The sequence below is a fragment of the Lepisma saccharinum genome, chromosome 4 (genome assembly GCF_977018435.1).
Source record: "Lepisma saccharinum chromosome 4, izLepSacc3.1, whole genome shotgun sequence".
NCBI lineage: Eukaryota > Metazoa > Arthropoda > Insecta > Zygentoma > Lepismatidae > Lepisma > Lepisma saccharinum.
Window position 1 is genome coordinate 77,030,175 of NC_139232.1, and position 144,081 is coordinate 77,174,255.

A 144,081-nucleotide genomic window follows, 5' to 3' on the forward strand; every position below is an offset into this window, starting at 1 on the left:
CTCACAGGGCGGCCGGGACGTTTATCATCTTCAACGTCTTCCCTCCATTCTGAAAATCGTTTGTGCCATTCGAACACTCGCGCACGTGACATAGCATTATCACCATACACCTCTTTTAACATTGCACAACATTCCGTCGGTGTTTTTTTAAATTTCATCAGAAATTTGATGTTAATGCGCTGCTCAACTTTATTGTCCACCATGATTCCGGCACTACTACAGAACACTGTCCTCTTCAAGCAAGCCTGCAAAGAAAAGAAAAGCTTTCAGAATCATGAAACAAGCAGTGGGTGCGCATGAAGGTTCAATATCAACAACACATCAATAGCTACCTCCCCCCACTATCCTACGCGACAGGAGGTGCACAGTCTCGTTATTTAATTGCCGCACCTCGTATATACTCCCTCTGTCCTATAATTATAGTCCGGTATGCCAAAATGATAACTTTTTATTTATGTTCTTTTGGATACTTGATCGGCCAATTTGTACTGATCCTTGAGTAATAACGTTGACTCATTCCCGTGTTTCATTTTCTTCTGTATACACAAATGTCACAGTTTGAATATCGGACCAGTACTTTGGGATAACAAACAAAAGTGTACCGGACAATAATTATGGGACAGAGGGATTATAGAGGGGGGCCAAAGGAATTTTTTTTTTGTTTCGGCTAAAAAACTATTTTAGGGGCAACAGGCCCCCCCCCAAATGTCAAGATAAAGACAAATTGACGCAGGGATCTGACCCCTGTGTCCCACTCTGATTTCCATGAAACTTGGCAGGTGTATAGAGGGGCCCAAAGGAAGAAATAAGTGTTCTTGTGTTTCAGCTAAAAAAAACTATTTTTGGAAAAAAGAAAAAAAATGGTGTTAGTTCAGAGATTTGCTACTAGATGGCACCACTTGTCAGTTTACTAAAAATTACATTTCTGAAAACGTTCTCACCAAGGGTAGGATTCCATCCTTCAACCATTTGGTTGTGGAGCAGCTGCCTTAACCACGAGACCAAACTGCCACATGCTTTGGGAAAGACCTTTTCTGCTATATTAGCTTCAGTGCAATCTGTAAATTGAAATGATACAACTTTGGGATGAACAGGTTTCTCTGAAAAAGTTCGCACCAATGGCAGAGATTCAATTGTTGGCCTTGTATGTGTTGTAGTTCCACATAGGCGGGTCAAAACTTCCACTACCTTTTCTTGCTAATTCAACATGCTAAATTACTAAATAAAGTGTAATTCAACTGATATGAAACCTGTGAAAAGGTGTCTTTACCATGATTCGATCATTTACATTCCGCATTGTTATACAGACCTCTTAATGCATTAAGAAAGCTAGAACAAGTTTACAAAATAATGTGAACATATATTCATGGTGAAAAGAATCAAAAGCATGTTTGAAATCCAAAGCTAAAATAGCACTATTTAGACCGACTACTAGACCAAACTCCCCCTTGCTTCCACCTTATGTTGTATTAGCTTCAGCAGAATATTTAAAAACTGAAAAAACAAAACAAATAATGAATACATGTCTCCGAAAGGTCTAGCCAAGGGGAAGATTTGATCCTTTGACTTTATGATTGAGCAGCAGCTGCATTAACCAATAATTCAGCTCCCTCTTGGGGAAACTCTTGGTAAGTACGTGGCAGAATATACTTTAGGACAACTGCTCTTTTTCCCTAAGTTACTGTATGTGGAAGAAAACTGATCCCTAAAGATGAAAGAAAGTGGGTTACAAGTTTGACTCGTAATCATTGAATCTCTGAATGCACAGCTTGTATGTGCACATTTGCTTCCTTTGCAATCTCAACTGGTCAGTCTTGTTCAATGACATTTGAGCATCTTTGGGAAAATTTATCAACCCAACTGTGTACCACTTTGAATGTCAAGTAGTGTGCTTCAAAAGATACATACAGAGTTCCCACACACCTGGAAAACTCAGGGAATTTGAAAAAAATACAAATCTCGGGGAAAATCTTGTAATTGATTGATGGTTCCCAATGAAGCAAAACTGAGGGATTATAATATGCTCCTGTCTGTGGATACTCCAGGCTGTTGTAGCATTTCTCTTTCGGCAAGGAACTCATATCTTATTGTTTGTTTGTCTGTCTGTCTGTTTGTTTCTTATTTTTAAATGTGATTCCAGGGCTGGTGACCAAGTGTATACCCTCATAAATTTTGCACTTTTTAAAATTTAATTAGCTGATTTCGATATTTTACATGACGTAAAATATATTTTAAGAAGTGGAAAACGCATAATAAAGATAACCTGATGTCCAAAGTTAACCAGTGTTCATCTGATTTCCCTTATTAGGGAGTATTTATAAGTTTTTTCTTCCTTCTTTTTTACAAAATAGTAAAAACTGGAGTGTCCTGTTTAGGTAAATATTTATTTTCTGCCATCTTTTGTATACAATATTGTTGATTGTGTAATTACTGCATTTAGAACAGAATTTTAAATACTTACTAGTGCCATATATGAATTATGTACTGTTCATAAATACTTGTTCATATTTTAAGTTTTTGATCATGTTCAACTATTGTTATAGTCATGACAGGACGTGAACTTTTACGTGCCTCAAGAGCTCACACATGTGTAAAATGGAATTACTTGCAGGACCAGCAGATCTACATAATATCATGTAGTCAAATAGTTTTCTCAACAGATATGCCAGAAACTTAATATCATGAAGTGAAGGGCAGTCGAATGGTGTATACTTATCCCCACATCACACTTGCACTTGCAACAGTCACTAACTTACCATTACGTACTAGCATTCCTCATCTTAGATTAGGCTTGTTTTGTTCCTGTCATTATCACTGTCACTCATAATATTACCAATTTTAAAGCATGTTTCTCTTGCAGGATATTTGTAGAGTTGGTATTTAAAGGCTCAGGCAAAGTATGTCTACTTTTGACACTAGTTATAATCCCCGGTGGATTGATCCAGGTGTCAACCCAGAGTGGTCTAAGTGGCTAGAGGACGTAAAGGACAGTCGGACACAAGCAAAGTGTAAAACTTGTAAAAAAGTGTTTGAACTTAGAAAAATGGGACGTGAAGCTATAGTAAGTCATTCAAAAAGTGCTGCACACAGAATAAATATTGAAGCTCAGTTGCATCAATCTGTGAAAAATTATTTCCTACCAAGCACAAAGTTTGATGGCCAAAATAAACCTTCTAGTGCTTCAGTAAAAAGTGAGTTAGAAGAGTCAACACTTTCAGTCCCTTCACCAAGTGAACCAAAATCTACTTTGGAAAATTTTGTTGTGAATGAAGATGTAAGAGCAGCAGAAATTATGTGGACTCTAAAAATGATCATGGGCCATTGTTCCTTTAATTTTCAGGCAGGCTTAGGAGACATTTTCAAGATAATGTTTAAAGATAGCAAGATTGCTCAGCAGTTTACACTTGGTCCTACGAAAGTGTCATATTTAATTTTGTATGGATTAGCACCATATTTTACAAATTCTCTTAAAGACTATATTTTGTTGAGTTCCTCCTTTGTTGTGTGCTTTGATGAATCTTTGAATAAGATTGTTCAGCGTGAACAGATGGACATTGTTTTGAGGTACTGGAATATAGTTGATGATCAAGTGTCCGATACCTCACCTCAGTATTTTTGGATCATGCAACAGCCAAAGATCTTCTCGGGAAGTTTCTAGAAGCTTTGTCATCTCTGCCTGTTCAAAAAATGGTTCAAGTGTCAATGGATGGACCAAATGTAAATTGGGCTTTTCTCCATGAATTGTCTAAACATCTGGTTTCAGATGAAGAAGATCCAGAGCTACTATCAGTTGGTAGCTTTGGTCTTCATGTAATACATACATGGTGCCTTTCAGCATGGTCACAAGAAATCTGGGTGGAGTGTCCATGAATTTCTTAGATGCGTCTATTATTTCTTTAAAGATTCTCCAGCTCGGCGTGCAGATTACACAAAAATTACTGGCAAAACTGTTCTACCTCGAAAATTCTGTGCTTCTCGGTGGGTTGAAAATGTAGCTGTTGCTGAAAGAGCTATAGCCATTTTCTCTGACTTGAAAAAGTATTTTCACTAGAGTAAATGTTTCAAGGGATTATACTGTTTGTCAAGAATTATGGCAGGGCTTAATGATCATTTTATGCTTGCAAGGCTCAACTTCTTCACGACTAGCTAGCTCATTTGAGCCTTTTTTGACAATGTTCCAAACCCCCAAACCTATGTTCCCATTTCTTCATGACTCCCTAGAAAGTGTTGTTAGAGATGTAATGGGGAGATTCATAAAAAGTGACATCTTTAACAATGCAAAATTAGTTTTAAATTAATGCAAATTGATGTCAGGAATTCTGACAACTTGATTCCTTTGATAAAGATTGATATTGGAATTGGTGCCAAAGCTGCTTTGGAAGCTAAAGAGGTGAATAGAAGCTTATGTTTTTTACTAGCTGCAGATTTTTTTTGCAGTCAACAACAGAGAAGAATGTGGAGCATAGTCCCCTTAAGTTCAGGTTGGTGAGAGCCGCTAGTTGTTTAGTTCCGAAGCAAATGACTCAGTTTCCAAAGCGATGTGCTCAGCGCATGGAAGACCTGATACAGGAACTTCTCAGGAGAAAGAAAAGGCTGTAACTGGTGATAAAGTAATTTGCCAGTTTAAGACATTGTTGCTGTCAGTAGTGAAAAGGAATTGAAAGAGAAGTTTTGTAACTTTTCAATCAAAACTGATGCACTATATTTTTTTAGAGGTGTTATGAAGGGTAAGGATGACTTGTCCGAGTTATGGAGCACTGTTAAGTTGGTTTTGATTTTATCACATGGCAATGCATATGTGGAAAGTTGGTTTTCTGTAAATAAGCAGGTTTTAATAGAAAACTTGAAAGAAGAGTCTGTTGTGGCTATTCGGCAAGTTTATGATGCAGTGAAAGTGGTAGGAGGAGTGTCAAATGTAGAAGTAAGCAAATATATGATCCAGAGTGTTAAAGGTGCACGTATTAGATACGAAGAAGCATTGCAGAAGATGAGAAAGAAATGTGATCACTAGGAAGACAAAAGGAAAGAAATGAAACGTAAAGCATGTGAGATCCATGCTATACAACCCAAACAACAAAAGATACAAGAAGAAGCAAAGGCTATTGCAGAACAATTAAAAAAATTGAAGCTTCTGAGAAGTAAAGTTTCTTAATTTGCTGTATCAAACATTAAGTACATTTCTTGTTTTATATTTCAGTCTCAGTAACTTATTATTCCTTTTGAAATCTGTACTAATAATTGTCACTTCATTTTTATGTTTTAAAAATTCCAATAATTTGTTTGTCTTAACTATTATTGTATGCATTAAAGATTAATTGATATTATATCCATTTATAAACATCTATGAAAAGTGTGAAAATATTTCAGTGTTCTATATCGGATATGTTAGAAATTGTTTCAGATTTGTTTAAAGTTCTAGAAAACTGGTCATCTTTGTTCTTAATTACATGCAAAGAAGTGTAATTTTATTTTATTATTGAACTAGTTTTGTTATTTGCATCAGAAAACAACAGTAATAAAGAAGGTGGGGATCGTATGGCTATGAGGAGAAATGGAAGAGGCCATTATAAAATTATAGTAGTCATTTACTGTGCATTCAATACTCTGGAAAAAATATGAGAATTCTGGAAAACCCAGGGAAATCTCAGGGAAAATGGATTTGGAGTGTGCGTGGGAACCCTGTACACTAACTTTTGATTACATACAGGGTTTTCTATATTCTTCTATGGAGTTATTTTTAAATACTTTTGATTGACAATTAACTCCAGAATGAATTTTTTTCCAGAATGCTAATTTTAGGGAATGAATCCCTTTGGATTCAAAATAAATGCAGCAAGGTTCAGATGGGCAGCACATACGATTCGCATAGTAACCTCACTAAGAGAGTTGTATAGCCCAGGTGGTAAGAGGGAGCAAGGAAGACCTAAATTAAAGTGAGTGGATGAGGATGTCCGGAAGTCCCAGTGTAAAACTTGGAAAATGGTAGCACAGAGTAGAGATCAATGGAGACAAATCTCAGAGGAGGCTAAGGTTCATCAGTGGACTGTAGCGTCAAAAGAAGAAGATCTAATGTATCACATATGCTATAAACAAATTCTTTCAGTTATTTTTATACAGCGGACAATTTCCAAAATAAATCGACCTATAAAACAAAGTCATGCAATGAAAACAAATAGATACGAACATTTGACATTTCAAAGAAACCAATTATATTAAAAAGCTTAAATATCTTCATTGCAATATTCATGGTGATTATTATTTTTAAAAATTCCAAAATACATATATATTGTAAATTTTATTTTTCACATTTTTTAGTTTACCATACACAAATTTAAGGAATAAAATATATTAAAACACTTGAAAGTACAACTTAACAATGGTTACAACATGAGTGATTCTTGCAACAATATTTGGCTTTCTGCAGAGCATATATGAAAACAACCTACATAACTTTATGTAATATAGCAAGAAATATTGGCTTTAGTGACCAAAAAAAAAGTTATTAAAACTAGTGATAGTAAAAAGTATGAATTTAGTGGCATCAAATAACAAATATTTATAACCAAACTGATACAAAAATGGCAAATGAAAACAATGATATATTTATCTCCTTTTCCAGATTGCTTTAACCCATTAGCAATTCACTTAAGTAAGTTTAACATGACATACAAAATAACAAAGATTACTCAAATAAATTTTGTTTCATTTTTGTTCCCCTTTAGTAATTAACATTAAAAAACTCTTGAGGATGGGTTCACATGAAGATCAATAATTACAAAAAACGCTCTCGCAAAAGGAACTAGTGATGACTAGAATGTACGGGAGCAAACAATTTCTTACATTGTTGTCCTTTCTCAGAGCATGACAAGTACCTGCTTACCATAATTGGACGGTGGGCTCTCTTTAAAGGAATCCTACCTTTTTGTTCTAAAATCTTATTCAGTCTTCAATCAATTTCCATGTATAAGCCATCAATACCTTTCAGTTCCAAATACAAACTTTACAGCAGAAAATGTGCATACAATCAGAATAAACATTGTAGTGAAAGCAACCAGTGTTATGTAACTGGATAGAGAAAGAAATACCAAATAACTGCTACTCATACCTTAACGTATTTCTTTTTTTAAAAAAAGCATACCGCAAGGGTGGTATCCCATGGGGTTTGAATAATTGGTAAGATTACCTTGATTTTGCAGACAGTGTCTTGTAATGGAGATTGTGATATGCAAACAAAATTGGAAAATCTGATAACTGAGTTTTTATAAGTCCACTTTTGTGCACAGATAGGCTAATTGGGACTGGTTATGCAGTTTAAAGTAGGATCTGAACCAGGTATCGAACCCGGGACCCCTTGATTGCAAGGTGACGACTTTATCACTATGTCATCAGGGAGAGACAGAAAATCTGCAAAGAAATCCAAGGCGTTAAGTATCAACACCACAAAAACAGGCCCAATTACTATTGATGCGTAACTGGGTAGTGAGGTTGTTAAAGATGACAGTGGTACGTAAAATGTTTCACAGTGCATTCTGAAAGCAAATGGTGCCTTCGTGAGGAATTATTCAGTACAAAAAAGCAGTAAAATATCTATGAAGACCAAGCACTGCATTTTTCAAAGCAATGTTGTGTCTGGTTTTATATGGGTCTATGGAAAGATCACCTCTACTACAGACCTTCATTAATTGCTGTTCGGCAATAACTTTGAGCCTGTATAATCCTGAAGTCATTTGAAAACCAAAAACTTTGGAGGAGGACAGGAGACACTGAGGGGTCCATACTGATAAAATTTTAGGAAAGAAAATTATGCTATTGAAAGTGAGGAGGATAGGCATTAGATTGGAACCTGCAAGAGAGAATGGACATTGGAGCATTGGAAGAAGATAAGAGTTGGAAGAACCATCGGCAGGACAAGATTGTGGTCTCTTGTTGATGCCCAATGTTCCACAAGAGAAACCAGGAATTAAATCAAGTATGTTAACAACAGGTGCTGATTACTGTTATGTGATTCTGCTTAGTAGTATGAAATGCATTGCTGTATATAAAATATACTGTCAAACTACAACTTAAAATATACTGTCAAACTACAACTTAAAATATACTGTCAAACTACAACTTAATGTAAATTTTGTGACAGACATTCACCAGCATCTATTACGAATCTTTATTACCCTGTTCCAGATTCGTGCACAAGTGTGTAATTTTTGTTTTTGATGCAGATTCCTTTTTAGTCACAATGTTGGTGATTTGACAAAAATCTGATTCATTCTTTTATTTTGCCTGTGTTCTACTTAAATGTATTATGTATGTATGTATTATGAAAATATACTGCTGGACAATGAAAACCGGACACTTTAATATTTGACATCTGAATTGCAATAACAGCTCGCAGGTATATTACAGAATGTTCAGCAGATCATGTAGTACCATATGCACCATTCATAGGCTCGAACTTTGTTTATGCATTCGTACTTAATTCAGTTTCTGCAACATTTAGTTAGCCCTTGTACCAGAGCTTTTATCGACCCATTGCGTTATCACAAAAAATGCAAGTGTCCGGTTTTTTTTTGTCCAGCAGTATATATTTTACACATTTTATAAGAAAGCAACGCTCTAAATGAAATTTATAAATGAGGAAAATTATTTTTTTGAAGTTGCTGGACCATTGCTGGATAAGCGGAATAAGTAGTGTCAATGCATAATGCATAATTTGCCAACAGGTAAATGTGTTGATATCAACCACATATTTTGACCAGTTATGGAAGATATCAGCAGTGCAACTTCCAGACTTCAACAGGCTAGTATAGAATAAACAAAACACAGGAAGCATCAACAGTTCATCATGAAATGCCTTGCATGCACTTCTGATTAACTATTCAAAGACATACTGCAATTGTTTACCAAGTTTAATTTTTCATTGCAACAATCTGAATGAGTCCACACATGTTACATTTTTTATTATAACCATCTGAGCTTTCTATTCCTTGTTTAACTGCCTGACCAGCAAATCATCCGTCAAATATTATTTTTCTCATCTATGTGCTCTAAACAAAAAGAAATGGTGAAAAATTAACTTCCATTGCCTATATTATATCAGGAATGAAACTACAAAATCCTTCAAACACCAAATGTATCAATGTTTTATGGAACAACAAATTCTACTTCTGTTTTATACTTCCCTTGAGTGTTCCCATTTGTTTTTTAACTTTGTTCCTACATTGTAAACAAGAGTTTCAAACAATCTGAAATAGTCTTGAGGATAGGTAAGACCTCGTTAAAGTAGTCGATGATAACCGAGTCACCAGTTTACCTATCCTTATGACTTAGAGCAATTGCAGTGTTATTGTGAAAATGTCTTGTCAAGGACATGGGAACATTAGAACAGAAGTTAAAAGTATGTTTGATCTGAATAATAACATGATTAACTTCGTTGTATATGTTTAAAAAAAAAAAAAAAAAAAAAAGTTATTCATTACAGCACTGAAAGAATGCACAATACATTTTGAAACAACGGTGTAAAATAAATTTACAGTTAAAGTAAATCCTCAAGTACACAAAATAATAATAAGCATTACATAATTCATTTATAATATCTTGCTTATATGCACTGGATAAATTTTCAAGTATGATTCATACTCATGATCTAGCTCATTCTTGATTAGCGGTTCATTTATTACACTTCATAATTAAACATTAATTTTGGGTCCAATTGAGAAAGAAAAATAATTCACCATTTTTGATATGATTTATCTTATCTTAAGATGGACTGATATGAAACTTTCCAGCTACGAATAACCAAAACTCATAACTCAGCTTGTGATAACTGATTTGAATAAACTTCAAAATCAAAATAAGAACAGAATATTAAAAGTAACCTTTACATATGTTATTTATAAAAGTTTCCCTAATACAAACAAAATTCTAATGATCACCATATACTACACTGTAATTTTGCCTGTCATATTAAATGTTGTCCACAGAGTATTCTGTATTACAGTCAATAAGGATAGCTTACTCAAACAAAGCTAGCTGCAGCACTGATCAAGCACCATGTACAGTAGCTGACAAGATCTTGCATTGTTCTTAAACAAGTTCTTGGTACATAATTGTTTAACTGAATACATGGATGTTCTTTGACATACAAATTGCATTTTTCATACCACAAGACTTTCCACCAAATGAAAAGATCGTGAACTTACATTATTAAATATTGCATCTGGAAAATAATATTCATTTTTTTCAAATAAAGAAATAAATACTCCTAGTGAATGAATGAGTTTGATCTCTAACATATGACACATATACATTTGTAGTGAAAACAAATACTTTATTTCTTTCAACGTGACAGTTTGAAGAACCTTTTCCAAATTAAATTTATCCCAATACAAATGTATCTTAATAAAGATGCCTTAACTCACTCATGTTACATATGAGTGCACGACTTTCCTATGTACAATTATATTTATCCCGACATAAATGCATCTTAAAAAATACAGATGCCTAAAGTAATTCATAAACATATTCATCTATGTAATTTTACATTCGTTGAATACAACTAAAACTTCTGGATTTTTATATGAATATATATCCAAAGAAAAAATATTCTCATACAAAATAATGTATAGATTAAAGCAATAGAAACTGAAAATTCAAATATGTAATGGCCTTAAAATATACCCATGTCATTTTAAAAATAATGAAAGACTGGTTTTGATGAGCAACGTAAATGATCTATAGCTGCCTAATGACTTTCAGAGTTTCTAAAAAAGAGTTACAAAACCATATGAAAAGTAGTTTCAAAATTCTTGTACTTTGCTCTAGTCTCCATGTGGTACAAGCACTAGTCATATCTTAAAGCTTCCGTTTACCTATTACAAAACATAACATGTCTACAAATAGTATTAATTCGAGTATTTTATAGCAACTTATTGCTAGAAGGCACATTTTAAATATTACTATGAATACAAAGTGCATTAACACTTCAATTACACACGCACGCACACATATGTAAAAGCATCACTAAACTAGTTACACCAATGACTCCTTATCACTGTGGCGCTTCCGAACGCCCTTCCCATTATCTCCCGGCCCCATTTCAGAATCTGAGGCATAGATCTGGTAAGCATCTTCCATGTCCGTCACTCCTCTCGCCCTCAGCATTTCCTGCCTGATTATTATCTCGTTTGTCAAATACGCTTCTCGTCGAATCTGGTCACGAAGTTTTCGAGGCATATCAGGTATGCACCAGCGCACCAGGATCATTACAAATGCCACCACATTCTGCAAAGAGCAAGAAAGATGTCTGATGCTGTGAAAGTCAGGGATCATAAAAAAATGTAAGTTTGTATTTCACATTCGGAAAAGGTATAAACGTGCTTTCAAAATGAAAATGTTTAATTTGTGCAATACCTGTACATTTTATATCGAATGTCAGATGTCATTTTATGTGCTATTTCTTTATTCAAAATGATTGATTGATTGATTTAGTTTATTTTACTTCGCGTTTTGTGCCTCTTGGCTAATTTGCGAAGATGGGGATGAGTGATGAAATTGATGAATGGACATTCACAAACAACCAAGCCCGACCGGGATTCGAACCCGGGACCCTTGGCATCGCAGCACGATGTGCTAACCACTCGGCCACATGGTCGGGCTTTATTCAAAATGGACTGATACTTTGATATTTTATTCTCCACAAATATATGCCTCTACTAATGGTGATAACTGACAAAATATTGTGTAAGGAATATGAAGGATACATTTATCTTATCTGCGATATGCATTCTGACGGTTCTCCCCCGTTGTCACTGTCAAAAAGACTTCAAAAATGAAATTAAATTTTCGACTGATGGAAAGAAATGGATATAGATGAAATAATTGCAAGTGTAATCAAAGACCAATTTTATAAATATTTTCCCAGTGGCTAAGTTACAATTTTTTTCACACACAGCAGATCTACTATGGTAAGCAGGTCTACATGGTAAGCCAAAGACCCGGGTTCAAGTCCTGGTCGAGCCTGCATTTTTTTGTATAATCATTGTTGGTTTCTACAAATGAGCATGATTTGACAACCAGGTACATCACAATGTCAAAATAGGTGAACTGAAACAGAATTAAAAAAAAAATTCTGCATTTAACATATAGGGCATCCACTTGCAACTGAGGGACTAATTAAACCAGTTTATGACACACTGAATTATATTTTAGCAATATTTTGGTAAATTCAGATAGAAAACATTCTTCCGCTATACCAAATTGAAAATTGACACATTTAACTATTTCAAGCAGCTAATGCTATAAAGATGGTCATGAATTAGAAAAAATTATCTAACCAAGATGAGGGTGATGTAAGTTTGAACGACTGAAGCCCACTTAATATCCAGAGTCTAACCAGGATTAAATCTGGACATTTACTTAGAATCACAATAATTGTACAAAACCTTCACCATAAGAAAATGAACAATAATTTACCAGAAAGAAACAGGCAAGTGGAAGCTAACACCAATATTATATGGAAACGTTCCATGTTCCAGAGTTGCTCTTCTTGTTCTCGTGACCAACTAACTTCAAAGGTCCACTGCTTTCATTAACATAGGTCATGGCATGTGATAGAGAGGGTGGTATCACTGGCTTCACTGCACTGTCTACACTTGGCTACCACACTACACCAAGAAGAAAAGTAGAAGATACAGATGAGCACTTCACATCACCAGTGCCATCAAATGGTGGAAATCACAACTCCCACCAACCAAGTGTAAAGAATGCAGTGTCTTAGATGCTACAACCTAAATTAATGTAGGCAGTGTGACGTAAATCGGTCACAAGAACAAGAGGAGCAAAATGTAAAAAACAGATTTATTTTCCATACAATATTTTCACCAGGTTTACAGTACCGCACCATGAACACAAATATTTTCTGTAACTTTCTAGACCACCACCAGAAGAATTAAAACATTTGCCTAGTATTTTAGGACCCTTCAAAGAAGAAAATTACATGGTGAATATATATATGATTTATACCTGCATCTATCAGAAATAATTTTATTTCAACCTATTTGTGACCCATCTCAACAGGAGTTTAACAGTGATCTTGCTTTCTCAGTGCAGATGTTTAGAATATTTTCATTAGCAGACATCAATATAAATGCCTACTTTACTGTTATATTCAAATTGATTCTGAAAAATAAATAACAAATATCTTATTTGCACTTAAAAATGAGAAAACACTATACTTCCAATTTTTTTTTTTTTTTTTAGTATATTTGTGGATCATGTTGCAAGAAATCATGGATAAAAACTCTGCTTTCAATGCAAAAATCATTGAATCTCAGCCAGAAACTGCCACCTAGTGAAACACATATTGCATAAGAGAAGAAACAAAACTTGTGCACTTAGAATTTGAAGGGGAAAATGAGTGTAAGTTGAATATACAGGGTGGTGCAAAATTCCGTTTACAACGCTTGGGAGGTGAATCGCCAAGTAAAAACAAGGAAAAAATGCCATGTGAAAAAATGTCGAAATCGGCACCGTTTGCGAGTGACAGGAGTGCGAAAATTGCCTCACACCATGTGTAAAGTACAATAACTCAAGAAGGAAGAAAGATGGTAATGTCGGATTAAAATAATACAAAGAAAGTCGTGCCTGACGAATACAATGGTGCAGCAATTGAGGCCCAGTGTAAATTGCGCGAGGGGACTCTCAAAGAAAGTGGGGAATCCCCTGATGGAAAATATAGAAAATTTACTACTATTTTCTACATAACGTTAATGTTGAGATCGGAATGTAGGCAGTAAAAATGACGACGTATGTTCACATGTTCCACTACTGCTGGGACACCGTCCCACACTCGGGAAATAGGAAATTGACCCGATAATGACGCTATGCCGTCAGATTACGCTGAGATTGATTTCAGCTAATTGATACAGAAAGCCCCACTAGAGACGCTGGAACTGTAGGTCACCTGTTACGTATTAGCGTTGGTGGATACTACGTACAGAGTGTAGTCGACCGTTGTTCTTCATGTCTGTTCTGCGTGTCGCAGCGTGGAGTTTAGTCTGGTTGAATTGCGCCAAGGAATATTGTACGTACGTAGAGTACGTATTCCAGTGTTCTTTCTCGGTTTGCAACAACTGCGTGGACCTGTGTGACATTACGTGGGTGCTAATAACGGTAGTTGTGATCCGTCACTCGGAGGGAAAGTGCCCCTGTTGCTGGGCAGTTCTCGAACAGGACAATGGCGGAGTACTCTACCCACAAGCTTGCTGATATGCATCTCGTTTGTGGAGAGGCAAACCGAAACAGCCGTGAAGCACGGCGTTCGTATCACGAACGTTTTCCCAATAGCCAGTTACCAGCACATGCACTCTTTCAAAGACTTGATGCTCGACTGCGTGAAACTGGATCTCTACTACCCCGTAGGTGGGATTGTGGAAGACCCCGCACTGTGCGCACTGTGCAATTTGAAGAGGACGTGTTGCGGGCACGATACGAGACCGTCCTGGCACCAGCACACGTGTCATTGATCGTACGCCACAAACTCACCATAGCAATGTGTTCCGCGTTCTTCAGGAGGAGGGATTGCACACATACAAATTGCATAAGGTGCACCACATACTGCCCACGGACTTTCCCCTACGCATGGATTTCTGCCAATGGTACGTGCAAGAAACTCTTGCCATTCCAGATTTCCCAACAATAGTTTTGTGGACCGATGAGGCAATGTTCACCAGGGACGGCATGTTCAATAGCCACAACAGCCACGTCTGGGATATGAACAATCCGCATGCAATCATTGTGCGCCATCATCAACATAGGTTCGCAGTGAATGTGTGGCATGCCGTAGTAGGTGACCACTTGATAGGCCCGTACATTTTGCACTCTACTTTGTGTGGTGGGAATTATCGGGTATTTCTACATGACGTATTACCCGAACTTTTGGAAAACGTGCCACTGGCAGGTAGACAACGTATCTGGTTTCAACATGACGGCGCCCCCGCACATTTCGACCAGGGAGCCAGGGCATTACTCGGCGATCGTTGACTTGGCAGGGGTGGACCTTTACCGTGGCCACCTCGTTCCTCCGACCTCACACCACTGGATTTCTTTGTATGGGGAGAAATGAAAAGGCTCGTGTATGAAACCCCTGTGGAAAGTGCTCAGGACCTCGTTGCTCGTGTTAGTGCCGCTGCTGGGACAATTGGTGACATGCCAGAGGTATTTGACCGTACCAGACAATCAGTGCTTCGCCGATGCCATCTTTGTCTTGAAGTCAATAGCGGACATTTTCAACAACGTCTCTGAGTATACCGGTGATTGTGAGTCCCTATCAGCACCTCATAGTGCTGGAGATCGCTGTACTTCATACCATCGATCTGCATGTGCGGAGGTTGTTCGCTTCTCAATGGAATCCCTTCAAGATGAGCTGTGCCTGGAAATGTTACATGCCATTGTGTGCATTTTCTCGCCATTCTCCGTCTTCATTCCTTCGAGAATTACCCACTTTCTTTGGGGAGCTCTCTTGTAGTATGTACAGCCTGACGTCATGTTGCCATTGTTTAACTTTTGTTTTTCGTACTGCAAAGTAGTGTGTCAACATTAAGGGATTGAAAACATTTTTTTTATGATTTTCCGGTATTTTTTTCCATTTGCGACGGTGTCCCAGCAGTAGTGGGACATGTGGACATACGTCGTCATTTTTTACTGCCTACATTCCGATCTCAACATTATGTTGAAAATAGTAGTAAATTTCCTATATTTTCCATCAGGGGATTCCCCACTTTCTTTGAGAATCCCCTTGCGCAATTTACACTGGGCCTCAATTGCTGCACCATTGTATTCGTCAGACACGACTTTCTTTGTATTATTTTAATCCGACATTGATACCTTTCTTCCTTCTTGAGTTATTTGTACTTTACACATGGTGTGAGGCGATTTTCGCACGCCTGTCACTCGCAAACGGTGCCGATTTCGACATTTTTCCACATGGCATTTTTTCCTTGTTTCTACTTGGCGATTCACCTCCCAAGCGTTGTAAACGGAATTTTGCACCACCCTGTATAGTGGAACGCTGATGCTATGTTCCCAGATTTTCCATTTTTCCATTATACATGCAATCCTGTTGGTCCCAACATAGCAAAATATTACAAAATTTTCCTCGATTGTACTTTTTCTCACATTTTAAGTCCACCTTGGTCCCCTGAAAAAAAGGTAAATTCGGGTTTTGACTGTATTACCTAAGGTATAAACATATAAGGAAATATACTATGTAGAATCTATGTGAAAAATCTGTGGCAAAACCTAAGGTAATATTCAGCTCCATGCCATGAGGTACTTGCCACAATCAATATTATCAGTGTTTCAAAGATTACAGGCCGTGCACACTGACCGAGACAATATCTACACAGTTAAAACCAGCACCCCCCCCCCCCCAAATCAATGAAACCAGGGCTCATTCAGCTGCACAGTTAGGAGAGCAATGGGAAGATGTGCTAGAGCCCCGAGTGCAAGTTCTGGTTAAATGTCTACATGCGTACAGAAAAATGGACAGAAATTGTTCCATACCATCAATATGTACATACATACATGTTATGGTATATATTGAATGTTTGTGTGTGTGTTTGTTGGAAACAGATATCAACAGGTGTTAGACAAAAAGATGCTTTATGTCTGTGTTTGACCATTAGCTGATTGGTGGGGGTTAAAAAATGTCAATATGTGGCTGGATCACAGTGGTGAGCTATAAGTAGGGACAGTTACTGAGCAGCTAGGTTGAGCCTGGGAGCTATGGTAATGTGAAACTGATATGTATGCTCTGTCCCAGCAGTTCTGAAGAAACAAATGTTGGTTGATGGGGTTAGTTGGTGGATAATGGACAAACAGCCAAGTCACCTTCCTGGATGTAGCTGTGTACATTGCAAGAGGTCAATGGGCATCTTCCATTCACATAAAACCTACCAACCACCTCCAATATACTAGCGCAAAGATTTCTCAGACCTCAGGAGATATGTGAACTACAGACTTCCCTGTGAAATCTAGCACCAGTACTTGCATATCAGGGTTTCAAATACAGTGCTGGATATATACCATACTTAGCACACCAAAAAAAGTCATCTCATTTGCTCTGGCTCTCAGAGAACAACGCCGACACCAACCTTTACTCAAGCAAAGCTACACCTCCACTCTTCAAAAGAAACAAATAATCAAAGCTGCTGCTCATTCATCCCACACCTCTAACAAAAAAAAACTGGCACCAACCCTCCTGTGTTAGTAACACAATATCACCCAGAACTAACCAAAATCACACCCATTCCCTCCTCCTTATCGTCCACAGATTCTTGCACCAAGAATGTCTTCCCAGATAGATGTAGTGTGTGTGTGGGAATACTTTCTAGAGGGACAGTTACATAGTGGTTCAGATCCAACTTTAGACTGTAGGTCTAGTCCCAATTAGCCTGTGCATAAATTGAACTTAGAAAAAACTTGAAAACTAACAATTTCACATATGCACACATAAGCAAACATGCACCTACCTCAAACACAACCACAAATGCCAAGCGAGCTGCCAGAACATGCCAATACATTGCTGTTTCTTTATATTTGTTAGCTGACCAAGGAGGCTCACGATAATCTGGATACCTAGAATGATACAACAATAGTATGATGGAGATTTGTTACAATGCTCCCAACTGTACGATTCTAACCTACTCAGATTGCACCACTCACTGAACTTGTTTAGAAAATTGTACAATCAGAGGTGCATCAATAACACTTTGGAAACATACCAATACAAAATGAAAATAAATGTCTGATGAAAGGAGCGTGTGAAACGTCACAAAGAAAAACTGTTTTCTTATGCTTGTAATAACCGTAAACTACAGGAAAATAATTCTACAATGCAAGCAATGCGTACATACAAGAAAAACTACTAAATTACTGATTCCCACAAATACTGATTCCAATTCTTGAACACAACACTGTAATAATTTACAGTACTTCAGACTATTTACAAATGTTAAATATATACAGCATGTTTCAAAATGATTTGAACGATTTCAACTCCTTATAATTTTTTTATTAATTGTGCAATTTACTTAACATTTTACACATAAGTACTATAAATGTCCCAGTTTTAGTGGTAAAAATTGTAATACAGTAACTCACAAAAATACTCAATGTGAGCCCCCTTTGTTACCCTGCATACATCAGTTTGGTAGTCAAATTCTTCCCAGACCAGTTTCGGCATGTTTTCATCAACAGTTTGCACTGCAGCAGTAATGCGCTCCTGCCGTTCACAGACATCTTGGGGTAGAGGTGATTTGTACACAATGTCTTTGACATGTCCCCACAGAAAAAAAATCGCAGGGGGTTAAGTCTGGTGATCTTGTGAGCCAACATAAAAACTATTGATCATTGTGAGCAGCTCGTCCAATCCAGTGGTGTGACAGTCTCTCATTAAAGTAATTCCTAACATTGCGATGAAAGTGGCAGTTGATAGATAAAGTTTGCACTGTCGTGTTCAAGTTGAGGTATAAGCCACATAGTAAGCATGTGTAGAAATGTTTCTCCAGTCATAGTTTCTTTGGAAAAGAAGTATGGACCGTACACTTTGGAAGATGAAATGGCGCAAAACACATTTGTTTTTGGAGAATTGCACATAATTTCAATGATTTTATGAGGCTTTTCAGTCCCCCAGATATGAATATTTTGTTTGTTTACTCGTCCCGTAACATGGAACGTAGCCTCATCACTGAAACACACTTTATTCAAAAATCATCATCACTGCACAACTCTTGGAATGACTCACAAAATTCATTGCGGGACTTGTGATCATTAGGTGTTAAATGTTGTAACAACTGCACTTGATAGGGATACATGTGAAAATGCTTACGCACTACGTGCCACACAGTTGTTCGAGAAATTTGAAGTTCTCAATTAGGTCTCACTGTAGACTTTTGAGGGCTTCGTTGAAAACAAGCTCAAACTCTCTCAATATCTGCCTCAGACGTGGGAGGCCTAGCAGACGATTTTCCCTTGCAAATGCATCCTGTTGTCTTGAATTGTTGATACCAATTGCGAATGGAGTTCTTTGATGGTGGTTCTTTACGAAATTTGGTACGAAACTCACGTTGAACTCACAACAGACTGACTAACGTGAAATTGTAGGACGCAAAATGATTTCTCTGATACAGTTTCCAATAGTATCAGCCAATATCAACACATTGGTAACATTATCGGCTCAGCTCTATTAGATATTTCAAGTGCTCTTCGTAATAACCATCACTTACCTGCATATCGTGATATTTTCCATTTCATCACCCTTCTCGATGTGAGGTCTTGCTCGTGCTTCAAAATCTGCTGTACCAAAATATGCCAGGGAGTTGTTCAGGAAACCCTTAAGATTGTGTTGGTCGTTCTCAGCTATCATATATACTAAACGTGGGATGAAGTTGGAGGTGAAAGCAATGATAAAGCCCTGCAATATATATGAAAAATTCAATTAATTAATTAATTAAAAGTGTATTTTAATACACATACTGAATAAAACATATTATTTTTGGTCACAGATCGTGAACCATATACAATAGCATGAATTAGAAACAGGGTTGGCCATTTTGCCTTGGTTTTTCAAAATAAGAATAATTCATATTTTACTACATCAATTTTTATTGAGATAATTTGCATTTATTACTACTATTATTCCTTCTTTTCACTGCTTAGTTTCCAACTTTCATTTAGCTTCTAAAAGAAAACAGGCATCGTCCTGTGAAAAGTATCTTGTGTGCCTTTTACCTATTTTGAGAAAATTGATATCTTTAAATACATCTACAGTTGAACTTCAATTTTAAGTTCTTCAGTGGTAGAAAACCTATAATAGAGGAAACCATAAAATCGAAGAAAACCTTATAACATTTTACTAATTTGAGACCATCGAGATGGAATGCATGATGTGCGAAAATGTAAAATCCTGGAACATAAAATGAGGGTTCTACTGTAATGTAATCATTAATATATTCTTCAACTGGTCTTTTACACTGCTGATCATATTTACATCAGCATAGACAATATAACACCTTTGAAGAACAGTTAGTATTTTTTTCAAATTTGATAGGACAATAGTTACTTTCATTATTGTTATTATTATTAATAATAATATTTTTCTGTGCCGAGCCAAGCAAAAAAATAATAATAATAATAACTGGCAGTTAGTCGCGCATGTATACATGGGCCACAATGACACTGGTAAACACTGCACTTCAACATGTTCTATTCTGTGCAGTTTGCTTCATATGTTTCCAGATATTGTATGACTGACATGAGCATATACCAAACTATTACTGTAAACATGTAAGCACATCTATTATTGTACATAGTAAAAAAAAAAACTATTCCAACCAACCCTCACTACTTCTGCTGAAAAAAAAATGTCAAGTCATAAATTGTGTTAATAACTTATATAATGTATAAAGAGAAAGATTTTAAAAATCATATGTGGTAGAATACACAAATAACCTTAAAAATTAATTTTATTGTATTTAAATACTAAAAGAATTTGGCACTGATACTATGTTAAATCATAGGAGCGCAAACATCCCCCAACTAACAATTTCCACTTCACGAGCTGTTATACTCACAAAGCACTAACACATACTGCAGACAAGAATGATTAAGGCCATGCACACACAGGAGGTAGTAAATTTGCAGACAACAATCTTCCTAATGGAAATAGCTTGGGTCCATGCACACCTCACTTACGACAGGAAGTCAACTGGTGGGCTGTAAATGTCAGTTGTGGAAGGCTACAACTCTGAAGTAATTGTTTTATTATGGGTTAGGGATCTTACCCATATTTCAAATGACACCATGCAAATCTATAAACAGCAGTTGTAAGACTCATATGATTTACCCAATCCATGCTTTCTGACAAAGCCCACTGTTTGTGCTATTTTCTGTGCTGAGGTGCCAAGCATAGAAGAAAACTTGCTCGCTAGTCAATAACGCATGTACACATGGACCATTGTGGTTAGGAATTATACAGCTTTGATCTGAGCATACCATCTGCCAATTTGCTATCTCCTATGTACTCATGGTTTTAGAGTTCATGCAGAAGCTCTCTACTCACATTGGTGATTACCGCAAGCTTCCCGACTGAATCCAAAATCCTGAACCACACCCCAATGTCCTTAACCCTCTGAGTTACTGGACGGCGATAATAGATGAGCAGCTTCTTAGCATCCAGCCTCATCTCCAGGATGTTATTCAGCAGGGCAAAGAAAGGGGCCAGAGGAAACGCAGCCACAAATATAGTTACAAAGCCATACTGAAGGACTGGAAGGAGAACAACAATACTTCTACCCAAAGAAGACCCACAACCAGATATTTAAGTTACCTACATAAAGAACTACAATGTGTTATTTCCATTTTATTATTCTGACTGTCAAACATTCATATTTAGGTCCTTTACAGACACTTGGTTTCTTCCTTCATATTATTACTATTTTCTTTCTCTCCATTTATGAGCATGTATACTTCCATTTGAGTGTAAGAGAAATTAAATAAAAATAATTATGTATATAAATAATAAATGATTACCTACGTTCTCTGCATTGCACGAAACTTCAAGTAGGTAATACTTAAATTGTGTTTACCACATTCATCATGAAATTAAATATTCAGCTAATTAATTGTACCGTAGTATTGTAGTGTGAGATTTATTGGCTTAGAAATCTTCTGTCTATGTGGCAGACATCCAGAATCACAGATTTAAGTAAAGTACAGTGAAGTCCATGGTGGATGCTTAGAATCTGAAGACAGTTTTTGAGACTCTTTGGGACACTTGTTGACAATATGATTAGAATGTCAATTATATTTTTCTGCTTCTGTAGTTGTTTAATCTCACTGGAAAAGTAATTGAATTTATTTATTTTTGTGTTATGTCATTTCTGGTGTTTGTCAATAGGTATTATTATTATCGTTATTATTATCATTATTATTGCAATCATCATTACATGCTAAAAGTTTTAAAGCAACTGAATAATTCAATAAAAACTTTATGAAAATTGTGGCTCAAGCAGGAATTCAATCTGGGACACTATTTTCACTACTGTGTAAATGGGTTACTATAAATCCAAATTTATTTCAATACTTGTACTTAGTTACAGAACATATGTTTGTTCTTGATTTTTTCTTAACCAATAGCAGGACTGTGTGAAATTTTTGTAACCTTCTATTGTGCACACTAATGTATTGATTCATTAATTATTTTTTTTCGTAATAAACCTGGATATAAAGAATCTACATATTTGTTCAGATTGGATTTAGTTTACATTATTGCAAAGATTCTTTAGTGATTAGTTCAGAACTTTGACTTGCATTTATGATAAAATTACATTCACAAAGTTCATGATTTTCATGTAATATATGTTGAGAAAAACTCATTCTTCCTTTATTTCACCAACATGGGTTAGGTGGGAGAACAGCCACAGGATGAACATCACCCTTTAATAAAGACAATTTGAATTTGAACATTCAATATTGTTTTCCACAAATGCATGTAAAATTGTTTGGATAATAATATTTTATAATCAGTGATTGTTTAAATCTTCTAAAAATGGCTGCTTGACACAGAATATGAATTTTATAAAATGTGGCAGAAGTGAAAATAACACTGTAAATGTTTATAAGATTATATAAGTTAGATTCAAACATGTTAATTTACACTGATAATGTAATAACATTGTAAGCCCAACTACATGCATTATTCAGAAATCAACTTCCAATTGCTTGACAAAAATTCAGAAAGAAAATGTTATTGCATTCAAGTTTCCTATATATTGACTTTACTTCTCCATAGATTCACCACCTAAATTCAGATAGCTGTCATAATGTTGAATGAGCTTGTGCAGTCCTTTCTCCTTTGCAGTCCTTTCTCAGTCAGTTGGCAGCAAATAAATCTGTCTATGAAAATTCCATAGAGTAGTCCTTGCAATTTGCAGATATTTGTTAGAAATCTGTGAAATTGAGACATGGCATTTGCATGAACGATTTGGTCAACTTTTTCAATGAGTTCATCAATCACATTTAGGGTTGATGAGATGATATGGCATTCACCTGATATCAATACCAGTGGCAATACTCTCACAGATTCCCACTTTTACTGATGGAAATGAAACAATTTAAAGTAGTTCAAAACAAAATCCACTTTCCTCCACAATGCTGTAGCCGAAATAATGAAAAATACATAATTCCCAGGATAATTACTCTGTTGAAGTGTTAGTAACATTATTGCTGACTGTAAGACATCGATACTCCAGAAAAGTATTGGCCAGTATCAGTGATTAGATTTGAACTAGTACTTTCTGATACCAATACATCAGCGTCTGTATTAGCTCAGCCCTAGTAACATGTGAATTTCTTCATGCACATCTGTCAATCAGCCCTGAATCTTCTCCACACAAATTCTTCCCTGAAAACTCACTCGTAATATTATCTCTGTGCAGTTGACAAAATCCTTTAAATCAGAGCACACGCCTCACGGCAGGTGGGAGCAGTAACGACAGGGTCCATTTTTACGAATTGTTACTTCTGCATTGCTCCTCCATTACTGATGAAAATGGACAGTGGGTAAGAGAGTAGTGCAACTACTGATCACTTGCAGCTGATGTGAATATGCCACGTAAGTACAGGAATGTTATCATTCTTATCAGCAATAGGAAGTTGATTTCTGAATAGGCATCTTATTTTTATGACTATTTCACAAGCTATAAGATAAGAGAGCTATTAAAAAGAAGAAACACAAAAATAATCTAGTTCATGTTACAACCCACTACACCTAATATTCCAGCTCCCCGTAACTAGAATGCTTCCACCTCAAAATTAGCATTGTAATGGAAATAAGAAATTTTATTTCTGTTAATTGACAGTTGAGAAGTTAAAAAATCTAAGCTGGATAGATCTAATATAACTAAAATATGAAGAAAACTGCTACCTCAGTCCAATACATATTTCAAATTCCATCATCAGCTCATTTCATTTTGGTTATCATTTCTGAAAGAGTTTAAATTCACTTCTTATTACTGCTCCAAAGTTTAATTAGCTGTTAGTGGAACTAAAGTCAGATCTTCATTTTGTGAAGTAATCACATTTCTAGCAGTGTTTTAACTTTAGTCAAACTAGTATATTAAAACAAGGTTTATCTTATTGTTTAAAACCAGGTCCTTAACAACAAACACTGGACACAAACAGTTAAAATGGTTAAAAAGACAAGTTTCTGCCAGCTTCCCACAAGTAAGGACATTAATGAAAAATTCCTCCCCGGAGATAATCTTAAAAAAAAAACATACTAAGGAAACAAACTTAATACACACTTGATTCTTGTAAATTTTATCATTGTTTATTGCTCCTAATTTTCTTTCACAGGTTCCAACTTTTCAATTACTTTCTTAGAGGCTAATAAACACCATTCAATGATTACGAGATTAATGTACTTTCACCAAAAGTGATTCTGATATCTACAAAATCCTTATATACATTATTCTCTAAATTATATCTTTAAAGTGATTTAAATCAGATTTGTTTTAAATCATCTGATTTAAATCAATACACCTTAGTGAGGTTCCTACCTTCACACCTCACGTCGCACCTCAATGGTATGTTGCAATGTGCAGAGGAAGGCTTTACCTTTTTATTTAGAATTTAAAATGGGATCTCAACCACTGTGCAACATGCCTTCACCATGACATTGGGGAGACCTAAATGCAAATGAAAGTTGCATGTATTTTAGAGCATTAGAAAATAAGTGGACTGTATGCACTTACCCATTTCCAGGTACTCTGGGAAAAGGCCTCTTGGGCCCCACTCAATCAGCTTATAGTCTCTTGCCCATTGGACTCCAATTTTTATGTCCTTCGACAATTCTCTCCCTGTTTTTACTTTCAAGGTGTTCCACCACTTATTCAGCAAGCTTTGAAAGAACAGCTATCATAAACAATGGCACAGTAAACTGCATCAAAAGTTTCCATAACTTTCTAATTGAATCCCACCCCTCCAAAAAAAAACTTTAGATCAGAATTTGACAATGTAGTGGTACAGCATGTGTGTGCTAACTGAGAAGAATTAACTTAGGGACACATCCCTTTACCCCTTTCATGCATTCTACGAGAAATACCGTGCGTTCATTTCGATCTTCAGCCGAGAGATCGGGAGAAGCGTGGCGGGCGGCGCTGGCGGAGATGCCGACATTTGCAGCCTGTAATGCCCGCTTATGTTTATGGACATATGCAGACATTTATATAAATATTGCAAAATGAGCACTAACCTGTGTTATAAGAGTACGGTTTTAATTTTAGTAGCTTAGTGGCTGTATGTGCTGATGATTTTGACACGCCCATCTCCTGTGAAACACGGCGTAGAGGTTTATTTGGAGAACGTTCTAACGCTGCACCAATTTCATCAAGTTTTGCTTCGGTTAGAATCCGTCGTTTTTGCTTAGGTGTTTTAAAATTTAACGATCCAGTTTCTCGTAATTTAAGAACAAGATGTCTAACCGTATCTCTATGTGTGAGGTGAAACGCCTGGGAATTTCTGTACAAATTGATTACACACGTCTCGACACGAGTCTGTTTTCACATAAGTGTCATATATAAAAATTCTTTGCTCTAACGTGAACCTTGCGGCTGGCATTCCAATCGTCTCTTTGACACAACACACATACACACTGCAATAACACAAACAAGTACCGGCAAGAATAACACTCTTGCGCACAGTACGAAATCAACATGCTCTTTGTTTACATCTGCTCACCACTATATATACAGCTCTGTCTTCATCTAGTCGCGAAGGGACAAAAAACTCGAGCTTGGAGATTTCGGATTTCAAGGAAGCTCACGAACACCATTGACTTTTATCGGTTTCGTCTCCAGTGTAATCTTGATACAGTGTTGCACATTCGAAACCTCCAAACGATCCCCATCGACACAAAACTCTTTCAAGGATATAAACTTAAACAAGACGTTACTGGTCAAAACTATGATTATAATGTTTTATTATATGTGGCTCTTAACATCGTTTCTAAAGCGTATTTATTTGTCTATATAAGGGCAGAACTTGGATGAATTACAGAAGAACTTTTGCGTGTTATAACACAGGTTAGTGCTCGTTTTGCAATATTTATATAAATGTCTGCATATGTCCATAAAAATAAGCAGGCATTACAGGCCGCAAATGTCGGCATCTCCGTCAGCGCTGCGCGCCACGCTTCTCCCGATCTCTCGGCTGAGGATCGAAATGAACGCACGGTACATACCAGCATTTTGATACATAATTAAATGGGATACATATTTGTTCAAATTGAAATAACCTGAATTTCTCTGGGCTTTGTTAAAACTCATTTTAATTAAACTGGTCATTTAAGTAATGTGCCATTTGTAGCCAACACTGATGCTCTTGTCAATACTGACGTTTCAAAATTATAAATATTGAAAGTTGTTCAAAATATTGACTAATATTAGGGTATAAATATGCAACTCCAATTATATGCATCATTATTCAGTATTCAAGAATTACACCAGTATTAAAATACATGCTACATAAAAAATAAAAATTAATTTTTCACACAATACAGATACAAAATAAATTGAAACTTTAAATTCTGCATAATTTCAAGGATAATTTAAAAAAAAATAATAGTCAATTGCAGAACAGGTCATAAAGGCTACCTTGACTGGGTTATGCTACTCATTCATAGCTCCCCATTTTCCTCACGATGGTGGGTGGTCACTGCAAGTCAAAATCTCAAGAGAAAAGTTGTTACACTTCGCTCCAGGAGAGACGAACCTGCACGCATCCCGTAGCCAGAGCCCAAAGCATGACGTCTTGGACTGCATGGCCACGGTGTGAGACTTCCAGGATAATTACACACTATGAAAGCATCAAATGGCATTTTTTTGGGGATCCCGAGAAAAACAAAAATGATGAAAAAGTATCAGCTGGTATTGGCAAATTAATTCCAATGGATACTTTTCAATACCAGTATGTTAGTATCGAATCAGCCCTAATTTTTGCATACATAGTTTTACAAAAGTTACAATATGTATAAGATGGCAAAGTTTGTTCTATGATCAGAGATAAGAGTACTAGGGACCAGCATTAATAGCTATTGGAAAGCCTCTGAAATGTATGAGCCAGATACAGTCTATATTTGCATCCATTTCCTACTAGCTATTACAGTTTCATAAGAGGGAAGGGAACAATCTTTTGAATATCCTATCACCTAAGATGTCTCATTTTTGTCTTTTGTAAATATATATGACATGACAATGACTCAACTATAAAAACATTAACTATGACATTTTGATTTTTACAATTTTTCCTTATTTATCACTCTTTCACTAGTATTAAGTACTCAGCCAGCTGTACTGCGAGCCTAATTCAGAAATAAAACAATTACAAAAAGTACTTACGGACTAAGCATTTCTAAGATTGTATTCATGGCTTGCTTCCCTATCATGATGATAGCCAACTGGATACAAAGTTCTGTGAGGCATCCCCCTGGTCCACACTGAAAATATATGGAAAAATGGTAACTACTATATAATCAATTAAAATATAGTTCCAATAAAGCCATTGCTTTTGCATTTATATTTGTTTAAAAATGAACATCATATGCCTTAACTGCAACCCTATTAATACAATTAATAACTAATGCAAATTCAAAATGTTCTCAATTATGACAAAGAACACTGCAAAATGAAAATTGCAGTCCCAAAATCTTCAGTACAGCTACTCAATTAAAAATAGACAATTCGAGAACAGGTTTTTCCAGTGTCATTTCCCAAATGTTATTGCTAATTTTTTTGTGGATAAAATATTTTCTGTTTGTTATAGTGTAAATTTTAAGCACCATGAATAGCTACTGAAATTAAATTAATTAATTAATAGTTGATAAGGCAGCAAAAATAGAGAAATATGGCACTAACAACAAAACAATATTGATAATAATAATTCAAAATGAACATTTTTACCTCTTCTTGGCGATATCCAAATAGCCTATTATATTTATCAGGACTGCCAATAAATTTTCCCTTAAAAAAGGCAATGTAAAATATAGAGGCATAATAGTTCACAAACTGCAACAAGTATATTTTCAACGTAAGGCTGTCATCAAACTCAGTCTGAGTTCTCAGAAGTTCCAGTTCTGTTAAGTACTCAGCCAGCCCGTTGTAAATCTGAAAGCAGATACAAGAAACAAATATAGGCAAGGGCGTATCGAAGGAAGGAGCTACAGTCCCCTAAATATACGACAAAAAATACAATTTTGGGAGAAAATTGGAAGTAATATGTAATTTATAGTAATACGTATATGCATCATGCAAAGTATGAAAGTATTATTTTTTCAATAACAAACATTTTGTGCTGAATCATTCTATTTACATTATATTTCACAATTTTACACGCTTCCTTCATAACATCTTTCTTTGAAATATAGTTGTATTAATCCATTAAATACCATCATTGGACAAATTTAATTATTGATTACTAAATAGTAAATAAAGTTAATGAGTAGATTTTTTATAAAACTATGGGCACATTAATTGACATGTGCTACTGAACTGTAAAAAAAACTATTCTAATAATTTCATTTTGAAGTTATAATAATTGAAAAATTTATACAATCCTGGTCAAACAGTGTTGAATAATTGTAGATTAATAGAAAAAAGTTATAAAATGCCAGAAATGCTTAAAATTGTGATACTCACATGTGATCACATATATGAATATATATTTTTTGTAGAAACGCATTACTAAAAAATACAAAACAAAACAGAAAAGAGGCACTCACCCAATTAAAAACCATTATACAACAAAGATTAATACTAGCTGCTGTAGAGGTAGTAATGAGGATTGCGTAACTAGTTATAGAATCATCGAACACACTTAACGCAGCTAACAAGGACATCCTGTACAGGACTACACCTAGAACAGCTGCTATGGCCAGAAACACCTAAAAATACAAAGAACGTTTGTAATCGTGTAAATGTATTTTATCAAAGCCTTTTCACAGTATTCTGCCATTCATTCTGTGATAACTATTTTTTTTTTAATTTGGTTATTTTCAAACATTATTTTTCTACTACTTTAGGTTAATTATGATGGTGAGGATGAATGATGAGTAGATGAAAGAACAGTCACAATGAAGAGTTCATATCTTGATTGGGAGTAACTCTCACAACCTTTGAAAGCAAGACTGTGTGTGTGTGTACCAGTCAACAGAGACAATTGTTTACAGTTCTTATTCCACAATTTTATTTCCACATTGGGCATGATAGCATGGCTGAGTGATTAGAATTATAATTAATTGTAAGCAATTACTAGAGGCATGCACATTTCGTTTTTGACGAAAACACGAAATATGAAAGAACATGCTGTAATGTTCATTTTTCATGTTTCTGAAAGGTCTGAGGTGCATTTTTCTACCCTGTTTTGTCACGAAATAATGCGAAATGAACTGCAAAATCCGAAATTGACTCTTAAACACGGAATTTACTGTTTATATACAGACGCGACACTTTCTGAAGTCTGAAGTATCCTGTGAGTTATGCAATTCACGGAAAATGGATTAATTCTGCTGTAAATATTTGAGAAGTAAGAATGGACCCCTTTACACAGAAATAAACTTAATACTCTGGTAACTACATAAATGTGCTATTAGAAGGGATAAGTTTATTTTGTGTAATAAGTGCAGTTTTTAAATCAAATTTAGGATTATATTCACAATTTTAAAACCAAAATGTCATTTTATATAGCACTTTTGATGTTATTATTCACCGCTATAACACCGAAATTTTATTTTATTTACCGCTTTTGAACCCGAAATCGACTCTGTTTTTGTACCAAAATTTTGCTTTTTATTTACCAAAAATATGTGCCTCTAGCAATTACCATTTAATGAAGATGGGAAATATTAATGAGCACTTTTCTATTTTATTCCCACAGTTTTACAAGTACAAAGAAAAACACTTTTTAGTTACATTTCAGGAGATTTAAGGTGCTCTCCTTCAGAGTTTTAGTTCAAAAGCAGGAATATAGAACTGCACTTGCAATAATGTAAAATATAACTCAAATTTTGTGATTGTAAAATAGCAATCCAATCAAAATGTACATAACCTAAAAGAAGAAATGGTTAATTTCAATTCATACCACAAACAAGTTTGAATTCTTGTTTTACACAAATATATAATAATTCTGTGTGCCTCTTGTGAAAAAATTACTTTATTCACCAATTGATTTTGTGACAAATCACAGAAGGCTGTTGATTACAAACTATAAGAACATAATATCAACATATAAGCAAATCAGTTCTCGTGAACCAGAATGAAATCAAGAGAAGACTGGACAAAAATAGCAACTAACAAATTCAGGTTATTGTCAACAACAATTTTTCTACTATATTATCATAGTTCATACAAATTATATTGAATCTTTATTCTTTCATGTTACCCAGACTGTATCAAAGTAATATATTTGCATGTAATACTCACAAATAGTATTTTAAATATGACATTTTCTATAGAGCAACCAGAAATAAAAGAACCTTTGGCCAAAAGCTCTCTCGCAACTTCCCCTCCATCCATTCAGCTCTGCCCACAAGAAAGCCTGCTTCACTGTACCCCTCCCCTACACACGTGAGTACAATGCACAGGACATGTGGTTCTGCACAGTATCTCTTACTTGTGGTCCTACTATATTTTTTATTTGCGGAATAAATTTCAGGCATTCAAAGGTTATTCACAATCAAAAATTCTGAAACTCTTAACAGGTACCATAATTCTTTATATACCACCATAGTTAAATTGTTACAAAAAAAAGTTTTAATCAAAACAAATCTCTATGTTATTGCAATTAATAATAACAAAAAATCTTTCTACTCCAAGTAAAAAATCATCCCTTTTTAAATGAAATGGTGGAGAGTAATCTGATGTCACGGTATGCTAACATCCTACAGAGAGTTGTGTTAAATAAGTTGTTGAACATTCATGTAACTTTAGTAAATATTTTCTACTATTCAATATAATAAAATTTGTTATAAATCTGTGGGGAAAATCTACAAGGACACTTGCATGGCACACTGAATGAAATCATGAGTGTTGAACCACCCCTCCCCCACCTCCTCCAGATCCATCTCTTTATTTGTGTTCTTATAGCAAAGTATTCTGATGAACTTTCAATTATTTTTTATTGAAAATTATGTTTTATTCTTGCAATGAAGCAAATACCTCATACTTACAAGTAAAACTACAACAGAAAAACTAAGGATTGTTGCAGGAAAGCGCATTTTCCAGAAAGGAACATGGGGCTCTTCGGTGTTGGTGATTATATTTACTTCTTTCGTCTTGATATGGGCTAGCCGCACCAAGTACTGTGGCCGTGGATGCTCCTCCTGGATGTCAAACCCTGTAAGATCCCACCGGTGGGTGATTTCTGCTGAGTATCTCTTCCATAGTTCTAGGAACATGGCAGCTGAAAAGATACAAATAATTCAAGCTACTAGTTTTAGGCATCCCTTAGATGAAAATAATGTACTCTCTTACGTCAATAAAACTGATACAGAGTTCCTACTTATTTGGTAAAAACCATATTCATCGACTTTTCCAGGTTTTCAGGTATTTCTAAAAAAAAAAACTCTCCAGACCATTCTATAATAATTTAACACACTAACAAATAAGTGATATGTCTTCAAATTTGCATCTTTAAACAGATCAAGCTTATTCAACATTGTACTTCTTCATTTACTTCTTCACACATGTCAAGATGTGATCACATGATCACCATTGAAGCAGGTGTCCACTGAGGGAGTAGGTTCTCAGTCTTTTTATTCATACCAAATTGAGTGTATTCTAGAAATTGAGAAATATGTAGGTACTCATTTTTATTAATATGACCCAATGACTGCACTGAGGGTCACGGAATTAGATGGCTGACAAGAATTATGATGTTGTCACATTAGCTGATAACTGGATATGTTCTGAAGTTTACTATAGCAATGCATGTTCTGCTTTATGCACATATACACAAACATGGACATCAATACAGTGGAATCTCGATGTTATGTTTTTCAGGGAACAGCTGGAAAAACTTAAAATGCAGAAAAATGTAAAATCGAAGAAAATGTTATAACATTTTGCTATGTTGGGACCATCAAGATGGAATGTATAATGTGGGAAAATGTAAAATCCAGGAACAAAAAATCGTGGTTCCACTGAATTTGTTATCAAGATGAGAGATGATAACACTATTTCCCTTTGTAACGAGAGTTGATGTTTAAACTGGAACACAGCACAGTGAACATAGCCACTTAGGGACCTAACACCAACTATTATTGGGTCTTTGGCCCCTAATTTTGTGGCTGCTAGAGAGTTCCCACTCATTTTGGCAAAAATCAAAGTTCTTGACTTTTCCTGATTTTCCAGGAAGTTTTAAAATAAATTTCAACGCCATTCTGTGGTGCTATAACCAAGTTTCAAGTGTTGTACTGCATTTGCTATATTCAAGAAATTAAAGTTTACAAGGGTAGCCAGCCACTCTAGGACCATGATACAAGGTAACCAAAAAAGTTCTTGCCCTTCTAGAGCAGTGATAATCAAAGAGCAATTCAGTGGACGGTACATACCTTTAGGTTTCGAAGTAATCTCCATCAGCATCCAACACCTTTTGCCAACGTTCCTGCAGCTGCACAAGACCCTGGTGATAGAACTCGGCGGGCTTGGATGCAAAGAAATCCGTGAGTGCGTTCCGCAGGTCTCCCTCATTTGTGAAGGATCTCCCAAGGAGGTGGTTGTCGAGGGAATGAAACAGGTGGTAATCTGTTGGTGCAAGGTCCAGTGAATATGGTGGATGGCACAGTGTCTCCTAGCCAAGTTGCTGAATGGTCTCCCAGGTCCTCTTTGCCACATGTGGCTTGGCATTGTTGTGCAGAAACAGATCACCATTGCGATTCACCAATGCCGGCTCCTTCTGCTGCAATGCACGGTGCACCCTTTGCAACTGCTGAGAGTAGAGGTCAGCAGTGATGGTCTGACCAGGTGGAAGGAGCTTGTAATGCACCACTTGCCGACAATTCCACCATACACAGAGCATAACCTTTTGTGTGTGCAGAGGTGGTCTTGAGGTGTGAGGAACAGGGTCATGTGGCGACAACCAATGTCTGGTACACTTGGAAGTGTCACAGAGGACCCACTTTTCGTCACCAGTGAGCAAGCGATCAAATATGGGTTTGTTCAGGTGTATAGTGAGCAAGGACGAACAGGCTGTCACTCGTTGTTCCTTGTTGGCTGCCGACAATGTGTGGGGTACCCACTTGATTAACTTGTATGACTTCCCTATCCCATGCAGGTGCAGTCTGACTGTTTCAGCGGAAACATGGAACCTTTCTGCAAGTTCATCACACGTTAGACCACTGTCCTCCTCGATGGCTGCTTTCAGGGCCTCGTCATCCAACACATGTGGTCGTCCACTGCGAGGTTCATTTGAAAGGCTCGCATCTCCCGAACGGAATTTCTGGAACCAATGCCTGGATGTGTTCGTTCACGGCATTCTCCCCAAATGACTGGCAAATGCGGCGACTTGATGCGGCAGCTAACAAGCCCACTTTAAAGTCATACAACAAACACACGCGAACAAGCTGCTTCGATACCTCCATTCCTATTCGACACTCGACAAGCTATGACTGCTGTGTGTGCGCAACGTGCCTGTATTACTGACAGTCGATGGTCAGACTAACTCCCGATTGCTTGGCAGGCATGTGTGTCATTTTGTTTCCTCTCTGTGAGTGCATGATTAATGGGACGTCAAAAACGGCAAGAACTTCTTTGGTTACCTACAATTCAAGTATAATTCCCAGTTTTCAGGATGAACTTTCCAAACATTCAAGGGTACAAGCAGATGTTTCTTTCTATTTCACAACCTTATGTATTACTGCCTCTCACCACACACACAAATCTTCTATATACAGGGTGACTGGTAATTAGATGTATTCCCTGAAAGGTGTTAAAGTAGAGACAATTTGCAATAAATTTGACCATATGATACCCTGTCCGAAAATTAGTAGTTTTCGAGATAATCGAATTTCAATTGTTTTTTTTTTTTAAAAATTACAATTTCTACATAAAAAGATGAATGGAGAAAAAACTGCTCATTGTATGGAACTTATTTCAGCATTTTCTGATAGCTAACAAATAAGTGGTTTGTTGAAAAAAAAAAGTCTTTCCCAAATAACAATCACATGTAAGTAACGGGTGGGTCTAAACTTATGCCAACCTGTTCATGGGCAGGCTGGAACAGGAATTCCTCGACTCCCAGCAACTGAAACCACTCCTCTGGCTCAGATTCATAGATTACATTTTTCTCCTCTGGACATATGGCGAACCCTCCCTCACTACATTCCTAAACCAACTGAAGGACTTCACTACCCTCAAATTCACCTGGTTCCACTCCAAAGACCAAGTGACCTTCCTAGATGTTGACATCCACATTGGGGGAGACCACTTGGAAACATGCATACACACCAAACCGACCAACCACCTCCAGTATCTCCACTACTTCAGCTCACACCCCTACCACACCAAAAAAGCCATCCCATTTTCCCTTGCCCTCAGAGGCCAGCGCCTCAACTCATCCCCCTCATCCTGCCAAAACTACAACCTACGCCTGCACCAAGCCCTAACCAACTGTGGCTACCACTCCACCCTCAACAACAAACAAATCACTAGAGCCAACTCCCACAACCACACCAAACAACCCAAAACCAACCCCCAACTCTGATCACCCAATACCACCCCCCATTAGGAAAATCAGACATACCCTCCACTCCATCCTCCCCATCCTGCACAGTGATCCTGATACCAGGGACATATTTCGGGATAAACCTAGGGTCCTCTTCCGTCGCCCCCCCCCCCAACCTCCAAAACATCTTGGTCCGAAACACTCCCACCCCTTCCACACCACTCCCCCCACCTCACAGGTACAACAAACCCAGATGCAAGACCTGCCCCATACTCATCACCTCCCCCACCCTCCTGATACCCACAGCGGCAGGTGAGTTCACCCTTCACCCTAAGGGCACCTGCCACTCATCCAACCTGATTTACACCCTCATCTGCCAAATCTGCAGCAACTTCTACGTAGGCGAAACCTCCACCCCCTTGAATCTAAGCATCAATAATCACCAATCCTCCACCCAAAACTCCGATTTCACAGTTGCCATCCACACCAACAGCCATAACACCATCTTCAATAACTGCTTCCGTGTTGCTATCATCCATCTTTTACCCCCCCCCCCCTGCTCTGACACATTTTTCCGCAGGCGATGGGAAAGTGCCTATATAGCAAGCATGCATGCCACTATACCCCTCGGACTCAACCTAGCCAACCAGTAACCCTTTCCTCTCCTCCCCAAAACTACCCACCCACCTTACAGTAAACACTGGTGAAAGTACTTTTTGTCATCTATCAACTGTTTCTGGCAACACTGATCGTAGAGATGCTACGGTCAGTATTCTGTGCCTCTTCACCTAGAAACGCCGATCTTTTTCCTTAACTTGAAAATGCGACTCAGATCGCGAAATATAGAAATATAGAAATATATATATATATATATATATATATATATATATATATATATAGCGTAACGAACCTTAAAGTTTGTGGGATCTTATGAATACCTAAACTGTTAACCAATTAATCAATGGGTGATGTAGATTACTCATCATTCATCCTCTGATGAGACCACTCGTCATTGGCACGACGAGTTAATGCTTGGCAATGCGAAAGGTACAAAATCACACTAAGGAACTAAACTACAGAAAAGACAATGGTCACTCGTTGGGTTTTGTGAACCGTTGAACCTGAATCATGGCTGGGTGTTAGGATAATTACCTGTCTATCTGAAGTCTTTAGCTGAATAAAATATGCGAAGTCCTCTGTTAGCTTGTCCACTATGCCGACCAAAGTGTTGTTCCACTTATCACCTACTGCCTTCCTGACCACCTCTTCTCTCTCAACTCAATCCCAAAAGTCAGTCCCCCCTCAGCTTGTCTCACCTCTATATTACTAGGCCATCGAGCTCTTCCTCTATGCCGAATCGTGTTTTTAATTGCCACCATACAAATCGCTGACTCTATAACCAGAATTATTACCTGTTTCCTGAATGCTCAGGAGGTTTGCATGGCACAACACAATGCATTGTAAACATGCCTCAAGAGGTTGAGACAACTGAGAAAAACAAGTGAATGACCTGGTCAACGTGAAGCGTTCAGAGAGACTTAAATAAAATAAACATATAATCTTAGGGATTGATACGTTCTGCCGCGAGGGAAAAAATTTTCCATGTTGAAAATTTAAAAGTCAAAGCGCAAAGCTTGACATGACCCAGGTTCGCCAATTCCATGTATTTTCTTAGAAAAACAAACAGACAAAATATAAAAACAACAAAACATAGCCTTCCTTTGATTCCCTAAAAAAAAATTCTATTCCCTAAAACATTACAATTGATAGTAACAAATACGCACGTCGATATAAATTAAAAACAATATTATGTATGATTATATGACTAGTAATGACAAAATTTTATGACATTAAGTGATATTACTCGCGATGTAACGCAATTGTACGTGCGAAAGTTGTTTTTAATGTAGAATTGCTCGTTTTCTACGAGTCATGAGTGGTCGTTAGTCTGTGATCCAATGCCAGGCGAGGCAAATGGCTGGAGCGTCTTCGCAACGTAGTTCATAATGTTTTTGTATATGGGAGCCCTACGTGGACCCTTCAGATAACGAAAAAGGTTTGTAAGTAAATACACAAAACGTACATTGTCCCATATGTGCGTGAAATCATAAATAAGCAGGTAAACACAAGTATTCGATGTATCATTCTCACTCTATACACATCTTATTGTTTTGCATGTAAAAAACCAAGGTACCCCAAGATGTAATATGTTTTGCTAACTGTATAGCCACTTCACTCATAACAACGTGAAAGGAAAATATTGATATGCACTGTTTATAACAAATCTTCCCTTCTTTGTAAGCCAACTAAACTTCTTCAAATATATGAACTTTTCACTGGCTATCTTGCGTATTCCGATGTTTGATTATAAAATATTGGATGCACACAATGAATTACACAGAAAACTGCTGCAGGCAAAAACCTAAAATAACATTTTGGTTTCCTTTCCTATGTTATAATGTACATTATAATGTATATATAGCTTTGTATTAATATAGCCTTGTACATACCGGTGTGTAACTGCACACAAAAAATCTTACAAGTATCCACCAACTGTCTGCTCTGATTGTAAAAATCAGAAAATGTCCATGTTGGTGAAACAAAATTAACTGCTTGGAAAAAAAAAAAAACATTTGCACAAAACATTGGCACTAAAGCATACTTCTTGAAATGTTCGAAAGTAATTATGTTTGTTATTGCTTGCATGTATTGTTTTGTTATTCGTTGCAAAAATTTCTTCTTAAAAAAAATTAACACACTAATTGCTATCGTTGGATAATTTGACACAACTGGCGCTTGTCGTCTCCTTTTAATGTAATGTAAACTATAATGCATGTAAAAACTGGCTAGCATGCATGGTGTGAAACTGAAGATGTGTAGAAGGGCTATGGAAAAGTATTGTTTTCCATAATGCACGATAAATATTCACATGAATACACATGACATAAGCTTGCATGTGTATGTGTGGGAAAACACTGTAGCACAATTTGAACAACAATTCTGTACTTATTGTTGTGACCGAAACTGCTGCTTGTAGAATATATGTTCTCTCTACTTTTCCTCTTCTTTGTATTGCTTTTCGTCTTGACTTAATTTGGGCAATGTAAAGGGTGTGGTAAATTACCCGTAAAACTTGGGAGATGGGGAAAATTGTCCCAACTGGAAACAGTGTGGAGGGAAATTTTATCTGGTTCCCTTACTAGGTGTCGTTGATAGTCTGTAACACTAAACTGGAAAATTCCTATGGAATACAGGCTTTCCGGGAAAAATGTAGTCCTCTTGTAGTAGAAAATGTCTGCATGCTTCCTTGTAGTAGGCTGATGAGTCTTTCTGTGTAGTAATTGACTGCATGCGGACGTCCTTCATAAAAAAAATGCCCATAATTGGTGTAGGCATTGCTTGTCCACGTCGTTCCGTATAGACAGGTTAGGTTAAACAAGGGAAAATTATAAAATGAAAGGAAACTGCGTGAGATAGATATATATAATTCTAGTAAACGCACAAAACCAAACTTATCCATTGCCTTTTCTTAAAATTAAATTAAATTAAATTGCCTCATCAAAATAAAATAAAATTAAAATAAATTGATTAAATAACTGCCATAACTTTTTGAAAATAAATAAGGAAAATTTAAATAAAATATACAACCGTAATTAAAATATTAATGTCCATGATTGATGTGTTGCCTTAAATTATTAATTATTACTGTGCTGCTCTAAAATGAACTTGTCTCGCAAGCTGATGGTGCTTATAAAAATAATACCCTAATACTGATGTTAGTAATAAATTCCAAATAATAAATACTAATATAGACATGGGCAAAGGGTTTAAAACTAATTCCTGAAATGAAATGCCCTTACTAATAGATTGATTAAGTTGCTTTAAGGCAAGTTCAAGCGGAGTCCATTGAGGAATAGTGAAATCCGGTAAATTCTTGGGAATATTAAGTAATAATTCAATTTCCTTCATTTTTACCTGTTCAAAAGCTAAAATTCTTGTATGTAAAATTTGTTGATCCAGAATAATCTGAGAAAAATCCTGATAGTCAACAAATATAGATTGTCCCTCGTTAATCTGAATAGATCTGTGGGTGTTCAAATTATTATTCAAATTCTGAATGACAATGAATTGACCTGAGCCTGATATTAAAATACCACTACGTGTTCTGATAAACTGAAATAATTTATTGTCAGTAATAGACTTCACTTCAAAAGTACAAAATGTAGAATTAATAAACAAAAGTAAGTGTTGCAAGCATGTTCTGAATTCTGTTTAAATTTTTAAAAAATTATTATATTGTGAATCCTTAAAATAAATATATAAAATTTGTGTTGCGCAAAGCAAGCTATTAGTGTCCTAAGAGGTTGCTTTGGCAAGCCTTTAATGGCCTCCTAATAAATGATAGGCCGGTGCAATTTGCCGTGGTTCATTAATATGCAATGTAAAACAAAAGTTCAGTAAATGCCACTTCTGACTTTCGTTAAAACTCCAGGTGGTAACAAATATAGCATCAGGGAATTAAGAGTGAAATTCAAATTTTAAACACAATAAAGATAATAAAAAAAACTGTCTCAATTCCAAATGTCTTTAAACAAAAGAAATTTAACAACTCGGTGCGTCAATCCCTTAGGTTTGTCCAAAAAAAATAGATCAAGGATAGTTATGCGATATATTAAAATATAAATACGAATTACTAATTATTACCTACTGTACTAAAATTAACACTAAGTTAATCAGTAAGAAGTAATGAATTCATTGCTGCATTGTCAAATAAGGTGCAAATTGGGTAAGTGAGCTAAATTTCCTAATAATAAATATTAATAATAATAATAAATTCTCAAATTATAACATTTGTGGTAAACCACACTGTTTAAATTTGGAAAGGCTAACGGTGCCGTGGCGACTTTTGCTGCACATGCCTGTGCCAATCACCGAGGTTTGCCTGGGCATGTTGCTAACAATTTTGATTACTCTATGTGCATAAAGTGCTAAAATTGCCCTTTTGTAAAATTTCCGATTGTATCAAAATTTCGTTTATCTGTATCCTGATTCTAATGAAAAATGCATCAATTTCCCAAAAAATTTACTTACTATAAATATCTCTAAAAAAAAACGGGAAAATTTTGCGAGAAAAACAAAAAAAAATCGTCTTGTTGTTCCTTTGTAAAATTATTGGTCGTGATAGTCTGAAGTACATAAATGCGACGTTTTATGGCAAAATTTATCTATGTAACAAAAAATATCCCTAACATTGTTTACATGAAATTCTGTCGTGAAAATCAATTTCTAATGGCTATATGCATAACTAAAATGGTACCCTGAAAATTTTAATGAGCGAACGCCACTGGTTCGAGAAAATATGTAAAGTCTATGCTAAGACTTTCTGAGCTACGAGCGTGCTCTGGAAGGCGTCCACGCAGAGGAAAGAATTTGCTGACATCAGGTATTCTAAGTAGTGCAAAGTTGCATTTTGTGGTCGCTGTACGTAACTGAAAATTTCTCTACCGCTACAGCAAGGGCTCGTGCAGACTCTTTGCCGTGCTCGGCAACTTCGGGTAAGTTCGGGTTCCGTACGAATACCTCACGAAAGAATCTCAACGGGCAACGATGTTTGGGCGTTAACCGTGCAACGGACGGTGGAGGAAAATAAAGGGCGATGATTCGCTGACGTGCTGAGTGACGCGTGAATGTTTACAAAACTTTAAATTACTACGAACAAGGTTTAGTAAGAGCTGCGAGAATTCGAAATGAAGTCAAGTACTTTTGAAATAACGTCATAGGCGAGATGGAGAGAGAGAAAACTTTGTGGCGCTTGCGGCAGCGTGATTATTAAACTCGACCACTTCCGTGATGATACAATAACAAGGAATAATAAAATTCTAGGCAAAGGTATAGTCGTAAAAAAATATGATCAGTGAAAGATACAACAGGTTCGGAAACCTGAGAATTTGGCTTACTTTCTGCTTTTAAAGAGACATTTGGAACTTTCTCGACTTTTGCTGTTGACTGATTCACAAATAAATCTTTAACTTTTACAACTGGCTGGACACAGGGTGAAATAGTCAATTCACTTTCAATTTTGCGACTGTTTTGAACAAAACTTGGACCCTTGCTTACGGCAAACTCCTCAATTCTATCTTTAACAGATACAATATTCTTCGGCAAATCTAAAATATCGTCTTTGGTGACTAATATATTTCTGGATAAATCTGGAACTTCTTGTTGTACACTAGGTTGAATAATAACAGTTTGGGGCAGTGGAGGCGGGATTGGCGGGTGTATTGTTTTCAATGGTACCACTTCAACCATTGATGCAACATCGTCGTAAATCTGGTCAATGGACGGTAAATCATTAAGTTTGCTTAATGGTAATTCGTTGGTACAATCATGGTCATAAGTAATAGATTTCTTGCGTTGACATTGACAGTAACAAATTATGAAAATTATAAAAATACTAATAATAAATGTTGTTAATAATAAACTTGTAATTATAATATAAGGATAGTCAAAGGACTTGTTCAACAAATAAATAAAATTTGAAGCTTTTACGTATGGAAGAAATCCGTTTAAAATAACTAAAATCGCAATGATTTTCATGTTGCTTAGGCAATCAAAACAAACAGTTCTTCAAAACTAATACGTACTTTAAGCCTGCCTAGTTTAAATTAGTAGATATTTTAACTGGACTTAATTATTTCTGACTCTAGGCTCACTTTATCTGCGTAATTTATTTATTTGATATAATTTATTTATTCTCTAAATTTATTAGCACTGTTTAACTTATCTTATTTTAAATTTTACTGCAAACTTATCTTATTTAATTTCAGGTGTTATCTTTATTTTTAAATACTTAAAATCAATCGAACCATACTGAGGTACAAGGTAATGGAAAAATTGAGACTGATTTACTCCTGACTACCTGAAATAAAATAATAATTATTATTTATGTGATCTTTAAATGCATTAAAATACTAACATCACTAAAACTTGATTGATTGATTGATTGATGTAGTGTTTTAAGTCCACTTTATGCACAGTAAGGCTAATCGGGACTGGACCTACAGTTTAAAGTGGAATCCGAACCACTATGTACCTCCACCGGGTATCGAACCCGGAACCCCTTGATTACAAGGCGACGACGCTACCACTGCGCCATCAGGAGGCCCCACTAAAACTTGAAGAATCTTTAATTCTCTCAACTCATTCTAAAATATGCTTAGCATATTATTGTGGCAAAGTTAGCAACTAAAACCCTTGTGGTTTAATCATTATCATTCTGCGATGGTAGAATGGATTTCCAGGATTTTGGTCTAGATCCAAATCCGAAGGAAAATACTTGTTATTGGGGCGCAATAAAATCTTGACGTCGACGTCTACATATTCATATAATATAAATATTCTCATAACTGGCACTTAAAATAAACTTTGCTAATATAATTATATACCTTCTTCTGAAGAGTAACTATAAAATTCTAGTGATGTACTCGCTGAGCTAGTATTTTTAACTACTGCAAAAAAAACTTTTGTGCCTAAGGCACATTAGTACTCAATAAGTCTGCTTTTAACCTTTAATATTATTAGTGCCATTGTTATTATAAATTATTATTATGTCACGCGAGTGGATTTAAAATATTAGACCTGTTTCACTTTAATAAATGCTGTACCTTGGAGCAAAATTGCAATATTTATATTTTAAAATTTAAAACAAACTACATTTTAAAGTTTTTAACATTCGAAGCTATAACGTGCTAAGGATAAATATTCTACTGTCAAACAAAACAATATTTCGGACAGGAAAAAAAAAATGTATACTAACAAAAAATCTCATTAATATGTGAGAAACGTCCACACCGTGTAATGCTCTCATAATTCTCTTCTAGTTATTCAAAATAAGTTGGCTGTGCCTAACTTTGCTTAAAGCATATAAGTATATGTATATATGTGTACGGACTCATTCTCGTGACTGCTGCTTACCTGTGTACGGACATCTCTCGTCACTGCAGCCTATTCATACATCTATTACTTCTCAACTAGAACTTTTAATTAATCGGGCGGCTTATATCCTAAATCACGGTACGAACATTGTACTGCGTGTCGAGGAATATAATTAGCGTTTCGTCTCTTTAAATATTAACATGGATTAAAATTTTCAGGCACTGTGTTCGTAAGTTAAGGTAACATAAGGCAAGTGACTATCTCGTATAAACTTGACTATTTCCTTAATCTAAGCTCCCTTCATGAGGTGCTAGGAGACTTCAGTCACTAAGAATATAAATGAGTGGTCCTCGGGGCCTTATTCGTTCCCAAAACTATATATATATAAAAATGTAATATCCTCGTTGCAATAGTATTAGCACTTATAGTTCAAGCATTCTAAATCATTTACAAGTTACGGTCAGTTTTAAACCAAATTTAAATCAAACTTTTAAGGAAATTCAATTAATAATAATAACAAAAACAAAATATTGACTCGAACAAGCATACTCTGTGCCATGACTCGTTAAAATGCACCATAGTGCCACTGAGTCAGAGTCAATAAACTCTAATTTATTTTCCTCATTCATGATATAACTTTAAAATCCACTTTGTTAATTAATTAAAATGTTAAGGGTAAAATCGTTTACTGTTTACTGTAGCTTACTGCATCCTCATAACCAACGTTGTGATAATTTTTGTATCCAAGATCATATAAAAAAATATTTTCTACCTCTTATGTTCTAAAATCACTGTCAACGCAAGAAATCCTCAAATCTAAATGTCTTATTCCTCTCTAAAATTCTGGGAATGGTAAAAATTTCCCAGGTGGGAATTCTGTCGTAGCCATGGTGCTACCAAGAGCGGATTGATAGGGAAACATCCACAGACGTCCCTGGCAGACTGCATTTTTGGCAAAATGTGGCTGCCTGAAACCCGACATCGAACCTTCCGCCACGTGGAATGCCGGACGCTCCTGATACCAAAGTGCCAGCCCGATGCGGGTAACCGCGACGGAGCTAGGGCGCAGGTTCCTCTGCATTTTACATTTCGCTGATTACCGACCCAGACTTGAGGTCGATAAATTTCATCGCATTCATCCTCATGTTAAACTAAACATCCATCATGGCATATAAATTCTTCCCCCCTTAATGTTAAAAAAAAAAAAACCTTTAAGCCCTATGTATTTTCAAAATGAAATATGGCAAGGACATACTAAACTAAACAAGTTATCAAAATTTTTGGGGTGGGTTTAAATTTAAAACTGATTGTTGAAACCTCTACTAGATAACATTCTATTTTCTCATCGCATTTCTGAGGAAATGGATGGGAAGCCCAAATCTTCACCACGTAACGAAATTTGGGGTGGGGTTGAATTTTAACTGGTTAACAATTAACTGCAATTCCACTACGTAATGAGCTATTTTCTCATCGCATTTCCAAAAAAATGCATGAGAAGCCCCAGCAAATCCACCACGTAACGAACCTTAAAGTTCGTGGGATCTTATGAATACCTAAACTGTAAACCAATTAATCAATGGGTGATGTAGATTACTCATCATTCATCCTCTGATGAGACCACTCGTCATTGGCATGACGAGTTAACGCTTGGCAATGCGAAAGGTACAAAATCACACTAAGGAACTAAACTACAGAAAAGACAATGGTCACTCGTTGGGTTTTGTGAACCGTTGAACCTGAATCATGGCTGGGTGTTAGGATAATTACCTGTCTATCTGAAGTCTTTAGCTGAATAAAATATGCGAAGTCCTCTGTTAGCTTGTCCACTATGCCGACCAAGGCATTGTTCCACTTCTCACCTACTGCCTTCCTGACCACCTCTTCTCTCTCAACTCAATCCCAAAAGTCAGTCCCCCCTCAGCTTGTCTCACCTCTATATTACTAGGCCATCGAGCTCTTCCTCTATGCCGAATCGTGTTTTTAATTGCCACCATACAAATCGCTGACTCTATAACCAGAATTATTACCTGTTTCCTGAATGCTCAGGAGGTTTGCATGGCACAACACAATGCATTGTAAACATGCCTCAAGAGGTTGAGACAACTGAGAAAAACAAGTGAATGACCTGGTCAACGTGAAGCGTTCAGAGAGACTTAAATAAAATAAACATATAATCTTAGGGATTGATACGTTCTGCCGCGAGGGAAAAAATTTTCCATGTTGAAAATTTAAAAGTCAAAGCGCAAAGCTTGACATGACCCAGGTTCGCCAATTCCATGTATTTTCTTAGAAAAACAAACAGACAAAATATAAAAACAACAAAACATAGCCTTCCTTTGATTCCCTAAAAAAAAATTCTATTCCCTAAAACATTACAATTGATAGTAACAAATACGCACGTCGATATAAATTAAAAACAATATTATGTATGATTATATGACTAGTAATGACAAAATTTTATGACATTAAGTGATATTACTCGCGATGTAACGCAATTGTACGTGCGAAAGTTGTTTTTAATGTAGAATTGCTCGTTTTCTACGAGTCATGAGTGGTCGTTAGTCTGTGATCCAATGCCAGGCGAGGCAAATGGCTGGAGCGTCTTCGCAACGTAGTTCATAATGTTTTTGTATATGGGAGCCCTACGTTGACCCTTCAGATAACGAAAAAGGTTTGTAAGTAAATACACAAAACGTACATTGTCCCATATGTGCGTGAAATCATAAATAAGCAGGTAAACACAAGTATTCGATGTATCATTCTCACTCTATACACATCTTATTGTTTTGCATGTAAAAAACCAAGGTACCCCAAGATGTAATATGTTTTGCTAACTGTATAGCCACTTCACTCATAACAACGTGAAAGGAAAATATTGATATGCACTGTTTATAACAAATCTTCCCTTCTTTGTAAGCCAACTAAACTTCTTCAAATATATGAACTTTTCACTGGCTATCTTGCGTATTCCGATGTTTGATTATAAAATATTGGATGCACACAATGAATTACACAGAAAACTGCTGCAGGCAAAAACCTAAAATAACATTTTGGTTTCCTTTCCTATGTTATAATGTACATTATAATGTATATATAGCTTTGTATTAATATAGCCTTGTACATACCGGTGTGTAACTGCACACAAAAAATCTTACAAGTATCCACCAACTGTCTGCTCTGATTGTAAAAATCAGAAAATGTCCATGTTGGTGAAACAAAATTAACTGCTTGGAAAAAAAAAAAACATTTGCACAAAACATTGGCACTAAAGCATACTTCTTGAAATGTTCGAAAGTAATTATGTTTGTTATTGCTTGCATGTATTGTTTTGTTATTCGTTGCAAAAATTTCTTCTTAAAAAAAATTAACACACTAATTGCTATCGTTGGATAATTTGACACAACTGGCGCTTGTCGTCTCCTTTTAATGTAATGTAAACTATAATGCATGTAAAAACTGGCTAGCATGCATGGTGTGAAACTGAAGATGTGTAGAAGGGCTATGGAAAAGTATTGTTTTCCATAATGCACGATAAATATTCACATGAATACACATGACATAAGCTTGCATGTGTATGTGTGGGAAAACACTGTAGCACAATTTGAACAACAATTCTGTACTTATTGTTGTGACCGAAACTGCTGCTTGTAGAATATATGTTCTCTCTACTTTTCCTCTTCTTTGTATTGCTTTTCGTCTTGACTTAATTTGGGCAATGTAAAGGGTGTGGTAAATTACCCGTAAAACTTGGGAGATGGGGAAAATTGTCCCAACTGGAAACAGTGTGGAGGGAAATTTTATCTGGTTCCCTTACTAGGTGTCGTTGATAGTCTGTAACACTAAACTGGAAAATTCCTATGGAATACAGGCTTTCCGGGAAAAATGTAGTCCTCTTGTAGTAGAAAATGTCTGCATGCTTCCTTGTAGTAGGCTGATGAGTCTTTCTGTGTAGTAATTGACTGCATGCGGACGTCCTTCATAAAAAAAATGCCCATAATTGGTGTAGGCATTGCTTGTCCACGTCGTTCCGTATAGACAGGTTAGGTTAAACAAGGGAAAATTATAAAATGAAAGGAAACTGCGTGAGATAGATATATATAATTCTAGTAAACGCACAAAACCAAACTTATCCATTGCCTTTTCTTAAAATTAAATTAAATTAAATTGCCTCATCAAAATAAAATAAAATTAAAATAAATTGATTAAATAACTGCCATAACTTTTTGAAAATAAATAAGGAAAATTTAAATAAAATATACAACCGTAATTAAAATATTAATGTCCATGATTGATGTGTTGCCTTAAATTATTAATTATTACTGTGCTGCTCTAAAATGAACTTGTCTCGCAAGCTGATGGTGCTTATAAAAATAATACCCTAATACTGATGTTAGTAATAAATTCCAAATAATAAATACTAATATAGACATGGGCAAAGGGTTTAAAACTAATTCCTGAAATGAAATGCCCTTACTAATAGATTGATTAAGTTGCTTTAAGGCAAGTTCAAGCGGAGTCCATTGAGGAATAGTGAAATCCGGTAAATTCTTGGGAATATTAAGTAATAATTCAATTTCCTTCATTTTTACCTGTTCAAAAGCTAAAATTCTTGTATGTAAAATTTGTTGATCCAGAATAATCTGAGAAAAATCCTGATAGTTAACAAATATAGATTGTCCCTCGTTAATCTGAATAGATCTGTGGGTGTTCAAATTATTATTCAAATTCTGAATGACAATGAATTGACCTGAGCCTGATATTAAAATACCACTACGTGTTCTGATAAACTGAAATAATTTATTGTCAGTAATAGACTTCACTTCAAAAGTACAAAATGTAGAATTAATAAACAAAAGTAAGTGTTGCAAGCATGTTCTGAATTCTGTTTAAATTTTTAAAAAATTATTATATTGTGAATCCTTAAAATAAATATATAAAATTTGTGTTGCGCAAAGCAAGCTATTAGTGTCCTAAGAGGTTGCTTTGGCAAGCCTTTAATGGCCTCCTAATAAATGATAGGCCGGTGCAATTTGCCGTGGTTCATTAATATGCAATGTAAAACAAAAGTTCAGTAAATGCCACTTCTGACTTTCGTTAAAACTCCAGGTGGTAACAAATATAGCATCAGGGAATTAAGAGTGAAATTCAAATTTTAAACACAATAAAGATAATAAAAAAAACTGTCTCAATTCCAAATGTCTTTAAACAAAAGAAATTTAACAACTCGGTGCGTCAATCCCTTAGGTTTGTCCAAAAAAAATAGATCAAGGATAGTTATGCAATATATTAAAATATAAATACGAATTACTAATTATTACCTACTGTACTAAAATTAACACTAAGTTAATCAGTAAGAAGTAATGAATTCATTGCTGCATTGTCAAATAAGGTGCAAATTGGGTGAGCTAAATTTCCTAATAATAAATATTAATAATAATAATAAATTCTCAAATTATAACATTTGTGGTAAACCACACTGTTTAAATTTGGAAAGGCTAACGGTGCCGTGGCGACTTTTGCTGCACATGCCTGTGCCAATCACCGAGGTTTGCCTGGGCATGTTGCTAACAATTTTGATTACTCTATGTGCATAAAGTGCTAAAATTGCCCTTTTGTAAAATTTCCGATTGTATCAAAATTTCGTTTATCTGTATCCTGATTCTAATGAAAAATGCATCAATTTCCCAAAAAATTTACTTACTATAAATATCTCTAAAAAAAAACGGGAAAATTTTGCGAGAAAAACAAAAAAAAAATCGTCTTGTTGTTCCTTTGTAAAATTATTGGTCGTGATAGTCTGAAGTACATAAATGCGACGTTTTATGGCAAAATTTATCTATGTAACAAAAAATATCCCTAACATTGTTTACATGAAATTCTGTCGTGAAAATCAATTTCTAATGGCTATATGCATAACTAAAATGGTACCCTGAAAATTTTAATGAGCGAACGCCACTGGTTCGAGAAAATATGTAAAGTCTATGCTAAGACTTTCTGAGCTACGAGCGTGCTCTGGAAGGCGTCCACGCAGAGGAAAGAATTTGCTGACATCAGGTATTCTAAGTAGTGCAAAGTTGCATTTTGTGGTCGCTGTACGTAACTGAAAATTTCTCTACCGCTACAGCAAGGGCTCGTGCAGACTCTTTGCCGTGCTCGGCAACTTCGGGTAAGTTCGGGTTCCGTACGAATACCTCACGAAAGAATCTCAACGGGCAACGATGTTTGGGCGTTAACCGTGCAACGGACGGTGGAGGAAAATAAAGGGCGATGATTCGCTGACGTGCTGAGTGACGCGTGAATGTTTACAAAACTTTAAATTACTACGAACAAGGTTTAGTAAGAGCTGCGAGAATTCGAAATGAAGTCAAGTACTTTTGAAATAACGTCATAGGCGAGATGGAGAGAGAGAAAACTTTGTGGCGCTTGCGGCAGCGTGATTATTAAACTCGACCACTTCCGTGATGATACAATAACAAGGAATAATAAAATTCTAGGCAAAGGTATAGTCGTAAAAAAATATGATCAGTGAAAGATACAACAGGTTCGGAAACCTGAGAATTTGGCTTACTTTCTGCTTTTAAAGAGACATTTGGAACTTTCTCGACTTTTGCTGTTGACTGATTCACAAATAAATCTTTAACTTTTACAACTGGCTGGACACAGGGTGAAATAGTCAATTCACTTTCAATTTTGCGACTGTTTTGAACAAAACTTGGACCCTTGCTTACGGCAAACTCCTCAATTCTATCTTTAACAGATACAATATTCTTCGGCAAATCTAAAATATCATCTTTGGTGACTAATATATTTCTGGATAAATCTGGAACTTCTTGTTGTACACTAGGTTGAATAATAACAGTTTGGGGCAGTGGAGGCGGGATTGGCGGGTGTATTGTTTTCAATGGTACCACTTCAACCATTGATGCAACATCGTCGTAAATCTGGTCAATGGACGGTAAATCATTAAGTTTGCTTAATGGTAATTCGTTGGTACAATCATGGTCATAAGTAATAGATTTCTTGCGTTGACATTGACAGTAACAAATTATGAAAATTATAAAAATACTAATAATAAATGTTGTTAATAATAAACTTGTAATTATAATATAAGGATAGTCAAAGGACTTGTTCAACAAATAAATAAAATTTGAAGCTTTTACGTATGGAAGAAATCCGTTTAAAATAACTAAAATCGCAATGATTTTCATGTTGCTTAGGCAATCAAAACAAACAGTTCTTCAAAACTAATACGTACTTTAAGCCTGCCTAGTTTAAATTAGTAGATATTTTAACTGGACTTAATTATTTCTGACTCTAGGCTCACTTTATCTGCGTAATTTATTTATTTGATATAATTTATTTATTCTCTAAATTTATTAGCACTGTTTAACTTATCTTATTTTAAATTTTACTGCAAACTTATCTTATTTAATTTCAGGTGTTATCTTTATTTTTAAATACTTAAAATCAATCGAACCATACTGAGGTACAAGGTAATGGAAAAATTGAGACTGATTTACTCCTGACTACCTGAAATAAAATAATAATTATTATTTATGTGATCTTTAAATGTATTAAAATACTAACATCACTAAAACTTGATTGATTGATTGATTGATGTAGTGTTTTAAGTCCACTTTATGCACAGTAAGGCTAATCGGGACTGGACCTACAGTTTAAAGTGGAATCCGAACCACTATGTACCTCCACCGGGTATCGAACCCGGAACCCCTTGATTACAAGGCGACGACGCTACCACTGCGCCATCAGGAGGCCCCACTAAAACTTGAAGAATCTTTAATTCTCTCAACTCATTCTAAAATATGCTTAGCATATTATTGTGGCAAAGTTAGCAACTAAAACCCTTGTGGTTTAATCATTATCATTCTGCGATGGTAGAATGGATTTCCAGGATTTTGGTCTAGATCCAAATCCGAAGGAAAATACTTGTTATTGGGGCGCAATAAAATCTTGACGTCGACGTCTACATATTCATATAATATAAATATTCTCATAACTGGCACTTAAAATAAACTTTGCTAATATAATTATATACCTTCTTCTGAAGAGTAACTATAAAATTCTAGTGATGTACTCGCTGAGCTAGTATTTTTAACTACTGCAAAAAAAACTTTTGTGCCTAAGGCACATTAGTACTCAATAAGTCTGCTTTTAACCTTTAATATTATTAGTGCCATTGTTATTATAAATTATTATTATGTCACGCGAGTGGATTTAAAATATTAGACCTGTTTCACTTTAATAAATGCCGTACCTTGGAGCAAAATTGCAATATTTATATTTTAAAATTTAAAACAAACTACATTTTAAAGTTTTTAACATTCGAAGCTATAACGTGCTAAGGATAAATATTCTACTGTCAAACAAAACAATATTTCGGACAGGAAAAAAAAAATGTATACTAACAAAAAATCTCATTAATATGTGAGAAACGTCCACACCGTGTAATGCTCTCATAATTCTCTTCTAGTTATTCAAAATAAGTTGGCTGTGCCTAACTTTGCTTAAAGCATATAAGTATATGTATATATGTGTACGGACTCATTCTCGTGACTGCTGCTTACCTGTGTACGGACATCTCTCGTCACTGCAGCCTATTCATACATCTATTACTTCTCAACTAGAACTTTTAATTAATCGGGCGGCTTATATCCTAAATCACGGTACGAACATTGTACTGCGTGTCGAGGAATATAATTAGCGTTTCGTCTCTTTAAATATTAACATGGATTAAAATTTTCAGGCACTGTGTTCGTAAGTTAAGGTAACATAAGGCAAGTGACTATCTCGTATAAACTTGACTATTTCCTTAATCTAAGCTCCCTTCATGAGGTGCTAGGAGACTTCAGTCACTAAGAATATAAATGAGTGGTCCTCGGGGCCTTATTCGTTCCCAAAACTATATATATATAAAAATGTAATATCCTCGTTGCAATAGTATTAGCACTTATAGTTCAAGCATTCTAAATCATTTACAAGTTACGGTCAGTTTTAAACCAAATTTAAATCAAACTTTTAAGGAAATTCAATTAATAATAATAACAAAAACAAAATATTGACTCGAACAAGCATACTCTGTGCCATGACTCGTTAAAATGCACCATAGTGCCACTGAGTCAGAGTCAATAAACTCTAATTTATTTTCCTCATTCATGATATAACTTTAAAATCCACTTTGTTAATTAATTAAAATGTTAAGGGTAAAATCGTTTACTGTTTACTGTAGCTTACTGCATCCTCATAACCAACGTTGTGATAATTTTTGTATCCAAGATCATATAAAAAAATATTTTCTACCTCTTATGTTCTAAAATCACTGTCAACGCAAGAAATCCTCAAATCTAAATGTCTTATTCCTCTCTAAAATTCTGGGAATGGTAAAAATTTCCCAGGTGGGAATTCTGTCGTAGCCATGGTGCTACCAAGAGCGGATTGATAGGGAAACATCCACAGACGTCCCTGGCAGACTGCATTTTTGGCAAAATGTGGCTGCCTGAAACCCGACATCGAACCTTCCGCCACGTGGAATGCCGGACGCTCCTGATACCAAAGTGCCAGCCCGATGCGGGTAACCGCGACGGAGCTAGGGCGCAGGTTCCTCTGCATTTTACATTTCGCTGATTACCGACCCAGACTTGAGGTCGATAAATTTCATCGCATTCATCCTCATGTTAAACTAAACATCCATCATGGCATATAAATTCTTCCCCCCTTAATGTTAAAAAAAAACAAACCTTTAAGCCCTATGTATTTTCAAAATGAAATATGGCAAGGACATACTAAACTAAACAAGTTATCAAAATTTTTGGGGTGGGTTTAAATTTAAAACTGATTGTTGAAACCTCTACTAGATAACATTCTATTTTCTCATCGCATTTCTGAGGAAATGGATGGGAAGCCCAAATCTTCACCACGTAACGAAATTTGGGGTGGGGTTGAATTTTAACTGGTTAACAATTAACTGCAATTCCACTACGTAATGAGCTATTTTCTCATCGCATTTCCGAAAAAATGCATGAGAAGCCCCAGCAAATCCACCACGTAACGAACCTTAAAGTTCGTGGGATCTTATGAATACCTAAACTGTAAACCAATTAATTAATGGGTGATGTAGATTACTCATCATTCATCCTCTGATGAGACCACTCGTCATTGGCATGACGAGTTAACGCTTGGCAATGCGAAAGGTACAAAATCACACTAAGGAACTAAACTACAGAAAAGACAATGGTCACTCGTTGGGTTTTGTGAACCGTTGAACCTGAATCATGGCTGGGTGTTAGGATAATTACCTGTCTATCTGAAGTCTTTAGCTGAATAAAATATGCGAAGTCCTCTGTTAGCTTGTCCACTATGCCGACCAAGGCATTGTTCCACTTCTCACCTACTGCCTTCCTGACCACCTCTTCTCTCTCAACTCAATCCCAAAAGTCAGTCCCCCCTCAGCTTGTCTCACCTCTATATTACTAGGCCATCGAGCTCTTCCTCTATGCCGAATCGTGTTTTTAATTGCCACCATGCAAACCGCTGGCTCTATAACCAGAATTATTACCTGTTTCCTGAATGCTCAGGAGGTTTGCATGGCACAACACAATGCATTGTAAACATGCCTCAAGAGGTTGAGACAACTGAGAAAAACAAGTGAATGCCCTGGTCAACGTGAAGCGTTCAGAGAGACTTAAATAAAATAAACATATAATCTTAGGGATTGATACGATAGATAGATTAATAAAAGTTTCAATTTTTCACGTCCACGGAGAAAAATCCACACAGAAGTCATATATAATTCCCGAAGCCAATAATTCACGCAGGATTCCCAAAATTCAAGGAATTCCTGGTGAGTAGCCACCTTGTCTACTCAACTTTGTTCAAAATAAATAAACAAAATAAAAATTATAAAAAAAAAACATTGTTATATAGAATATCCACATCAAAAAGTTGGTTCCAGAAAATAACTATCAAATCTGGCAAGTACACTTTACTTTCCCAGAGTTTTTCTGGTTTTTGGATGTATTCTCAAAATTCCCTCACTTTCTGATTCATACATTGATTTCCTTGTCTTTTGCAGATTTCCCAGGTCAGTATGAACCCTGTGCTAGTATAGTTTTGATTACTCAAACAGTTAAAACTTTATGATGCTTAGTACTTACCCCAAAAAGACATAAAAATGGCGAAAATCACTGTTGTAAAATTATCAAAAAGATAAGTGACTCGGGAATGAAGGCAAGTTTCTTGAAGGTTCCAGTAGTTGCAGAAATGATCACACAATGGACACATTACAACATTTACTTTTTCATTGCAAATATCTTCACTGAAAAGGAAAAAAGGAAAGATTGCATTTTAACATGTTATATATAAGGTGATTCAAAATTATTGTTGTGGTTTCCATGGTCTATAATTTTCGAGCTGGAAAGAACAAAATATTCTTTCATATTCTGCAGCCAGTTTTAGCTTCTTGTTTCCAGCTTTAAAATTACATGCCATGGAAACTTCAGCAAGAATTTTGATTCATATGCTTCAACAGAAGCACTTAAAATCTAATGCAACAAAGTTAAGACATACATGCAGGGTATGTAGAGCACTGACAAAAGTATGTACAGGACATAAAGATGAACAACTTTTATTGGTAACATTTTGCTTCTGAAGAACTCATTTCATTGTTACAAGCCCTCAACAAACACTAGTTTCTATCCTGTATGCATGCAACAGTAGATCATAAATTCAGTTACCACTACTAGTTACATATTCTGTAGGGAAATGACAATCTTTTACTACAATACGAGCAAACTGTGTAACCAATCTACACAAAATACATCTGAACAAAACTTACAAATTCCTTCTTTAGTGAAAAAATATGAAACAGGATATAAATCAAATGCACCAACATCCTTCCCTATAATTCTCCAAGAATAAATACCAAAAGATGTTTTAGTTTTTTTGTTTTTTTGCTGCAAAAAAACTCAAAAGTTCAAGTCAAATTTGGATTACATCCATTTTATGTTCAGGAAAATCTGGCCCTGGAAAACATCTTCACACTAGAACATGACTAACACACTCACTTGCACAGAGAATTAATAACTAATAACCAGAGCTAGGAATTTTAGGTGCAAAAATTTGCCAATAAAGGTGCAAAAAAGGTGCCAATTTTTGTACAAAAAAGGTGCTAAAATACATGCTAATTTTCAGATGTAAAATTTATTGTGAGCAGTGCATACATATATTATTCAACTTGTCTGGATAAACACAGAGCATTCTCTGGTTTTAAATCGTTTAATATAACTAAGCAAAGAAAATTCTCTGATACATTAGAAAGCGACATAAAGGAAAACATTCTTCTTCTTACTTGCTTAGAATTAGTCATCTAGAAAAGTGTTAAAATAGATTACATTCAAAATTTCTATGTTTTTCTGAGTGAGACTACACCTGCGGTCACTAAGCAGATACTTGTAAGTTGAAAAAGAACGTTCAACATTAACAGACACAAGTGGTGCGTATTTTGTTTCCAACCGGTAATCCACATCCTTGTTGTTTGCCACTTCTTGAACATCAGGGTTTTTGCCTAAACTTTGTTCTAACTTCTCTTTCCCGACCCCTTGCAGCTCTCGTTGTACATCCATCAAACAGCCCACTGTGCTTCCTTTTCAGGACACTGCTCCTCCAGTTTTGTGATTGCAGTATTAAGGAAAGAGAATCCATGTACAATATAGAGTTCATCTTGCAATTCCTGTTTAAGCGCAAGGTTTTTTTTTTTTTTTGGCTTTTTCTACAGCTGAGGAATCACTAGGCAAAGCATCTAAAAATTTTGAATTGTATGGAAATTATTGCAAATAAACACTGCAGCTTTTAATCATGTACCCCATCTAGTGAGGATGGGAGAGGGTGGTAGTGGAAGTTTCGTAATTTCTACGTACTTCTGTATTCTAGAAGGAGCCTTTTTCAGTATTTTCTTAATGCTAGAAACAAATTCGTTCACATATGTATATTCATCTTTAAGAGCTTCACAAACTCGATGCAAAGCATGAACAATGCAGGTCAGATGTTTTAAGTTAGGATACATATTCTTCACATTAGAAAATGCTGCTAACATGTAAGATGCTTCTTGGTCTGTAAGAATTAGAAAATGCAGCTAACATGTAACTAACCACACTCTATCATATTTTACGCCCTCCGGCCACAATACAAAACATGTATCATTGAACCTTTGCATTACACTTGCATTATCTGTTTTGCCGAGAAAATAAGTTTTTAAAAGCATGGGTTTCACGTGATGTCCATTGAGAGGTGCTACTAAAATGTTCAAAACGTACCTGTTTTGCCTATCTGAGGTTTTATCTAGTATGAAATAGACTGGATGGTCAGCTACTACTTGCCTGATCTGCGAGATTTTAGCTTCATAAAGAGGTTGAAGGTAAGATTTCCTTAAGGTGCTGGCATCTGGAGATATACTTCCCAGTATATTTTTGCAAATATGATTTCATGAAGGGATTGTTAAGTTTCGAAAGAGGTATACCACACTACAAATGTGTCCTTGCTGTCTCACTGAAAAATTCATTTGTATTTCTGGAACTCGAAGATGCAAGCGCCTCACCAATGAATTGCTGTCGCTTCCCACCTTTACCATCTAGTAGTTCCTTATTCCTGACGTGCTTCCCACTTTGTAGATGCTGCACAACCCGAGTGTGTTGTGGTTTGCCATCAACAGCAATAGAAATATCACACACATCACACCTCAGAACAGATCCATCACTCTGAACGCCGTCAACGCTAAACTGTTTAACAATGTCCTGCAGTTTCCCAATATTTACTTTATGTTTTGGCATGGTGAACAAGCAAATCCGATGCATCGATCAGTCGATCATAAACCTTGCTCGCTGAGACGGGAGAAGGAAACTAAAACAAAACAGCTTTCCTACAACAATTCGTAAACAATACAGCATAGGACAAAAGGAGCACAACTTCTAGCAATTGTAACGTGTCATTGTTGGCACTGTTTAAAGTCCGCGCTTACTACATTAACGTCCAAGAACTGAAGAAAGCCGATTCATTGTTGTGCGGTATACAAGAGTCACGTGCCAAGAAGCCGTGCCTCGAATGTGGATGGGGTTAAACAACGCGCGAGTTGTATTTAAAAAAAATGATAAAGATGCAAAAAGGGCGAAAAGGTGCAAAAGGTTCTGAGATTGTGAAAAAGGTGGAAAAGATTCTGAGATTGTGAAAAAGGTGCAAAAAGGTGCAACCGAAACACCATGAGTAGAGTTCAATACCTGCTTATTTTGGGGATGAGTAACTTTTTTACCCATTTTCACACAAAAAAATTAAAGGTGCAGCACCTAAAATTCCTAGTTCTGCTAATAACTTACCTCGGTTCATTGTCGTATAGAGTAATGCATCCATAGATGAAACAAATCACTCCAACGATGGAGGCTGGCACCAGCATATGGGTGTAGAAACCCAACCATGCAAAATAAAGACCTATTTTCACTCCAAAATACTCCTTCACGTAGTCCAGTGGCTGATGCCTGAAGCTCTTGCTGACCGAAGCCCACTCGTGGTACAGGGTGTGCCTCATGCTTCCTGGAGACTTAATGTCACCCTGTAATCAGTTACAATACTCTATCATACCAGCTGTATTGCAACTATGAACATTTAGTATGATTTAATTTAGGGATGGGACAGATTAATTGGTAATCTATTAGTACAGGCCAATATTTCTATAAATAGCCTATAAACAAATGCCTAATTTGGCCACTTTGTTATTGTTTTTATATGAGGAATGGTCTGATACAATTAGAAACAATATAATTATAAAGTACTGATATGAAGTTTACAATACTGATAAATTATATTCTAGTGATCAAATATAAAATGGATTCACTTTACAAAGCCATGATAAATGAATTGTTACTGTTTTAGTGTACATAAAGGTACAAATTGTCACAATCTTGCACTCAATTACAGACTATTTATGTAAATACCAGATCGGTAAAATTATTGACAATTTTTTCAATAAACTGACACATAGATATGATTATATCAAAAACTATTAAAATGCTGCGTAATTAATGTTCGCTGGTATTGTAAATTCCTGAACATGTAGTTTCTTATTCTGATGCAACAACCTTTTCTGGATGCACATGGAATTTGGTTATTTTGCCCAAGTTTTTTCAAAACAATTCAACCTAGGTGTGTTTCCTTCTCAGATAAAATTTGAAATGGCCAAACTTGGGTTTTCCACACTATGCACATGAAAAAAAATCATTCCTTAACTTTCTTTAATTTATCTGTTTACTGAATTTTTGTTATGATTTAGTTAATTTTATTGCAATTTTGTTGCAAGAGCAATATATCAGTAATAACATGTTCCAAACATATATGAGTAAGGAACAACAATGAATTTACTTACATCATGAAGAGGATACGCAGCACTATAAGCTTGTTCCTGAATCAGCCTTTCTATGCCAAAGGCAAAGGCATCGTCTGAATTTTCTAAGAAGTGCTTCCTATCTAATATAAAGTCAACTATTCTAGAACGAATAGCTGGGGTAAAGAAGTCATGAGCTCCAACATCAAACCTGAAAAGAAAGTTGTACGAAACTGATGATAACAAATTGTTGATGGAAACACATCATCATCATTCATCATGTGGTGGCAGTAAATGCATTCTGACACTCTTGCTGTTCTAACCGATTGATTTCAAAAAAACCAACTGCCTTCATTATTGTTGGCATGATCAGACAGAAGAAAAGAAGAGCAGCATGAAAACAAAATGATTTCCACACATTATTATTATTATTGTATCATTATTACTACAATGGCTTTTGTTACAGGAACAATCTGCAAATATTTAGAAATTTTAAACACTTAACAGTAAATACGGTTCTTCCAATTGTTTCTTTTCATTGCAACATTGTGAAAAATAATATAAACACACACATTATTATTATTGTATCATTATTACTACAATGAAAAGAAACAATTGCAAAAACTGTATTATACTGCTAAGTGTTTAAAAATTCCAAATATTTGCAGATTGTAGTCATAGGTGTGTCATCTACAGTGGAAACCCGTTATTATTTTCTCAGTTTTTTTTAATATTTTCCCACATTATACATTCAATCTTCATGGTCCCAACATAGCGAAATGTTACAAAATTTTCCTCGATTTTACATTTTCCCACATTTTAAGTTTTTTTCAGCTTGGAGCCCTGAAAAACGTAAAATAGAGTTTCCACTGTATTTATTGTTTATACTACCTGAAACAGGTAAATCCTATAAACTTGTATAACCCATGAAAGGTATTGAATGCATTTCCAAAATAATACATTTACTCAGCTTAGTTAATGAACTCTAACTCAAATTGAAGAAGTATTTCTGGTCCAACAACAATTCCATGATCTTGCCTTTTGGCACACAAAAGAGATGTAAAGTAAAGTAAAGTGCTCCCCTGTGCTTTGCACCATGCCATGAGGGCATATAGAAGGTGTGGAGTTAGGGCCCCACACTTTCTTGATCACAGCCAAAGGTGGGGGTTATGTGATCAGTACCATGCCCCTGGCTGCCTTTACCCCCAGTTTCCTCCAGGTACCCACTTTGTACGATTCTGGGTGGGTGCAGGAGCCGCTTGAACAGGTGGAAAAAATCCCGGTTTTTCCCTGTCGGTGATCGAACCCGGGTCTCTTGCATGGTAGTCAGATGCCCTAACGACTAAGCTACCGTGGCCAGCTCCACCAAGACTTAAACTCAGGTCTCTGGTAAGTGCACCAAAAGAAGAGGTAATATTCAGCTACATACTGCATGATACATACTTGGTAATACAAATGCCACCAGTAATTCAAAGGGAACAGACCCTATTGTGATATCACCAGGGGACAACTTTCACATATATAATAAAACAGAGGAAGTAAAAAATCAGGCTAAAAGATCTAGCTTGATAACTCATTTGATATAGAAATGGCACCAGGCTGGTATCTGAAGGGGGCTGAGGGAAAATTCAATGGATTCAATTGGCTTTATTCTTGGGGAAGGCTGAGCAAATGCCCATCTACTACCTAAACCCACAAAAGAGAGAGCATGTAGAGTACAGGATTACATACAAAAATTATGAAACACTACATGATTAACCAAAAAAATAGCAACTTCACAAAGAAATAACAAAAGAAACCAGATAAAATATGTGTGCAATAAACAAAAATATAAAAAGAAAAGACCTATTACCAGGGCCAGGATTTTGATGACATGTTATCTTTCTTCCTTGTGTAATATGCATTGCTCTTAAGTATTAAAATCCTGAATATGAACCTCCGATTATAAGAATGTGAATTTTATTGTGCATTTTTTGTCATATTTTCTATTTTTTAAGTTTTAGGTGATTTTTTTCAAGTTTTACGTCATTTTCTGTCATTTTTTCAAGTTTTACGTCATTGTCTGTCATTTTTTCAAGTTTTATGTCATTTTTGGCATTTTATTTCTTTTTCTGCAAATAGCGCTCAAACAGGTAAAACAATTGGTATATGCTCGAAGCACAGTAGTTCACGTATAAGCGTAATTTGACTGTAGTAGTTAGCCCTCAAATATGGATTATGAAGTGAAAGATGCAGTGAAATTGAAACTTAAGTGAACATAGTCATCATCCCCATGTTAAAATGTAGTTTAGTCTATCTTACCAATACATAGCGATATATGAAAATGAATGCATGATTATACACAGATTTTTACACCTCGTATATTTCTACGATTATCATCACTAGAGCCCGGAAGTTTGGCAAAATGCCTCTTTTTATCTACTGCATATATTGATAAAATTTTTCCGGATATATGTTTCTTATGTTGTTTCGAATGTTTTGGAAGCCTTTTCATTTTGCCTATTTTGCCTATTTGGGACCCCACTGCCTATTTTTAATTATAATGCCTTTTTTGCCTTTTTCAATGAAATTTGACAATTTTTTTTTAAAAAAAATGTGTATATACATTATTTTTCTCCCAAAGAACGTTGTTGGCATTTATTTTTATTCCGTTTATTATGTGAATAATTTTCGCCTTATTTAAGTAATATTGAACTCACGCATGTTTCAACATTGCTGAAGGAGAAAAGTGTGAGAAAAATGTATTTCATGCTCAGTTAGGATATTGCCTTTCGGTTAACATTTCCTTGTGCATGATTGACTGCTGAAGTGGACAGGTTGATTTCGAACACAAAGAAGATATTTCTGAAATCTCCCTCTCGAACCCGAAAATTCCAGGAAGTTGCGATTGACCTTAGTTTATCTCAGCAACCAGTCTTGACGAGATGGGGAACCTGGATATCAGCAGCTATATATTATGCTAACAACCTTCAAAAAATCAGTGAGGTTATCGATGCTCTTCCAGAAAATGAAGCGGCTTCAATTCGTGAAGTGAAAAAAACTCCTGTGCTATTCAAGTTTATTCTTGCACATTATGGTGCATTGCCAGTACAATTATAGCATCCATGAAAATCTTCGAGGAATCTATGCAGCAGATGATGGAAGTGCCAGGAGAAAAGGGGTCAGCTATTGCGGAAAAGTGCAAACGGGTAGCGAGTGCAAATGAGGACTTGAAACAATTGAAAACAATTTGTGATATTCTTAAAGGTAAAAATGCTGTTACCGAAATGAGTCCAGCTACATTAGCTTGTTTTATGTATGCTCCAATAACTTCTGTCGAAGTAGAAAGATCATTTTCTGTTATGAAAAACACTCTCTCTGACAGACGACTATCAATGAATGTTGAGAACTTAAAAAGCACCTTGTAGTTATGTGCAATGAAGATGGAGAAAATTGAAATGCTCTTCCCAATTTAGATTTTAACATTTTGCCAGAAATTATAGATAAAAGTACGCAACTTCCAAATGTGCCTTTTTTCGGTTTATTTTGCCTTTTTTTTTCATTTTAGTGCCTATTTTTCACATTATAAATGCCTTTTTGCCTGCCTATTTTAACGAAAATAAATGCCTGAACTTCCGGGCTCTAATTATCACATTGAAATGATATTTGATTCTATACATTCGAATGTATCACACTTAAGTATGGGAGACTCAAACGAGTATGATAAAGTGGAAATGGTCCCATGCAGGACTCTAGTACATAATAATTCCATTCTTACAACAATCTAAATGTAACTTCAAGTTATAAAATTATTCATACCCCTGAAATATAAAACTTACAAGTACTCCTTGTCCCTGCAGTACACAGCAGTAAACCTGTGACTCTTGGGAGGGAAGATTGCTGGGTCAACCTGGAACCTTTCCATGATGCGATCAAAAAACGAATTCACTCCATCCATGAACCTGTTTGTCTTGATGTGCACTTCATGCAGACCTGGTATCTGGAATAATATTTTTCAAGCAAACCATTACAATAGACTATGCAACGTAATGACAACCCTTATTGTATTTGAAAGATTAATACACTTATTACAAACACACACTGTACTTGCATGCTGCCTTGATGGTACATGGAGGATGTCAAGGTAGGGTTCAGCACATTCTGAATCTCAGTCATACTGGAGATGGTGTGGTCATTACTGCAATTCTGAAAGCTTCAGTACTGAGATCACACTGGCTAAAAAATAACCAAAAATCAACCCAAGAATAGAAGCTGTTTCCCATGTGGTTTCAGTTGCCCTACCATAAATGTTAGAATAGTTCATGTAATTATTACAATTAAAATTATACTCTACATTATTTAACAATAGATTGGATATTATTGCAAACCTTAATATATAGTCGAAAAATGCATCTTATCTATGCTGAAGTAATGAATGTATGTGCACATTAGGGCAGAGCCAATATCACGTTGAACTGGTGCTTATACCAGTGCCAACATGCTTACCAACACCTTCCTAGCAATTCTGATGCATGAATACTGTAAGAATTAATTGATTGATTGATTTGCTTTATTTTACTTTGCCTTTTGTGCCTAATTTGCGAAGATGGGGATGAGTGATGATATGATAAAATTGATGAATGGACACTCACAAACATCCATGCGCGGGCCAGGATTCGAACCAGGGACCTACTGTAAGTTAAAAGCTGATCAGAATATTGATTAATACTTAAATATAAGTATCATTGTAATCATATCGTATCAATTTACTAGAGTTTTGCTTCAAAATATTCAAGGAATTACACTGAATTCCATTCCTCACCCACACAATAGGTAATGTAAAATTCTCTGTGCTCGGTGCAGTTTGCCATAAAGGCATATAGGGGGAGGTACCGCCACACATATTCACAATTTCAGCAATTTTATTTTGGAGATGATGTGATCAGCATCATGTTCCAACTACATTTAGTGTAGGGGGGCCACAATCACAATGTGTCTTGGGGTGCATCTGATGATCAACAATTGTTTTCTTGAAATACCATGTGAATATTGCAGCTGTTACATGAGACATTTTAAAGACCTCTACAGTTATTAGTTACAGTGTATAACCTGTTCACACATATGGTGAATAAATTTATATCCAGAGACTGAGAGAATACTTAGATTGCAATGTATAATTGAGAGGTTCATACCAAAACAAAAATTGGTCATTTATCACTCCAGTTATATAACTTCGTTCTTCACACACCACACTATAATATGCTCCCTGAATTATCATACGCACAGCACTTAAATGTATTCATGTAAGGTTCAAAACCAGCTATGTCCACCCACATTTCTATAAAAATCCAAACTAGACTAGAAAAATGTATTAATATGCCAAAAGAATGCAGTAAGAATGTGAGAGTTTGAAACTCAAAAACTGAGCTTTAAACATGCATCACTCTTCTCCTATAAAAAGGAAAGTTCATGAACAAAATTCAATGGTTCCATAATATGAGGTGCATTTGAGAAGTAAAGGCTGATTGGTCATAAATAAAATAATTTTAAATCATTTACTGCTTGTACACATTGTGCATTCCTATTTTACACCCTTTTCTAAACTTTTTACATTGAGGTACGAGTTTTGGATGCACACTCCATATAAATTCATTGCCTACAAATTAAATCAGTTTAGCAGTGTTGCCAACTCTTTTGCTGTCATTAAGATCTTCATTGATCATCTTGCACATGGTTTAAATTTTAGTTTTCAGTGATATTTCTGTACACTGCACTTAGTGAAATATACAGAAATTCCATGGCAAGAACACTGGTCATGAAAATTCTAATTTTGGTATTCATACATTCAACACAGTTTCCATCTGAACACATGGCCTTATGCTTTTCTCCACATCGAGAACATTTGTATGCCTTCCTGAATCTCACAACACTACACAATTTTCAGTGATTTTTGTGTTAAAAAATTGAATCATGGACCAGACTTCACAACTGGCAGGATTGCTTATTCTTGTTACCATAAAAAAAATCAATAAATAGGAAAGGTAAACTATATTAAACTCAAGATAGGCTAATGCATAATAATGAAGCTTCTGCACACACACATGGTCTGTCTCACTGTTACCAAACATTTGTTATGAGCAACTTTTGAAATGCACTTTGTATATAGGAATGAAAATAATTTATGAGTGAGTGTGCATCTTCTCGTATAATATCTAAGAAACTAAAAGTTATAATATACAAAACAGTAATTTTGCCTATAGTATTATATGGATGCAAAACTTGATCCCTTACATTAAAAGAGGAACATAAATTTAGAGTATTTGAAAATAAAATCCTTAGAAAATATTTGAACCTAAAAGGGATAAGGAGACAGGAGAGTGGAGAAGGTAACATAATTTAGAATTGCATAATTTCTATTCATGTCCAGACATTATTAGAATAATTAAATCAACAAGACTTAAGTGGGCAGGCCATGTGGCACAAATGGAAGAGGAAAGAAGAGTTTACAGGATTCTTGTTGTGAAACCTGATGGTAAGAGACCTGTAAGAAGGCCAAGACGAAGATGGAGGGATAACGCTGAGATGGACTTAAAGCAAATCAGTAAGGATTGAAAAAATTGGATTGGTCTTGCCCAGGATAGGGACAGGTGGAAGGCTTGTGTTACTGCAGCCATAAACCTTCAGGTTTAAGAAGGCTAGAGAGTTAGTTAGTTAGTGTGCATCAACAAAATGTGAAAAGTTCATTTATATCACTGTTAATAACCAACACTGTACTTTACCAAAAATCCCTCAAATCTTACATGACAATATCACTTCTATCAAAATTCCTCCTAATCATCTGCATAACTGTCAATACCAAACTTTTAAAACAGTTAAAGTCTCTGGTTCAGTGGGCAGATAAATCAGCAGAGGAAATATTGAAAAACATACTCTAAAGACTGGCATTAGGCATGCAAATCTTGTAGACTTGCTAGAAGCCATATACAATTATATAGGTGGTGTCAGATAACAAAACAATTTTTGAACAGCACCTTTTAAATGAACTATACTACTGCATGGTATGCGATTATACATGCAGACACAAATTTAAAGAACTGGTGGTGCAAAAGCCAGTTTCTTCATCTAAAACTATGCAATGCATAATACTGACAATACCTTTCAAATATTAGTATGAACAAAGTTTTCTTATGGTCCTACATTTTCCAAAATTCAGCATCAATCTGGTGCAGCATGTACAGTATATATCTTTTGTCATTTATAACAAATTATGCTTGTGATCATGCTCTTATCATTTAAGATTCGTAACACTAAGCAGTGCATCAGTACTTCTTACCTTAGCCTGTAAAAGTGCTCTCTTCATGCTGCTCTGAGTGACTACATTTGGTTTACAATTCCTCTTTCCTGATTTATAACCAACCAGAGGATATTATATCCAATATTAATATAAATATTGTCACAAGGTTTTGATTGTTTTCAAGCCCACTTTATGCACATAAAATGACTTGGTGGTCTAGTTGGTAGGGCATGTGACTGCCATGCAGGAGACCCAGGTTCGATTTTGTTTTGAAGTCACTTCGTTTCCAATGGTTTACGCACGAACGACCAAGACAGCCAGTCATGTACAAGTTTCGAAGTCTACGATATAATCACGGCACATTTCGTATTCAATCCTAGAGCGAGATAAGTTTCGTCATCAATATTTGCGTATCTTCTTTAGTCTTACATAATAGACGCAAATAGCAGGATTCCAGTGATTTCGCCTCGCAATTGAAATCTCGACGTTGCCAGTTGTTTTCCACTCAGCCTACATCACGTCATAGAACGAAGAGCATCTTCCTAGTATCTACAAGCCTTGCAAATGGATGTCTTACAACTGCTTGAGGAGGGCAGTTGGATAGGAATTTGGAGACTTCAACTTCTGGTGTTGGGAAAACTCGATTTGACAACGTGGTATGACATGGCGGATTAGACTAGGTATGTGCAGTGTGACGACGACCTTAGGGTTTTTGACTATGTTGCATTGAACCAGTATTTGACGGTTAAAATCAGTACTTCGTTGCCGTGAAAATCAAGACCCTATAGTTCTCTCAAAAACTAAAAATGTACGAAATAAAATGATTGTTATGCAAGGCCTTTACTTTGAAAGATTGCCAAAAGGATAATCAATTACATGTGCTCCATGAACGCTTCTATTATTTTGCTTGGAACGTTATTAAGGAAAACCTCGTTTTTCCCATTGTGTGCATAATACTGTGATCTAAACTAGCATTCATAAATTATAGCATTGATCTTCAATACATGTTAATTTTGATGTTTTGATTAGTCACAAAAGAATACTCGTGGCGAACCACGACGTTTGTTCACAAATTGGATGCGTTAAAGAACTAATCACTTAAATCAAAGGGAGAACATTAATTAAATTTGTTGGGGTGCGTTAAGTATTCGAGCAATGCTCACCTAGCATCTGGGAGCCGAACACTATCACTTTCCTAACTGAGTCATTAGTAGGGTGCGGATTTATAGGCACTAAAAACCTCTCAAATAGGCACAAAAATGATAAAAATAGGCACTTAAAAAGGTACTATATACTAAAAAATGCACGAAAATAGACACCTTAAATTTAAAAAAAAAAAATTGGTAATGAATGTGAACTTATTTCAATTTTCTCTTTACAATATACAGTTCTACTGTATTAGAACTTCAGTTTATACATAAAAGTGCGCTAACGATTAACAAACTATTAATACTCTTTTGATCGAAATTCACATTCGTGGGGAATCTAAAGTAATTCTCACAAAAAGAGCTTGTGCTAATGACTGTGCGCATTTGAACAAACTATGAAAAAACAATTTGCATCATTGTGACAAAAAAATGTAAACAGTGGTCCAATTGAGAGCCTCAAATCTGGCGAATACCAGATAACATCAACAAAGCCTTCTTCAATGTAGGGAAAGCCAAAGGCACGTAATAAAAACCTGAAGTATGCAAAAATTGCAGAATAGCAATTTTTTGGCACGATTAAGCAAAATAGGTACTAACCCTCGAAAAAGGCACTTATAGGCACTATAAAAATGCATTTTTGGACTAGAAACACCATGAAACGAACTTTAAACATTACAGCCTGTGTTTTACTACAAATAAATAAAATAGGCACAATTCCACACCCTAGTCATTAGTATTATTCTAACTCGTTGCTTTGCCCTTTGAGACTGCAGGAATGAACGTAGTCTGTAAAAGTAAAGTGCTCCCCTGTGTTTTGCACCACGCCATGAAGACGTATAGGGGGTGTGGAGTAAGGGCCCACATCCATGATGGCGGCCGAAGGTGGGGGTGATGTGATCAGCACAAAGCCCTTGGCTGCCTTAACTCCCAGAGCTTCCTCCAGGTCCACTTAATACGACACTGCGTGAGTGTCGGGGCTGCTTGAACAGGAAAAAATCCGGGATCGAACCTCTCTCTCTCTCGCATGGTAGTCAGACGCTCTAACGACTGAGTCTGTGCAGTTCCTTTTCGATTGATTGATTTGGTTTATTTTACTTCGCTTTTCTGCTTTTTGGCTAATCGCGAAGATGGGTATGAGTGTTGATATGATGATTTTGATGAAGGGACACTCACAAATCACACCCATACCAGGCCCAGGATTAGAATCCGGGACCCCTGGCGTTGTGGTGCGGTGTGCTAATCACTCTGCCATGATGATCGGCCAGTTCCTTTTCGAGTTATACATAGGCGATACAGAAACACGTAGTGAAAATTTTGATTATTAAGTAATATTTACTTTCATGAAATAACGAAGTGAAAGTGTAAATTCAACAATGATCTTGCAAGAAAAGATCCGGCTTTTAAAAGGATGGAAGAAACGAATGAGATAAGTGTAAGGTGGCTGTTACTTTCGCCTGCTGTTGAAAGAGTGCTAGAAATGTTCCTGGCATTAAAATCATATTTCTTGAAACAATCTAAACTACCTAAAATTTTAATTCGGTTTTTGGAAATAAGTTAAAATAAATTCTACTTGTTACATTTGTATTCACTTGTGGGGATATTACATTCTAATATCCAAGAATTAGAAAAGGAGTAAAATTATGTGCTTCAAATTGTAGATATTCTTTGTTATTTGTTAAATAACAGATTAGGAGATTGCTTTATTTGCTTTCGTAAGATTTTTTTAATATTGCTTAAATTGTGAGTAATTGCAATGTGGAGCCTTTTTTTTTTTTTTTGCAGTGTCCTCTTCTTTTATGACTTTGTCCTCCTTTTTTGCCATGCTCTGTCCTCTTTCTTGAATGTGTGTGTCTGGTCACCTAGCCAACAATCCCTCTGCACTTGTAACCCTATATCACCCCCACCTCAACAAAATCACACACACTCTACGATCCCTCCTTCCCATCCTGCACAGTGATCCTGACACCAGAATTATCTTTCCCGACAAGCCCAGAGTGGTTTTCAAATGCCCTCCCAATCTCCAAAACATCCTGGTCCACCACAATCCACCTACTCACAATCAACTCGCACCCGCCCACAAATCCAACAACCCAAGGTGCAAAACATGCCATACATATAACGTCACCCTGACTTATCTCTGCACTTCATTCCCTGAAGATGAGAGTGACATTAGCTCTTGAAAGCTCGGAAGCCTTTCCGGAAATCACCTGGCTGATTGCCCGAGAAAACCTTTTCAATATTCGCCACCAGGAAAGCTTCAAGAATTATTTCTGCCCCATATTTGTCACTTTCCGCACCATCCAGATCCATACTGCCACCGGCAAATTCACCCTCTATCCCAAAGAAACCTGCTACAGCTCTAACCTAATTTATATCCTCACCTGCAACATCTGTGGGAACTTCTACATGGGGGAAACATCCACAACACTGAACCTCCGCATCAATAACCACCGCTCCTCCACTCAAAACCTGGACTTTTCTGCTGTAATTCACACCAATCATCACAATATTCCTTTCAGTGACTGCTTCCAGGTAGCAATCGTCCACTCCTTGCCCCAATCCACCAACACCTCAGTACGTAGACGATGGGAGAGGGCCCACATATCAGCCATGAGTGCAACCACACCCCCAGGCCTGAACAAGGTTACCCAGTAATGTCCCCCCACAACCACCCCTCACCTTCAGCAACACCCTTTACCTCCCTCTACACCTTTCACCACTGACAGTTTTCGACAGCCTGGCGAGGGAACAACGCGATTTTTTCGTGTGTGAAACTGTCTACTTTTTCTTTCTGGACCTGGCAATCCTGGAGGCCACGCTATCACACTGTTGATGTCGCTCACTCAATGAACCTTTTTTCTACTCCCGATGATATGACAAATTGTCACAAAAAATTTGAAGTTTTTCTGCATCTGGTGAGTGTTTCCTCTCTCTCCTCTATCACTATTTTTATATATATATATATATATATATACACAAATTAATCTGTCCCATTCTTACTATAAACTATGTTGTATACTTAGTTCAGTCTGATTTAACATATCAGATATAATATTACAGTTCACAGAAGAGTATTCTTGACATTTCAATCCTAATGATAACGTAACGAAGTTATTAGTTAAATAGTGGAAAAAGAAAGCCAATTAGTAAATAACCTGAAGCATCTTCTACGCTTGTGCAAGGGAGTCAAAATCCACATTACAAGATTTGGTTAGTTAGTTAGTTCTCATCCACTCCAAGACATGCAGGTTCAACTATCTGGAGGGAAATAAGAAACCAAGCATCAACTCTAATGCACTGCATTTAAAATACCTTCTGAGACAGATACAATGTGCCACGCTGAAAAACATTCAATTTCTCTTCTTTCAGTGCATTTTGAAGTACCTATGAGAAAAAGGTAAAACTATAAGGTTAAATTCATAACATGCACTGAGCAAAGAAAAGAAAACAAGTAACAGAAACATAAAATAATTCCTTTGCACCTTGCAGAGAATCTCTTAACAAAAAGCTGCTATTATGGATATTTCTTACCCACATTCCAATATCTCTCTACTTGGTTAGAATAAATGTAACATCCAAGAACACAACTTTACAGATGTAGAAAGTGATAAAGGACACACTGTGAAGAATTCAATACCAAAGTTTTGTAAAATGTATCACGATACTTTAATTCAGTATCGGTACAAATGAAACAAATAAAAATTTTAAATTGTAATGTTTCAGCTTTGCACAAGATATTATTTACCTTTCATTAGTGAAGTTGAAATGCTACAAATTAAGATAATTATTACATGTTGATTTTGTATGGACTTGGATTACAGTGAAGTTGGTAAGGCATGAACATAAAGAATAAAAGATACACACACATTTTAAAATTCTTTTAGGGGAGGAGGTCTTTAGACACACGAAAACTGTATTAATGAAATGATCTCTTCCATATGTAAAACTTAGTAAAATTAATGTACCTCCATCTTCTTTAAAGTTTGCATATCCTCGGTTGTATATTACAAAATAGTACAATAAACTTAATTTTGAAAGCTTTCATTCTTCTTGTGATGTTTCATCTCGGTCCATGCCTAGTCACTGTACACTAAATGTGTACATGTATATACTATTTAAATGTACAGTCATATAAGGTTGTGTGTGGATCTTGGTAGTGTCAGCTTCACAAACTTCTGGTGAAGTAGAATTCGAATGTTGCCACAAAAATAAAAACCACTTTCAATGCAAAATTTATTGTTAATGTAATAACTTGTTATATACAGTGGCCGCAATGGAAATCTTTACATAAGTAAAAAAAAGCAACAAAAACACGGAAAGTCTGATTCTTCTTTGTTTTATAGCTTTCAAAATTTCACAATTTTTTACTATCAATATTTTGTCATATTTCCACGAGCATGTACAACTTCTTGTAATCTTCTGGACATTGAATCTGCCAAATTTTCAAAATAAGTTTTGTCCATTGTCACCCACAACTTCTTCAGCATCTCTTGTAACTCTGCGATGGTCGATGGTTGTTTTTCTTGAACCTCTTTCTTTAATTGATTCCATGCATTCTCAATTGGGTTTTAGTCAGGTGAGTTACCAGGCCATTCAAGAACTGGTATGTTATTGTCATTCAACCACTTTGTAACCAATCTCTTCCTGTGAGCTGGCGCACCATCATGCATAAAGTACTGACATTCATGAATTGTCCACAATGTCAACATGTGTTCTTCAATTACTTTTACGTATTGGTCCCCTGTCATGGTTACGTTCTTGAGGAGAAAATATAGTCCCCTTCTACCATAAGTACCACTGAATGCACCCCATACCATCACACTAGCCGGATGTTTAACAGTTTTAACAGTGTACCTCGGATCATACCGCAACACATTTTATGGTCTTCTCACAATTTTTGATACTGATCTAACAAGTGTAAACATGCTTTCATCAGAAAACATTACATTTCGCCAGTCTTCTGATGTCCAGTGTCGATATTTTCTGCAGAAATTTAGCCTTTTCGACTTCATAGTTGAGGTTACAAGCTGTTTCTTGGAAGCACAACGAGCTGGTAAGTGAAGGTCTTTCTGTAGTCAATGTTGTATGGTGCGGGTGGATACATCACTTTGCAGATCTGGATGCTGCTTCTTCAACTGTGTGGCCATAATCAATGGATTTGATATAACTTCACATTTCAAAATCTTGTTGGTTCATGGCGACGTTTTTCTGGTACCCCCAGAGCCTACTTTCCATTTAGGTGTTACCACGCCAAGTGGTAGACATGCAGCTGCTTTTTTAAGGTTGTAAGTTGCCTGTCTTGAAACTTGCAAATCAGCTGCAACATGAATCACAGACATACCTTGTTGAAGCGAAGTCAAGGCTAGACTCTTCTCTTCCATTGTCAAATTCTTCCTACCCATTGTCTTCTTAGGCAGAAACAACGAAATGACGAAACTGCACACTTCTGTAACACAGAGAAATTGTTTGCACTGGATAACACAACCGGGACTCCTTTCTCTCTGGTTCCCTTGTAAAGACTGTTAGCCAAAGCATAACCACAACACTGTCGGCTGTTGTTCACTGAACAATCACAAGATTATAGACCCCTCCCACTTTGTTTATTTTGGAGTATAACAATGGTACAGTTGGCGCACACGATAACCATGTAAAGATTTCAATTGCGTTCAAACATAAAGATGTCCATTGTGGCGACTGTATTTTTGTTACGTTAATTTTACAAATATCATAACTATTTTGTGGTCTGAGGAAGAAAATGAGGCGATTTGCCTATTTCGGTTCTTTTGTGGTTTATATTCTCATAAATATAGCAACAATCTGCAGGATTTTTTCCAGGGAAGGGCAAGAAAGATATTTTTTTCCAGGGGTGGGGGAAGGAGGCATATTTTTCACCATAATAATGATGCATCATCAAAAAACACTGCTACAGTCTGAAATTATCGTGTTCCTTCAATGCACTTATAATAATTGTCATAAATTACTGACTGAAATGAAATTATGAGTGAAATACATAATTTTTAAGTGGACGTTCATTTTCCAAGGGAAGGCCTCCCTCCCCCTTTCCTTCCAGGCAACCATGGCAACAATACATCATGCAATAAAAACTGTCTTGGTTTACCTTTTGTTCTCCATGACGTAAGCTTCTATGAGGAACAAGTCTACGCTCAGACCTTGGATATCTTTGGTTGATGAGAATTTGTGTGTACTTTTTGTGCAAGGAAGATGCAATTCCATCGGGTCATAGCAAACAAGGTTCCAACTTTTAATGTGAGAAGACCAACTACTGGAGAGCAACTTGAAGTATGAGGTAACGTGTGGCAGGCAAACTAATAATTAAACTTTGTAATGATGCGATCATTACTGGATCCTTTTTTATGTTATAAATTGTGTATGTCTATGTATTCCTGTACGTTTGGGTTCTTGGCCGTTGGGGGGAGCGGTAAGTTTCCAGTAACGGTTTAGGTCATTAGCGGGGCCTATAAATAGGAAGGGCAGAGGAGCAGTCGGCCTCAGATGTTTGGCGGAGTACAGCAATGTAAGAGGTATCTTTTTTTCTGAGGGGAGCGGCTGGGCGAGCATTCTTTCCTTACTATGTGAACCAACGGCGGGGATGTTAACTTTCTTTCTTTTAATACACACACTTGCTCTTTTCATATTATTCCAATAGTTTATTTCATGTGGGAAACCGGGTACACAACACACATACCTTCAGCCACCTTTTTTGGTACTGAGGGTTATATTTTTTTTTTACTCGTGGAGCCAGTGGCTACGCGAGTCTACACACTCTCTTCGGGAAGGGGGGACAGGGTACACCGAAATGTAGATTTTGCGAATAACGGCCAAGAATTAACTTCTGTAAATATATTATGAATAAACCTATATATATCTAAAAGGAAATGGGCGTTAAGTTGTAATTTGAAGAGGTACGTGTCTATTGCCTAAACTAGCATCCACAGAACTTCAGGTACTGCAAGTTTTGAACCTCGGGACAAGGATTCAAAAATGTATGGTAGTGTATATTGTGTATGTTGCTGAGAATCAGCGTAAAAGCACAAAGTATACCGTTACATACTGGGGGCTCATAGTCGGGATATTTTTTTGTGAGAAGTACTGAAGGCATATGTTATTGCGAAGTGGAAAGAAAATCACAGAAGACAAAATGGCAATTCAAATAGACAGGGAGCTCATTGGCAAGTTGCTAGGCAATGCGAACTTGGAGGGAAGGCCCGAGGAAGATATTGTTGGGGAACTTGAGAGACTTTCTCTAAACCTTACGCAAGGAACTTCGGCAAGGACGGGCGAGGAGAAAATGAACAAAATCTTGGAAAAAAGCAACATTAACATTCCGATCTTTAAGGGAAACGTCGGCGATGTAAGTCCACACGATTATTTGTATGAATTACGCAGTTATCAGGAAATCATGGAAATTGGGGATACTTTTCTCTTAGATAGAATCTTGCCGCTTTCGTTGAAGGAAATCGCTGCAGATTGGTTCAGATTTTCGAGACCATTCGGCACTTTTAGGGAATTTGAGAAGGCGTTCTTGGAAGAATTCTTTAGTGTCGATTACGACTCGGAAATAGCAAGGATCATTCAGAACAATTACCAGTCACCAGACCAGTCTCTTCTTGCATTTATTCGACACACCAGGAAGCTTTTTGCAATGAGGGAGAAACGGGGAACAGAAGACGAGGTCATCCAGCACGTTTTGAAGTTTTCCCACCCTAAATTCAGAACGCACCTGTACGATAGAACCTTTGCAACCTTGAAAGATCTGGAGATTCGCGCTATGGACATTCAAAAGAGATTGTATTCAGAAGCCCTGTACTATTGTCCAGAACTGAGGGACAACACTTCGCCGCATCTGTCTGCCATGCCGACTTCAGCGAGTGGCACAAGGCAATTAGCAGCCGCGGGGACAATGAACACTTTCGGCCGCGTGGGAACAGAAGTATCAATGAGTGCCATAAATCTGGGTCTTTTCAACCGCTTGAGCCTTTCCGGGAATATTGGAACCCCGTCGAGAGCAGAAGAACCGGCGAGGAGAAGAGGGTATGATGGTCAGCAGAAGGGCGCCACCTGTGCCGTCTCTAAAGATACCGTTAGACCAGAACAGATAACTCCGGTTCTTGCACACGTAGAAGGAAAGCAAAACAGGGGGAGGAATAGGGAAATACGTAACTGCAGAAATTTCACTTCTGGCGACAAAAAACCGTTAGTCACCTGTAAGGTTCAGGGAAAGGACTTCTCGCTATATTTGGATTCTGGTGCGTCTGTGAGCACCGTGTCTGTTGAGATCGCAAGAGAACTGGAAAAACAAGGAAATAAGATTAACAATAAATGTATTAATATTTCTTTGGCAGTAGGCTCTGTACAATCATGTGGGGAAATGTATCTTACTGTACATTTGAATGGGATGAAATTTAAGCATAAATTCGTCGTTCTGCGCGATTGTTTCACGGGATTTATCGCAGGTCGTGGGTTCATAAGGAAGGCCGGCATATCGCTACATTTGAAGCAGGGAGGCTACAGTTTTGAGGACAGTAACGTCATTCATTTATTTTCTGCGGAGAAGAGGGAAGTGGGAAAGAGGCTTCCGTTCTCGCAGCAGGGGAGGACGTCGACTGTGGAAGCTGGAGCTGGGCTAACCGCGACGATGACTGCGACGATGGAAAGAAATGAAACTGTAGCTGAAGCAACCGCGACGATGGGAAATTGCAAACCACACCCCGAAACTGAGGACATGATTGACCGTGTGGAATGTTCGACTGACACTGTGCAGAAATCAGTTGCAGATTTCAGCGCTTTGTGTACTGAGGAAAGTGCGAAGCAAATGAGGAAGCAACAGAGGGAAAATTTGCTTCGGAGCACAAAACTGCCCATGGTTCGTCTCTCTGGAACTAAAGATATGGAAAATTCTTCATTGTCGCCATTCTCTGCCACTGAGGGAAATGAAGAATACAATTCTGAGGAGCCACGTAGGTTTCTGGACACAGCCTCCCTCATTTCCGAGCAAATGAAAGACAAGTTTCTTGCTGACGTAGCGAGGGTTACAAGGAATGAGGAGGTGGAAGGAACGAAGAAGTACAAGGAAAAGGTGAAGACCCAGGCCAAATCTTCGTATTTCGACAACGAGGGAATTCTTAGGAGAAATTTGCCTACGGAAAAGTACAAAGAGAAGGGAAAAGGGAAAATATGGGCACCTACTTCACTACGTTCGCAAATTCTCGTGTCGTTGCATGATAATGCATTCGCTTGTCATCCTGGGAGATTGAAAACGTTAGCGAAGGTTAGGGAACAATACACTTGGATAGGCCTAACTAAAGACGTTATCCAGTATTGTAAGTCGTGCCAGCCATGCTGCGTATTAAAAGATGACAGGAATAAGAAGCAAGATTTCATGTCAAGTAAGGAGGAAACGAAATTCAGGATGGAAGACGCCAAGAACAAAGCTTGTGATAAGAAACGCCGCAAATGCACGTTTGAAGTGGGGGATAAAGCTTGGCTTAAGGAACATCCTATCACTGGTAAAGCCCGCAGAGTAAGCAGTAAATTCTCGGGGAAGTCCTCTGGATCACACGCAATTGTGGAGCAAACTTCGGCAAATACTTTCAAAATGAAACACAGCGGGGACGGAAGAATATTGAGAGCCAACAGTGACCAGTTGAAGCCTTATTCTTCGCCACCTGACTTAGCAAGGAAAGTAGCCGAACCCAATTCAGCAGAGAGAGCGCACGTAACTTCGGCAGGGGGAGCAAGACGAAGATATATCCCGTATGCGATACAAGCTGAGAAACAGATTCTAGTCTAATTTCAAAGGGAGATTTTTTTGTAAATATTGTACATAGGGACTTATCTATCTTTTCTTTATTCTATCTTTCACTTATTTTCTCTACCTCATACCTCATACAGTACTCATACAAAAGTGTCGTTCCGCAGTCAATTTCATCGCGAAAGTAACGCAAAGTTAGTGCGTATTCTTTTACCGTGTAATTTCGTCGAGAAGTCGCAGTTCGGTGGCGAGTGAATGCAGTTCTAGCGCCGGGCATAGCAGTGACATGTTCGGATGTAGAGCCAGTTCGATCCATTCATGTGGAAACCGGTCGAAGCGGTGACTTCCGATCTCGGCAGGAGCGCAGAGCAGTGGCGTTGCCGGGAGTCGAACCAGCAGCCTTGATGACTTGGATGGATTTCCAGGAGACTGTCTCTCATTGGTCCAGGAGGAAGGATGGAAGAGGTGCTGAGTGGGTAAGAATCGACGTGGGTTAACCAGCTCCAGTGCTGAGGGAAGAACGCGGATATCGAAGTACACTTGTGGACAAAATTAGAGTGAACATTGACTGTCAGTGTCGTGTGATCTTCTAATGAAAGTGTGTTTGTAGTGAACAGAAGCTGCGGACAAGTGCTTTGTGTATATTATTATTATTTTTCTAGGTTACAGAACTTTGATTTTTCTCTCTTCAGGAAGGGGGGACTATGTAATGATGCGATCATTACTGGATCCTTTTTTATGTTATAAATTGTGTATGTCTATGTATTCCTGTACGTTTGGGTTCTTGGCCGTTGGGGGGAGCGGTAAGTTTCCAGTAACGGTTTAGGTCATTAGCGGGGCCTATAAATAGGAAGGGCAGAGGAGCAGTCGGCCTCAGATGTTTGGCGGAGTACAGCAATGTAAGAGGTATCTTTTTTTCTGAGGGGAGCGGCTGGGCGAGCATTCTTTCCTTACTATGTGAACCAACGGCGGGGATGTTAACTTTCTTTCTTTTAATACACACACTTGCTCTTTTCATATTATTCCAATAGTTTATTTCATGTGGGAAACCGGGTACACAACACACATACCTTCAGCCACCTTTTTTGGTACTGAGGGTTATATTTTTTTTTTACTCGTGGAGCCAGTGGCTACGCGAGTCTACACACTCTCTTCGGGAAGGGGGGACAGGGTACACCGAAATGTAGATTTTGCGAATAACGGCCAAGAATTAACTTCTGTAAATATATTATGAATAAACCTATATATATCTAAAAGGAAATGGGCGTTAAGTTGTAATTTGAAGAGGTACGTGTCTATTGCCTAAACTAGCATCCACAGAACTTCAGGTACTGCAAGTTTTGAACCTCGGGACAAGGATTCAAAAATGTATGGTAGTGTATATTGTGTATGTTGCTGAGAATCAGCGTAAAAGCACAAAATATACCGATACAACTTCCAAATATATATTTTTTTTAGGGCTGGTCGATACCACTTTGAACCATTGCTGATTCTGATATCAATAGTCTTACCAGTTCCCATTGATACAGATACCATACTTAAATACTGGAATATCTTAAGTAGTTCAGAATATTTATGAATTGTAATATGTAAAGGTTCTATTGGACCTGTGATTATTTTTAAATATTCATACTCTCATATGAGAAAATCAGAATGTTAAAGAAAGCTGTCATTTATGAAAAGGTAAAGGTAAAGTTCCCCGTACATATAGAACTGTACCATGAAGGCACATTTAAGAGATGTGGGGGTAGGATGCCACACATTCTCGGCCATTCTGGAGGTGGTAATCTGCACCATGCTAAGGCTGCCTTTACCTCCCCAGGGTTGCCTCCAGGTACCTATTGATTGGAGGCTGGGTGAGCCCTTATATCCCCCACCCCAGGAGCTGTGGTGGTCTAGTCGGTAGGGTGACCTGGTAAACTTTATAACAAAACACATTTTTCACACAAAACAGATGCAAAATTAATACAGCTCACACATTTTACACAATTGCCAGAATATATACACTTGGTGAAAGTGCCATGTGGCATCTTGTAGACTCTGTAACATTCAGAAAGGTGTCTGATGAAATTTGAAGCAATACTTTCGGATACCATATTAGCCTAGTACTAATTTGATTTAAACGTAACACCTGGATAAATGAAAACATTAAAAGTTCTTACCAGGTTTTACATTTTCCAATATTTTAATTTTTCTTTTACCTTGGTCCCATGCAAAACATAAAAAGCAGGTTCCACTGTATACATAAGTTCAATTTCATTTCAATTGTAGAATAACTTTAACTACCTGTAACAGAAATAAATTGTTCAGCATATTTTGATATAAGCACAGAAGATGAAAGATTTAAAATAGTCTCACCTCCTTCATAGGCATTCTCAACTTGAGAATTTCACTGTATCTACGAAGAACTTCTCTGGTGGCATGAATCTTGACAAAATTCAACCCCTCCTTATTCGAGGAATATTCATACTCGAGTTGCAGACCTTCGTCTATCAAGTTATTCTCAAACACCCTCCTCTTCTCCAAGGAATCCTCCGACCTTGACTGATTGTTTCTTCCATCCCAGACGATCACAAAGTCCACACTTCGAGTGCCATCATGAAAGGAAAGGCCACTTTCCTAGAAGCAAGCAGAACAAAGCATTCTTCATTTGTACACTACAGCTAGCTCCTCCATCACCTTGGCTCATTCACGTGGCAAGTCCTGCGCTCTACAGAGGCTCACCGTAGTCGGCCTCCTGCACAACCGCAAGACACTCACTCCCCCAGCCCAAGTTTTCAGGGCAAGCACCGGTCTTGAGGTGTTGGACCGACACCCCAACAAGCTCCCAGGCAAACCTGGGAGAGAGAAAATAGAGTAGTGGATGGCTGGGCCAGGGCTCCCGAGCCGTACTTGTGTATGCACTTGGGTACCCAGACCAAGAGTTCGGCGATCCGCTACCTGCAGAGCTGGGGACTTTTATGCAAATATATGTTTTTATTAAAAGTGTAATTTCAAACATTATTATTTATGCACTTGGACAAACATGTAAGTAAACAGAGGCACTGACTTATCAACGCATTAGGAACACCTACCTAATAACCCATTGGTCTTGGTCTATCATTTTTGGCTATCACAACTTGCAGATGTCGGAGAACCGATTCCACAAGGTGGCAATCATCCTGCATGTTCAACTTGGCCATGTCTACTGCAACAGCTCTATTACTTGATGTGCATTTACCAAGAAACCGAACTCACAGTCCATTTCAACACATCCATGACATGTTCAATGAGGTTACAGTTAGGTGGGTTTGGGGATCAAGGCAGTGTGGAGCAGTGGTTCTCAACATTCGTAAGACTGCAGCCAGGTAAATTCTTTTCTTAAAAGTCGATGGCCTGATTCTAAGAAATTTACTCAAAAATACATTTCTATTTTTCAAACTTTATACATTAATTAACATGTGCCCTTGACATTAAATATTAATAAATCAACTAAGTCATAATCATAACAGTTCAATTAGGTCTAGGCTTGTTGACAAATATAAAATTAGGTTTAAATTAGTGGTCAACTGCTGGATCTAATGAAATCTTGTAGTCTCCTCATAAATTAATTTGGTGGTAAATATTTATTTTCATTTTGCATTTTGAACGCCGAAAAAATCCATTCTTCTCAGAATATTTCCACTTCAAACTATTAGTTAATGATTCATTGAGTTGGTGTTTAAAGTCCACTTTATGCACTGTAAGGTTAATCCGAACCACTATGTGCCTCCACCAGGTATCAAACCCGGGACCCCTTGATTACAAGGCGACAACACTATATTTGTTAATGAAAATTGTTGCGCAAATGACAAATTTCAGAACCTCTTGTGAACCTGTATAACTGATGCCAGGGCTCGGGGGTTGAGAAACACTGGTGTGGAGAATTCACTGTTCTATTACTCCAACCACTCCACAGTGATCCAAACCCAGTGTGATGTTCTGTTTTAGCATGGCACCATGGTCAGAAAAGACCTCGAGGAGATATGAATGCAGATGGTCAACTGACAGGTTCTTGTAAAGTTCAAAATTCAAGAGTAGTTGTATGATTACCAAAGGTTCTAAAGCATGCCAAGACAACACTTCCCAGAACGCGATATCGCCACCACCAATGCACTGAACCCCAACAGTGCAACAAGATGCAGAATCATGACTTTTACAACAGAGGCAGGCTCGAGAATCCATATGGTTTGACAGGAAACAAGACTCCCCACTCCAGATGACCTTCTCCCATGTCTGTATGATCCATTGATGGGTTTGCTGCTTGACCCATGTGAGATGTAGTTTACAATGACGTTGAGTCAAAGGGGCACCCTTGTTGGTCTATGGCTGTTGAACCCCAGTTGGTGCAAGGTATGTCACATGGGTAATTATGGAAATTTGTCATACTTGCTCCCTGATGTATTGGTGAGTCGTGTGTTCCACTCTCGTTTGTTGTTGCCGAGATATCAAATGTGACACCTGACGCTCAATCACATGTGGCTGGGCAGTATATGATCTTTTGCTGGATGTCTGTCCATGGTTCATCCAGCTTTGGAACACCCTCAACGGGAACAGACAAAAAGTGCAGCTCTTACTGAGATACTGGTATCACACCTCTGCCACTGGTCAAATTTGCTTACTTCACCACATTTGCCCGTAACAGTGCTTACTTCACCACATTTGCCCGTAACAGACACCTATTACCTTGTGGTGTGCAGAGGAGAGGCCAACAGGTTTTCTGCCAGCTAATTGTGACATGGATAACATGTGGTATCATGTCATGGCCAGGTGTTCCTAATGCAATGATCATTCAGTGTATTTTCATATTTTGAAAAATTTGGCCATAATGCACACTTTATTACATTTATAGAAATTCAAGCGAAGAATGAAAGCTCTACTAGGACACAAACCTGGGTCTCTGGCATATCATGCTGTTCTTCTGCCATCTGAGCTACTGATTCAGCCCAATATTTTGCTTCTGCTATTTTTATCCATGAGACAGACAATTCAACACAGGAAAAACAGTGTAAGTGAAAAATAAGACAAAAACCATGGCTCATTCAGTAGCTCAGATGGTAGAGCAATGGCACGGAATGACAAGACTTGGGTTCGAGCTCTGGTCAAGTCAGCATTTTTTGTTTAATACAACACCTGTGCATGTCAAATTATAAGGTACAGAATTTGTCAGGATTTCTACTTCTTTTTGGCAAAATAAAGTGTTATCAACTTAAATGTGATCCGTCTTTTCTATATGAAATGCTTCTTTTTTTAATGTTCTTGATGGTTGTTGCATACTGAAAGATACACAGAGGCAAGTGAGCATGGGAACGAACAGCTGTTGGAGTTAGTGAAACCAGTTTCAGCTAACCAATGAGATTTGAAGGTCAATGCAGGGTGTTTATTGCAAACAAGTGTATTTTGTACCTCAATGCAGATTGTGTTCAACAAGTACACGCATTCTGACACCATGATTTGTCTTTTTATCTCCAGGTGTGGTAGTTCTGACTGCTTACATGTCCACTAAGGAGAAACCATACCTTGTCCATGAAAAGCACAAGACCTAATTTCTTCTTTGGAACTCTTCGTCCCAGAAAAGATATGGGGAAGGTGTGCTGATTTTAGACACTAAATAATCAGGTCCCTGTTTTTTGAAACCATCATGACTGCTAAAGTCTAGCATGTTCAACTATAAAACTGAACAACCTGTATAAACGTTTGCATATTGGAAACTGGTTTTATCACTACTTGGAGATGATATCTTAATTAACACTAACAACCACCACGTGGTTGTTATCAAGGCCATTGGGTTATTTTGTTCCACTAGAAGGCATGAATATTCCTCACTGGAAATGCAGATGGGATCTTGCCATTTTAAGATAATGCTTTCACTGAACATTTCTGTTATTTAGGCATGCGTTCCAAGATGACCCAAGAAAAATGTTCTCCAAGTTCAAATATATGAAGGTGGATTGCAAAACAGTAACACTATCAAAAAAGAGTGAATGGGCAGCAGAGGGGAAGTTATGTAACACTTTCAGTACAAATGGATAACTTTATGTACTAACTACTGCTTTACCACTACAGGTAAATTGTGAGTGTGTTTCAAGAAGGAACAGCAAATGGAATATTTTGAGATATACAATTCAATTAGAGATATAATGTCATTCTTCTACCTAATCACCCTCCTATTGAATACACTTCTCACACCATTGCACTAACTTCTGTAGTCCATGAGGAAAAATATTTATTGTTCTGCTTTCAGCCAGTCCTCATCACTCCCAATCTTCATCCTGTCAAGGCACTGACATCCAATTCCCCAGCCAGAACTTCTAAGGGAATACATATGTTTTCACAAATAATGACATCAGTGCAACCCAACACCAGTGACAGCCTTGGTGAAACAACTGAAGCATTCCTCATCACAGATTGATATTCACCATTTCTAAACACACACTAACACCCATCTTTTGACAATGCAGGTATCTGAATACTTGTTGCAACAAGTATGAATTTCACAAGGTTTCACACCCCCAAACCATAGAAATCTGACAACTGCTCGTTGCTCCTCTATGATGCGAACAGCTAAAGGCACAACCATTTTTCCTTCCAATTGAGCATGTCATCTATTGAGCAGTGTCAACACCTTCTCTAAGAGTACGTATATCTTCCCTGTGTAGGAATTTAAAGTGTCTGGGATGCTAGTTTCATACTGTCAATGTTGTTACTTTTAGAAACACCCTCATATTTTATTATTTTATTGGTTGGATATGAACTCTACTTCAGAAACATAAAACAAGGTAAAATATTACAATATTCATTATGCAATGTGTGCACACGTAGGTATGTGTGTGTGAGAGAGAGCATGCATTAACACATCAACTAGAAATGACATGAGTAAGAACTTGCATGCACATGCAACCTTAATTATTGCATGCACAATCTCACCTCAACTGGTATCATGAGCTCCACTTCACAAAGATTATGTGCTAGTTTATTATCAACAATATTGTTAACCCCTTCAACCTTAGGTTTCTCTTCAAGTACATCCTGTGCACTATGATACAAACTGAGCCTGGACATGTGAATGCTCTCCTTATGCACAGGGGTGAGGTAAGTGTCCTCCTCAAAAGCCTCATCTTCATCCATTGTGGTTAAGAAATCTCCACCACCGAATTAAACTGTAATTGTGAAGTTCATTTTGGAGATAAAAGGACACTCCCTTTAAATAAAGGGCAATGTCAAGTATGTAGTAATGCCATGCAAACACAAAAACAAGTATGGAATAATCACATGTTATTATCAAAACAGCCACATCTACAACACAGCATATGCGAGAGAAAATGGGAAAAAGTTGACAAGTAGATGTACATTATCCCTTGAATGGCACAATACAGATGATGACACCAAATAGCACAGCAATTATCAAATATTAGAATGAATTATACCATTGTTTGCAATTTAACAAACTTCTCATTAGTTCCCAATGTTAGATGTTAGCACTAGTGTATGCAGGCCTTTTTTTTTTTTTCAGAGGGGGTTTGAATTATAAAAGTGGGTATCACATAGCTACATTCTAGGCATGGGTAAGGTGCACAAATATTTCATTAACTACCATTTTTAAGGTATTTTTTTTAAAAGTAGTTCAAAGATGGAGAAAGTATACATGGGGTCATTTTAGGGAAGTTGGCATTTACCACTTTAGTTTTTCGCGAGCTCTCTGCTGCTTTCATTTTATTTTTTTTATTTTCTCAATATTTCAGCTCGCCCTGTGTATGCAGTGGATCTTAGCCTTTTTTAAATCTGCACTGTTTTAGTTCTTGGTTATCTATAGCATATGATCCATGGAACATTCAACCAGAAAGGAAAATAAAACACACAAAAAAAGGTATACAAGAATATTAGATTCTGGATAATTTTGTTCTTTGATGAATTTGTCGCAGGCCAGTAGCTAGAATTGATCTCGGGGGGGGGGGGGGGGGCTCATGGGTTATCAGGGGGCTTTGTAAACCAAGTCCATTTTTAAAAAAAAAATTAAATGAAGGTAAATTATGTGTGGGGGGGCGCTCATTCATTTATAAATATCATATACTACACAAATACTACAGTACATTTTTCTACATCTTTTAAAACATCTCTTGAAGTGTTAATTGACTGATACTGAAATTATCCCTTACACACCCCATACTATTTTAGATGATACAGATATTTATATCACACACAAAAAACGCACAATATTTAATCACAGTGCCTATAGTATATTCCACCCCCGGCCGAAGCAATTAAACTCCCCTTCGTTCCCAAAACTTGGGAGCTGTTGTTGACCTTTGACGCAGATGCGGAGGGAACTTGCATGATGACATCAAAGTCACAGATTTCTGTCTAACGGAAGGTTGCAACAGGGACAGTGAAGGTACAGATAAAGAAGCTCCCCTATGAAAGTACTTTCTGAAGTCTAGAGAATATTCTAAATACTTGCAGCTACTTCTGCTCATAAACAAAATGAGTGAATGTAATAGATACTGTTCATATTCTGTGGATTTATCCTTAAAGTTGTGAGTTGTCTACATTTTCACTCTTCACTGCAAACAAATTATGCAAAATAGTTTACCTAATGTAAAGGGGGGCTGATGGCAGTGCCAGGGGGCAGGGGGGCTGATGGCAGTTCCAGGGAAGGGTTGAGCCCACCTGGCCTCTGCCTGGCTACGGGACTGATTTATTGATAGTTGACCATGATGTTTCTGAAAAGAAACTTCAAATTTGAATCTCAACGGCAAACAGAAATATTATATATTTGAAGGTTGGATAGAATTTCATATTTGAAAATATTTGCTTTTTTTCCACCTCTTAGATTAATCATGACACTAGGAATGGTGAGGCAAATGCAATGATACACTCATACTTTACCCAGGGTTTGAATCTCGAACCTCTAAATTAAAATATTTCCAAATGAAGGGCAGCTATGTTGAATATTCTAATAAAGAAATTTTATACTTGGTCTATTCTCTTTTTATTACCATTACAAAGTAATAGATGAAATAAGTGACCACACTCGATAATACATATGCTACAAAATAAGTTTTGAGAGCAGAAACATGGATGGTATCTGTAAATCTAAAGAGTAGTCATTTAGAAGTGGCACAATCTATAAGGCAGCTGGAAGTCAATATGCTGTCGAAAATAACCCTTAAAATCTTTTTCATGTTCCATGAATGGGATATATGGTTGCATGGTTTGTAGCATAGGGATGTAATATTTGATTTGACAGCAAACCTTATGCCTTTTCAGGATTTAGTTTTACATTCCAACTTAACACCAGCATTCAATATGTTTGAAATTTCTTGGATGGAGCATGTGTTTTGAAATGCCATGAAGCATTCCAGAGATGCATCCCGTTTTACAAGATTATATTTTCTATTTATGTGTTTTGTTCTTTGTCATTTCTCAGTGTTACTCCAAGCCCAATCTATTGCTGACACACTATCTGCTGTAACAATTATAGGTCTATTTGTGACATTTTGAACATTCAACTGATATTAAACTTATAGCCCTTACCAGATCACACAATCATTCACATAGAGTAACTAATTCTGCTTCACATCTAAAAAATGTAACCAAACTTTTGTAATTTACTTTTCCAAACTAATAACTGATTTACCAATCTTTACAATACAGAGGTTGATCCGTCTCCATCCGAACAAAATGAAAGTGTTGCTTACCTAAGAGATTCCAGCCTGCCACCAGCAATCATGCTCGATGTGATGGCCACCTGTATGTACTATTGCACGACATCACAGTTTCCACTGCAGCAGACTTTGTTGCAGCTGTACCAGGGGTAAATTGTTCCATTCCTGCTTGCAGGCTTTCCATAGGCCATGCACGACGTGTTGAAAGGTTGCCGTTTGAGAAGTCCAAAAGCACAAAAATCCATCGGACTAGCATCTAGACTCTTCACTGGAATGTCCTCGAATGGAATGGCATAAATACCAGTTTCAGTTGCCATGCATCGGTAGAAGGGCAGCAATGTTTTGGCCGTGTGACTTGAAGTTTTTTTTGTCCTGGTGCAGTTCCACATGATTGGTGTCTGCTCCATACAAGACTGGTATTTCTTTTGTGTACTCTGGTGATAGGACATGTTCTTGGTAATACGCAGCATTGATTTTGAAATTTTTTTGACCCAACGAATTGTCAGCTTCCCTCTGTAGAACAATCCAGTCACAATCATGAAACCTTTGGAGAAACTTTCTTTTAATTGATGCACAAAGTAACACCAGTCTTTTGCATCAACACTGCTGTAGGTTATGGCCCGAACTTTGCCATGCTGGCACTCGTACAGCCTTCTGCACTTGCTCTGGCGCTCCGCGATATGCTGTGGTCTTAAAGAATGTACGCTGGCCTTGCAGACAGTTTTCAGCCTCAATTGCTGATGGAGTGAACGACTAACAGTTACTTGGCCTACTTTGACCCATTTGGCCATAACACGCTGTGGTGGTGGTGGATTCTCACAGGCCACCATATCCCGGATCTTCTTTAGCACCTGTCTTGTTAGTTTCACAGGCACCCTCTTTGGATGCAATTTCGTTGGTGATGTGGACTGTGGAGGCAGCTGCTGTGCATTGCGGCTGCTGTGCATTTCGTTTAATTATATCACTAACAGTGGCCCACCTTAACACCAATCTATTGTTCTGACACTGTTCTACTATGCAGGAAATGAAAAATTTGGCATGGAAAAGCCCCATAATGTACCCTTCCCAATAGTGATTTGTTTTCGGTGGCATTCTGCCCACTACAACACCTTCATTCTGCTAGACAACAGCTTACACACTGCTCATCGTGTGCGTGCAGTTTGGGGCTCTGCGCAAACCGGTTTGCCAGGTGGCGCTGTCTGCACGTTGTTCGGATGGAGACGGATCAGCCTCTGTATAACCAGCATGTGATGTTGCTTCTCTTGGTAGTACTACATCTTGCATCCATACACAATTCAAGTTTACCACCTTCAATCAGAAACCTAATGCATAATCATATGTTCCTTTCAAATAGTGGTAAACTCTTATTAATGCCACTGAGTGAATTTCTGTAGGATTATTACTATACCTTGATAAGTGGCTTAGAATAATTATCTTGCCTTGATCCTACTGACAACTACATAAGTGGATCTTGGATTAAAGTACTTTGTTCTGTCAACTGGTTTTGAGTCACTACAATTATCAAAGTCTTCATGTACTTTTTTTTGTGTGCTTTAACAGGAATACACTTTTCTAGGTCATATTTTTTCAGTATTTTTTAAATGTAACTTTTCTGCAACAACTGACATCATTTTCGGTTACATTTATATCTACATCGAAAAAAGATTTCAAGTTCTTATGCTCCTGAATTACAAAAAGTTACTAATAATGATATTACCTGGCAACTATTACAAAAAATCAACATACATATTATCCTTTGAAATAGTTTTTCTTGTATGTACGCATTGCTTGCATGATACAATTATTTTCCTGTAGTTTACGGTTATTACAAGCATAAGAAAACAGTTATCCTTTGAAAGTCTTATAAATATGTGGATCAACCTCTAATCTACTGAATCCTATTTCAGTTAAGAATGTAATTCAATTTCTCATTCCAGCAAACCTCCAATTGTGAAGCAGGCTTGATTTCATGCTTTGGTCCTATAATTCCTTCTGGTTGTTACATGTGCACTTGTCTTAAGTTAACACATAAGTTAAAGTAAGTAGGTTTTACATCATAAAGATTTACTTTCATTTTGGGTGTGCCTACACCTAAACAATACATGTATGGCTTCCACTCTCATTACATATGCTATATTGGTGTGTCCACTTATCATCATCATCTCTGATCATCCAACACCAAGCATTTGAAATTGATCTTCATTCCTTTTTTAAGTTTTTCCCGTGCCTTGCTCGTAATACTTCATTGTTTGTTCCTACTTTCACCCACATCTTCTGGTTCCACCATTCTCTTCTACTAATCCACCACCCAATTAAGAAATTATATCCTCGATTTCGTAAGAATTGCCCATTAATTCGAATCTTCATTTTTGATATCTCTTTCTGAAATGACTTGTAATATTGTGTTATTTATCTGCAGAAAGTGGCACAAATTCATTATAAAAGGTTGCATTTTTCTTGTTCAAGGAGGGCTCTTTAACTATTTTTTTTTCTAAATTCAAGAGTGGTTCGCACAGCACACAACAATGGCAGTGCCCAGTGATCCAGAATGTGAAAAAAGTTGGCAAAAATAGAAATTTTGACTTTTCGGTAAGGGGATAAAACATTACCACTTCTGTTAACTAAATGGGGCATGAAACTGCCATAATTTTTTTTTTCTCTAAAATTATTATTTGTTCTTGTTTTCGGGCCTCAAAATGGCAGTTCGTGAAAATGGAATTTTTGGACTATATTTTGTACTTATTTTTAAGACTTGTAGAAATTATTTTTTCGCTGGATAATATAATTGTGCTAGGTAGACTCACAACTTCTCAGCAATGCACAGAAAAAGAACACATATTTGAATTACAATAAAATATAATGCTTTTATTTGTGACTTGAAAATACAAAAGTTATCTTGAGTTAACATAGCTTTTGCCGCCATTTCCTGCGATGATTTCTAAAGCAAAGGATACTTTAAAGTATTGTGAAAACGGCACGGGAGAAAATTTTTGCGATTTTTTGCTATTTTTGACAAATTTACCTTATTTGTGAACGTGTGCTCCGTTGTTAATGGGTCAGCTGGCAACCCTGAATCAAATGTGGTCACGTGTGCACGCACTAGGGGAATAGGTCGTCTCCAATTTCGGTATCAGCTGATGCTTAATGCATATAGAAGTAGTAGTGCAGTGTAACAGAAATTTATTCAAATGTTCCCAACAACCCCTAACATTTTCCAAAGACCTTCATCAACACCCTCTCTAAAATTTTCCCCAAAGTCTAGGCTGTGTAAATATTACCCAGAAGTAAAATTACTTTGTAAATTCGAGTTATAATTACATTCAAGCATTTGATTAACAATATCTTTATTGGTTAAACTAATTGTATTAATTTTGAACATCTTTATTGTATTTCAAAATTGATAAAAATGAGAGAAAGGAACATGTTTAAATACCAAGCTGAAATGCAGAAGCACACGTGTGAGTAAAATTTACACAGGCGATGTTTCTACGGGCCTGTGAGGGAAACTTAAGGAAGAATCATAACTGATTCAAGGTCACGACATTCGAAAGTGTTTACTGGAAAAGTACTGAGAAGGGTGTCCTCAGGCACACTCATTGGTAAAGATGAAAGAAATATTTTAAAATCTTTTGGATCATTTTTACCCATTCAGGTGTCCTTGAGGGTTAATAGTGATGGTGTGTCATACAAATCCACAAAACATTATTCCTGAAAAATCTGATGATGATAGAAATTATCAGATTAATCATGTTTCATTCGCGTTAAAATTTGAATATCTATATTGATTGGTAATACTGTCTGGTTATCTACATCTAAAAGTCTATACATTTTAAAAATATCGCTTAAGATTGTGTTAAGACCTTTAGTGTTAATGTGTTGCAGCAAAGTATTTTAAGGATATGAAAACTGTTGCTGAAGAGAGGATAATTTTCTTAAAGATAATTTCAGTTGAATTTTTAAAAAATGTGGTGTTTGTAGTTGCTTTTTCTTCAATCTATGCAATCTCAAAAGCAGATTATCAGTTTTGAAGAAAGTAGCAACAGAAATAATAGATGATGAACTGAAGAGCTTTGCCAGGAAAATACATCTAAGGAACTCACATTCACAACCAAAGTACATTTAAAGGAAGAAGGAAAGATATCGAAACATTTATTGCACATAAATTCATTTTAACGATACTTCTCGCATTCATTATTACTATTATTATTATTTTATTACTATCATTATAATCCTTATTTTCATTATTTTTGTTATTATTTAATATATTTCTGGAAATAGGTTTCTGTTTCCAAGTGTATTATTTAGTTTTACTGTGGTTTCAAGTGCGTATTGAAATAGGTCAAAATTATACTTTTTGTATAAAAATCATAATAATCAATCTCATGTGAATTCTGTGGACCCAAAGTGTGAATTATTACTTAAAATTGCTAATCTTACACATTTGTATTGATTTAGGGGTCAAATAGCGAGCTCCTGATTTTTGCCGATTTTTTTCGCATTCCGGATCACTGTGCAGTGGTCCCAAATTTAAATGGGTGTTCTTTGTGAGTGTCCCTTCATCAATTTCTGTCACATCATCACTCATCGTCATTGTCACAATTAGACAAAAGTAGCAGAAAAGCAAAGCTAAATAAAAATTAAAAATCAAACCAACCTTGTAAATTCAAGAGACAATTGACCTTTTCATGGTAGAGCCTTGCACACCTGTATTCTTTTGAAGCAGGCACCTTTTCACTCACCACTTTTCAAACTTGCCACAAAATTTTAAAAAATCGTAGCTTGAGAACTAACTGTCATAGAGAGATGAAATTGATTTTGTTTTCTTTCTTAAAGACAGGGCTTTTAGCAGAGATAAAATTTATACATTGTGTCTCAAAATAATTAGTGTTAAAGGAATAAGAAGATAATTAATTTACCCCTGTGCAACCCCCCCCCCCCCACGATAGACCAAAGTGGATGAAAAATATAGTATGTAGCGTGGTACATTCCTGCAACCATGCAAAGTTTCATTGAAATCAGACTGATACATCTTGGATAAAACAATAATAACATTGCATAAAGCAGCAGTGTTGCCAGTTTACAGAACACTATATGGATATCCATTTCTAGTGTCAGCCCTATGGATGCTGAATGGACCAAATTTGGAGGGAAGCATGACATAAGACCACTCTATGAGGATATATAATGGCTGTGCCACAATTTTGAAAAGAAAAAAACTGAAATTACGGCATTACATAAGGTTTCGAAGTTTGGGTCATTGCCTTCACTCCTCCCGCTGGACCCTTAATTGTTGGATGTTACTTAACATGCAGCTTTTTATTCATTCTTGCATGTAGAATTTAAATTTTTCAAAAAGATGCCCAAGTTGAGAATTTACAGACCTTCAAATTACCCCATAGTAACAAAAGGAAAACAAAGGACCTTGTCAAACAGCATTTGTTAATACTAGTAGCAATCGATATATTGATTTGTAATTCGAGTATGTAATACTTTAGAGGTATATTAATGAACAAAAAGACAGAACTGAAATATAGTGTACAGATTTCAAGATATGGCATGTTAATTCTGCCACGTGGTCCAGGCAAATTTCGAATATCGAGTCTTTTCCCCTGCTTTCCCCCTGGACCCTTAATTGTTGGACATTGCTTAAAATGTTGCTGTTTACTCATTCTTACATGTAGAATTTAAAATTTTCAAAAAGATGCAATAGTTTAGAAGCTTAGTCATTTTTTTATATCTATCCCATAATATTATGGAGTAACAAACGGAAACTAAGGACTTTTTCAAACAGCGCTTGTTAGTAACAATGGATACGAGGGCAGATCGGAAAGTAACGCACAATATTTTTTTTCTCCTCAGGTATTGCAGCTGGAATGCTGAAATTGCACGACGAGAGAGTTTGAAGTTTGCACAACAGAGGGTATTTTTTTCCTGTGCAGCTCTAGTGAGAGAAGCCTGAGCTACGAAACAAACATGGCACGCATGTTACTGTCGTCCACGTGTGAAGAGAAGCGAAGTGTGGTTCGATTTTTGTGGGACAAAGGGCATACACCGAGTGAAAGTCACAGGGACATGCGTGGCGTGTATGGGGACGACTGTCTGGACCAAGCAGGCCTGTATGGAGTGGAAACATGCTGGTTCCCCAGTACGAAAAAAATTCAAAGTGACTCAATCTGCTATAGGAAAGTGCTTGTGACAGTGTTCTGGGACATGTTTGGTGTGTTATTAGTGGACTTTGCTGAACACGGGACCACTGTGAATGCTAAAGCCTACATTAAAACTTTGGTTAAGTTGTGTCGTGCCCTTCGTAACAAACGCCGCAACATTCATGCTGATGGTGTCAAACTTCTTCATGACAATGCCCGTCCCTATGTTGCTGCTCCTGTTCGTGAGAAACTCACCGAATTTGGGTGGGAGGTGCTCCAGCATCCACCATACAGTCCGGACCTGGCAACGTTGGACTATCATCTGTTTGGTCCCATGAAGAAATTCCTGGCCGGCCAACACTTTGCGACAGATGCGGAAGTGAAATCAGCAGTTCGCAGATGGCTATACTCCAACCAAATGGACTTCTACGAACAGGGCATATTGAAACTGGTACCACGACGGGAGAAATGTGTTGAGAAACTTGTTGACTATGTAGAAACGTAGGTCAAAGATGTCAGTTCATTTGTGATTTGTTTGGTTTTTGTTACATATTTAACTTTTTGCGAAAAAAAATATTGTGCGTTACTTTCCGATCTGCCCTCGTATATTGTTTTGTAATTCAAGTATGTCATACCTTCGTATATATACTAAAGATAAAAAAAGACAGAAGTGAAAAATCTTGTGTAGTTTTCAAGAAATGGCATGTCAATTGATACTATGCACTGCATCCTCAACGGAACTACAGTTGTGGTTGAAATATCGACCATCTGAATGCTAAAGGTTAAAGGTTTAACATTTTATAGCTCTGGTTCATGGAGTCGATTTTCGGATCTTTGATTTAAATTAAAAGCTCAGATCATAATATTTATTTCTTGCAATGTTTCACTACAAGAAGCCACTTTCCAGTAAAATGCAATAGTAGCACATTTCTCAAAAACTAATATCTTTACACAAAAAAACCATGAGAGTCGAGGTTACTTTTTTTAAAAAAAAAATCAGATGAATATAAGCTGAGATAAATGTGCCAAATGATTCTATGCTGAGATAAATGTGCCAAATGATTCTATGTTGGCTGCCATATTGGACTTATTGTTTATTGATTTGGTTTATTTTACTTCCCTTTTCTACCACTTTTCGCTAATTGTGAAGATGGGGATGTGATGATATGATAAAATTGATGGACACTCACAAACACCCATGCCCAGGCTGGGATTCGAACCCAGAACCCCTGCTGCTGCCATATTGACACAGTTGCCTTTCTGAGATATCTCACATATTTTCATTTCTGTATTGCAATGGGCATTCCCTCCATTTTACACCAAAACAGTATTTTTTGCAGGACCTGGTACAAGGACTATGTCCCGCACTGTGGCCGTGTGGTCTAAGGCACTCAAGCTTTGGTCTCCGGCTACAGGATGTGCGTAGGTTGTAGTCCCCTGAAGAAAGCGTAACAACTTCTCCTGAGATTTCAGAGTGTGTATAGGACCGGTGGCCATCCACCATCATGGGTAATTTGGGGGGCTACGAATGAGTAACATAACCCGGCCATGGAAACCTCTAAGGACTGGGGGTTCGTCGTGCTGACCACACGTCACCCTGTAACTAGTTGGATGATCTCCCACCTCAGCAGGTGAGAAAAAGGCCGGCAGTTGGTAGGTAGGCCCTGACCCTAACGGGCTGTTGCACAATGGGTTATTATTGTTGTTACAAATAAGCGCAACTTACAAGTTTAGAAATTTCATAATATAATTGTGACCTGTTCAGTATTACTGTTCAATTTGTACAAGATTTGACCTCATGAATGGAAATCAATCAAGTCAATTAACAAACAAACTGAATACACCAACCATTCCACCATGAGTAATAATGAGCATATTGAGCACCTCTATTGTGCATAGTAAGCATATGTTGTTGAAGATACATATTTATTTTCAGTGTAGGATAATCCATATTACAATGTTCCAAAAAAGATGTTGAATTACTTTACATTCCTCTGCATATTCCACTGGAAAGAGAATTATAACCCAGAACTGGGACTATAAAAACCTGTATCAGAATTACATAAAGTGCATATCTTTTGTTAGTTGGAACTGTAATGAGAGTATATAACATATGTGCTCTTAGAACATGCATAAATATATTAGTATGATCAATAACAAATATTATCAAATCTGAAAAACTGCACACGAATTCAGTCTATAACAACATAGTTGAGAAATATGACAAACAAACCCACCACAAACATGCAAGAGTGCGTGATAAGTAAACACTCCAATCCTGACTTCCACATAGGAAAATAAAGCCTTCAAATCTCTGACCTTTCTTTCCTTAAAGGTTTCGACACTTGTTAATTCCACTGGAGTCATACATGCTTGAGTCTCGTCCATTTTGGTACACGTGTCACTTCACACTTCACAAGAAAATCTATTAAAGAAAAAATATTATGCTTATATATAATTTTGCATTCTATAATTACTTGATTTGAAATGCAAATCATTGAGGATGTTTCAGAACATTAAAAATAAATATCTGCACAAAAACAAAAATGAGTACCAAATCTCACCTGCCTATCTGCCACATGTAAGCATATAGGATTCTATTCCTGGAACTTGGGACAACTTTGTTTTCTCTATGGATTGTTGGAATCTGTGTTTGTGTCTAGGCTGACAAATGTTTTAGTCTTAGGAATGCTTCTACGAGTTTTTTTAAAAGACCTAATTCTTAGCTATAATAGTCTCAAAACTTTTGTAATGAATTTTAATATTTGATTGTCATTGTTAATTCTTTAGCACATCAAATTTTTCTATAGTACTACAAACAAAGGATACTGTGGTTAGAGTAACAGTGAGCATGTTTCAGGCAAAATGGAATCAGGCTAATCAAAGTTGTCTTTATATTCACCATGGCACCAAGGGTACCCATACTGAAATTGGTGCTGGTGACTCTGTACACTTACATTCTTCATGAAAATTGTGTGGGTAAGAGGCATAACCATGTTGCCTTCTCACCTCAACAGCAGGCTACATGTATGCATCGGCAAACAGCATCCATGTGACTTGTTGCGAGAAGGTAACACAGGTATGCCTAACACACTATAATACGAACATTTTGTGTTATTTTTAGATTGCGGTGATGTGATATCGCAAAGCAATGGGTGGTTTCATCACGTTACTAATAGCAATTTTATGTTTTTGTTATGTTCGGTGTGTTAGGTATAATGGTATTAGAATTTGCACATTTTCATTCCGGCATTAACCAATGTTCTGTTTAAAAACTTAAAAAACAGTGAAAGTGCTCCCAGATATGATACAATGGACAAATGCTGGTCACACTTATAGGTTTAATGCTAACAGTAATTTTGTCTTTGTTAGAATATACACTTTCTTTTATTATTATTATTTACTTATTTATGCATGTGCATGCAATGATATTTCATTTTTAATGAATTGTAAAACTGCTCCAGGATACAATGAATTGAAAACCTGGTAGCACTTCGAGGCTCAATAACTTATTTGTGGTTTTTTAATATTGAAATTTCATGTTACGATAAACACTTAAATTTGTCAATTAAATTTAAAAAAGTAAATTTCTGAGTGTGTATGGTTGGCCATTGGATTCTTCAAATTTACTGAAACAATTATAGTGTGAACTAATAAAAACAGTTTTTCTTGCAGTACCAAGCTTTTAAACTCTAGGGAAAAAATGTGTTAAAAGGTTGAGTATTAACCCTCAAGTCATGTGTGTGTGTCATCAGTCAGCCATCAGCGCAGAACTCAGTGCCGCCCTACTAAAACCAACTTTATTTACATGCATTATTTATGCAAATTGATGTTGAATTCACTAGCACTTACTCGAAATCAGGCGAAATATATATGAATGCAAATATGTCCATTTCAAAAATTTTCATTAGCTATTAAAGGAAATAAACTACAAAAAAATTAAAGTATCTCCGGGGATAACAAACTTAGACTCTTAAAGCAAATGCACCAAAAAAGTATTCTAAAAATAATAAAAACTTTACCATATAATGAACGAACTCACTGATCACATAATTTTTCAAACAAATTGAAATCGTATAACTTATGAGGACTAAGAATGGAACTATTTGTTCCAAAATTCTCACTGACTTACAGAAAATGCAACTCCAAGATACTTCCAAATATTTTTAAAAATGTTCAAATCTCAATATTTCCCCCCTGCTTTAACGAGATCTATGTAAAAATAAAAAAACTGAATGTTGTCAATTTTCAATATTGTTATTTTGACAACTTGGACATTTCGTATGGGTACTGTATACAAATAATTTGCATTCCGAGTAACATACTGTCGTTTTATTGTTCTTTTTTGCCTCCACATTCTGTCATGACTGACGCCCCATGATTTAGGGTAGGAAACATTCAAGCGTGAGGTACAGAGTGCCTAAGGGGTACTGATCACTTCAGAGGTGCGTAAGCTACTGAAAGCACATTAGAAAAAGGCACAAACATGTTTTCACGAGAATAGTGTAGATAGGTTACCTAGTGCTTTCCCACCCGTTATTGCACATTTAAGGGAAAGAATTAAGTTTTTAAAAAGGTGGCACTCCGCATGGGTTACGGAGGGTTAAAAAAGGTATTGTCACTTAGTTTTAATTAGTTTTATGATAAATGACAATCTGCAAACATTCAATTATAGTGAGACAACACTGACAACTTACCTTTGTAATGGTGAAGACCACAGTTACAGGTAATTAATACTGATGCTGTTATACACATGTGATTTCCACATAGATTGATTACTATACATGCTAGAGAGACTTTGAGTAAAAAAAGGTAAAGTGCTCCCCTGTGCATAGCACCACGCCATGAAGGCGTATAGGGGGTGTGGGGGTAACGCCCCACACTTTCTTGATCCGGTCGTGAGTGGGGGTGATGTGATCAGCATCACGCCCCTGACCGCCTTTACCCCCCAGGGTTTCCCCCAGGTACCCATGTTATTCGACGCTGGGTGGGCGGCGGGGCCGCTTCCAACCTTAGAAAAGTTCCCGGATTTGAACCAGCCGGGGATCGAACCCGGGACCTTGAGCATGGTAGTCAGATGCGTTACCGACTGAGCCACCGCGGCCAAAACTTTGAGTACCTTTGTAAATATTATTATTTGAACAAACTTTAGATGGTTATGCAACTAGATTGGTCAGCTCAGGGTTTGCTATCTTAACATTATAATTAAACCTGTACATGTTTACAATGCTCTTAGGTGACAGTTCCGATTGATTCATCATTTTTTTTCAAATTCTCCTAGCAGGAAGAAGGAAGACTAATTATCGTAAAATTTTGTAAAAAAAAAAAAAAAAGGTAAAGTGTTCCCCTGTGCTTAGCACCACGCCATGAAGGCGTATAGGGGGTGTGGGTGTAACGCCCCACAAATTTTGTGGCACACGAAATTTGAACCTTCCTTACAGTAATGAGGGCTCCGTGGTCACATCACCCACCCTCGATTTAGAGCACATCTCAAAATATTTTCGTCCAAAATGAAGTTTCTTCTAAGAAAAGAAGTTCCAAACAAGTACGGAAGGTAATTTTTATAGTTCTACGTGCTACGAAACTTACATTTTTATAACATTAAAATTCCTTACCTACGTAACGTCAATACAGTTTTTCAGGGTTTCCATCATGGATTCATGTCACAGGAGAATGACCCGCTATTCGTTCAGTGCCTTGCCTTGGGATAAAGAGGTAAGTTACCTTCTGAGGTTTAATTTTTTGGTACCTCCCTAATGTTTAAGTGTGGCAAATGTTGGGCATGTGGCTCCGGGCAGTTTCTAACATGCCTTCCAATGACTCTATAGAGAAAGGCGGGCCGTGATAGCGGTAGGAGGCGGTAGGTTAATTACCTCAGGGGCGGAGCCCAGAATCGGCGGGAAATTTTGACAGCCATTTTCATGACATATTTTGGGGTATAGCCCTGAAAAACAGTTTTTACATACATCCATTGGTACGGGTGATATGAAACTACCATGGCCGCAAGTAGGGTAATAGTCTATATTACATACTTTTGCTAAGGAATGTGTCATATATCGTTGGAAAGCTTATTGTATAAGGAATTAAAAAACGTCAGTCCTGACGCGAGGAAAAGCAACGTGTAGGAGGAAATCGAGGAAAACCGTTGTTATCCGGATATGCGTAATTGAACGTACGGAGGGAATAGAGTAGAGTGCTAATGGAACCTAACCTAAAAGGCCTAACCTAACCTCTTAGGCATACCTTGTCCCTGTGAATGGTTCGTGGGGGCCACCCGTGCATGGTTTTTGGGGCTAGCGTGAATGGTTCGTGGGGCTATCATGAACAGAAACCGGAAAGAAGGGGGGAAAAAAAAGTACTTACGAAAAGAAATGCCACAGTCTGGAAACAAGTCAATAATAAGGGTTTTCAATGATGCACTAAATTGTTACTGGGGATAAACGTACTATCCATAAGTTTTTTTTTTGCCAAATCCGCACTCCTTTTTATTGGAACTCCACTAAGTGGTCCACAAAAGAATCCGAAGGAACTTTTTGTTTTGGAAGAAAAACTTAGCCACTCGCCAAATGGATTCAATCCGTTGTGTATGTGTATGTGTCGAGTCTGGTGTAACAACGCGGTTCTCCGGATCGCTATGATTTACTGTCTTGTGAATATATCCAAGGGAAGACAATCCAAGGTAAGCTTTCCACATGTCTGTGTGTATTTCTGTACCAGGTGCCACATGATGTTGAATTAAATTCAGAAGTACGCCAGTGCTACGTACATTTTCGGGACACACCTCAAGTCGCCAGAATTCTTATTCTCTAACATTCCAATTACCCAATGTTCTTCAATATGCCGCAAAAAAGCAATCACCACTCCGAACGCAAACGAGCGAACATCACAACGCGGACGCAAACACAAGCCTGCAGTGTTGTTAACCCCCATCGCTTACCACCGAAAGGAAAAAAGGATGGCAAGTAGATTCTAGCCACAAATAGACTTCCACCTCGCAACTTCAAACAGCTATATCTCAACTTTAAATGGCTCTACAGTCGTAAATACTTTTTTCCGCCCTACAGAATTTTGTTCTTCACAATTTGCAACACAATCTTCATAAAAAAAAAAAAATCCTTGCGAAATCGAGGGTGGGTGATGTGACCATGGACCCATAATGAGCACTATTTGGATTTCGAAAAAAAGTTATTATGTTGTTTTTTTAAAAAAAAATTACCTTATGCAAGCATGTGCGCTTCCGATGGACAATGTATATTCCGTTGACAAGCGACTGTAAGTATTGTAGACTAGTGGAAATTAATGTAGAAGTAAAACGGAACATTTAGAATTAATTTAGGGACTTAATTTTAATGCTAAGAGAACCAAACCTGGCCTGCATAACCTAACTACAAACGCATATATTGAACAAAATCTTAAGTAATCGCCAAAACTCTGCAGTATGTATTAACAGAAGTAAATCGAAATCGGGTTAAAATTCCATTCATAGCTTGATGAAATAGGAATAAAACAAAAGGAACTTGGCCCTCATCGGAAGTGTTACCCAAAATTCTGCATGCCAAACCGAAAATTTTACTGAAGATACTTGCTGTATTGTAAATTCGCTCAGAATTGCTTAAACTGACCTAAATAAATTAACTGTGCAATCAAAAATAACAAAAAAGCAATAGTTCACCTGTGATCATTACATGGACATTTTTCTAGCTGACTTTACATGAAATCATCGATACTGGCACTACATTTATTGACGATATTTGTAAGCCGAAGAATTACCAAAGCTAAAGCAGTAGACAAAACATATGAGTAGCTGCGTTTATACAGCGGTGTAACAATCCTTGACTCCCTGTGTACAGAAGAAGAAGAAAGAGTATTGTGGTACAGTCAACGGCAAAGATATTGGCTATGATATTGGTTCGAAGCAGGCATTGTTCCCTGCTTATTGAAGTCTTAATTTCAATTCATTGTCAACACATTGTGTAATCAGACCGAGTGAAAATTGTGCACTAATTCCAATCTCCAAAAATATCAACTCGAATCGACCAAAGGGGGCAAGGGGGCGTGCACCACGTAACAAATAGAAAAATTCATTACAAATGCTAGTGCAATCCAAATACAGTATACGTTTTTGTGTGCTATTTATGAGTGGTATATTAAATTTGATTGCCCCTCGCCCTCAGAATATATCTTCCCCTTGTGCCATTCTCTATTTTTTCTGCCTCTGTCGCTGGTCGCCAGTGGCGGCTATTGTGTTACAAAACTGGAGGTGCAAGGTACCAAAACTGGGAGGCGAGGACAGTTTACTTGCCATTTGTAGATAAGGTTTAGCATCAGGGGCAAGGACTATTACTAAGTATTTAGAAAAATACTAATGCTTCAATAAAAAATATTCTTGTCTTGACTCCATGTATATTTTTCTTACGAACAGGGACTTATAGGTTAAGTTTATTTTACTTCAATTTTCTACCATTGTGGCTAATCGCGAAGGCAGTCGATGAGATTGGGGCAATATGGTATATTTTATTTGGTAAGCGCTATATTTTTCATATTTCAACATATAAAACATTTCAGATTCTAAAATGGCGTAACAAAATGATTCTTTCACCTTTTACTTAATATTTTCAAATCCCAGACTGCTATTCAGAGATTGAGATTAAGAATTGAAACTATCAGTAATTTTAGAGTATTCCTAGGCTAAGTTTCGCAACGAAGTCTTTCAAATATAGTGCATGGTTGGAGAGGGCCGAGGTGTCAAATATGGGGCAAGTCGCCAAGCTATGCAGGGGCGGCGCCAGAAATTTTCGACCGGGTGGGTAGAAGCTCCATAGAGATAGATTAGGGTGGGCAGTATAAATGTAAGACCATGTATGTGTACGTAAGACGTATGTATCCCCCTCTTTCTCTTACACTCCCGATTTTCCTCTTACTTCTTTTCCCTTTCCTTTTCTTCCTTTCCTCTTTATTCTTTTCTAATCTATTCTCGCATCTTGTTCCATTTCCTTTCGTTTTATCTCTGATGGACACAATTATTTCAAGGAAGTGTTTACACATGTTCAGCCATACACCAGCCATACATTCTAATCACATTCTTTCATGCATGTTAATACAGTGAAATAAATGTGAATTAGGTTTAAGCTTGTGTTGCAAATACAAGGCACATGCTTGATTTTATGTATTCGGCGACAATGATAGAAAGTGGGATGGTAGACAATCGTGAAGTTTCTCGTAATTTAAATGCATGTTCCTGAGCATAGTATTTTCATCGTATAAGTTTTTGACTGAAAGAGTTTTCTTACTCCTTGGGGGTTACTTTTCTTGGCTTACAAGGTTTGTACAACTGACAAATCTATCTGAATGTTTGTAGTAGCAGCGATTGGGTGCCAACATTTGAGGGGTAAGGACAATATACGCAGGGGTACCCATCCCCCAAAGGCCAATGGCGCATGCCCGCAAAAATCATGTCCATGTCACCCCCCCCCCCCAAATCATATCATTTGCGCCCTGAAACTATATCGTAATCCCTACACCGAAAGTAACTTTCTTCTTAGCTTTTTGTTACAAATGATGCACCTGCTTTAAAGTAAGCAGTATACCAACACTAAGCACTATATTTTAAGAAGTGATGTTACTCATGAATGTGAAGAATATCGCTCATGTCTTGTAATGCAGCTATAGCATAAAAATTCACATCCACCTCAGTAAAGCGCCAAACACGCATTGTTGTAACAAACACATTATTGCGAGCGAAGCAAGCAAGAACATTTTTGCATCCATTTCTTTGCAGGCTTTCAAGAATATTAATTGAATGGGGTGTCAATACTTTCTTAGGATCCCGGGATATTTAGTCTTTTCCAACTTCGGTGTTGGCACGTTCGGGGTCGAAAACGTGTGGATACCATATCGCTAAATACAGTCTCCAAAATTTAATGTTCAAACTCTCTCTTCACTACAGAAATCCCTTGACAATCTAAAATTATCAAGAGCTTCCTATCTCCCCCTTTATATTTAATACTCAATCCTACCACAAAAATGTCCATGCCAATTTTAGACTTAGGCTACTGTTGATATTGAAGACTGGATATTGCCTCCTCCAAAAATTAATTCTCAGTCTCCACACCAGAATTTCTGCAACATTCTAAGACAATAGTAATACACAAGAATTGGATACCTTAATGCTCAATGCCCCTCTAACTAAAATACCCGCCATAATCTAAGACTTAGAGTTGAATACTGTCCCCGCCAACGTTTAATTCAGAATTCCCCCCAGAACCCACGTGTCAATTAAGGTCTAATATGTAAGAGTTGGATATTTATCCCCCCCTCGCACCTTCAATAATGACCTTAAACGCTTTATTTTCTTCATGTAATGGATTAAATATGGTGAATTTAAGGTATAAAATTTTTACCTGTATTTTGGAAAAATATATAAATGTTCAATTTTACATTATTTGAAGGGGAAAAAATCCCTCAAAGAATCTCGATGGCGCAGCCTGCGCCATAATTCCCCCTGTGGGCACCCCTGAAAATATGTTTTCTTGGTAGAAAAGGCTTAGCATAAAGAGGCCATAGTGCGGTGGCAAAAAGTGGCAAAATGTGGCTGGGGAACTGCATCCCCCACTTCCCGCTCCTCCTAATCGGCTCCACTGAATATTTGGATTAAAATGAACATCTTATTAGGAATGATTTAAAACACACACGGAAAACAAATTATTTGTTCATTGTCCATTAAGTATCCCTAGGCTAATGAAAGGCTATTTTGACAAAATATCACTCGTCATAAGTAATAAACAAGTAAGATGGAGAAATCTGTTCAGAATTTAAGAGATTATTATTATTATTATTATTATTATTTTTCTTAGCTACATTGCTCTTCGTTTTGTGAAGAACTGTCATATTACTAATGCGGGAGAAGCAATACACGTATGGTTACACGAACATATTTTTTGAGGTAATAAAATGATTTAGAACACAAGGAATTCATCGAAGTTGATCATCGTACCAGTAATAAATCATCTATTTTTAATTGGGTTGTATGGCGTGACCATTTCGAACACACTAGAATGTCAACCTCTATCCTGTGCAGCATACCCTGGAAACTTTATTATTTCAGGGCAACGAGTCCCTGGCGCCTGGAACCACTGTCAAAGTAATAATTTATGAGGGTTTGTATTTTGAGTGTCAGCGTGTGTTTGTTTTCGGCCCTTCGTTACTTTCATCTAATCACCATTGAACCTTATAACGTCGTCATTATTAAAATTAGCAAAAAAATGACTTACAATAAGGCAAATCAACCAGAACTTACTTTTCCAAAAATGGAGTTTCATTAGTTTATACCTCTTAGAAAGTTGAGGTGGTAATTTCAATCACACAGCGTTTCATTAGTGGATCAAGGCAGCTAATTCCGTGAACAATGACGTTGTTTTCCGAAAGCCTCAAATATTTGTCTCAGGTAATCACCCTCTTAAAATAGACGCATCTTCTGTGGTGATAAAATGCCACGTTTGGTGCGAGTTCTTTCTGTATATTTTTCCCCAATGGCATAACGCTGTCGCATTATAATGAAGAGGTCATGTGTTCGACTCCCCCCTCCTCTGGTGGAAGCTCAATAAATACTGGTTCGGACTACACGTTAAACTGTAGTTTTGTTCCCGATTAGCCTATCTGAGCATGAAAGTGGGCTTAGAAACAAACTAACAAAATCGTATTCTGGATACTTCGTGACATAACTTTTTCTCTTTACTTCAGCTGCATCTACAGATTCTGTTGACATTTTCGGCTAATTCATGTGACAAAATTTGTGTGAAACGAGGATTTCTAAATAGGATAAGCCACTCATTAGCAATTGAATAATTCTGTAGCTTTTTCCATATATAACTGATTTATTAAAATTTATTCACTTCGGTTTTGTAGTGATTGTTGTGATTCCTTCTTATTAGTAGAAGGAATATATAGTTGATATTTCGTATATCATATTGATATTTGAAGATGACAGGTATATAAAAATTGTAATGAAAAAAAGGGACACTTCTGGAATTTTAATGCAAAGCTAATTAAAATTATATTATACTCTATAGCAGGCATGTCCAACTTCAATCAAGCAGTGATCTACTTTTTATTGTCACAACAGGCAGTGAGCTACTATCAATCGTTAATCTTTGCAAAAATTTGTACCTACTCAGCCATTATACATTATAGAAGTTGAATTCAAATAACGTATATTCGTATAATTACAATAGATAACTGCGATCGACCAACAAACGCCCCGCGATCGACCGGTCAATCGCGATCGACGCGTTGGACATGCCTGCTCTATAGCATACTTAAACTCGAAGGTTTATGGCTGCAGCAACACAAGCCTTCCATCTGTCCCTATCCTGGGCAAGATCAATCCAATCTTTTCCATCCTTACCGATTCATTTTAGGTCCATCTCAACGTTATCCCTCCATCCTCGTCTTAGCCTTCCTACTGGTCCCTTACCATCAGGTTTCCCAACAAGAATCCTGTAAACTATTCATTCCTCTGCCATTCGTGTCACATGGCCTGTCCATCTAACTAAGTCTTCTTGATTAAATTATTCTAATAATTAAAAAGTCGAAATAATTTATTGTGTTGCTGGAGGAAGTAACGCTAAGATTATGTTTAGATTTCTTTATTTGGAGACTATTTTAACCATAGCCAGGCTGGAATATATATATACGTAGTGGAGGCCCGGAGCTGCAGCCCTCAAGTTCACCCTCAATTCTGATTTAATCTTGATCATATCCTGCATAATTTTGAGCCTCCTAAGCCTACTAGCTGCTTTTAAACATGGAAGTATTAATTTGATCACAGTTTTTGTTTCAACAATGACAAAAGTGGCTTTTTATGGGTTGATAATATGTGAACATTTCCAGCATAGATAATATTCACAAGTAAAATATACATGTTATGAATACCAGTTTACACTTAAATATTTAATGATTCATATATCCCCGAGTATATGTACTTATTGAATTTGATTGGGTGGGCAATTGGGTGGGCACAGGAATTTTTGGGTGGGCGCTTGCCCACCCGTGCCCACCCCTGTCGCCGTCCCTGAAGCTATGCCAACAGCTTTAAAATTAGATATTTTGATCTGTAATTATCGTAGCAGCTAGGTACTTGGTATTGCGTTTGAATGAAATCAGTCTGAGCTTTACATGTCTTTTCAGATCAATGGCCCCTCTTAGATGTTTCAGATTTGAGAGAAGAACCTAAGACTGTTTTAAGATTAGGTCCCTTAGCATTCTTCTATTAATAAACCTAAATGCTCTCGTAGTTAGGTTAGGTTCCGTTAGCATTAAAATAATATCGCTAAATGCTTTCTAAAGAAAAAAGGTTCTAGATTACCTGTACATTCATGCCCACTAATCATAAACTTGCATTTTCCACGTCTTCTGCAGTTATTCTACTCTGAACAATGACCGCGTTGTCTGACCAAGTCTAAATTTGGAAAGGGAAGGGGAGAATAGCTTAAGTTTGAATTTCCAAGAATTTACAAGGTGTTCCTTTTCTCATGGCCGATGATCTTTTTGACAGCAAGGCAGGCGCGGTTGGCCCTATAGCGCACAGGATCAGTGAACCCCCAGTAATATACGATAATCACCTCGAGAATGAACAATGAACAATGTCTTTAAATTTTCACATTATTTCGCTAAAAATTCTACACAATAAGTCATGTATTTGTGCCCGTAACACGGCGAACTCTCTTGCTGAGAAGAAGAAACCGCGAATCGGCCGCCCTGATACAGACCCTCAGTTGAACCCCCACAGGACAGCTCGTGCCATTGTGAAAGCTTCGTGCGGGAGCAGAAGCGCGAGGAGGGTATAGGACAAAATACATGGGAGATGAGATTCCAGAACCTATGTCTCTACCCAACGGTCATGCGCACTTCGTTCTCTCGCAGAAGCCGCGGGACAAGGCTCCTTTCTCGCTGCTTCCTCCCTTCCAGTGTTGCTGTGTGCGGTTCAAGTTTGAAGCGCACACATTACATATTCAATCTTCTCTTGTATCATTTTTGCACCGAACTTCTTGGAATAAATGCAAGATTGTGTCAGAGATGGATGAGTGGAAACAAATAGAAGCTGGAATTAGATGCGATGAATTAAAATAAAGGAGATACATTACCAAAATACCTTGTGCATGCATTCAGAGGTTTTTCCTTAAAGGTGGAAACACTTCGGGTTCGCGAAAGAGAAAGAATGGCGCGAAGACGTGACTCGCTGTCGCTCGGTGTCAAAGTCTCAAGTTTTTTAGTTTTTGAAGTGCTTGGATACTTGTTGGAAAGTATTAAGTGATGCTGCGAGTGAAACGAGGGATGGACTTTACCTAGGTTATGTCATTTGATGCAGTGTAGGCGTTGCTGTCCGCGCAGGTAAGAAATGACCGATAGAAATGCACATAATTAACGTAAACAAACTTCCTTGTCCACTGAAAAAAAAGCGTGTGCTGGTCGACCAGCCCCAAATTTGAACAAACCTGTCGCGTATAAATGAAAGGGTCTCAGGCTCGATTTCTAGTATGCGCATGCCATTAGTTGCCATTTCCCTTTAACAAATGTAGGACCAGTTCTGATTAGTCAGCATGGACGTCCGGAAGGGGAAAAGGGGGCCGCCGCCCCATGGAAATTGAATGTAAACAAAAAATTATATATTACACGCATATAATTTAATTTCAGTCACAGTAATTTTTGGTAATTATTATAAAAGCGTTGCAGTAACTTCAGACTGAAGGAGTGTTTTTTGCTCCTCGTGGGGAAAAAATATATTACTTGCCCCTACTTGAGGACGTCCATGATATTCCAACAAAACTCAACTTTTTTCATAAAGGCACAATTTATTGTAGTTTCAGCCCTAAATTTATTCGCACACCCCTACAACAAAACCTTATACTCCCAGATAAAAAGAATTCTTGACAAAGCTTTTAAACCCTCCCCCATCCTTTTGTTGGGCGAAGGAAGTATATTTTGCGGAAAGTGAATATATGTCACATCACTTCAGTGAACCCCCAGGTAAATAATGCACGAGCCGCGCCTGCAGCAAGGGGTCTCTAAAGAAAGCTCATGTTCGGAAAGTGCACCGGAAGATTTAAAGTTAAGCTGTCCTCCGACCCTCTGTAAACAACCGTCTCACTTCGAGTAACGTATCACTCCGCGCCAGCTGTTCGTGAATGGTGCGGCCATCATATGCTGCTCACTCGCAACCTTTAATTTTACGTAACATGGAAAAACGTATTCTTATTTTAACTGATAAACTACAGATTGAAGTATAATAAATTGTCTACAAGTGATTAAATACGTGTTCTTGTTCAAGAATGAACATATTTTTCTACGCCAAAAGTTCCATTTATCTGACACTGGGTTAACAGATCCCCCTTCCCCCCTCCTCTCATTAAGACAGCGCCAAAGTTATACAAGAGAGTGAGAGATTCGTTTCAGTAAATTCAACCCTTTTGGTTTTATTGCTTCCTCTTCCACCAAATTATTGCCCAACATTGTTGACATGTAGAGTATTGTTTTCTCCTTTGTGCAACAAATATACTGCCAGTTTTAGCAGAAGCTAAACAAAGATAAGCCGGGGAATAAAAAGAGAATGTTTATCTTTCTCTCGGTTTCTCGTGCACTAGAAAACGATAATAAGCACATTATTTACGCACGTCTCATGCAAGTAATGTATTTTCTTACCTTGATTCAGCAGTTCCTTTTTGAACTTAAGGCATTTTTGGCGCTAGACATCATCCTGTCTGTCAAATTTGCTTCCCAAAAAGGAACTCAATGTGGCACAAGAGGCGATTTAACGTCGACTGCTAAAATTGGGGAGATCGTCATCAATCATCACTATCAACATCTTCCCCACAGTTGACAGGACGGCTCTTTGATTGAAAAAATACAAAAGCACCTCGCGTTGTATTGAGCTTATCTCAAAATCGGTGTACTTATTTATACGAGCAACAACGTGTTTTTTTCGCGGGACTCACAACTTGACCGGTCGTTTTCCTTTGTTTCACCACATCGAAAACACAAAGACGCAGACACACAATTACACTTGGACACAAACTTCACTGCTTGCTCAGGATAGCACCGACACAACGTTACATAAACGTTAAGAACAACCTGCTTCTTGCCACTTTTCAAACGGCTGTATTTCCGAAAGACTACTCTGAAAACACGGGAGACCTTCCTGCACGCATGGAAGTCGCCATGCTCGAAACTGGCGCTATTTTCTTGCTGTTCACGTGATCGATTGTAATTTATACAATAATCACGTATTGTTATTATAAACAGAAACCTTTAATGAAAATATATTTTAAAATGTATAATCCAATGTAATTTACACGTTTTTCTTCCATTAGCGTACTTTCATAGAACGGACTACATGATGCGGAAGAAATCCGTTTTTAGGCTGTTGCCAACCTCAATACTTCTCACTAAGTCAAGTACAGAAACGGAAGTGGTATGTCGAATGTCGGCATATGATAGTGTGATTTCACATTGTCAGTGACGATCCTCCGGGGATGGGGGAGGGGGTGGGACGCAGGAGTCGATCTATAATCCAGAGGTGTTCACCATCCGGATGGTGACATCCTCACACTCCGGAATACTTTCGAGGGTGAAGGAGGGCAAGCCGTAGGGTGAGGGAGGTTGATTTAAAATGAACACCTCTCAACAAGAGAGAAGAAAAATGTGACAATATTTAAAAATTCACCCCCAAATATGCATTTTATTTTATATGTAGCGTACACTAAAATGTGACTGCCTCAAAATATTTCTGTATTCTACAGTCCTCTTTCCCCACTTTTATGCTTCTCTAAGTTGCCGTTTTAGGTGAAGATCGACCACGTTGTGACACGCACATTTGTCATTATTTACGAGACGATGAGGGATAGGTGATATTTGAATTCCAAATTAATTAGCCACCCCCGTGACGGAGTGGTTAGCACAGGGGTCCCGGGTTCGAATCGTGGCCTGGCATGGATGTTTGTGAATGTCCATTCATCGATTTCATCATATCATCATCATTCATCCCCATCTTCGCAAATTAGCCATAAGTGGCACAAGAGGGGAAGTAAAATAAAGCGAATCAATCAAACCAAATGAGTTATTTCCATTATTTTTATCTAATTAATAATTATTAATTTAGTCAATCAAATCATATATATTAGCTTACTTTCATTATCTATAATAATAAATCATAGCACTTTCAAACATCAAATAAATTTAATGAAGCAACCCCGGTTTCAAAACGTAATTTAACTCAATGTGTCACATTCTTCTAGCAAGGTTTTTATGAGAGAAAATTAATCCCTTGGTACGTAACCGTCTTACTCCTTGGGGATAAGATGTAAATTTTGTGTTTGATTTTTTTAATTTAGCGTTGCTTTTCTTCCACTTTTGGCTAATTCCGACGATGGGAATGAGTGATCGTCAGATGAAATTGATGAAGGGACTCTCACAAATAACACCCATGCCGGGATTCGAGCCAGGGAACTTCGGTGATGAGTCTGAAATTCGGCCACCAGGCAAGATGTACATTTTTTTTTTTTTTTTTTTTTTTTTTTACATACATTCAATAACTTTCAACAGGCCATACACTGCTTATTCCGCATCTGTTGACAAATGGAATGTTTTTACACGTTGTAGGCTATGTGGATTATTTTTTTTCATAAGTTTGCAACACTGTTAGGATACACGTGCTTTTGTTTACAGTAGGTCTTAAGTTCTATGATTCTCACTTTAGTCTCATTTTTTAGGCGTGACTGGGGGGAGGGGGAGCAAAAAGACAATCTTGCCCCTCCTCTGACGGTGTTAAAGGCGGAGCTACTGCGGAGCATGCGCACTCGTCTGGTCCCCCTCGAACATCCGGTTACGCTTACAATGCTATGGACGTTAATATGAAAGGGCAAAGTGGAGATTCTTTTACAAGGAAATAGGGTGTCAGCTGTGTAGCACAGTTCAATCGGGAACAAATTTATTGAGTCAAGTATCACTTCGTAGGTTTCCGAAGGACGTGACCTATTGATACAAGCAGGATGAGAAAGGATTTTTACGACTTGCATTTTGTTACAAACATGTTGATCGTTTATCTGCGTATTGTGTTGTGGTGAAAAGCATGCATCTTAGTGAGGTTTCAAACCGAAGCGACACGCGACAGAAGTTCATATCGTAGTGACAAGCGACACAGGCTCATTTAGTCTATAAATAAGCATTTACGCTCATGGGAAATCAAGTCTCAGGCGGCACAATACACACCATTGGGAATCTGAGCTACACGTGCAGCTTGTCGTGTCGTTTCGGTTCGAAAAATGTCATTGATCACTGAGGATTCACTTTTAAGTGGCACAGAGATTACACACCGAAGCGACAAGCAACGGCCATGAACGTCCGCAGGATTTTTCCAGGGAGGGGCAAGGAAGTTATTTTTCCAGGGGGCAAACAAGGCGCATTTTCTCCAAAAATAGTGTTGTTCCTAAAAAAAAAAAACATTGCTTAAATTTGAATTTATAATGTTCATGCAATAAATAACACATATTATTGTAGCTAAAATGAAATTATATGTGTGAAAGACATACTTTTTGGTTGACTTTCATTTTCCAGGGGGGGCACGGCCCCCCTGCATCCCCTTCCGGACGCCAATTGCAACGGCCCCTTTACTCTAAAGGAAACAATTCACCTCGCATACGAGTACAACAGACCAAGGCGACACGATGCATGGTACTGAGAAAACAGTCCAGTCCAAGCGACACGTGCATTTTCTCGTGGCGAATTGGTTCAAAAGGAAGCTTTCAGACTGCAGCGATACGTGTCTCTTGGAAATCAACATTCAAAAATAAACAACACCTTCCGAATTAAAGCGACACGAGAAATTGCATGTGTCGCTTGTCGCTTTCATGTCGCTCGGACTGGGCTGTTTTATCAATACCGTGCATTGTGTTGCCAAGGCCTGTTATTTGCTCAAACGTGACTGGTAAATGGTTTGCTTTAGATCGAATGCTTCTGTGCGAAATCCCGATATCGCTTGTCGCTTCAGTCTGAAAACTCTCTTGTTGCTTGAAGTAAATTCGTGCAAGTGAAAGTGGCATGCCATATCATAGGTTTTCCCTAAATCGCTCAGGCGGAAAGGCGACGTTGAAAGAACATATATTTGCTAGCATTTGTTATGTGTCATTACTTCTGCAGATTTGTTGGCAAAGATTCACTTAAGCATACTTTCTAATATAATAATATCACTAGTTTTATAGAATTATCTTTCCCTCACTTTTCCATTTACAAAATAATTGAATAACTAAACGTTCGTCGTGCGTGTACAGTGTCTCTCAAAAGTTTTAGGACAACGACATTTTAAACTAGGCAACCCAATTTACACAAGCTGTTGGTGGGTTGCGTGCAGAGTTAGGCTCAATTTCAGGGTTGCCACATGCACAATAGATATTTATAAAATACGCGAAAGAAATATAAATAATTATTATTGTATAAAATTATTAAAAATAACACTATTATATCGCAAATGACAAAATTCTTTCTGAAAGAAAAAAATAGGTTTTCTAGTATTTCATCGCTGATGAGTCTACAGTAAGGAAAAGAGGTGAGAGGAAACGAAAGGTTACAAAGGAGAGGAGAAAGAGAAAGCGAAAGGAGAAGAGGAAAAGTAGAGGAGAGAAGAAAGATAGGATAGACGAGGAGAGGAGATGTAGTGAGGAGAATGGAAAAAGATTCAAGGAGAGTTGAGGAAAAAGAACAAAGAAGGGAAAAGAGGAGGAAAACGAGAGGAGAGGAGAGGAGGAGACGAGAAGAGGGAAGTGGAGAGTAGAGTAAAGGAGACAAAAAGATAAGAACGAAAAAAGAGATTGCAGTGGAGTCGGAAATCTAAGACAGGAAAGGAGATAAGAGGAGTGGAGAAGAGTGGGATGGAGATAAGATGCGAGAAAAGTAGGGAAGGCGATATGAGATAAAAGCAGAACAGAAAGAGGGGAGAGAAGAAGGAGAAGGAACTGGAGGGAAGAGGTAGTTGCAGAAAATATCGTCTGAGCGTCAAGAATTGATGCATTGGTCAAATTATCGACATGAAACATTCAATAACATTTTGAAATGTATTGGAGAATATATTAGATCGGTGCGAAATGCCTTTTGGCTGAGTTCAGAGCAAATTAAAATCTTCCATGTAAGACCTTTGATTTTACCTGCGATTACACCACTAAAAAACTGAACGTAATTTTTAATATTTATAACAATTATTCACTTTTTTTCCACTTCTCGGTTCGTTGAAATTGAGATTTTGTAATTCAATATTTCCCCTCCCCCCATGGTTAATTCCAAACTGAATCATTCCTTTTCACACGGCGTGGACAATGAACACAATGGGATATGTCTAAAACTTACGAAAATTTTCTGCCACCGGAAAGGTTTGAACCTACGACCATCAGATTGACGATCCTGAACGGTAGCCACTACCCTACAAGCTTTCGCTCCTTAAGCCAGGTAGAAGGAGCTGACCAATGTGAAATGTAGATGTAACTCTCCTGCATGTAACGTGCAAACAAGTATTGTTTGTAACAAAGAAAACGTAAGAAGTAAGACTCGGCGAAAAGATTTAATGGAGAATTGCACATGGTGAGAACTTTTCATTAGATATTTGCGGAGGTATCCTTGCATTGAACTCGAGTGGGAAAAGGGGTAAAATTAGTATGTCCTGAATTGCCACACATATAAATAGTTATTTCATTAATATTTTTCAATGTCTTTAAAGCAGTACACAATTATCGTTAGAGTATCATAATTCACGATCTTATATATAAAAATATCCAGTTGAACGTGTGTCAATTCATTTATTTGTTTATTTTTTTTTATAAATTTCATATGCAGAACAATGTAGCCACTATATACTGCTATTACAAATAATGTTACCATGCTCTTGTTTAATGGAAGGGATTTTTTTAAGGAACATCTAGTATGGGGGATCGAACGTGAAACCGCAATGCTTTCAACAACTCTAACCAATACACTACGCCCTTTGTTTTCTTGGAGCTACAGTTGTTAATTATTCTGTCGCCTGAATATTGTAAACGTTATCTGTAAAAAAGAAGTTAAGTACTCAGATATAGCTCTGTACTTCTAGAATTACTTTATACACATGCATTTGAAATTTAACTCTGAATTTCTTTCTTCGTATTAGTATATCTAAGCTTGTGAATATATTTTATTTGTAATTTTATAACGGTTTCATGAACATCTACGAAATAGTTCCTTATAACTTGGAATATGGTGAATAGATATGAAATGTCTTGAAATTAATTTTCGACCACTAGATTTTGGCAAGGGAATTATGTGTGATCCGTTTCCAGTCATTCATTGCTTAAACAAACGTTTTAAAACTACGTGGAATTTTCAATCTGGGATAAGTTTCTTTACTTGCTACATGTATGCGAACTACACTCTGTCCCACTTATCTCTGGAGCAGGTGAACGAAAAACAGTATCTGAGCAGAGATGAACACGTGAGATGAATGGGATTGCGTGGAGGGAGGAAAGCTACTGCAGTTACCAGCCTTCCCAGCAGCGTGCACTGATTCGCTCTGTCCACTCGATCCCCTCTCCCCACTTCTCTTCCGCTATGCGCGGCTTTGCTCCAGAGATCCTGGGACAGGGTACAGTTAATTGTTTCTCAAAAGGTATCCCCTATGTCTGTAAGCCACACATTGAATTCTTACTCACATGAAAAAACATGTCAATTTGTATTCAGGGGTAGTTTCACAGTTACAAACTATTTTGGCCTTGATGAGAAGTTTAGTGTAAGTAGGCATTTTGTTTATAATTTTAAAATTGAGGTCGTCTAAGGTTGAAATACTCATATTTAGGGCTTGAACTCGTCATCCCAAGAGGTTGAAGATCGTCCTCTACTTTGTGAGTGACCTTCTTTATTTTCTATTCATAATTCATCCTCATCGTCGCGATTAGCCAAAGGTATGATAAGGAAAGTCCTCCTCCGTGACCGTGCGGTCAAAGGAGCTGTGTTTTGGACTCCGACTGCAGGACGGCATGGATTCGAGTCCGCCTATGCTCACTCTCTAGGTTCTCGGCCTGTGTATGGGACCGGTAGAAACCCACCATCGTGAAGAAATTGGGAGCTACGAGTGAGTAGCGTAACCCGGTCACGGAAATCTCCTGTGGGGCATGTTCCTGGGTAAACAAAAAATAATCAATCAGACAATTCAATCATCGAAGGCGATAAAATAACCTCCGGTTGACCAAGTTGCCAATATAAATAAATGGAATACAGATTGTCTTCGAGCTTACATTTTTAAAAAGGAGCGGATACACGTATTACTATGCCAATAATTATTCAATACGGTTTATTGTTTGTCAGGAATTATCACTTAAACTATTGCATGTTGAGCTGGTGCCTACCTAGCCGCCTCTGATGAAATCTACCATTCTTCAGATTCTCTTTAAAATTCGACTCTGCTCACTTGTAACGTGCTGGGTGCAGACACTGTGCATCGAACCACAGTGTTTTGCGATAAGAAGCGGCCTTGAATAGCGTGACTGAGTCACTTTGATCGCGAGCAAGCTAGACTACCAAGCTTGTCTGCCTTTGAAAACCAAGTCACAAGACTTGCATCAGTAAACAAGCATTTTGTCCAGGCACGTATCCAGAGGGGGGGCTTAGGGGGCTCGAGCCCCCCCCGAAAGTTTTAGGTTTACACTAGATAAAATGAGGTTTTTGGTTTCTTGTGGTGTGAAATAAAATAATGTGACAATAATTTAAGGAAAGAAATAATAATCGAGGCAAGACGGAGAATGTTCCGTAACCCTGTTATTGATAAAAGCACGTATCCAAGATGGGGCACAGGGGGCTCGACCCCTTCCCCAGGAAATGTTTCAGTTTACGTTAGATAAAATTAGGTTTTTGGCTTCTTAAATAATGTGAAAATAATGTAAGGAGAGAGATAATTATCGAGGCAAGACGGAGCATGTTTTATACCCCTGTTATTATTAATAGCACGTAGCCAAAGTGGGGATGAGGTGGCTCGAGCCCCCCCCCCTTAGGAAATTTTTCAATTTACACTAGATAAAATTAGATTTTTGGCGTCTTGAATAATGTGAAGATAATAAATTTATAAATCAGAGAGAAATAATTATCGAGACAAGACGGAGAGTGTTCTATAACCCTATTATTTTTAATAGCACGTATCCAAGGTAGGAATCAGGAGGCTCGAATGCCCTTGAGGAAATTTTCCTGTTTACACTAGATAAAAATTAGGATTTTAGCTTCTTGAATAATGTGATGATAATTTGGGAGAAATAATTATCGAGTCAAGACGGAGAATTTTCTACAACCCTGTTATTGTTAATAGTACGTATCCAAGGTGGGGTTGAGGTGGCTCGAGCCCCCCCTCCCAGGATTTTTTTTATTTTACACTAGATAAAATTAGGTTTTTGGCTTTTTTAATAATGTGACGATGATTTAAGGAGATAGACAAGTATCGAGGCAAGACGGAGAATGTTCTATAACCCTGTTGTTGATAATATTGCACGTACACTTTTCTTGCGCTTTCGGTGTTGTCTCAGCGCACTTGAGGACTATGTAGAGACTTGTCAGCATTTGGAAGCTGCACAACAAAGGTAGCGCCACACGTAGGGCAATTCGTTGTAATTTCTAATCTCTGGAAGGCGGGAGGGGGGCTATACTGGGTCAAATGGGGTTATTACCTCACCAACCCTCCCTTGGGCACGTCACTGGAGATAAATGAGTAAGCATTTGATCATACTGGGAGACGAAACATTAGATGTGTTGGGAACGGAAGGGTTTTTCACTGTGAATTAATTGTTTCGTGATCCACCAGTATTCGAGAAGACTTCCTTTGTTTCGTGCCGATATATAACAAGACAGCGGAAGCTGTGACAGGCATTTTTGAACACTTGTGAGTTCTAAGGCCTGAATCTGAACAATTTGGTGGGTTTCGGCTTTTATAAGAGCTGAAAAAATGGGAGGACAAGACACGTTAGTGGTGTTCAGGCTCGAATCAGAGAGTAATATTCGAGAGTTGTCTGCGTCCAGTTCGCAACCCACAATTTGAATCTCGCGTTGTCGAGTGGATTGTCCATCCCGTGCGTGTGTAACAGCTTCGTAAAAACACTCAAAGATACCATAGTTGTTTTTATGCCTGATGAGAAGAAATGGACAAACACACATACTGAGATGGTTTCGGCACACATTATTAATGCATGGAAACAGGAGTCGAGTGGTAAAAAATGTTCCGATTTCACGTTCTGATTAAAATGATAGCCTTACAGTGGCAACGATTTAAGGGATAGTTGCTCCCCATTTTTTATTTTTCTGCCTCAACATTATGGCCTCTTAATGTTAAGCCTTGGCTACCAAGAGAAAGTAAACTTTCCTTGCAACGCCCTCCGCACCCTCCCCCCCCCATTTTGGAACCCAATTGCCACCACTGGTCTTAAACATACAATTGTGATGTTCTTACTATACCCCTTAAAAAAATGGTGTTGAGCCCCCCCCGAAAGGAATTCCTGGATACGTGCCTGATTTTGTCTGTTTCAGTATCACAGGAAAAGAACATCGTCCTGTAATGTTCAAGCCTGTAGACATTTTCCATTAGTAATGTCTAATCACGATAATAAGTTAGAAGAAATAACTCGCATTTTCACAACTACCAATATTCTCGTTTTTAATCACTTCGAAAATTATTTCTCGAAGACATCGGTTATACTACAAGAAAGCAAATCAAAATTAAAGTAAAAGTTCAACTACACGTATACCAAACGACATTTACAATATTAAAGGGACAGAATACTTAAAAAAAATATTGTTTCATTCGAAGGTAAAGGCGTGGTGTAGTGGTTCTTCTACCTGGTTTAAGGAGCGAAAGCTTGTAGGGTAGTGGCTACCGTTCAGGATTGTCAATCTGATGGTCGTAGGTTCAAACCTTTCCGGTGGCAGAAAATTTTCGTATGTTTTAGACATATCCCATTGTGTTCATTGTCCACGCCGTGTGAAACGGAATGATTCAGTTTGGAATTAACCATGGGGGGAGGGGAAATATTGAATTACAAAATCTCAATTTCAACGAACCGAGAAGTGGAAAAAAGGGAATAATTGTTATAAATATTAAAAATTACGTTCAGTTTTTTAGTGGTGTAATCGCAGGTAAAATCAAAGATCTTACATGGAAAATTTTAATTTGCTCTGAACTCAGCCAAAAGGCATTTCGCACCGATCTAATATATTCTCCAATACATTTCAAAATGTTATTGAATGTTTAATGTCGATAATTTGACCAATGCATCCATTCTTGACGCTCAGACGATATTTTCTGCAACTACCTCTTCCCTCCAGTTCCTTCTCCTTCTTCTCTCCCCTCTTTCTGTTCTGCTTTTATCTCATATCGCCTTCCCTACTTTTCTCGCATCTTATCTCCATCCCACTCTTCTCCACTCCTCTTATCTCCTTTCCTGTCTTAGATTTCCGACTCCACTGCAATCTCTTTTTTCGTTCTTATCTTTTTGTCTCCTTTACTCTACTCTCCACTTCCCTCTTCTCGTCTCCTCCTCTCCTCTCCTCTCGTTTTCCTCCTCTTTTCCCTTCTTTGTTCTTTTTTCCTCATCTCTCCTTGAATCTTTTTCCATTCTCCTCACTACATCTCCTCTCCTCGTCTATCCCATCTTTCTTCTCTCCTCTACTTTTCCTCTTCTCCTTTCGCTTTCTCTTTCTCCTCTCCTTTGTAACCTTTCGTTTCCTCTCACCTCTTTTCCTTACTGTAGACTCATCAGCGATGAAATACTAGAAAACCTATTTTTTTCTTTCAGAAAGAATTTTGTCATTTGCGATATAATAGTGTTATTTTTAATAATTTTATACAATAATAATTGTTTATATTTCTTTCGCGTATTTTATAAATATCTATTGTGCATGTGGCAACCCTGAAATTGAGCCTAACTCTGCACGCAACCCACCAACAGCTTGTGTAAATTGGGTTGCCTAGTTTAAAATGTCGTTGTCCTAAAACTTTTGAGAGACACTGTACATGAGATACTTATATGTACGTAGTGTGCTATACAACTGGCGGCCACAAAGACACGTCATATTTTAATAATCTGCTCTGCAGTTGACCATCCGACGGATTCTAGACGTCCACTCCTTCATAGTAGAACTGTAACAAGTACCTTTCTTGCCTATCGTCGCACAACTGATGAAAACAAGCGCTCATTTCTTACTTCGTATGTCGGTGAATCTGCACTGGCAACAACGGGGACTGGCCTAAACCGAAAGTTCCGGGGGGATCGGGCAAGACCTCACCAATGTTTATGTTTACATTTTTAACACGGTCTATACTGAAAGCACTTGTGGGTAGAGGCGGAACAACCAAGGGAGGAACTTTCATTTCTTGGCCATTTAGATTTATTAAAAGTTTACGGTTTGTTTTAAACGTCATGTTCAAGGCTGATGGCTTAGTTTTAGACCTCAGAGAGAGGTAACACAATTCATTCTTATGTTCACGTGTGATTTTGTTTTTTAACCCGTGCTAATAGTAATAGCACCGTGCCATGTAGGCACATTTAAGGGATATGGGGTTAGGGTCCACATATTTTCGATCTCGGACATTTTGGAGGTGATGTGATCAGCACCTTGCTCCGGCCGCATTTACCCCCAGGCTTGGCCCAGGTACCCATTCATTTTAGGCTGGGTGAGCCTGGGAGCCGCTTTTTGCGGGGATAAGGCCGGAAAAATTCCAACCTTAGATCACCCAGCACGGAAATCGAACCCGAGTCTCCGCGTGGCAGTCAGAAGCCCTACTCCCTAGACCACCGCGTCGTCTGACGTCTCGCATTCGTCTCGAATTTTTCCCCACTTTCACCTTTTTGGAATGTAGTTGCAAATGGAAAAGAAGAGATTTAAAATTAGGCTGCTCTCTGCCCCCTTCCCATCGGGGTACTCGGGGCTTATTCTTTCACACCGACCGCATCTGTCCGTAAAATCGAAACGGCGAATTTCCAAGGGGATAATTCCACCTTACACTAGATTTGCGGAGACGTGGCTGCGATTCTTATCTGCACATGGATCTTTCTGTCACGTACTTCTTGCTGGTATCGAAACTTGAGGCCACGTTCATTTAACTAGTGCAAAATTATTTTTCCATTTTTTTCAAAACGAAACACAAGTTGGAAAAATATAGTCTCAATTTTGGCTGGCGACCGGGGGGGGGGGGGGGGGCAAAAAGACTATTTTGCCCCCTCGATGATGAGTGCGGAACAAGTCGCCCCCCCCGCCCCCCGGTTCCGAAGTCCCTGCTTACGAATATTGTCGATACGAGAAAGGCTCACAAATTATCTTCCAGTTTCGTTGCCTGTGGATTAACATTAGTTTACCGAATAAGAGAGCGAAAATCGTAACAAAATATGGTGAGGGATAATACCTATTATTTATAATTAATTATATTCCATATTTAAAACTTGAAGCATAAGACTTGTGATCGAGTTAACACTTCTGTGACTACAAGTATGTATTACCTATATCTATTTACAGCCAAAGTGCAGTTTTCCCGAGGTGGGAGTACAAAATCACACATAATGAATATTTTTTAAAAAAACTAAACAAATAAATATAAAAAAAACTCTTCACATTACGTCCATATCGTATCCAAAACAACTTCGATTCATGACTAGGCTTTTTTCACCTAGCATTTTGGGTAATGGGTGAATTTTATTCGCTCGTGTGCCAATTGTCAGTAACTGAAACTGTTTTAAGAGTTTCAAAGCGTTATGAACAAGTATGAAGAGTATGTATGAATGTATGAAGGTAAGGTGTGAACAGGATAAGAATCGCCACATAGCTACAATGGCCTTTTTTTTTTTTTACCTAAATTACTTAAACATGTTTGTTTTCTCAATCATAATAGGCATATTTCTATTGAACCACATCGAGCATGTCTTTTTCCTCCATCAATCAGGTCACGATTTACTTCAGCATGTGAAGACATCGATTTTTCAATGTTCATTTTGCACATATTAATTTATTTTTACAATTTTTCGTTTTATTTTGTGTGAAATGAAAATTCACAATGCTGAATGAACAAAAGTAGCTACTTTAAAACATTTCTAAGAGGCATTAATTAAATAGAAATATTCATACAGGCGGCGACACGTATCAATTTGGAACACCCCTATGAGCCAAGTAAAGGGATCATTCATTAAGTCTTAACGAAGAAGTAGTGTTCTTTTCAGTTAAAATCTCGTAATATGCAGGAATGCAGGTGAGGGCGAGATAATATGTGAAAATCACAAATATTATATCTGCCCACCCGGTCAAAATTTTCTGGCGCCGCCCCTGCTTACCATTTTCAAGCCGACGAAAGTTCCAAGCACTTACCGAGGGGGAGGAAGGTGAATTGAAGTATCCAAATTTGTTCTCCAACAAATTTCTTGTTGTTAACACTCTCATACACTTTATCGTTAGTTGTGTTACCTGTATGTTTATTAAAAATAAATTGCCCGTACATTGGAAATGAGCATCGGCGATTGGGTGACAAAAGTGGGGAGGACAGTTTACTTTTTCTTGGTAGACAAGGCTTAGCATTAAGAGGCAAGAAAATGTGTGGGTAACTGCCACCATGCTCCCCCACCCCCTAATCGCAGCAACTGTTGGAAATGAATAAATTATGTGTAATTGTTTTGTTTCTGCTGTGCTAAATAATTTTATGCGTAAACTAGTCTGTGAACCACAGAAAGGGGGAAATAAAGGGGGGCAAAGGACTTTGATGCCACGGAAGTTTGAATACAGTGATTTTTGACGGGCCCGGACACTACTATATATGCCCATATTCCATATGTATCAACACAATGAAGCAGTGAGATGAAATGAGGTTTTTCTTTCTCCAATTGAACTTTCATCAGGGGTTTTGCCCCCTCTAATCACAGGGTGTGTGCACGCCTATGTTCCGAAGCCAGTATATTCGAACCCGGGGTTGCTGGCGTCGTAGTGCGCCACGGAGGTTGGCTAATCTAAAAATAAATTCAATCAATTATTAATCAATAATTCTTTAATCAATTAATTAATTAATTAATGGCGGCAAAAAAACCAAAATACCACCTCTTTCCTGAGAAATTGTCGTCCGCACTTCATCGGAGTGGGGTGCAAGTTCAAATGTATGGTACATGTTTAGTGAATATGAATATGACCATAAATTGGGTCTTTGTAAAAAAAAAAAATTCAGGATGGATGGAAAAAATATTGGGGGTGTTCTGGGCGCATGGGTATATCACTGGTACTTCAAATTGTAAAATTACAAATATCCAGGGACGTCCGCTAGGGTGCAAGGGGGGCTACGGTCCCTTTGGAAAATGCAAGTCAACCAAATATTATATATTTCACACATAAATTACTTTCAGTCACAGTAATAAATGGTAATTATTGCGAGCATGCGAGGACGTTGCGGGAAGGTGACAGCTTCAAACTGGTGTTTCTTGAGTAGGGGGCAACACTATTATGGGGGAATATGTGCCTCGTTTTCTTCCCTAGAAAAAAAGTACCTTGCTTGCCAGTGGCGTAGCGAAGTGCCCTGGGTGCCCCCTGCAACTAAAATATTGGGGGCCCCCATGGTAAAAAAAAAATCGAAAATACTACAGCGTATATGTATCATCGAAGACATCAGAGGGTAACAGACCTACAACAGTTAGCTACCCCCCTTAAAGTGTTTAACAATTAACTGTTCTTATTTGAATATGAAAATGCTTGGGCCCCTTTGAAACTATTTGGTGGGAAGTTACATTTTAAATACCACACATAAACATAATAATAGTAGTAAAAAGTTCATGAATTACCAAGTTTTCTTGTTTGTGTGGCAATAGAAAACAGACTGTCCGAGCAACTGAATCTTCCTACTGGATTCATAACTGCAGATAATTTATACTCTAAAAGATTCCGACACACGGTATATCTAGAGCATTCCTTGACATTCGCTACGAGACTCGGTGGCAAACGGCCCGGCGTCAGCGCTTGTCTTTCCCGGTGAACGGGGTCCGCGACAGTCGCATGCTACAGTCTGGTTTTTTTTCGCTCTCCCTGCCTTCGCTCTCTTACCCTTTCTGTTGACGTATAATCCTCCCTCGGAAGTTGTGTTGTGTCGTGTCCGTGTGTTGAAGATTGTGGCTTAATATGGCACCACAAAAATTTACATTACAACAAAGGATTTATTTTGTCGAGTGTTACTTCGGAAAGAGGAATTGTGGAGAAGTGCGACGACGTTTTGCAACGAAATTTCCTGTTGTTCCCTTTCCACATAGGACCACTATATTAAACCTCGTAAAAAAGCTGAAATTTGGTGCATAGCTTCCTCACTTTAAACTGTAGATCCAGTCCCGATTAGCCTTACTGTGCATAAAGTGGACATAAAACGCCAAATCAAAATTTTAAAAAATCAAATCACACTGCGGAAAAGCAAACTACCAAGTGATATTTTGTATTTACACTAAATAACAGCGATTACAAAAATTCCTCTTTGTCCTTTTTCGACATCATGGGCGAGAAGGAGAGGAGAAGGATGGGGATGGTCAAGGGGTCCGCTGTCCTTCTAAAAATGTCAACCTAATATTCTATATTTCACACATATAATATTATTTCGGTTACAGGAATTTGTAATAATTGTTGAAATGGCCGATTGAGATTGACATACGTTGTCGCAGGAATGCGATAATTTCGGATTGAAGCAATGTTTTTGAGGTAGCAGAACTTTTATTGGGTGAAAACATTACTTACAAGCATAATTTCTCGATTGTTATCTTAGCAGGTTCGAATCCTCAGCAGGAAATGGTTATTTCAATGTTTGTTGTTATTATTTTACTTATATAATTATAAAAATTAATAATTACATACACAAATAAACAGGCACGTATCCAGGAATTCCTTTCGGGGGGGGCTCAACACCATTTTTTTAAGGGGTATAGTAAGAACCTCACAATTGTATGTTTAAGACCAGTGGTGGCAATTGGGTTCCAAAATGGGGGGGGGAGGGTGCGGAGGGCGTTGCAAGGAAAGTTTACTTTCTCTTGGTAGCCAAGGCTTAACATTAAGAGGCCATAATGTTGAGGCAGAAAAATAAAAAATGGGGAGCAACTATCCCTTAAATCGTTGCCACTGTAAGGCTATCATTTTAATCAGAACGTGAAATCGGAACATTTTTTACCACTCGACTCCTGTTTCCATGCATTAATAATGTGTGCCGAAACCATCTCAGTATGTGTGTTTGTCCATTTCTTCTCATCAGGCATAAAAACAACTATGGTATCTTTGAGTGTTTTTACGAAGCTGTTACACACGCACGGGATGGACAATCCACTCGACAACGCGAGATTCAAATTGTGGGTTGCGAACTGGACGCAGACAACTCTCGAATATTACTCTCTGATTCGAGCCTGAACACCACTAACGTGTCTTGTCCTCCCATTTTTTCAGCTCTTATAAAAGCCGAAACCCACCAAATTGTTCAGATTCAGGCCTTAGAACTCACAAGTGTTCAAAAATGCCTGTCACAGCTTCCGCTGTCTTGTTATATATCGGCACGAAACAAAGGAAGTCTTCTCGAATACTGGTGGATCACGAAACAATTAATTCACAGTGAAAAACCCTTCCGTTCCCAACACATCTAATGTTTCGTCTCCCAGTATGATCAAATGCTTACTCATTTATCTCCAGTGACGTGCCCAAGGGAGGGTTGGTGAGGTAATAACCCCATTTGACCCAGTATAGCCCCCCTCCCGCCTTCCAGAGATTAGAAATTACAACGAATTGCCCTACGTGTGGCGCTACCTTTGTTGTGCAGCTTCCAAATGCTGACAAGTCTCTACATAGTCCTCAAGTGCGCTGAGACAACACCGAAAGCGCAAGAAAAGTGTACGTGCAATATTATCAACAACAGGGTTATAGAACATTCTCCGTCTTGCCTCGATACTTGTCTATCTCCTTAAATCATCGTCACATTATTAAAAAAGCCAAAAACCTAATTTTATCTAGTGTAAAATAAAAAAAATCCTGGGAGGGGGGGCTCGAGCCACCTCAACCCCACCTTGGATACGTACTATTAACAATAACAGGGTTGTAGAAAATTCTCCGTCTTGACTCGATAATTATTTCTCCCAAATTATCATCACATTATTCAAGAAGCTAAAATCCTAATTTTTATCTAGTGTAAACAGGAAAATTTCCTCAAGGGCATTCGAGCCTCCTGATTCCTACCTTGGATACGTGCTATTAAAAATAATAGGGTTATAGAACACTCTCCGTCTTGTCTCGATAATTATTTCTCTCTGATTTATAAATTTATTATCTTCACATTATTCAAGACGCCAAAAATCTAATTTTATCTAGTGTAAATTGAAAAATTTCCTAAGGGGGGGGGGCTCGAGCCACCTCATCCCCACTTTGGCTACGTGCTATTAATAATAACAGGGGTATAAAACATGCTCCGTCTTGCCTCGATAATTATCTCTCTCCTTACATTATTTTCACATTATTTAAGAAGCCAAAAACCTAATTTTATCTAACGTAAACTGAAACATTTCCTGGGGAAGGGGTCGAGCCCCCTGTGCCCCATCTTGGATACGTGCTTTTATCAATAACAGGGTTACGGAACATTCTCCGTCTTGCCTCGATTATTATTTCTTTCCTTAAATTATTGTCACATTATTTTATTTCACACCACAAGAAACCAAAAACCTCATTTTATCTAGTGTAAACCTAAAACTTTCGGGGGGGGCTCGAGCCCCCTAAGCCCCCCCTCTGGATACGTGCCTGCAAATAAATAATAATTGTATTTCAATAATTCACCATGCATCCTCATAGTCACGATTACGATTATCCTATAAAGCGAAAGCCTTAAAGGTAGCAAGGAACGTAAAATATACGAAATAGTAGTGGTGTCAGAAATGAGGTTTCAGTGGATTTAGCGAAACATGGGAGTGGGAGTAGTCAGGAAACAGATGAAGACTACATCTACTCTACATACGTCTTATTTGAAACGAAAAGTTTCGCGATTTTGGCAAATCTGGTTTCAAAAGAACTAAGATGGCAACAGTAGTACACCTGGGCTTCTTGCAGTGTATGGTTCCGAAGGAAATATTGGCTATTGGGGAAGCGCCGATGCTGAGAGGGGAGGGGGCAAGGAAGATGGAGTGCTTCACGTGTTACAAAAGTAAACAACTGTTGGAGGGAGGGAAGACTATGCAGTGCGAGTTTTGTGAGTGGTGTCTTTCATCTTTGTGTTGTTTTCGGGCATTGTCAATTAATTAACAAGTGGAATAGAGCTTGCTCCAAGTTCCGAGGTGGAGAGTTTGTCCTATCTGAACAGTGTGTGTAATTGTGCGATATAAGATATTTCTGTAAGTATCAAATTACGTATTTCTTTATTAGGCTAATGTTTATTGTGTCAACAACCAATGTTTGCGATTTCACTTCAGTGCTTAAGCCAACATTTTTTTCTGATTAATAACTTTACCAAAATCTAGTATCGAATTGCATTTTGTGATTTGATTTGCTTTATTTTACTTCGCCTTTTGTGCCACCTTTGGCTAATTTACGAAGATGGGGATGAGTGATGATATGATGAAATTGATGAATGGACACTCACAAATATCCATGCCCAGGCCAGGATTCGAACCCGGGACCCCTGGCATCGTAGCGCGATGTGCTAACCACTCCGCCACAGGGGTCGGCAGTATCTAATTGCAGCCGTACCCGAATAATATTACACGAACTACTTGGAAGACATGGGGGGGGGGATGAGGTGGGAAGGCGCCCAAGTCTTACGGCTTCTCCCTTAAATGTCCTACTGATAACCGGTAACGCTTTTAAAAATCCCACGCCACGCCACGCCACGCCACTGACGGCGGATAATTTCAGTATTTCGCATGAGAATGGGATTGACTTGTAACCAGTGATGTGCGTCTACGCGTAAACAACGTTAGTCAACATTCTACACGTAGACAATTTTATACACGAAGATTACGTAATCTATGTAAACAACATGGCGAAAGGTAATAACTTAACAAAGGACGCCGTGGAATTAAAATAAAATTATACTGCGTATCAGTTGCTGATGTGTAAGGAGAACTTTTCATACTATTTCTCACCTAGGAAGAAACCTAATATAGGAAACATTCAAGTGTTTTATGGGAAAAAGACCACTCTTGGGTCACGACTGTCATCTGTTGTTTTTATTTTTGCATGCTATTTATCTTCTTCCATAGTTGATGATGGAAGATGAGATAAATTTTGTTGTAAATAGTATTCTTTTCAGTTCGTTAGGAACCAATATAATTGAAAATGTTACTTTCCCTTCATGAAACCCTTGAAAATTAATTTTATTTAGATTGTCTACGTAGTCTACGTAAACTACAACCCAATGTAATCTACGCGTAGATTACGTGTAGACAACGCATGTAGACGTAAACTCATAGTCTACGGCACATCACTGCTTGTAACAGAATGGGATTTGGCAAATGTGTTTGGCAGTGGCGCAGGAACATTTTTCATTTGGGGGAGGGGGTACAAAATTCAGCCTCCCATATATATAAACACACATACTACTGCACCTAGAAATACATTTCCGGGGTCCAACCAAGTGTTGCAATAATAATAACAACAACAATAATAATAAATAATTTTAATTATAATAATTATATTTAATTAAATTAAAATATTAATTAAATATGTAAGTCATATAATATTGTATTGTTGTTATTACATGAATAGGTAAAAGATAGTAAAATAATAGATACGAGGGTCACTATTTATATTTTGAGCCTTGGCAACACTGATTGAAGTTAGGCGCGATTTGACGTTTGCACGGAATGGTCTGGCATTATTGACCATAACGTACTTCAAATGTTTTGTCAATAGCTTCATTTGTGTTGTTTATGTTGCCTTGGAGATTGCGCGACAACAATAAAATGGAATTAACTCATGAACATTTTCGTGCGATGATTTTTTTTACGATTTTCGACGTGGATTATCAAGACAAGAGTGCATCGATCAACTTACTTCCACATTTGGCGATGAAGACCATCCTTTGCCACTGTGAAACGCTGGTATAACGAATTTAATCGTGGCCGCCATTCGCTCACCGACGAGATTCGCGAAGGTCGTCCAAAATCAGTTGTTGTTCAAGAAAACATTGATGCTGTGCAAAACCTAATACTGCAAGATCGTCATGTGACATACTGTGAGATTGAGGCAACCATAGGCATTACTTCCACCAGCATATATAAAATATTACATGATCATTTATGTTCTCGTTGGATCCCACACGATTTGACAAAAACTCAAAATGACGCTCACGTCAATTGGTGCAAACAAATGCTCAATAAATACAATCGTGGTGCTTCAAAAGACGTATACAAGATTGTAACAGGTGACGAATCACGGATATATGCATATGAGCCGGAACGTAAACAGCAGTCGACTGTATGGGTGTTTCAAGATGAACCCAATCCAACAAAAGTTGTACGCGCTCGAAGCACATCGAAACAAAAGGTCGCCTGTTTTTTCGGGAAAACTGGTCATGTGGCAACTGTGCCTTTAGAGGAACGTAGAACGGTCAACTCTGAATGGTACACAACAATTTCTTTGCCAGAGGTCTTCGGTCAAATACGGAAAACAAACAAACGCCGTCGGATCATTCTTCATCAAAACAATGCCAGCTGTCACACATCTCGTCTAACAACCGACTTTATGAACAGTCAAAAAATCGAATTGATGGGTCATCCGCCGTACAGTCCTGATTTGGCACCCAATGACTTCTTCTTGTTCCCGAATGTCAAGAATAAATTGCGTGGACAACGATTTTCGTCGGCGGAAGACGCCGTTGATGCATTCAAAAACCATATTATGGAGGTGTCTCAAGAAGATTGGAAAAACTGCTTTGACAAATGGTTCGAACGAATGCAAAAGTGTATTGACCATAAAGGGGAATACTTCGAAAAACAATAAAGCAGTTTTCAATGCCAAATTCCTGTTTTTTCATTGTTAGGCTCAAAATATAAATAGTGACCTTCGTATACAGAACAGCACGTATTCATTATCTAGCTTACGTGTAGTTAAGATCGCCAAGATTTGTATAAAACAACTGCCCTGGCAAGGAATTTAATGTCAAATAGAAAATATAATTGAATATTTATTGAATAACAGACAAGGAGTTAGATCCAATTAACGAAAAGTAAAGTTTCTGATTAATATTTTATGGATATTATCATTAGTTGTGTGCATAAATCTTTTGGAACCCTTCAAAGCCGTATGAGCCAAATTCCTTGCCTTCCAAAAAGTTCAGCGAAAATAACCATCGATTATATAACAAATGCTAAACAATTATATTTTGATTATTTACTTTTACTTCCTGGTAAGTCTCTCGGGTAGTGTCCGGACTCCCTCCTAAATACGTCCTTGGTACTTAGGTATAATGTGAAGGCATGGGAAATATTCTATTTTAGAACACCACACACGAATGTCCTGTTATTTAATGCAAAATTTGCATAACTATTTTTTCTTTGTTTTTCTTAGAATTTATGTTGTTTTTTTAAACAGATTTTAAAACCAGGTAACAATTCTGAAACATATAAAGCTCTGGACTTCGTTCTGGGCTTATTTGAATTTAACGGAACGGAAAATCAGGAGTTCGAAATGTGAAAATTGCGAACAAAGATACATCTATTCATTTTAATGCAGGTTGAGATTAAAGGGGGTGAGGAGGATCTTGAGCCACCCCAACCAGGAATAATCACCTCCCACCCACTGGATATAGAAACCACATTATTGAATATACCATACTTATAGAGTTCCACTTCAGTTCATTCTAATTTTAAATTCCCATAGCTACGCATAAAAATATCTTTAAACAATTTATGGCAGATGTATACCACATCCAATGTCTTTTAGAAGCCATGTATTTGGTATTTACTCAGACATCTGTAGGGCGTTGAATTTAAAAAAAGGACAAAACTGAGTTCAGATGGTTCCCGTAAAAAGCCTAACTTTGAAATATTTGTGAAAAATTTGCCAAAGCTTTTATTTGTTATATATTTAGCTGTACCTAATGACACTCTTCAAGCACTGAAAGTACTATCATTACATATACAAAACCGAAATCCTTCAGATGTCAGAGGAAGCAAGGTAAGGCATGCGCTCAAAATGTTTTGTTTATTTTGTTTTGTTTTCGTTTCAATCTTTGGTGGACAATATAAAGAACCGCCCAATGTTTCCTTTCGTATGTAGTGGTATTAAATGCAGATACATGCGTGTGTTTTAGGGTGACATGTCTATTTCTCCTTTATGTGAAAAGGTAAACTTTAATGTAAGCAAAAGCATGTGCGCGTCACAGTTAAAGATTTTCGCATCTACAAAGCATCAAAAACACATTCCCACCTCCCAGCCTCCGTGGCGGAGGGGTTAGCTTAGCGCGCTTTGACGCCAGAGGTCCCAGGTTGGGCATGTAAGTGTTCATCAATTTCATGATATCATCGCCCATTAGCCAAAAGTGGCAGAAATGCGAAGTAAAATAAACCATACAAATCAATCAAACATTCTCATCTCACTCAAAGACCTTGCGATCCAATCCAAAATCTACCAATAGAACCTGCAGTGAGTTTCATTTATCTCGTGCATTCATCTGACTAATGTAATTTTCTTACAGATTGACTTTAGGGTTTAACTTAAAATTGCATTGTGTTTGTGTTGCATTCGATACCAAAATTAGATTTTAAGCAATTAATGTCCAATTATAAGTATATCTAATACATAAGTAAAAATAACCCCCCCTGATAATATCGCAAATTGCACCTTGTTTAAATGTGTAGGAAAAAATAATTTCACCCAGGAATGATATCGCGATGCGATGAGTCGAAAATTGTCACAGCTTCATCTCGTCTCCTGTGTGGCGAGGTCCTTCTCGTTCTTGTTTGTGTTAATTTTTGTTTCGGTTTCCACTCAGAAGTCATTAAAACTTATTCTAGATTCACTTCATGCTCAGATAGGCTAATCGGGACTCTCTTAATATTTAGGTTTAAGTATAGTTTTCCGAACACCGCCTTACAAAGTTATGAAAAATATTGATATTTATTGATATTGGTACGAGCCCTTCGGCTGTGCGTATCTTACAATATTGTTACATAAACACCCCGACCTTAAACATGCACCCCATTTATCATACATTCAGAAACATTTATAAACAGAAACATTTGGAAAATAATTACATACTATGTACATATATAAATAGCAATGTGGTCCTCTTCTTACATTTGAGATTGTTCATTATCCCTACCTTCACAACACTGCACTACACACTCCACCTATGCCTGAGCCACTGCTGTTCCGTACCCTTCACTTTCACTGACTCCTTACAGCATTTTCCTGCGCTCCCTCCAAACTGCATGTAAATAGGAGCCCAGGGCTTTGATATTTACATTCGTTATACCACTCCTCTCCTCCATACATATAGCCTGGATGGTCTGCTCAATGCTGCCCCTTGCACTGTCCCCCCATTTGCGTTGTCTGAGGGGTGCCGACCAAACACACTCGTGTAGGATGTGAGCCCTCGTCTCCTCTTCGCCGCATAACGTGCATATGGCACGACCGTCCGGCCCCTTGAGTTTGTGCTGCCTCCGCCCCCTAGCAGGAACCAGGCGAATCCACTTCATTGCTGGTACGTACACGTATCAATGTATCGTTTTCTCCCCCATTCCACCCACACCCCTGGCGGTTGTGCGGCGACGAGCGTTACCTTCTCCCTACATTCTGCCATGATGTCTTGCCTGCTACCGTCCACCAACCTCTCCCTTACGATTTGCAACATCCCAGTTTCGCACCTCCCGCCCCTCACCTCTTCCCACAGTTCCCCCAGACCCATTCTGTACAAGTCGTCCTTAATCCCACTTGCCCAGTGGCGTGCGAACCCTTCCTCAATCTGAACTCGCAGACACTGTTCTTTCAGTGAGTCTCCGGCCCCTTGTTCCAGCTTCATCCAGTACTTGAAGCATCTCATCCTCGCTTCGACATCCTCCCTATGTTTTCCCATATCCCTCAGGACGCCACACGTGCTTGCACTCGTGTTTTAAAAACCGCGCTGGTATCCGATTTGCTACTCGCCCCCTACCCTCCCCCATAGTTCCGCGCCGTAAAATAGGGTTGCTTTCACCGTTGCTTCATAAATTTGGTCCAGCAATCTCACACTGACTGTAGGGACTTTCCGTTGCAGTCGCTCTACCTTGCCCAGCCCATAACAAGCTTTTCCCTTTCTGCCTTCGATGTGCTTTGTCCACTCCCCTGCCATACTCAGCGTGATGCCTAGATAGGTGAAACGTTTGACCCTTTCAAGCTCGGAATCCCCATAGGTCCACCGCTCCTTTGCTGCAAAAACATAACCTTTCTTGAACGCCATTATTTTAGTTTTTCGTGTATTTACCTTCAACTTCCATGTTGTGCAATATTGTTTAAGTCTGTTCAATCCCCGCTGTAACCCCTGTACTTCGTTTGATATTAAAACGAGATCATATGGGTGAGGTAGAGCAGTACATTGTAACCCCCAAGTTGGTCTGTAGTGTCTCGTCTCGTTCGTGTAAGTATTTCGTTTTGGAAAATTCCATTTAAAATATTCCAAAGAAAATGGGATGAGTCATATACCCTTCTGATGAAGATTTGTGTCTTATCTTCGAATCGACGCGACCATTTCTTTAGAAAAGTGTACCCCCCCCCCCCTTACGCAAAGGAGCATTCGTCTGCAGCGTGATTTTCTGAGAGCAAATCTGATTCCATCGTTCCACACACATTTTAAACAATTTTCATCTCCTTAAAGAGGTTTCCAAGAACTTAGGTCAATGAACTAACTATAGTGGAACCACGAGCAAAACAACCTGCTCAGACCCGCGACTCTGTGCACCATACTCTCGCGAGGAGGGGAGGGGTGAGTGGTCCATGCTTTCTTATGGCCCGAGCTGAACGGAAGAAGGGAAAATTTGCGCGGGGACTTTTCGTCCAAGGTTTTTTCCTTGTGGTCGCTCAATAGTAGAATAAGTTTAGAATGGTTTGAATTTCTGTGGTAAGGAAGATAATTTTGTAAGTTATAAACAATATACACTTTTTTATTGAGCGAACTGAAAATAGGTTCTTTTAACAGTAGCACCTTGCGTCTGCTGTCAAATTACCAAGGGGGGGGGGGTACAGGGGGTACAACTCGATTTACGGATTTAGAGGGGTACAGTACCCCCCTTCAAAAATTTAGGGGGGTACAATGTACCCCTGTACCCCCCCGTTCCTGCGCCACTGGTGTTTGGTATGTAAGGTATGACAATATTCTGTAATATTTGCCGTCTCATCAGGTGGGCTATTGTTTTCACGTGTCTCGTTCTGTTCACAAACTACATCAGATGGTCACTATCGTAATGCACACCTGTAGGTAACACACCACAAAAGACATGTCTGAATCAAAGTGATCGTCGCTTTCATCGTTGTCATGTTGGTCATCGACGTCTTCACCATTGTCTTCTCTGGAAACACTGAAAACAAGAATGGACTTTGTAATGACCCCCAGTTGGCCATTACTTCGTGGTTTTATATTATTATTATTATTATTATATCTTATATTATTATCTCATGCTTATTATGGTTGCAAGTATTATACAGTTAATAATTCATATGAGCCCCCATCTTGTTTTGTATTTTTTTAAATTTGATTTTTATCTTTTTTGTTCAGATTCTTATGATAACTTTAACTACAACATTTCATAAAACTACTGTTAAAATATAAACCAATTCAGTGGCGCCGACTTGTCAAAATTATTGGGGGGGGGGGCTCTAAACAATAAAAAAAAAATAATGAATGACTCACTCCCTCCCATTTTTAAGTTTTGGCGTCAGTGTACGGAATCTCGTAGAAGCCCATGAATTCCTCAAAAATATTAAAATTTTTATTTACAGTTCGAATGCAAAATGTCAATTGTTCTTGGATGGATATGTCACAAGTTTCGTCAACCATAATAGCAAAATATTCGCGACTTTTAATATCTGTTACCACGGAGCGCAAAACATATCTCTCATATATAAATTATCTTGTTCTGAATGTCATGTGAGAGCCATTTGTAGCCCGAACGTCCCATCCCCTCTCCTAGTAATGCACATCTTTTGAAACTCTTTTTAGTAAAAATGTTAACAATACTCATAATTATATACTTAGTATATAGTAATAAGTCATGTGTTTTGCTGTCTCTGGTCATAGCCTTCCCCCCATCCCCCAAAGTTGATGGTTTAGCGGTCTCAGCCCCCCAAATTGATGGTCTAGAACATTCCAAATGTGTATTTAAAGTTAAGTTCATGTGGCACAATTCAGAGTAAAGTTTACAAGAGAAGCAAAATAATACATTAGATCCTCTTAAGAAAAATTATTTGGGGGGCTCTGCCCCCACATCGTTAACATTGGGGGGCTCGAGCCCCCCGAGCCCCATGGAGTCGGCGCCTATGAACCAATTTGAGCAACTTTAAGGATGTGAAGAAAAAAATACAAAACAAGTCATTTTGTGGAAAAAAAGTTTTGTGCTGGTAATATGAGCCCCTAGGAAAAAATAATAGAATATCTGGTTTAGAAAAGTGTATGACAAATTAAATTATCGAAACAACATATTATTCATTACAAAACCTAAAAAAAGATATTATGATGTGAAATACCATAAAAGAGTTCATAACAAAATCATTGAAAAAATCATTACAAAATCAATGGAAAAGGTCATTAAAAATGAATTGAAAGGGTCATTAAGAAACCATTTAAAAAGTTTTATTTTGTTTCTTTGTAATGTCTATTTACAAAAGTTGTAAATGTAAATATCCTTCTCGCATCCAGCCCAGTCGTTGTGTGCCCACATTTCACAGATGAGACATTGCACCGGCAGTTCTCCTCGGTTATCAGCCGAAAATATACCCTCGCAGAACAGACAAACTGCTTCTTGATCACCGGGATTTTCCACTCCGATTGGTGTTTCTAAGACAGATTCCCCTGAATCGATATCTGATTCACAGGATTCCTCATCTGAATCTTGATGAAGCTTCGATTTCACTGCATGCTTTGTTTTAGTTTGTGTGTTTTTTTTTTCAGTAGGCTGTTGATCATCTCTTTTCTTTTTATCCTTCAGTTTTCTTTTCCCTTCAGCTGAGTCTGACTTTTCTTTTTTCTCCAGTAGCCAACAGAGCATCTTTGTACGGAGACCATGAAATCAAAGCTGCCTTGGAGGGTGTAGGACCTTTGTTAGTCACTTTCCTCTTTGGAGACACAGTGTGTCCGGGAATCTTCGTCTCCGGGAATCTTCTTCTCCTTATCTTTACACAGACCGGAAGGCCCTGCCCATGCCAAATCTTCAGCAGCTGGTTGGAATTTTTTACTTTTATATTCTCCAAAACTGCTGAACTTGCAGTTCCAGCGCCGTTTGATTCTACACTTGTCGTTGCAGATGCGTTTTGACCATCTTCTTGTGGAGTTTCGGTACCTGTGTTTTGTCCTCTTACTGCATTGTTGGAGGATTTAGGTATTTTCCCTTTGCCTTTTTGCAGGGTTTCCAAATCCAGTACCTCTTGAGAGGAAGGTACAAAGTCCATAGCAGAAAAAAACATTCCGGTTGCACGGATATAATCCTGTAACCTGAAACCCATTCACAGCAATGGATCCGGTCTGGCAAGTCAAATAAGCCTTTCCCAATAGTTTGGCAATATCATAGGGTCCAACAGGTGTCTCACTGTGAACCATCCACTTGCGTATGTTTTCACTGTAGTGATGTTTCAAAGCGCCAAGAAATGTTTTGTCAAGAGGCTGCAGTTTATGCCTAGTCTATCTCCTGTAGGACAGATAGGGGATTGGTTTCCCTTCGATTTCTTTGTAAATCCTCTAAAGAACTTACGGGGAAATTTTCTGCAGTACTTATGTTCTCTGTATTTACACAACTTTTTACACGTTGTACAATATGTACAAGGTGTGGCTATTAATATCCAGGACTGACGTCACAGCACGAAACCGATCACTCACCCGAGAGGGGCGCTGCTGGTATCCGGTAGGTAGTACAACTACACATGCACCCCGAAGCACGCGCCAGTTGGAGACAAGAGCTTGGCTGGGAAAGGCGCGTCGAAACGTATCTGGTGAAGTGTTGTTGTCGAAGTGGTAAATTGGTGTTGTGGAAGTGCAGAAATGGAGCAAAGGGTGAACATCAAATTCTGCTTCAAACTGGGCAAAAGTGCGACAGAAACACATGCAATGTTGAAGCAAGTGTATGGTGAGCAAGCATTATCCCGTTCCCGAACATTTGAATGGTACGGACGTTTTCGGGACGGGCGCGAAAGTGTTGAAGATGACGCCCACACCGGAAGGCCGATTTCCGTGCGTACGCCTGAAACAATTGAGAAAGTGCGCGAGCTTGTAACATCGGATCGGCGACTGACTATTCGAATACTGGCCAGTGAACTGAACATCGACAAAGAGGTGGTTCGCCAAATCCTGACGCAAGACCTAGGGAAACGCAAGGTGTGTTCCAGATTTGTTCCGCACTGTTTATCGGACGAACAAAAGCAACACAGAATGGACACGTGTGGTGAACACATTGACAACGCTGACGCTGACCCTGCTTTCCTGGATTCGATAGTAACGGGTGACGAATCGTGGTGCTACCAATACGACCCTGAAACCAAGAGACAGAGCGCAGAATGGCGGTCTCCCAGCTCTCCTAAACAGAAAAAGTTTTGATTTCGAAAATCAAAGTTCAAAGTCATGTTAATCGCTTTCTTCGATAGTGAAGGACTGATTCATCATGAATTTGTTCCACCTGGCACGACTGTTACAGGACAGTATTAAGCAGAAGTTCTTGCCCGACTCCAACAAAGAATTCGCAGAGTACGTCCCCGTTTTCGACAGAATGGGAGTTGGTGTCTGTTGCACGACAACGCCCGCCCCCACATTGCGTTGCCAGTGAAGCGGTTTTTGGCCAAGCATGAAGTCGTAGAGCTGCATCATCCACCATACTCTCCTGACTTGGCCCCCGCAGACTTCTTTTTGTTCCCAAAACTCAAAACTGTGCTGAAAGGAACACGGTTTGTGGATGTTGAAGACATCAAGAAGCACGTGACGTCGACATTGAAGAACCTTCCGAAAGAGGACTTTAAAAAGTTGTTTCCGCAACTTATACAGCCGAGCACAGAAGTGTATTACGGCAGGTGGGGATTACTTCGAAACATATTAAAAGGGTAAGTTTTTCACATCATCTGTTCTGGTGTTATTAGAGCAGTCCTGGAAATTAATAGCGACACCTTGTATGTATAATATAGGATGTAGTTTTATTATTTATGAAATGATTACGTGTTGTGTGCAGACAATAATGTTATGCTTTATTTTCTTTTTTCTTCAAATATGGAATATACAGAGTGTCCGAAAAGTCACGCAACCCGGTGTTTACGACCGTATAACGGAATAGCGAAACGGAATGAGAAGAAACGCTTTCTGCCAAGAGAATGCCCTGTATATTGGGAAAATTTAGAGAGACAAACGTATGTAAGAACATGCATGTTTTAATAACAAATAAGCAAAGTGTTGCCAAAGGCGGAAAAAAAAAATATTTGCAAATCGTGTATATTGATGCACAGAACTCACTGAGGTAAATTATTGCAACATTTCACAATACCAATGAACAATTTGGATGGCCATCTAATGAATTTGACAGAAAAAGAACTTTGACGAAGTTTCAAAAACATTGCAGAAGGGAATAAATGGGCTGTTCCAAAAATCGATGTTTTCACAATATTACGAGGGACACTGGCAACACTGTTGGTGTCACGTGTCTCTAACAGACGTGTTTCACCTCAGGCTATCACACTAAGGCACTTTTAACGACAAAGGAGAAAGTTGGTTATTCTCGAACATATGCAATAAATTACATACACCTTGCAACCCTGAAATGTGGGTATCCCTACAAATTAAAGCAAATGTTTGAAGTGTCCACCATTTTCTTGGATACATAAGTTGGTTCGCTTGATCATGTTCTCAGATACCTTACTGAGGGTTGCAGCATCGATATTATTAATTTCCTGTGTAATGTTTCGTTTCAGCTCCTCCAATGTTCTGGGTCCCGTTTGGTATACTTTCCCCTTTAAGTAACCCGACAGAAAAAAAAATCTCCAGATTAAATCGGGCGAGCGACTGGGCCATAAATCCTTGGATATTAGACGATCACCAAAAAATTCTCTCAGCATAGGAAGAGATTCATTAGATGTATGACAAGTTGCTCCATCTTGTTGTAGCCAAACATCACGTTCGTCTTCTTCCAGGAGAGCAACGAATTGCATTATGAGATCCCCGTACACAGCAGTATGCACTGTTGACGGTCCCACACAATACGACGTCGCGATATTCCACACCATACACCGATTTTCGGAGAGTGCAAGGGTAGTTCATGCAACTAATGTGGGTTTTCTGTTGACCAATGCCTGGAATTTTGGCTGTTGATTTACCTATCCAATTGAAACCACATTTCAGGGTTGCAAGGTGTATGTAATTTATTGCATATGTTCGAGAATAACCAACTTTCTCCTTTGTCGTTAAAAGTGCCTTAGTGTGATAGCCTGAGGTGAAACACGTCTGTTAGAGACACGTGACACCAACAGTGTTGCCAGTGTCCCTCGTAATATTGTGAAAACATCGATTTTTGGAACAGCCCATTTATTCCCTTCTGCAATGTTTTTGAAACTTCGTCAAAGTTCTTTTTCTGTCAAATTCATTAGATGGCCATCCAAATTGTTCGTTGGAATTGTGAAATGTTGCAATAATTTACCTCAGTGAGTTCTGTGCATTAATATACACGATTTGCAAATATTTTTTTTCCGCCTTTGGCAACACTTTGCTTATTTGTTATTAAAATATGCATGTTCTTACATATGTTTGTCTCTCTAAATTTTCCTAATATACAGGGCATTCTCTTGGCAGAAAGCGTTTCTTCTCATTCCGTTTCGCTATTCCGTTATACGGTCATAAACACCGGGTTGCGTGACTTTTCGGACACACTGTATAATGATTAAATTACAAATATTTGCTCAGGCTCTCTCTCGCTCTCGTTTATTTAAATATACTAATCTCTTGGCCTGTAACGGATGTATTTATTTTGGCAAGAGAACACGCGCTCATATTGTTATTGGTTTGGTTTATTTTACTTCGCTTTTCTGCCACATTTGGTTATCGCGAAAATGAGTGATGATATGATGAAATTGATGAAGGGACCTCATATGAACAATCCAGGATGGGATTCGAACTCGTTATGAGCGCGCATTCTTGTTCCTATGTGTTGTAGTCTGCAGTGAATAATGAAATAATTTGAAACGAAAAATGTATCTCAGAACTCGAAAAGCCATATGAATATTTTTCAAGAAACTACTACAAAAGAGTGTGTTTTGTTACCTGTGCATAAAGTGGACTTAAAACACCAAATCAATCAACCGTGGGGGAGTGGTTACCACAGCATGCTACAACACCAGGAGTTCCGGGTTCGAACCCCGACCTAGGCATGGGTGTTCTTTGTGTTTGTCCCTTCATTAATTTTATTGTATCATCTTCGCAATTAACCATATGTGACAAAATAGCTACGCTAAGTAACAAACATCAAATCAAATCATTGATTGATTGCTTGATTTGGTTTATTTTACTTCGCTCTTCGCAACTTTTGGCTAATCGCGAAGATGATATGATACAATTGATGAAGGGACACACACAAAGAATACCCATGGCCAACCCAGGATCTCTGGCTTACGTTAGTGGTCAAATCAAATCGTATTTTATTTTCGAATAGGGGGTGGGAGTTACGTGTACTTTTTTTTAGTACTCATTCATTATTTTGCAATATTTTCCTCTTATTGACGTTCTATTTCTTAGGAATACTGGGTCCTAAAGGGGGGAGGGGTATGACCCACACCAACCCCCCCCCCCCCCAAGCACGCCACTGATTGCTATCGCAAGTGTCGACGTCACCGCACGTCACTGCTCCTTGTCACGATTAACTAGAAGTGGCAGAAAAGCAACGCTAAGTAACAAAAATCAAATATGCACTCCCTCTGTCTACCACATAGGCCTAAAACACTATTACCAAAAACTAGACTTTGGAAACAAAAAATTAAGCAGTTCAAACTTCATAGAAACACATCCAAGAAAAACATCCGAACACATTAGGTACCTTTAATACAAGACTACTCAAAATGTCACAACTGTTATATAAAAAAAAGATTCTGAAAATTGCAAAATCATTTCCTGAAGTCTGAATCTGGAAAGAAATTTGTCTCCAATGCTGGTGCGACATTATAGGGAATCCAACACACCTTAATTTTGGCGAACTAAGAAAGCATTTTCCTTGATTAAAACACATTAAATCGTTAATATTAAGAAACATACAAGCAATATATGTAATTTTTTGCCATTAAATCACTCCAGAAACATCGAGAAACCATCAGGAAAAATTGCAAATTTTTGACATTTTTCATAAAAATTTAAAATTTTCAGTAAAAAGCGCAGCCTGAAGATATTATCCGATCAAGTTGGAATTTTTTATGGGTTATAAGGACCACCAACCACAAACTTTAAGCACTAGCCGCAGACTGATTTAGAAAAAAACGGTTTTTCGATCCACCCTAATGTACAATGGTTGTTGGATCGGTAGAAGCAGTCCAGTGCATTGGCCAGCCAGATCGCCAGATTTCTTTTTATGGGGTTATCTGAAAGAACATGTTTATGAAGATGTGCCAACAACCCGTGCAAACATGATCGAACAAATAAGAAATGCTTGCGCACACATTGATGCAGATCCACTTCTGTCTTGTGTTCAATCATTTGAACAATGGATCAACAAATGCATTGAAGTTCGTCATTTCGTGCATTGCATGGAAAATTCCATCTAGCACCCCGATGATGAAGCACTCACCCAAAACAAGCACCCCGATGGTGCGAGGCGAGTGAACACAACCAAAACAAGCACCCTGATGGTGAGAGGTGAGGGGACTCACTCAAAACAAGCACCCTGATGGTGAGAGCCGAGGGGACTCACTCAAAACAAGCACCTCGATGGTGAAAGGCAAGGGGGCCCTCACCCAAAACAAGCACCAAAATGGTGAGAGGCAAACAGTCGGTGGCATCTATCTATCACAAATGGAACAAAATGATTTGGACAAAACCTACGTATCTTCGGACGTCGAATTCGAGTCTGCAATAAAAAGTAGGAGTTTCTTTTAACATTTCAAGGTTGCCCCCTGCAACCCCCTGGGGGGGGGGGGCGGGTTGGCAGGGTGGGTTCATTGTAGCATAGGTGACTTGCTCCCACAATACAATTATACTTTCATATTGAACATTTTTTCGTTCGATGCATATTCCTCGCGATATTTAGATTCGTTAAGTTACATGGGAGAGACACCCTGTATAATAGCATGATTGGCGACATCAAAATAAATGGGTCCTACTCTGTTACAAAACGAAGGGCTGAAGATCCAACAACCTGTCTCTGGGCAGAAAATAATGAATGAATGAATGAATTATAATATGAATCCATACATGACGATATTTTCTTGCCACGAGGCGTTTAGCAGAGTATGATGGTGTATATGTTGCCTAGTTGTACAACTGCAACTAGTACATCATCTTCAGCATTCCCATTTTTTTCTTTTATTTTCCTTTTTCAATGTTTTTCCGTTGTACTTTCTTCTTTGCTCAATTAACCCAACAGTAAAATTTCAAGCCAGTCAAACAATAAAATGTCCTTGATCATACACAAAATAGCAACATGGAAATATCTTTCACTTTCACAAATTGATTTTTAAAGATATCATTAAAACAAAATATTGAGGTTATGCACACTTTAATTTGTAAAAAAATCCACTTTTGGGATTAATGATTTCAGTCTTTTTAAATATTAACAAGAAAATTCCAGAAGCCGCATGTCCAATGTATTTTGCATTACTTGATGTTTATGTAATTTTTAAAGTATTAACTTTTATTATTTTTAATACAGCACATCATTTCACTGGTCATTAATCTCGTATGTGTAGTAATCAGAGACAAAAGACAGCACCATGTTAACGGAAGTAAAGCATTCCACTTCGAGCCCTGACTGCAGGGCAAGTTAGTACATTCCAGATGAGCACATATTTCTACAAAATGTTGCTGTGGTCTACAGGCATGGATGCAGGACAAGTGACATACTATTCCAAGTTGTATTTCCTCATCTTTTTTGTAGGAAAGTAACTGTTTATGAATATTGTTCTGGTCTAGTTTTCGTTGGAATAAACATCATGTTTGTACGTATCATTTTTGCTAAAATACTGTAATGCTTAGAGTCAGGATGTTCAGGCACTGAAAATTATTAAAAATGGCAGGCAAAAAGGCAACGAAAAATTGAAAAAAAGGCAGTCACGTTTCGGAAAGAGGCAGTGAAAATTGAAGAGAAGGACTTAAATTCTTCTTAAATCTTTAAAAATGTATTTACAAATATAATAATTTGAATAACAAGGGTTATTGAAAAATGAAATGAAATAGAAGACAAATATAATTTTAAAAAATGCCTTGTCGGAATGACAAAGGAGGCAAAAAAAGGCGAAAATGTTTGAAAAAGGCAGTGTAAGGTGAAAAAGCCAAAAAAGGCAACATACTGCCTTGTCAGAATGACAAAAGAGGCAAAAATGTTTGAAAAAGGCAGCATAAGGTGAAATAGGCAAAGAAAATGCAACATAAAGTATTGTTCAGAATGTTAAGAACCTTCGGATCGGTGTACTTTTGTGTTCAATTTTTGTCTACTAGCGTTAGAAACTAATAGGCATTTTTCCTAAAATCCAGACTCTAAATGCTTCATGGTAATACACCTACCTGCTGTAAAAGAAAAATATTTCATGCACTTTGCATATTCGTTGTGATGTCATTGGGAACAGGACAAACATACTAACATCAACAAGTATTACAAACCACCAATAGTACAGTTTTATCGATTTTCTATGAATTATCCTCTACAAAGATTTTTCATTTTTCTGTAACTAGTGAAGATTGGAAAATTTTCCTTCTATGTCATCGATTTAACTGTAAGGCTGGATTCTCCTTCTCTGAGCACTTCAAAAATGTAAATAATATTGATTTGAGTTGTTGTTTTAAAGTCCACTTTATGCACAGTAAGGCTAATTGGGATAGGACCTACAAGAAGTGGGATCCAAACCACTTCTTGTGCCTCCACCGGGTATCGAACCTGGGACCCCTTGTTTATAAGGCAACGATGCTACCACTGTGCAATCGGGGAGGTCCTGTAAATAATGTGACCATCCTGAAGCAACCAGCCATTTTAATAAATGTGCAAAATAATCCTATCAGAAAATCCCTTACAACAACCAAATCGTGGAAAGAACTCAAGAATTACATATTTATGCCTTAATTTCACATAGTTTATGCAAACACTGGCACAGAGCTCCTCCCAGGCCCGTAGCTAGGCAGGGGCCAGGGGGGGAGCTCAGCCCCCCGCCTGGCATTGTCGTCAGCCCCCTGGTATTAGGTAAAACTATTGCATAATTTGTTTGCCATTTCAAGTGAAATGTAGAGAGTGGATAATATTTGCTCATAACTTGATAGAAGGATAAATTCACAGAACATGAAGAGCAGCTATCACATTTGTTCATCTTGTTTATAAACCGAAGTTAAGTAACGGGAAGTATTTAGAAGGTTCTCTAAAGTTCTTCCACGGAGGATCTATTTACCTTCGCTCCCCCTCTTTCAGCTTTCCCTTGTAGCAGGTCCTTTCCATCTGCATCAAAGGTCATCGGCTTCCAAGTTTTGCGAAGGGGAGTTTTATTGTCCAGTCGGGGGTGGAATATAAGGGCTTGCCCATGCCCTGTTGGGGAAAAACATTGACAAAGACACTTTGTTGAGTTCTTTATTTGTGTAAAGGTGGTTTCGCGTTTGCGCGGGTGTTATTGAGTTTTGTATCTTCGTAAAACTGATTCGTGTGATAGTGAGTGGTTTTAGTGACAAATAATTACCATGTTTCGTCCTTGGTGTGTAGTGTTGTGATATTTTAACGATTCCTCAGCACCATGGATAAATTTATAATTCGTAAAAAAACATCTGAATTTTTGACCACGGCGACCACCGTAACTACTCTTTCCCCTCTACGGCTGCCTCCCATCAAGACGAGGATTTCTTGCCTACAGAAGTAAAGGACATTTCCAAACCAGGTGAGGAAATTAAAAAGCTAAAACTCAAACATTACCCCCGAAATACTGATGGACGATGTTTACAAAGTGACTGGTTTAAAAGGTCCAAATAGTTAGAGTATTCACAATTTCTAGATGCAGCATTCTGCTATGCTTGTAGACAATATCGGCCTTTCGGTAAAACCAAAGCAGGGCTAGTAAAACATGATGTGACACTTACACACGTAGAAGCAATGTCAAGGTGGGCAGAAAAGCAAAACCGTTCGTTGATGGGAAAATCTATCTCTACACTAGTGAATCAGAATGTTCTTGAAAAGAATCAATATTATATCAAGAGCATTGCTGAAGTTATTCAGTTCCTTGCAATAAACGAATTGCCTCTTAAGGGAACGTACCACTTAGAAGAACATGAGGAACAAAGCCTGTTTCGAAATCTTTTCGAGTTCACTTCGAAAAGATGAGAAACTGGCAGACTGTTTTAAGGAGGTGCCTAAAAACGCATCTTGCTTGTCCCCTGAAATTCAAAATGACATTATTGAAATAATGGCTGACATCGTACGTGAAAACATTGTTAGTGACATTAATAGTGCAGATGTTCCTTTGTATACTTTGCTTGAAGACGGTACACGAGATAAAAACAACAGAGAAAACGTAGCCATAGGAATCCGCTATGTAAAGAATGGGACAGTCGTGGAATCAATTCTGTGCATAGAAACACTGTCA

The 144,081-nt window shown here is 37.7% G+C and overlaps 1 protein-coding gene and 1 pseudogene across 5 annotated transcripts; one reads left to right on the forward strand and one right to left on the reverse strand.

Annotated features, from left to right (window-relative positions):
- Positions 1-9,704: 9,704 nt before the first annotated feature.
- Positions 9,705-99,897, reverse strand: subdued (anoctamin 1). 5 transcript variants are annotated; one of them, XM_083120806.1, is made up of 18 exons: positions 99,782-99,880; positions 94,347-94,534; positions 83,226-83,458; positions 78,639-78,899; positions 69,821-69,892; positions 61,906-62,066; positions 58,130-58,298; positions 57,087-57,319; positions 53,877-54,037; positions 31,277-31,509; positions 28,832-28,993; positions 28,014-28,217; positions 27,453-27,550; positions 24,810-24,955; positions 21,116-21,321; positions 19,281-19,468; positions 17,526-17,631; positions 9,705-11,277 (listed from the first exon to the last, which is right to left on the reverse strand). In XM_083120806.1, exons 3-18 carry the CDS (start codon positions 83,424-83,426, stop codon positions 11,026-11,028), a joined length of 2,853 nt encoding a protein of 950 aa, XP_082976932.1. In that variant the 5' UTR covers positions 83,427-83,458; positions 94,347-94,534; positions 99,782-99,880; the 3' UTR covers positions 9,705-11,025. The 5 variants fall into 5 exon arrangements, with proteins under 5 accessions (XP_082976932.1, XP_082976934.1, XP_082976935.1 ...); XM_083120808.1 differs by lacking the exon at positions 83,226-83,458 and having other exon boundaries at positions 94,429-94,534; positions 99,782-99,897; XM_083120809.1 differs by lacking the exon at positions 83,226-83,458.
- Positions 99,898-135,340: 35,443 nt separating this feature from the next.
- On the forward strand, positions 135,341-135,892 carry LOC145986980 (protein GVQW3 pseudogene; annotated as a pseudogene).
- The last annotated feature ends 8,189 nt before the right edge of the window (positions 135,893-144,081 follow it).

Bases quoted from the DNA above. Each gene is read 5' to 3' on its own strand.
- subdued (XM_083120806.1), bottom strand. From the start codon at position 83,426: ATGGATGAAGATGAGGCTTTTGAGGAGGACACTTACCTCACCCCTGTG. The intron at 58,299-61,905 runs GTAAGTTTTATA...CTTTCTTTTCAG, and splicing joins TGCAGGGACAAGGAGTACTT to GTTTGATGTTGGAGCTCATG. The intron at 17,632-19,280 runs GTAAGTGATGGT...GTATCATTCTAG, and splicing joins GAAAATATCACGATATGCAG to GTATCCAGATTATCGTGAGC.